At 34.2% G+C, this 144,179-nt stretch overlaps 12 protein-coding genes, 1 long non-coding RNA gene and 3 pseudogenes across 21 annotated transcripts; 10 read left to right on the forward strand and 6 right to left on the reverse strand.

The window, feature by feature from the left end:
• Positions 1 to 7,090: 7,090 nt before the first annotated feature.
• Positions 7,091 to 9,877, forward strand: LOC140036425 (zinc finger BED domain-containing protein RICESLEEPER 2-like). Its single transcript, XM_072077826.1, has 3 exons — positions 7,091 to 7,116; positions 7,544 to 9,728; positions 9,836 to 9,877. The coding sequence occupies exons 1-3, from the start codon at positions 7,091 to 7,093 to the stop codon at positions 9,875 to 9,877; spliced, it is 2,253 nt and encodes a 750-aa protein (XP_071933927.1).
• A 4,658-nt stretch (positions 9,878 to 14,535) lies between these two features.
• On the forward strand, positions 14,536 to 18,137 carry LOC113732721 (uncharacterized). Its single transcript, XM_027258659.2, has 2 exons — positions 14,536 to 14,793; positions 15,512 to 18,137. Exon 2 carries the CDS (start codon positions 15,520 to 15,522, stop codon positions 17,830 to 17,832), a length of 2,313 nt encoding a protein of 770 aa, XP_027114460.1. The 5' UTR covers positions 14,536 to 14,793; positions 15,512 to 15,519; the 3' UTR covers positions 17,833 to 18,137.
• A 1,752-nt stretch (positions 18,138 to 19,889) lies between these two features.
• On the reverse strand, positions 19,890 to 21,716 carry LOC113732722 (uncharacterized). Its single transcript, XM_072077827.1, has 4 exons — positions 21,394 to 21,716; positions 20,986 to 21,249; positions 20,499 to 20,888; positions 19,890 to 20,439 (listed from the first exon to the last, which is right to left on the reverse strand). The coding sequence occupies exons 1-4, from the start codon at positions 21,714 to 21,716 to the stop codon at positions 19,890 to 19,892; spliced, it is 1,527 nt and encodes a 508-aa protein (XP_071933928.1).
• An 8,582-nt stretch (positions 21,717 to 30,298) lies between these two features.
• On the forward strand, positions 30,299 to 35,593 carry LOC113732723 (uncharacterized). Of its 2 annotated transcripts, none has more exons than XM_027258661.2 (8): positions 30,299 to 30,536; positions 31,933 to 32,079; positions 32,170 to 32,227; positions 32,367 to 32,513; positions 32,622 to 33,209; positions 33,334 to 33,474; positions 33,576 to 33,680; positions 33,888 to 35,593. In XM_027258661.2, the coding sequence occupies exons 2-8, from the start codon at positions 31,958 to 31,960 to the stop codon at positions 34,896 to 34,898; spliced, it is 2,172 nt and encodes a 723-aa protein (XP_027114462.1). In that variant the 5' UTR covers positions 30,299 to 30,536; positions 31,933 to 31,957; the 3' UTR covers positions 34,899 to 35,593. The 2 variants fall into 2 exon arrangements, with proteins under 2 accessions (XP_027114462.1, XP_027114463.1); XM_027258662.2 differs by having other exon boundaries at positions 30,399 to 30,536; positions 31,948 to 32,079; positions 33,888 to 35,133.
• Positions 35,594 to 36,109: 516 nt separating this feature from the next.
• LOC113729340 (uncharacterized) lies at positions 36,110 to 37,820 on the forward strand. Its single transcript, XM_027253648.2, has one exon. The coding sequence runs from the start codon at positions 36,425 to 36,427 to the stop codon at positions 37,649 to 37,651; it is 1,227 nt and encodes a 408-aa protein (XP_027109449.1). The 5' UTR covers positions 36,110 to 36,424; the 3' UTR covers positions 37,652 to 37,820.
• Positions 37,821 to 38,375: 555 nt separating this feature from the next.
• Positions 38,376 to 43,018, reverse strand: LOC140036426 (UDP-glycosyltransferase 87A1-like; annotated as a pseudogene).
• A 10,131-nt stretch (positions 43,019 to 53,149) lies between these two features.
• On the forward strand, positions 53,150 to 56,201 carry LOC140037352 (uncharacterized). Of its 2 annotated transcripts, none has more exons than XR_011841279.1 (2): positions 53,150 to 53,356; positions 55,896 to 56,201. It is a non-coding gene; the product is annotated as an uncharacterized lncRNA (long non-coding RNA). The 2 variants fall into 2 exon arrangements; XR_011841280.1 differs by having other exon boundaries at positions 55,913 to 56,201.
• A 1,272-nt stretch (positions 56,202 to 57,473) lies between these two features.
• On the reverse strand, positions 57,474 to 58,514 carry LOC113729342 (ubiquitin-like-specific protease 1A). The gene is made up of 6 exons (XM_027253649.1): positions 58,407 to 58,514; positions 58,229 to 58,321; positions 58,000 to 58,131; positions 57,809 to 57,918; positions 57,659 to 57,728; positions 57,474 to 57,539 (listed from the first exon to the last, which is right to left on the reverse strand). Exons 1-6 carry the CDS (start codon positions 58,512 to 58,514, stop codon positions 57,474 to 57,476), a joined length of 579 nt encoding a protein of 192 aa, XP_027109450.1.
• Positions 58,515 to 67,061: 8,547 nt separating this feature from the next.
• Positions 67,062 to 68,377, reverse strand: LOC113732724 (probable carboxylesterase 12). Its single transcript, XM_027258663.2, has one exon. The coding sequence runs from the start codon at positions 68,318 to 68,320 to the stop codon at positions 67,340 to 67,342; it is 981 nt and encodes a 326-aa protein (XP_027114464.1). The 5' UTR covers positions 68,321 to 68,377; the 3' UTR covers positions 67,062 to 67,339.
• A 17,504-nt stretch (positions 68,378 to 85,881) lies between these two features.
• On the reverse strand, positions 85,882 to 87,215 carry LOC113732725 (probable carboxylesterase 12). Its single transcript, XM_027258664.2, has one exon. The coding sequence runs from the start codon at positions 87,020 to 87,022 to the stop codon at positions 86,042 to 86,044; it is 981 nt and encodes a 326-aa protein (XP_027114465.2). The 5' UTR covers positions 87,023 to 87,215; the 3' UTR covers positions 85,882 to 86,041.
• Positions 87,216 to 95,350: 8,135 nt separating this feature from the next.
• LOC140037043 (uncharacterized) lies at positions 95,351 to 101,605 on the forward strand. Of its 5 annotated transcripts, none has more exons than XR_011840890.1 (8): positions 95,352 to 96,000; positions 97,053 to 97,116; positions 97,502 to 98,524; positions 99,288 to 99,437; positions 99,548 to 100,270; positions 100,881 to 100,983; positions 101,065 to 101,137; positions 101,238 to 101,402. XR_011840890.1 is itself a non-coding variant. In XM_072080748.1 (8 exons), exons 3-8 carry the CDS (start codon positions 98,342 to 98,344, stop codon positions 101,361 to 101,363), a joined length of 1,365 nt encoding a protein of 454 aa, XP_071936849.1. In that variant the 5' UTR covers positions 95,352 to 96,000; positions 97,053 to 97,116; positions 97,502 to 98,341; the 3' UTR covers positions 101,364 to 101,605. The 5 variants fall into 5 exon arrangements, 4 of the variants coding, with proteins under 4 accessions (XP_071936852.1, XP_071936849.1, XP_071936851.1 ...); XM_072080748.1 differs by having other exon boundaries at positions 100,874 to 100,983; positions 101,238 to 101,605; XM_072080750.1 differs by having other exon boundaries at positions 95,354 to 96,000; positions 100,874 to 100,983; positions 101,221 to 101,605.
• A 10,072-nt stretch (positions 101,606 to 111,677) lies between these two features.
• On the reverse strand, positions 111,678 to 112,240 carry LOC113729344 (ylmG homolog protein 1-2, chloroplastic-like; annotated as a pseudogene).
• A 2,789-nt stretch (positions 112,241 to 115,029) lies between these two features.
• LOC113732726 (uncharacterized) lies at positions 115,030 to 117,932 on the forward strand. Of its 2 annotated transcripts, none has more exons than XM_072081474.1 (2): positions 115,030 to 116,754; positions 116,835 to 117,932. In XM_072081474.1, exons 1-2 carry the CDS (start codon positions 115,137 to 115,139, stop codon positions 117,584 to 117,586), a joined length of 2,370 nt encoding a protein of 789 aa, XP_071937575.1. In that variant the 5' UTR covers positions 115,030 to 115,136; the 3' UTR covers positions 117,587 to 117,932. The 2 variants fall into 2 exon arrangements, with proteins under 2 accessions (XP_071937575.1, XP_027114466.2); XM_027258665.2 differs by having other exon boundaries at positions 116,967 to 117,932.
• A 4,249-nt stretch (positions 117,933 to 122,181) lies between these two features.
• Positions 122,182 to 123,817, forward strand: LOC140004407 (pentatricopeptide repeat-containing protein At1g19525-like). Of its 2 annotated transcripts, XR_011840891.1 has the most exons (4): positions 122,183 to 123,032; positions 123,108 to 123,213; positions 123,310 to 123,481; positions 123,632 to 123,817. XR_011840891.1 is itself a non-coding variant. In XM_072080752.1 (3 exons), the coding sequence occupies exons 1-3, from the start codon at positions 122,901 to 122,903 to the stop codon at positions 123,390 to 123,392; spliced, it is 321 nt and encodes a 106-aa protein (XP_071936853.1). In that variant the 5' UTR covers positions 122,182 to 122,900; the 3' UTR covers positions 123,393 to 123,481. The 2 variants fall into 2 exon arrangements, 1 of the variants encoding a protein (XP_071936853.1); XM_072080752.1 differs by lacking the exon at positions 123,632 to 123,817 and having other exon boundaries at positions 122,182 to 123,032.
• LOC113732727 (acetylornithine deacetylase-like) lies at positions 123,449 to 126,893 on the forward strand (annotated as a pseudogene).
• Positions 126,894 to 133,620: 6,727 nt separating this feature from the next.
• LOC113732728 (uncharacterized) lies at positions 133,621 to 137,182 on the forward strand. Its single transcript, XM_072080753.1, has 4 exons — positions 133,621 to 133,759; positions 134,138 to 134,180; positions 134,866 to 136,081; positions 136,154 to 137,182. Exons 3-4 carry the CDS (start codon positions 134,926 to 134,928, stop codon positions 136,960 to 136,962), a joined length of 1,965 nt encoding a protein of 654 aa, XP_071936854.1. The 5' UTR covers positions 133,621 to 133,759; positions 134,138 to 134,180; positions 134,866 to 134,925; the 3' UTR covers positions 136,963 to 137,182.
• Positions 137,183 to 144,179: the final 6,997 nt, after the last annotated feature.

Consider the following 144,179-nt stretch of genomic DNA (forward strand, 5'->3'; position numbering starts at 1 on the left):
GAATTCGCAAGTGAAACTCGGTTACGAGCCATATGCTTAGTCAAAAGAGCCATCAATGCAAAGCAAAGAGGTGACCTCGGAGTGAAAAGGTAACAATTAGTCTTAAAGGCATGAACAACCTCAAAGCCCTACCTACAATGACTGACCAACTCCAAATTAGTCTTACACGGTTTATAGCCCTATGAATCTAGTTTAAAACGAAATAAACGGAATTCAATTTCGACATTCCTACATCAAGATATATCAAGTTTCCCGAGGCTGTGCAGAAGCTCTGCGAAAATTTTGACAGCATTTCCCTTGTCTTTCTTTACTTTCCAACTAAACCTCAACACCCAAAATCACAAGCTATCAAACACCTTTAATTAGCGCCACAATAAGGCTCGAATACAAGTCATAAACCGAATCCACATATCACTAGAGTCAAATCATATGGAACGTATAAGTGCAAAATCAAACTAGGACATATGCGGAAACGAAGTTTGGGTTGGGAAACAAAAGGCAGATTTGATGTTGCTTAGCGGAATTAACACAACTGAAGCTATCCTTGTCGGATTGAGGTGTAATTTACACCATTTCGAAGCTAAGAGAAAGGGATACAATGTTAAAGAAGGCCACTCAATCCAGTTTGTAGTGTATCTAGGTCAAATTTACCAAAATAACCCCAGATTTTCCAATTCAAAGTTTACTGTAGCAGTCCTGATTCATTCAGTCATATCTCAGCATATACAACTCCAATTCAAGTGATTCCAAAGCCATCCGAAAGCTAAGATACCAGGATATATTTCTTAAGAAGACATAAACAACCAAATCAGTCGTATTCCCAATCAAATTAACCAATTACCAAAGCTGAAATTCAGTTTCGGACAGAAACAGGGCAGCAGGGGTATTTTGGTCTTTTCATAGGCTACGCTACTCCAATTGGCCTGAAATTTTTCAAGAAACTATAAAATACCATTATCTACAACTTTCATGTTTTAATCCAAGGCTAATTTAGCCTCTAACTATGAGGAACAGTGCCAAGCAGAATGAGGGTAATTGAAACCCTAACTTCCGAAATTTCCTTTCAATGCGGAAATTTTCCACAAATAGCATCAACTTATACCCTCTAGCTTCATTTTAGATCATTTCCAACCATCATACATGGCCACACCATAACAATCATATTAACACAGAAAAATCATGATGAAATAGAAAAATGTCATCAATCTCAACCAAAATCATGGAATAACACCTAATATCATTACTTCAACTCACATAGGTCACTAATTAAGCATTATTGGAAAGAAAAGAGAAGTTCCTTAGCTACTCACCTTGTAAAGCAAGAAAGGAAGCAACTAACCACCTTAGCCTTCCAAACAACTTCACCAATCACCTCACAATCACTAAGTGGAGGGGTTTTATGGAACAAATATAAGATTAAACGGTTGGAATTGAAGATTGAGCAAGCTTGGAGCCAAGAAATTGGAGAGCTTTTCTTTTCTTTTTGCTTAGAGAGAGCCGGCCATGATCTTGGAATTTTGAGTGATTTTTAGGTCAATTTTGATTTATTTGGTAAAGTCATGAATAGTGGCCAAAATGTCAAAAGGTAAGATTAGTTCTCCAAGTGACACTTGTCACTATAATTAATACATGGTTATCCTTTTGTCTCTCCACTCTCATCCATATAACAACCTCTAATTATCTCTTCGCACCTAGTAAATTAATTCCAATATCCCAAACTTAACCTAATTGACCGAATTTTACCGAACTTTTCGCATTAGCGGATCCCACGTCCGGTATATACTCTTAAAACCCCTTGGACCAACTTATACTGGAAAAATACTTTTAAAACCCTATTTACTCATAAAATTATTTAGAAAATTTTTCGTAATAAAGAAAATGCATAAAAGGCATATAATTAAATAAAATAAGGCCTAGAAAATAAGAAAATTCAAGGGTTCTCACATATCTAAATCAACATTTTAAAATTTTCAAAAATTCTAACAAAATAGGCAACAAGAAAAAAACCATAATGGGCTGTGGTTCTTCAGCACAACTAAGAGAACAATTTAGTTGTAGTAGCATCCTAGAGGATCCAAATGAATTCAATTCTCAAAGTCAAAAGACATTTGAGGAGAAAATAACATAAATAATCAACAGCTAGCTTATAAAGTAACCCTAAAATTGTTAAGATTGAAAATCTAAAATTCAACAAATTAGAGCTAAACAAGATCGAAGTTTTAAGCAAACAAAATTAACATACCTTAAAGAGACGGTGCTAAGCGGCTCAAACCCTCGGTGATGACGGCAATAAGGATTGTGGCCATTTGTAGGAGCCTAGAAGGAGAAGGTTTAGAGGTGTGAAATTGAAAGAAAAATTTGGGAAGGTTTGGTGGTGGTGAGACAATGGTGGTGATAGACTTGACACTGGCCAATGGGCGTGTGGTGGTGACAGCGAGCGCCTCGGCTTTTAGGCAGAAGTGAAGATCAGAAACTTTCAACTTTGTAAAGTTGGACTATTAGAGCAAATAGAGGCCGGAGGAAAATGAAATGGCCGGAATAGGATAGCAATTAGGAATAAAAATTGTAATGATGCTAATCCTAAATTTTGTGAAATAACCATTAAGTGTGACGCCCCCACTTCTCCCAAGGGCGAATCCAAAGGTATCCGCGGGACGCCAGCCCAACTCTCGCCAGGATTCGGTACAAATTTAAGTCAAACTTAAAATAACCAGTCGATACTAGAAGTCGAAGATATAGAGAAAGGTCAATTCCTTACTAAACGTTCAAGTCTTACATCAAAACTACCAAAAATACCTTACATTCCCAAAATATACAGATCCCAAAAGTTGTCTAAATAAATACATTCAAAATTCTAATCAAATGAGCCATCAAGTAAGCTTCTCCAAATTCCTCCCATTTTAGTTCCTATTAAGGAAAAACAAATCTAACGGGGTGAGCGAATGCTCGTGAGGCAAAGAAAATCATGCGAGCAGGTAATTTAAGTAGTAATAAAGCTGGTACGAGAGGTAAAGCTATAACATTCAAGTAATTCTTGAATATTCACAAAACACATTCAGGAAGGATACGGGAGCTCTTAGGAGCTCATTTCCACTTGCTTTGCCAAATTTCAATCTAATAGTCCGTAGAACTTTGCTTATTCCATTTATGAGTCTGAGTCGAATGAGAGGTACCTCCCACCCGAATCGGTGTGGTACATACTATCGCTCAATGGTCGATGAAACATCGCTCCAATCGACTTATGCTTTGCTTATAGTTCTGAGTCGAATGAGAGGTACCTCCCACCCAAATTGGTGTGGTACATATTATCGCCCAATAGTCGATGAGACATCGCTCCAATCGATTTAGAAAGGTTTATGGTTCTGAGACGACATGAGAGGTACCTCCCACCCGGATCGGTGTGGTACATACTATTCGCTCAGAACTCACGAGTTAAACATATTCATGTACAATTACCAATCATTGTTTATGGTTCTGAGTCGACATGAGAGGTACCTCCCACCCGAATCGGTGTGGTACATGCTATCGCTCAGGGAACCGATTTTAGCACTGAGACGGTAGGAGAGGCACCTCCCACCCGAACCGGTGTGGTATATGCTTCCACTCAAAATTTACGAGTTAAACGTGTTCATGTTATTCAAGCATTTAATATATTTCAGCATTTCAAGCATGAGTTATTCATTTCAAATGAGAACGAGTGCGATAAAGTACACACTCGACTCGGCAAGTTTACGTATCATGTATAACACTTGTACAACTAATATCTCAATCATATAAGCATTTAACACATACTTGACACTCACCAAGTAGTAAGAGCAAGTAGGTTCAATTTGAAATTCAAGTGTCCACCATGGAATCCTCTTGAAGGTTCTCGTGTGCGCCTGAGCAAATAATAATGGACTATCATTCAAATATTCCCACTATTGAGGAAGATCGTATCATAGTACAATCTTAGAAAAATCTCGTGAAACGAGCCTTAATTATCCTAAATCGAGGCTCTCGAGCGGGATTTCAAAGTACAAGAGAAATTAAGTTTACATTTTGGAAATCAATGATACAACGTTCGAATAATATCGAAGGAATAAGGAGTACTTGAAAAACTCCATTTCCTTGGAATTCGGAAAATTTCTGTTTTGATACGAACCCTTGAAAAATCGTATCTCACTCTACACAAGTCCAAAATTGTGAAACTTGACACCATTGGAAACCTCTTTGAAAGTACTAAAAGTTCTTAGAAGACACTTTTCCATGAATTTAAGTGGAAGGTATTCAAAAATGGGCTTAAAGTTACTGTTTCAGGGTGCTCAGAATTGTGCTAGGGTTGATTTTTCGCTAACTTTGGAAATTCGGTAAAATTCATACATTGCAAACCAGCCTCCGAAATTTATAAATCAATTAGAGTTGCAAGTAAAGTTTAGGACAGAATAAGCAGATCAAGAATCGGAGTTTTGAGTACCGAGATACGGTCGCTCAAAGTTGGAGGAAAAACGAAACTGTTAAGCTAGTTTCCAGATTTGAGTTCCAAACTTTGGGACTTTAGTTTGGTAGCAAAATAGACTCGGAACGGTACCAAATTTGGTATGAATATACTACCATATAAGGGCCACTCCGTTACCAAATTTCATAGAAAAATATGAACGGGAAGTCGGTTAACAAAACCGTTGAAATCGCAAGAAGTTCTAAGGCTAAGCTGCCTTTGAGCTTCCGGTTTGCCGTTTTCCAAACATTTGGCCAAGAAACGACTCAAACGTGATTCACTCCAGTAGGTAATGTCTAAAATATGCCCAAGGTACATTTGATAGGTGATTTACACCAAGAAATTTCGGATAACAAGTCCCAAATCATTGCTAGTTCAAATCTGTCCAAATGTAAGGTATTCCTTCACCAGACCATAAATCACTCAATTCAAATCGGAATTAAGTGTGGTTGGTGGCATTGGAAATATACTCATAAGGCTACATTTTCTCAGAAGAAACCATTTTTAAAATTTGTCCATAACCAGCTCGTTCGTGAGCATTAAGTTACAGCTCATGAGCTGCCTTCCAGCAAGCAATGAAACAGGACAGTGGATTTCAAATGAATGGTTTGGCTAGCTCAAGTAGAACCAGGACATGAATTTTATACCAACGGAAATCTAGGAATGTCTAGTTTCCAGTGCCACAAACGATACTCGATTTCGACATCGGATCAACAAGTTATGGCCGAAACAAGAAGACTGCCTGGGCAGTGACGGGATTCAAATTCCAGATTTTCAAGCTTTCGAATTTCTGACATTTGGGTGATCAAATCATGTTATTTTTCAATGAAACTTTTTACACAATCAATATAACATGTAAAAAATATAAACAAGCCATTAGAACCTCAAAATTTGGCATTAAAGTGCTTGAATAAGGCAGGGGCAAAATGGTCACTTTTGGTCATTGCACCATCTTGGAGTTTCTAACAATAACCCAACATTATACCACTAATTTAAGTACTAAACCAACATAATTATCATCATCAACCACCAAATCAGTTCATCAACCAAAGTGGGAGTTCATAGAGCCCACACACCAAAATCCAACATAAATAAAGCTACCCACTTACATGCATGAGCTTATATGTGCAATAGAACTTCCATAAATCAAGATTTTAAGGCTGGATCGTCACTTACTTCACTAGATGTTCAAGGCAGAAATTTTCGGCCTTCTTGAGCCAAAGAAAACCCGTGAGAGTAGCCTCCTTTCCTAGCTCAAAGTGCTCTCCAAGTGATTAGTTAAGTGTAGTTAAATTTTGGTGTGATTTGGATAAGATTTGGTGAAGAAATGATGAAGAAAAATTGACGAAGCAAGTTTGGTTCTTGCTCTTCGAGATGCACGGCTGAAATGGAAGGAAAAGAAGAGATGTTGCACGCCACTTTAGTTGAGGAATTGAAGGGTTTTGATCTAGTGTGATGCACCTAGGGGTGGAGCTGAGTCAAGGAGCTCGACTCGAGCTCGATATGTACTTGGTTAGAAGCTCAAGCTCGAGCTCGATCTCGAGTTGCTTGATAGAGCTATCGAGTCGAGTTCGAGCCCATAAATTTGATACTCGGAAGCTCGACGAGCTCTATCGAATATCGCATAAAAAATTTAAAAAAATTATATATAAAATTACTAATATAAGTAAATAAATTCTGAGGAATAATTATGGGTGAAGTGATAATTCTACTAAAAAGAATAGTCAACAAGTTCCCACTTCGCGCCCAGACTTCCCACCGAGCCTTTCTAGCCTTTCTAGCCTTTCAGCCTTTCTAGCCTTTCAGCCAGTTCCCACTTCCCATTTCCCATTTCCCATCTAGCCTTTCTTCCTCTTTCCAACTCCCAAGTCGTGTCTCTATTGCTAGCTCGTTGAAGCTTCCCAGAGCAGCTATTGATTTGCTTATCCATCGCCGGTAGCTTTTGAATCCGCCTGTAAGTTCAGAATCTCCTTATCTCCTTTTTGAATTTATGTATTAAGCATGCGGGTAAGAACTTGGTTGTATTATGTATTAAGCATTTAAGCATATTGGTAAGGAAAACGTGAGGAAAATTTGTATTTTAAGCTTGTTGCTGAAATTGTTGGTTACTGTATTTAGATTTGGTCACCACAACCCATGCATCTGATATGAAAGCCTCCTCGTCTTCTCCGACCTTTTATTTTTTCTTCTCCTCTTGAATCTCTGCCACCCACTGGCTGTTTAGTGAAGAGTCTTCAAAGAGAGAGTTTTGGGTTAAAGATTGATTTGTTATTTCTGTTTTTTTGTGCAATTTTTCATAAATTAGATATGAGCAAGGTTTTTTTTTTTTTTTTTTTGCTAGAGGAATCACTTGTTTTCTCTTGAGCCTGTTGGCAAAGGTCTGAATGCTGCCAAGGCACGTCAACAGCATGATATCCAGCAAAAGCTAAGAAACAACCATATTGATTAATGAGCATTGCTGATTTCATATTGTTCATGTTTCTAAGAATGGAACTCCTAAAGTTTTTCTTCAGTACGTGTCATCTGACCTCCATGTTAGCATATCTAGAACAATATTTGAACTTTCTATAATTGGTTTAGTTGGTCCTAGCTAACAAAAGTATAAAGTTAGGGATGAAGCAACACAAGTATAAGGGCAGGTATGTATGGATTTGCCAAGTATGATAAAAAGCAGGGATGAAGCAACACAAGTATGAAATTTCTTTTCCCTTTAGCGTAAGTCAAAAGATATTTGAGACAATTGAAAGTTGTTTTTATTTTAAGCCTTTGAAAAAAATGTAGGAAGAGTATATCATAGCATCTGATTACTGTGAAATGTGGCAGGTTTAATCTTTTCATTACTGAAAAGAATTATCAGCAGAACCTCAAAAAATGTATTCTTTATTTAATTCATATGCCTAAAACTTCTCTAAATAATTATCAGAGCAAGGTTTTTTTTTTTAAATAGTTTTGTTTACACCCTAAAAGTCTCTGAAATTCATGGTGAAAGCCTCCGTTAATGGATGTGTCTTTCTTTAGCTTGAAAATTTCCTTGCCCTGATTTGAAAATTTGTTGTCTTTCTTTAGCTTGGAGCCTTGGACTGCATGTGTTTATGGACTGATGTCAACCCAAGACAAGGGCAGTCAACCCGAGATTTCTTGTATCCCACTGGTTTCCAATGCTGATTCATGTACTCCATTGATATTGGACAACCCAATATATGTCTCCAATGAGTCAACGATGAATCCAGGAAACATGATGACTAATCCAATTACACAAAGTACTCCTTTGGGTAATATACAAGAAGGACAAGAAGCTGTGGTTGCTGACGATAACAATGAAGAAGGAGAAAATGATAAATTAGATGAAAATGATGAATTCCATATTCCAAAACGGAATAAAACTTCTGAAGCTTGGGAGGACTTCAACGAATTTGAAGAAAATGGCAATTACTATGCCATTTGCCGTTACTGCAATAAAAAGCTATCGAGGGGTAAATCAAAGCAAACAACTAGCTTGTGGTGGCACCAAAACTCATGTCCATCTAGAAAAGCAAGTTTAAGACAAGCTGCACAACAAACGAAACTGAACTTTCAGCCTGCTGATGATGCATTTCCTACTATACCACCTTTGCATACCGGAAAATTTGGCATGGAGAAAATGAGAGAAGCCGCTGCACATTGGATTGTGATGCACGAACATCCCTTCACCATTCTTGAAGAAGAAGGTTTGAATATTTTCCTAAAGCGTGGCATGCCCGAGTGGCAAAAGATCACTAGAGGAGTAGCAAAAAATGATTGTGTGGCAGTCTATGAACTTGAGAAAAAGAAGCTGAAGAAAAAGTTGAGAAATGTGAAAAAGGTGAGCCTCACAACTGATCTTTGGAAATCCAAAAATCAAAAGATCGAATATATGGTTATTACTGGCCATTGGATTGACTCGGATTGGAAGCTACAAAAGAGAGTGCTCAACTTTGTTCACATACCACCTCCTAGACGAGGGGTTGAGATTGCTGCTTCACTCTTCAAGTGTGTAAAGGATTGGGGTATTGAGCAAAAAATACACACAATTTCAGTTGACAATGCTTCGGCCAATGATGTAGCTATTAGAGTTTTGCGGGATGATTTTAGTAGATCGAAGAAACTATTAGGTGGCGGCAAGTTGTTTCATGTTCGATGTTGTACGCATATCTTGAACCTTATTGTTCAAGTCGGCCTTTCTGAGATTGCGGACATTGTAAACAAAATTAGGGACAACGTTGATTTTGTCAATCGCTCGGAGACCAGATTATTGTTGTTCGCTGAGATTGCACAACAACTTCAAATACCCGGGAAGAAGTTGCTTTATGATTGTCGAACAAGATGGAATGCCACCTTCGAAATGCTAAGCTGTGCTATGAAGTTCAAAGATGTTTTTCCTCGTTTTCAAGATAGAGATCCACTCTATGATTCATGTCCAGCTTATGAGGATTGGGAAAAAGCAGAAAAAGTGTGCTCCATGTTAGAGAAATTTTGGGCAGCCACGCATGTGATATCCGGGAGTGAATATCCTACGAGTAATTTGTTCCTTCAAGACGTTGTAAAAATTAAGAAAGTCTTAGATTCTCGAGCAAATGATGAAAATGACTTCATCCGAGCTATGATTAGAAAGATGAAGGCCAAGTTCGACAAATATTGGGGCGAATGCAATTTGTTAATGGCTATTGCTGTCATTTTAGATCCAAGGCAGAAAATGAGAGTTGTTGAGTTCATCTTCCCTCAAATGTTTCCATCTTTTGAGGCACAAGAACATATTTTTAGCGTGAAGAAAGCTTTATTTGAGCTTTATGATGAGTATGCAGATTTGAATGCAACTGGAAATGAAAATGCAGTCCACTCATGTGCTTCAGAAGGGCCACAAAAAAATGCAACATCTTCTTCTAGGTGGGTTGACTTTGATGAGTACTGTGACGAAATGGAGACTACTGAGCCACAGAAATCTGAATTGGTGGATTATTTAGAAAAGGCTCGCCCAAAGACTGGTTCCAACCCAAATGCCTATGATTGTTTGGAGTGGTGGAAAAGCAATAGGGTTGCGTATCCAATATTGTCCGAAATGGCGGCTGACATCTTAGCTATTCCTGTAACTACAGTGGCATCTGAGGCTACATTTAGTGCCGGAACTCGAGTTATTGATAGCTATCGTGCTTCTCTTCATCCAGATACGGTTCAAGTGTTGTTATGTGCAGGGGACTGGTGTGGAAAGCTTCACGGGATCTCAAAGAAAGTGAAAGTAAGTTTTATTGTTTTATCATTCAACTTTTGTGGCCAAGTTCAACAAGTTATGACTTCTTTTCTTTCTAAATTATTTGCCTTGGGTGGTTTTTATTGGAAATGCAGCAAGCTAAAATAATCAAAGAAATTGAATTGCCCAAGATTTGAAGGTCTATTGCAAAGGGCTCATTTTGAATTAGGTTTGGCATTGTGGTTATCTAGAGTTCTCGATAATTTTGTACCTTAATTTGATTCATTTTTTGTCTTTGGTGATATTTGATAGGACTTATATTTTTTTGGTTGGCAATAGGTGTTAGAAACTTGGAATTTTGGAATCTGAACTCTATGCAGTTAACATCGCAATTGACTTGTCTCAAATTTGTACAGCTATAGTGAATTTGGTGACTTTTTTACTCAAGCGAATGTTGACACTTGACAAGCTGTGGTTGCCAGTTGTGTTTTGACTTTTTTGACTCAAATCTGTACAACTTTGGTGAATCTGGAGATTTTTTTGACTGTTGACAAGCTGTGGCTGCCAAGTTGTGTTTTGGCTTTTGACTTTGGACTCAAATCTGTATAGCTATAGTGAATCTGGTGATTTCTTTGACTCAAGTGAATGTTGTATAGCTACTACCAGGTTGTATTTTGATTTTTGACTAAAATCTGTACATGAGTTGCTGTATAGAATCTTGGCAATGGATCTTAATAGAATGTTGTATAGAGAACTTGATCTCAAATCGTACAGAGTTCAGTGTATTGTGACTAAATGCTATTAATATCAAGTTCTCTATTTCTTTTGCTTACATGGCTATTTTGGCTATTGAGAAACTATCATTTTTTCTATCATATTAACTAGTTTGATACTGTTGCTTTTAGAGTGCTTGAATCACATGGTTGGCATTTGCGTTGAAATGAAGCAAAATGCATGTTTTAATATGAGTTGCTATATTGAAGGATAGCACAGTTTTTTGCGCTCAATTTTTGCTGAATTCTGGTCTAGAAAACAAATATTTTCAAGCTCATTTTACGAGATTAGTTCGAGTACTCGAGCTCGAATCTTATACGAGTTCGAGCTCGAGTTCGAAGTTTGAGGCTCGTTCGAGCTCGAGCTCGAGCTCGAGCAGTACTCATAACCTTCGAGCTCGAGCTCGAGTATGGTACTACTCGAGCTCGACTTGGCTCGACTTCACCCCTAGATGCACCCATGAGGAGTTCAATAATGTGTGGCCCAAAATGCTCCAAAAGTCAACTAAGGATAGTGCGCGTATACGCGCGCTTCGTGCTCAATTCCTTTCGAGTTCGTTTCACTAGTGCCCTAAACCTCTAATGTACTTTCATTTACACTAATATTATTCATTCTGAATAGTCTAAACTAATAGTCTAAAATTCCTCAATTAATCGCGCGGGTAAAAACGCGCATTTCCAAATTAAGCGCGATAACGCGAGACCTCCAAGAAATTTTTATAACGATAGTACTAATGACTATCACTTGAGTATTTAAACATAAAATTACCTATTTTAAAACCATTGTACAAGTCTCCAATTTTTCAAACTTATTGTACCCTCGATCGATTAAAATTTCCAAACACCTTTTCACTATTTTCACTAAACGAGCTTCCAAAATTTAATTTTTGAAACAAGTCACTTTAAAAATATAATGAAACTATAATTCCATGTATTTAGGTCTAATAAGGATAGAAAATAATATTCGGGGCCATTGGCCAAATAAATAATTAAATAAGCTCGTAACAGGAGTTTAAAATAGGTAAATTTGTGAGTTCTTACATGAGTCGAGTATTAATTCCTCAATTAACTTTTCTTAATCTACTATTAATCATTCTTAATTCTCCAATATTAATACACTCCCGATTCAAGTATAGCCTCGAAAAACGTGCACTCGTTGTTCCAAACTAAACGAATTTTTTTGAAAAGTGAACTTTCCAACAAAACGCTTTAAAAACATAAAAGAGACGCTGTTCCATCTAAATGGATTTAAAATGGTCGAAATAAATAATTCGAAGAAAATGAGTGAATAATTATTTAAATAACCCGGTAATATTCTATAAAAATAAAAAATTTTCAGGTCCTCACATTAAGTTTATGTTCGCGAACAATCGTTTAAACTCTCGAACTCGCTCATATTCATTCAATTACTTATTGAGTCAAAATATTTGTTTGAACTCAGCTCATATACATCTTCGAACGAACCCTTATTGAACACGAATGAACCTAAACAAGTCGAACTAATGAACAGTTCGATTCGTTTAACAGCTCTAATAAATTCAGACGTGCAATATGCGTGTTACCTCTTACTTTAATTCCTAGTGACTTATTCATTATTACTAAAGAAAATGTTAGTAACTATTTAGAGTGATAACTAATGAACACAAGTAAAGAAATACAGCAACAAAGATGATCGTCATGAAACCAAGAATGATGTAATAAATCTCCAATAGTAGACGCAAAAGGAAAAGACAGAAAGTTATCATGTTTTATAAATCAAGTAGTTCCAAAATCTTTTTATAAAAAAAAAGGGCTAATCGATTAAACTATCAAATTAAATAATAAGACCTAAACATGGACGCTCCATGTGTTGAATATTTGCTTACTAGGAAAAAAAGAGAAATCCTTTGCTTCTTTGCTTGGTGGAAAAAAAAAATATATATTCAAACTAACTGCTTCGCCTCCTGGTTAAAAGAGAATACACTAGAAGAAAGCCTATTCCTCTTGACTCTGATGGACTCCTTGTATAGTATTAGCCCATCCAAGTAGACAAGGAATTAGGGATGGCAATGGGGCGGGGGACCCCTCCCCCATCCCCCACCCCGCTGCCTACAAACTCCCCCCGCCTCCCACTCACCCCGCCCCGCCCCACTTCCCCAGCGGGGGCACCCGCGGGGTTAATAAAATTTTTCCCCGTTGGGTTAATAAAATTTTATTATAGTTAAATTTTAATAAATAATCAAGTACTAAAATATCAACACATCATCAAGTTATTATTCATTTTAATTTTACAATTGAAACTCATAAAAACAATCAAACAAAAGTTATTTGAATACAATCCAACATGATGAAATAAATACAACTAAAATAGTTAAGTTTTCACTTTTGGTACAAATACAATCACTAATTCATTATTGTGTTTGTGCTTTTTTTTGAGAAAAAAAGTGTGATTCTATTAAGTGTAATTAGAAATTTAGTATAAATGTATTAGTAAATTTAGTATAACTAATTAATAAATTCTATAAGTAGACATGTCTAATTATTCGTATAATTGATAATATCAATTATATTACATACACTAATATACATTATATAATACATCTAACTAATAATATCATTATCATAAGTTTATAACTAATTAATATAATTTTTTTTTTGCGGGTGGCGGGGCGGGGGATGGGGCTGGGGTATACTCCCCCGCCCCCGCCCCTTTTCTAAACGGGGGGAAAAAATTCCCCCCCCGCCCCGAGAGCCCCCCGCGGGGCGGTTGCCCATTGCCATCCCTACAAGGAATGCTCTTCAATACTAAACAATCAAGTAAATGTGAGCAAATCTTTTTTTTTTTAAAATATATTTTTGCTTGCTTGATTAAGAGCTCGACTGTTTGATATTTTTGCTTTTCATTTATATAAATTTCATTATTTTTCCCCTTGTAATTAACTCTGGATTGTTGTAAAGTCCTTGTACTTTTATACCATATAAATTAATTGAGTTTCAAATCTATCTATTTAAAGAAGAAGCCTCCATAACAACTAGGTAAATGGAATTCTATTCTATTTGGGGATTCCATATCAAACTATTGTTTACCCCTCAAGGGTGTAATATTAGCCTAACTCTAGAAGACTATTAGCAAAAGTTGTTTGTGCAGGGTGGTATTTTGTGTACTGAATAGAGATTCTAAACTCTAGAAGGGAAAGGGAATGACTGAAAGGTCTGACTAAGATTGGCTAAATGGTGTATGTTCACATAAATATTTCACACATACTAAAACATTCAACCAAAAAAGGACAAAACTTGGACTATTTATCATAAAAGCTATTTGTACTTAATTTTGTACAAACTATATAACTATATCACAAAAGTTATACCTATTTACTAAAGGGTAAAAAATCTTAACAGCCATTAAATTGTTACTCGTGTCGACTTTTGACTATTAAACAATTTTTCGAAAAAAATTAGCCGCTAAATTAACTGAATAGTACAGTTGTGACAATTTCATTGATTATTGCTCCTAATCTACAAAATAATCAAAACACATGTCAAAATGTAAGGGTATATTTGTTCACTATGGGTTTTTTTTTTTTTTTTTTATCAAAACACAACTCTGATTATTTTGTAGATTAAGAGCAATAATCGATGAAATGACAATGGGTGTGCTTATTAGTTAGTTTAATGGCTAACTTTTTGTTTTGCTCTTTTTTATGTGTTAAGTAATTCACTAATTTTTTTTTTGGCACACCCCATACAATTCACTATTATTATTAAGATTAATTTTCTATACATTGATAGTTTATATACTATTAGTTTTGAATAAATGAAAACTTTCAAAATTAAATTTAAAATATAAAACTTTTGCATGTATATCGTAGATTCAACGATAATAGTGTATATATTGTTAATATATATAAGAATTTCTCTTATTATTATATATTATTCTCATTCAAAAATTATTGGCATTTTTATTGTCTTACAAAAGTGCCCTCATAATAAAGGTTTATTAACTTCACATCTTCCAATAATTTCCACAAATTCTTCCTTTTTTGTTTTTTTGGCTATTTTTATTCCCCGAATTGGAAGAAATGTGTGCACTGACAAACATTTGATGAGGCAGCATGCCAGCAGCTGTCCTGTTCTACACACTTTCCCAAAAAAATTGCAACTTTATCAGCCATTTCCAGTTCCGCCGGCATCTTGTAAGTTTTATCATCTGTCAACGGAAGCTCTTCTGATTTCGGCCGTTAGTATGTAGAAAAAAAAAACCCAGCAATCTTTCCCAAAAATGTCGTCTCCGATCACTCAAATGTTCCACATTCCGACGTGCTGTTTCTTCCTTCACTCTCTTAGCTGACAGAAATGCAGAGGTACTTACAGCTCCCTAATGGGAAAATAAAGAATGACCCATATTTTAATTCTTAGTTTTTCTGCAGAATGGTTTGTTGTTTTGACTTTTTTGTACAATCTGGTAAGTGGGTTATTTTCATTTTTATGGATCTTGTCCTTTTCTATAGAGAAATGGCATGCATGGATATGGAACTTTAGCAGAAAAAATGGTTTCTTTTTTGCTTTTATATTGCAGAATTATAAACGATGACTGTAAATTTGCTGGTGCGTTAGTGACCAAATTGGCTTCCGTTGTTTAAGAACTAACTAGCTTCAAATATTTGATGAAGAAGAAAAAACTGACCAAAATGATGGTTTTTTGAGTTCCATATCTAACTAAAGTGTTCATGGAAATTCCTGTTATAAAGACAAAAACTTGACCAAAAAAGTTAAAGGCCCACCCAAAATAAGGATGGATGCAGTGATTTTATTGCTTTCAGGGTAAATAGTTTGAAGTTTGAAGTTCAAGTCTCTTGTCCATAAAAGCAAATCAATGTACTGAGGACACAAAGTATAGTTGCTCATATAAGTTGGGAAATTTTGAATATCAGCATTGTGGTATGAAAGGCTCTTTTTGGTAGTTAGTAGATTCTAGCAACTCTAGTTGCTTATTTTTGTACTCTGACTATTTTTGGGATGCATGTATGGCTTCTCTTTTTTGATTAACTATAACTGATTAGGACCCTGCTTTCTGTCCAGGTAGAAAAATGATAACATTAGATAAGAGTTTGGACAAAATGAGTGTTTTGAAGAAGATATCTGAAGCTCTGGCTACCAATGAAGCCAAAAAGGACCGGCTTAAAAATTTTATTCTGTTGTTAATGCTTGAATGGGAAGATTTTGAGAGCCACTTGGATTTAACTGGCTTGCTTTTCCGGGAATGCTTAGCTGAACTTCAGTCCAGAGAGACCCATTTAAGCTCAGTTCAAGAATCAGTGAGTGAAAGTTCAAAAGAAATGGATATGACAAGGAAATCTCTTGAACAAAAGTTTGACGAATTAGTTGAAAAAGAGAAGGAATTTTGTTTATTTCAAGAAAAAGGGAGTAATGAATTAAAATTGCAGGAGGAGACATTAGGTATGATTCGTGAGGAAATTGAGGTGAGAGAGTTAAAATTGAATGAACAAGAGAAATTGATACAAGGGCTTTTTGATAAGATTGAGCTGGAGCAAAAGGAATTTGAGAGTATTAAGAGTTCAGTTGGAGACAGGTTTAACGAAATTGGGTTAAAGGAGTATCACATAGAGCAAAGAGCTAATGAACTTGATTTGAAAGAGCAAAAGTTGATGCATCGTGAAAAGGAGATTGAATCAAGGGAAAAGATTTTGTATCTAAAGATGAAGGAAATTGAACTTAAAGGGAAACAATTTGATTCTGCTAAAATCTCCAATAAACACTTGCAAGATTCTGGTTCTGAAGCAAAGCATGGTCTTCACCTGAATGAGGAAGAAAGTTTAGCATGCACAGAACGGGGAAAGCAATTGACAGATGCTGTAGGGCATATAGCATCTCATAATATGCAAAATGTTACTGATCACAAGAGTAAAAAACTGCTAGATTCATCAGTTGATTCGACAACAATCTGGGAGTCTTGCTGCTTTTTTTGTGATGTAAGGAAAGTGCTCTTCAAACGTGGCCTAAAAAAAGATTTCTTCTGCCAGAACTGCTCAAAATATTACGTTGCTTTTTCAAGTGCAATGGGTTATGAGGAGAATGGTAACATTAAAATGCTCAAGTCATGCACAGCGACTGAAAGGAATGGTGATGTTCTTGGGGATGCGAGGTCTGATGATAAAGATGGAAGTGTAAATCTACTGCATCTTGGCAAAGGAGATTATGATGTTCTGAGGATTGATCATTCATGGCATAGAGAATCCAGTGAATCAATAAACCAGAGCAGGAAAAGAGGGAGCACTGAAACAGGAAATGAGGTCATAGCGGCTGAGGAAGTTTTGGCAGACATTGATCACCATTTCCATTGCACGCCATTTGCACAATTGCTACCAATCTCTGAGAAAGGAAGAGAAAGTGGTGCTGATGACATCCCAAGCTCTTCAAAGAGGTTGCGGGTGAGCAATAATCATGATGAACAGAGCGAAGCAACGTTGCTTCAATGTTCAGCATGTGGCAATTCAACTGGTTTTTCTGCAGATGTGGATAATGGAAAGTTAAGAATAGGAGAGGGAAATTCTCCTATTGAACAAAGCTTGCAAGATTGTGATATTAATGATATTCCTGAATTTAAGGGAAATGCTCCTACCGAAGAAAGCTTGCAAAATTGTGATGTTATTGATGTGTCAGGATCAGGTTCTGCTGATCATTCAGTAATAGGAATTATGTATCCTCCGGGAGAATTTAATGATTTTGACAAGTACAGAGAAGAGAATTGTTTCTCCCCAGGTCAAATTTGGGCTTGTTATGATGATACTCATGATCCCATGCCAAGATTCTACGCCCAAATCATGAAGGTACATGTTCGCCCATTTAAATTGTGCATAAATTGGCTATATCCTCATCCAGGATATCAAGGTGGGATTGACTGGGTAAACAGGGACTTACCTGTGGCCTGTGGCGAGTTTGCACGCGATAATTCTGAACACATCACTACTTTTCGTATATTCTCTCATCAAGTAAATTATGATAAGAATATGGATAGACTAACATATACAATATATCCTAGAAATGGGGAGATTTGGGCCCTATTTAAGGACTGGGATATAAGGTGGAGATCAAATCCAGAAAATCACCCTAGGATGAGGTATGAATATCAATTTGTGGAGGTTGTCAAAGAATATGTTGAGAGTACTGCTGTCGAGGTTGCTTTCTTGGATAAAGTTGGAGGTTTTCTGAGCCTATATCATAGGAAAATCCAAGGTAAGCCAGTTCTAATACCGCCAAATCAACTACTAAGATTCTCACATCGAGTCCCCTCTTATACGATGCATGGCACTGAAGGAGAAGGTGTCCCAGAAGGATCTTTTGAACTTGATCCTGCTGCCATACCTCTGGCTCCTCAATGAGATTATTCTTAGTGAAGCTGACATAAATGCTGTAAAGGACTGAATCTGTGTTTATATGGAGCTTCTATCTCAGTTTTACATGTCATTAACTTAATCCTAGCACTGTTTCTCACAGGTCGGTGGCATCATGGACAGTTCTTGAAGATTTTTTGTTGCCTATCATTATAGATTCTGAAGCATGCAATTGAATTTGAACAGTACCCTGTCATTTTGCATATTCTGGTAGTCTGATGTTCTAGTTATTGTGGATCATTTTTCTTTATAAATTTCCTTCTGAATTTGATGCTTTCAATGATCACATGCTACATTATTATTCAAGTCAAGTAATTAACATCTTGCTTCTCACAAGTGCGTCAATTTTGCTTCCACAATTGTCCTTATCATGAAGTAAAGTAAATTTTGAAAATTAAGTGAAGATGTGACAGTTATAGTCTATATTTTGGCTTGTAGAACTCTGTAATCTTCCCCCATATGGTTGAACTTACATCCATGCTTTGGTTGGAGACATGCCTAAATCTTTGTGTACATACAGATAAGCCTTTACTGAATCAATGCCTCAAAAAGAAAGTTCTGATCTTTTAGATGCTCTATCTAAGATCAAAATGTTTTCATTTTCTTCTCTGCACCAAAATTCATCCTGGCACCTCTTTCTTTAACGAATGTCAATCTTCTCTGTCTCTCTCCCTTCTTCAACAAACGACAGTCTTCTCCATCTTCCTTCCTTTCTCAGTTTGTTCTATTTGCTGAATATTTTGGCTGTTCTGGTAGCCTTCAGGCAGAAATTTTGAGGCGATGACTGCCTCACAGTTAATTTGCGTCAAGTTTGAGAACTCATTTGTCATTGTAGGAGGGGCACAAACAATGAGCACAGTGGTTCGAGTTTGTGACTCTGACATTAGTTTCTGACCTGTAAAACCCTTGTTCTTTAGTACTATGGCCCTCTTTCTCGTAATCTTGTATCTATATTGTTTCTTTTGCATGTAATTTCTTACAGGAATAAGAAGGGGAGAAGAAAGTCTGTGGACAATGTAATTTCTTTTTTGGAATTTTATTAATTGATTTGTCTATATTTCTGATAAAAAAAAAGGCAATATTTGAATAAAAAACCCCTATATTTTGTAATATAAGAAACTAATGTCATATACAGTGATTAACCACAACTTGTTTCAGGGGACGAGAAATTCTGAGGATGTGCTACTTTAGTATTTCAAGGTTAATGTCATGATTTTGTTTTTCTGGTAGTGTCATTTTCTCAATCCTGATACTATGGAGTACATGGAAAGATTCAGGCATTTTTGCTACTTATGAATGTATTCCAAATGTCAGATATAATATGCAAAAATGTAGCTGGCAATGTTCCTCTGTGAGTACAGAAACAGCCAAGTGCTGTTTGGGGAATTTTGTGGACAACCTGCAGTCTAGTGTGCGTTCTTCTGCCGTTCTTAAGTACTTCTATACAACGTGTATGATTGTTAAGAATAATGATTAATGCTTAAAACTTGTTGACAATAAGCTTTCAACTAATAAACAATAAACTCTCAATTCCTCTTTCAGGAGGACTAGGAATGAAAGACCGTACTGATTACTTCTTTCTTGCAGAATATTACATCCTGGCACAGTGTCTGATCCTTCAATAAAAAGCAAAAAGACAATATATATATATATAGAGAGAGAGAGAGAGAGAGAGTCTTAGGAAAAGGTTACTTCCATACTTGGATCCAGTGATTGTATATCATCTAACGATGAATTAGACCTGTTAAATTATGTTGTATCCTTCTTTGATTGAAGTTCAAGATCCTATAATCAATGTGGATGAATCTTTGCCACACAACTAAAAGATATTTAATTTCATATTGGACAACTTCAATTTGTAACATAATGAGTTTCATGTTTGGAATAATTACTCACTCATAGCTTATAATGTTTCAATGATGAGACTTTGAGTGAACTTACAATATAATCCCCATGCAATATATATTTAATCATGGGGCACAGGGAGTACATAACTAGGGTCAATTGCATGGCAGACACAAGCAAAGCACAAGGAAAAGGAAAACCTACAGACTTGGGAATTCCCAAGCCTTCCCACCATTAAATTTTGTACCACAACCATTGCAGGAAGATTTGTATCTACTTTTTCGGACAGACCTAAGGGGATGCTCATGATTGGCGACTTGAATGGTGCTACCAAACTTCACATTACCATCCTTACCAAGTCGAGGAATACATCTAGGATGAAAAGATTGATCACATTCGCGACAATGATATATCCAAGTTTTGGGGTGTATCTCATCTTCGCAAACCTCACAGTAAAGTTCATCTGAATGATCACTGAACGGTGGATGCATCAAAAGAATAGGGTGTTTATCCCATCTATGCTTGACTGCGCCTGGTAAAGTAGCACACCATTGATGCAAAAAGAAACCGCAACGACATCTATAGTAAGCATTCGAGCTTGTTATCTCTTCTCTACAGGCATGACAGTGCATTGATGGGCTTTGCCTGTAACTTCTTGCATGCCATAAAATGTGTTGTTTGTGAAGTTTGTAAACCATTTGCTTTCCAAACGAAAAGATGACACAGTTGAATGGATTTTGATACGGCATTCTTCACAGTCGAAGAAAAAGCCATTACCTTTAGTATCACACCACGAGCAATAAAAGTACCCCAACTCATTTCTAAACTTTTTCAGGGTTAAAAGGTGACCATAACAGCAAACATGATACAATCTTTCAGGTGAAAAATTGGCACAGGTTAAGTGCAGCATGTACTTACACTCGGCACAAGTGTAGTACGGAGTTGAAATTGGTTGGATGCATCCATCGCATAACATTTCCTCAGTATCCTTTTCGTTCTCCACTGGCTGAGTTGAAGAAAGGATTAGCGGATGGCTGTGACTGAAATGTTTAATCTCCGGCAACAATTTTAACTCTTCTTTCATCCTTTTCTCCATCACAGGTTTGATCATTTCATCGAACACATCATTGCAGGGCAGCCTCAGATCATTAGGACCAGCATCAGCATCATTATGATCATAATCTATGCGACTCCCAAATCTTAACAAAAAATCAATTAATGCAGAAAAAAGTCCAAATGAATATCATGAAACAAATGTCATTCAAAGTAAATTACATTAATGCAGTAAAGACAAACCTGACATGGATGCTTAGGCAGTAGACATGGACAAAGTATCTACAACGACCACAATAATAAACCCACTCTGATGGCTTCAATACTTTTCTGCAAAACTCACATTCAAAATTATAGCGTCGAAATTCAAGTGGAAGTTGGTAAGCCAAGGTGAGGGGGTGATCATGATCATGATCCTCAAGTCCTTTGATTGTCGGTAATGAAGCACATTCTTCATGTATCCAAAATGAGCAGGTAGTACACATGTAAGACGGGGTATTAATGTCACTATATGGAACAAACATCAGGCTGTCACAAGCACAGCACTTGCTTGACTTTTCCTTTTTTACTAGTGTCAGGGGATGTTGGTGAACATCGTGTTTGATGATCCGTCAATTTGAAACTTTCAGAGCACATTCTATGCATATGTACAGATTACATTTTGGACAACTGTAACTGAAACCAGAGAAATCTTGCCAGCAAGCATCACACCGGCGCAGGGATTGAGCCAAAGTGGTGAATTTAAGAGGATGAGCTGAGTGCATTGGATGTAGAATCTCCTGATCAGCCAACTTTGCACATGTCTCGTGGAGACAGGTGCAATCACACTGTCTGCAGAAGTAGGCCGGCAATGAAATGGATTTCCGACACATATAACAATTATAACTGGGCAACTTTTCCTTTTCTTCTTCTTCAAACATACCCTCAGACTTGAATTCCAGTGGATGCTCATGGCCAAAATGTTGCAGCTCCATTCTCCTTCTGCTTTATCCTATAATGTCTTGTGACTGAATGTGTAACTGAGAGTTCAAGGTAACCAGTTGAACTTATGACTGCGTACAAAATAAAATGAAACCAGCGGTGAAGAGCATATTCCTTGATTGCTCTGGCAAGTAACTAGCTTGGTCCACTCTCATCCTCTTTTTCTTTCTTTGACATTATGTTATTTGTGCAATATATTCTGTTAGTCGGAGAATATCGTGTTTAGTTGATCCTTTTTCTAATTTATAGAGTATTAATCATGTACTGTAAAGGGTAGATTCTTTTTCTTTTTTCAATTTTAAAAGAATTTTTCTCTCTTTATGAAGTTCCTTATGCAATTCTTCTGTTGCACAAAATTCTGAGTTAAGTCGAGCAAGACACATGAGTCTAATGTTGAAGTCAACAGCTTAAGAAAGCAGGCAAGTATATCTTAATTACTATAGGTGCTGATCATTGTTGCAGCGATTTAGGCACCTAACATAAGCAAAATATCTGCTATATCTATCTCTACAGGAGAACCATATTCCAGGTTCCATGTGCATCATGCTATAAATAAGTAGTAATCATTAATCATCAAATAATACTTTATCTACTACCCACTAGACAAGATATAGTCCACTATCATTATTTAGCAATTCTTTACTAATTTTTGTAAATGTCAATGTCAAGTAGTGCATATTATGTATCTAATATTTTTTTTTTTCACGTCTATCAGTGATAAATGTAAATTAATAGTTATAAGTCTTTACAACAAACATGACATTCAAATTTATAACAAATAATTCCGAAGTAAAATATTAGCCTAGGTAGTCGGGGTGGTCATGATGGTCACATCTCGGTCTTTCCTAATTCACGAAGCTGCACAACATTTGTGAATTCATGATGCACAAGTGGTATACGAGTAAGAATAAGATTGATACATACATGGAGTGCCTTAAATTAGGTTTGTTTAAAACAAAATAGTGTTCCTGACTCGCATTGGTAATTAGCACTTGATTTGTTTGGATAGAGTATTATTTGAAATAATTACTGTAACACTTTTTGTGATGTGATGTATGTGAGATAAAAAAATGGTTGGGAATATAAAAATGTGGATTAAAAAATGTGTATTTATAATGTAAACAAAATATTATTTGAAAAAAATAATGTATCCAAACAAATTTTTTTTATTGGGCATAGTACCTTCATTTGCTTTATTATCAATTTTATCCATGCCTAATCCTCTTTTCCTTTTCTCCAAGATATCAGTATCGTTATTCTTCAAACTGTGACCCTACTTTATGTGGAATCACCACTGTTACTGTGTGAGAAATATATAGAAAAATTCACCCAAAGTTCTTTTCTTCTTAACATGGTATCAAATCAAGGATTCTAGGGTCTCTGTTGAAGTGCTACTAATATAATTTTAAATGACGAATCATGGCAGAATCATCTGAAATAGTGAAACACAGCGAAACTGCCCCCCATGCTAAAAGACTTGACTGCATGAATGGTAGAAATCTAGGTCAAGAGTCAAACGACTACACCAAGCAGTGGTTCATCCATGGCGAATATTAGCGTCAAATTGGATGACACCAGCTAGAGAGGAGTCATCATCTGCTCCAGAAAATTTAGAAGTTCAAAATGAGCAAAATGTTGTAGATCATGAGAAAGAAACATTGTTGGATCCATCATGTTACTGAACAACATTTTGGACTATGTGCCCATTTTGTCGTGTTAGATTTGATCATTTTAATCGTGACCTGGACAAAGTTTTGTGCTGAGAAAACTGCTCTGAGTATTTTATCGCGTCCACTGGTGAATCAGGTGGATGGGGGTATGCCCACAGTAGGGGGCTTCAATCAGATACAATAATAGGGAGGAATGCTGATGTGGATACCAGGGTAGAGGAGAATATTGGAAATGTGAATATGGTGGAAGTTGGAAAAGGAGAGTTTGATATGCCTGGAATTGATGCTAGACAACCTGAAGAATCTGGAGAAGTAAGAAAGAAGAACAGTAGGGGACTTGAATTAGATATGGGGAAAGAGAAACTTGACGATGTTGGTGTGGACTGTGAATATGAGGGCTGAAGAGAACAGTGTAAATGAAGATATAGTGGATGCTGGGAAACGAGAGCTTGATTTGCCTTGGGTTGGAGACAGACAGCCTGATGAATCTGGAGAATGAAGGAAAAAGTACAGTAGGGGACTTGAATCAGGAACAGGGACAGAGAGGATTGGTGATGTTGGTGTATATACAAGTGCTGAAGAGGCCTAGGACCGATGGTAGACAGCCTGAAGAATCTGGAGGACTAAGAAAAAAGAACAGTAGGGGACTCGATCCAGGAACAGGGACAGAGAGGATTGCTGATGTTGGTGCACGTAAAATGACTGAAGAAGAGAATGTTGAAAATGCAAATATTGGAAAAGGAGAGTTTGATTGGCCCGGGACTGAAGCTAGACAGCTTGGAGATTCTGGTTTATCTGGAGAATCAAGAAAAAGAAGCACGACAAAACGGAGCTCGCACTGACGGAATCTACCATGTTGGGGGGATTATCTGAGCTGTTGCAAGTCATTTCGGACAAAGGTAAAGCCAGTGGTGCTGATGGTGTTGCAAGCTCTTCAAAGAGGTTGAGAAGAATTAAAGCGAAAGACCGAAAAAAAAAAAAAAAAGGCAACATGTAACAATGGATTCAAGCTGCACATAACTTGGCTAGAGCCTAATTCACAACATCAATCAAGGTGAAATTTGTTGGGTTAAAAAGGGCTTACCTGTTTTCTATGGAAATCATAACAGAATTCTCTAGGCCCTTGAGCAATCTTGAAAACTCCATCTACTTCCTCAAAGCAATTACATTTAAGAGTTTGCCCCGAGAAATTTCTAAGATATACAAAATAGTTAGCTCATGCACAAGAGTTTTAGTTGATTTAAACAACAGATACTCGTTAAGAAAGGTTTCTAGTATCATGTTTTTGGTAAATCAAAAATTAAATAGAAAAGCACGTTATGTTTGAGCATGTCCATTTACCTTGTAATTTTGATATAAAATTGAGTACAATAGCAAAATTGAGCAGCCGATAGACAAACACTTAAAAAAAGTTAGTGAAGGTACACATGAATATTAGTTGTTAGTATAATCACTCTCCTATCTCCCTTTGCAGAGAATTTTACTTCTCAGCCCTGGGAGTATTTTAGAACCAGTCAACTAGACACACTTCTTTACCCCAAAAAAGAGAGAGATAAAACGCGCATCTATCGTTTTGAAAGAACCAAATATCCCTTCTCAGCTTGCAAAATCAAAAGAAACCGTAATAGGGCTACCGATTTCAGGAGAGATTACGCTTTATTTAAAAAACTTCACCATGACAAACTCGGTAATCAATCTTTGCAAGTAAAATGCTAATGGTATTGTCACTATATTATTTTTCATAGCAAGAGGCTAAAAGATCAAGAAAATAGTGGGAGTGTCATTATTAAAAATTATAGTGCATTAACAGTTGTCTTTTCTTTTTTTACAATGCCAACATGAAATAAAATTTCAAAAATGATTAACTAGGATACCAAGATGTCATATAATATATATATATATATGTATATATATATATATATATATATATATATATATATATATATATTTGTTTCCTAGTTGCATCTTTATCAAATTGAGATTAGTTAGTATTACATTTCTTAAAAAATATTAGTTTAGTTGAGCTCTTATACAGGTAATTTCTAACCCGTCAATGAAAAATCTCAAAGTGGTAATGTTTGGGATGAGAGGCATAGACAACTGACCAACTTACCCCGATTGAAAGATTTATATACTTTTTTACAACATCTAAAGGCTCTTGCCTGAGTCCACTTTTGTTATCCTTGTAAGTAAACAAACATACTTTTCTTGGAAAAATTATACTTTTATTTTAAAGTCGCTTTGAGTAGGTAAACTAATTGCAAAAATAGCTATCAACAGCATTTGGGCAATTCATTATTGAGAAAACAAAATAAAACTTAGAGACAATTCTTTACTTTCATAAACAAAAAAAAGATAGAAAAAAAAAGAGAAAACTTTGACCGAGCCATGCTGGTTTTCAATTCTACTCTTTCTTTCTTTTCTTTTTTTTTTTTTTAATTTTTCTTCTCTTTTTGAGAATACTAATTGTTAAAGGAGCCAGTGAAATAAATTTCTTAAATCCAATCATAATACGTGCACAATATATCATCGAAGTTAATTTTGATATATACTATCTTTGTCCTAGTTTATTTGTCTTTTTTTTTGTTAGCAACGATACATTTGTATAACCTACTCTATCCTAATCTAGGGGGAGGGGGAGCCTAAGGAGGCTGTGGTAGGGGACTAGTGGGTATACAAATCCAACTAGACTAAGGGAGTATTCTAACACAACTTTTATATTTTTTCATTGCAGGTGAGATTTGAATTCTCACCTACAGTCCAAAAAGGGGACTTAAACCCCTCCCTGGTGGCCCAGTGGCCCTGGTTTATTTGCCATGTTTCACCAATCCGATTTTTTAAGGAAAGTGGGGCTAGGAAATAAGCCCCGTAACCCAATGCGGCTAAAAACAAATAAAATTTACTACAAAAGCCGGCTAACGGGGGTATTCTTGTGTATGAGAACATAGTAATTGTGTCCTCCTGTCTTCGAATTGTCCAAGTTTCGATCGGTTAATAACATGAGCAATTGCCTCTGCCAGTACCGAAAGTGATAATAAAAGTGAGAATGCTGTCACTAAAACTAACCACACAAATAGGAGTGATCTATGCATAGTCATTCCAGGTCCACGCATTGAATAAGAAGAGAGAGAGAGACAGAGCCCCCAAAGACATCGGTTGACCTTGGCAAGGGCAGGTTACTCTCTTCTCTTGTCGGAATATCCTCACCTGGCTCAGGGGGCATCATTGGTCTACTCTCTTTCTAAGAGCTGAGCCAGGTAGCATCGTAACGTAACATCAAGTTCGCGTGAACGCGGACAAGTTAGCTTAGCTGGTCCAGAAGCAACAAGAAGAGAAAGCTCAGCCTTCCCCTCGTTTAAAGAAAGCCCCCTCTGTGAGCTAGACAGCGAATCAGCATTCCGTATGAATTGCTTGGTATATTTGTATGGTTTGAAGTGAGCTGGTGAGACCTTGGGAATCACCTATTCACAGTGATCGAATCGGAAACAGACCGACTTGATGTTTAAGTAGAAGCTTTGTCCCTACGACCAGTCTTCTGCTTTTGAACCTGAGACCCGGCAATGGGACATGCCTGACCTTGTTCGGACAGTGATTGGAGACGAAGGTATGTTAATCCCAGGCTTTCTCACGGATGCGTACTATGATGTCATGTTTATGTGGACCTCAAACTTGGGGTCTTCCTCATGAAATGTACTTACTTATTCTCCTGTTCATCAACTCGAACCTCATTCTTCTGCAGTTGATGTTACGGATCAGCCTCACTCTTCAGGCCAGCAGCTTTGCTCAGCATCTGATGCCCATTGCCTGTTCAGCTGACCTCAGAGGATTCCAGTCACCCGGCACAGCATCTTTTATTCTCGGCGGCGATTACAGACTGTTTCCCAGGGTCAGACTATTTGAGAAGATCAGCAGTCTTGCAACATGCATATAATTAAAAGAATGAATTATATTGAAAGAAAAGATTAATAGAAGTTTTGACTTTTTTAACATGATAAACAATTAAGAACATCCTAAATTAGAAAGCATAACACACACTTTCGATTAGAATTGTCCCAGGCCAACCAATACTTGGCTCGCTCAACCTGAGAAAAGTGCAATGAGCCTAACTTTTCATTGAGTCGGGCTAGGTTTAGGTCCAAATACTAGACTCGAATTGAATGTAAGTCAAGGTTGGACCTTATTAAGTTCAAACTCACTATAGGTCCAGTCCTTTAATATGTTATAATTATATATTCATATTTTGTTATATATAATTATATATCTAAATATATAATATTAATATTTTGTATTTATGAGTTATGTGTCAAAATATATTAATATATATATATATATAAAATATTAAATATAAAAAATTATGTCAAAAGATTCATAACATAAGTAACGACCTAAAACCCTAAACATAAGTAACGACATAAGTAAATAAGACTTGTATTTACTCTCAAATATTTAATTTTTGTTAAATACAAAACCTACCAGTTTCCCTTCCATAAAAATATTAATGTAACACTTTTTCAATTTTAGTTACAAACATTTATGTATTTAACATAAATTAAATGATTTAGAATAAAATACCCATAAAGAGCCAATACTTTACTCATCCAATGGATGAAAGCTGTAAAGAATTAATACTTTATGGGCCATTTCTTTTTTAAAAAATATTTAATTTATATTAAATAGATAACCTACCGATTTCCTTTTTGTAAGAATATTACTGTAACAATTTTTGAATTTTACTTACAAACGTTGATATATTTATCATAAATTAAATGTTTGAAAGTAAAATACCCATAAAGAGCTGGTACTTTAAATAAGTAATGTGCATTTGCCCACAAACTACACCCCTTAAAGTTTATTAATTATTAATTGATTTGTAGTACTTTATCATTCATTGGACATGTGGCACAAAGAGCAAATCTGATACAAAATTCTAATTTCACTCCCTAAAATAATATTTTAATTATTTGGACTAAATTTGCAAAGGATTAGTAAGTTCAGGGGAGGTTAGTGTAATTTTTCAAATTACAGGGGAGGTCAATGCAAGTGTTAGAAATCTCAGGGGAGGTTTCTGCAATTATCCCTTGAAAATATAGTGACTGTCGATCATGTTTTATTATTATTTTTCATATACTTTGAACTAATTGAATATATTATTATCAAAATTTTCTTGATTTATGTACTTTTTAATGAACTTGATTTGCATATAATTTTAATTTTATGGTCTTATGGATGTTAAATTAAGTTTAGAACTTAATAGTTAATGTAATTATATTAAAAAAATTAAAGAGCAATAAATAAGTTTGTACTAAATTCGAATAAGTCTCACGGGCCGAATATTTTGTGAGGCAAATATCAATCTCACATTTATCGATCCAAACCTCATTACTCGAAATTCGAAAGTAATACTACTATATGAGTCGGATTTGAACCTGTTAAAGCCAAGCTCGGATTGGCCTTTTGACAGGCCTACTTTCGATAAGACTGAGGTAGTACGTAAATGTCCAATACTGATCAAGAACAACAACAAAAAAACTGAACAAAGGCGACTTATTAAGAGCCATTAGATGCTGACCTCATCAACGGTCCAAAAGAGGTGGACTCGGGGCACGGGTGCAACCGTCCCAGGCAGTTTTGGCCATTATTAACTGCGCGTAGAGGTGGCAAATCAACCCACTTAACTAAATTTACCCATACCCATTCATGAATAGATGGGTATGGGTATCTTAAATTTTTGTATATGGGTATAAATGGGTTACCCAATAATACCCATTTATTAAATGGGTATTATTGGGTAACCCATCAAACCCAATTAACCCATTTAAAATTCTCTTCCCCTAAATCTCTTCTTTTCCCTCACCCATTTTTTTTTCAAATTTTTCATTTTGTCATGATGTTAACTACTTTTGTTTCATTATTATTATTATTTGTTGGTTTTATTTTATTATTTTGTTTTCTCTTAGTTTGTTAACTTGCTCATTTTTCGGCATTACCAATTTATGATAAATTTGAGCCTCTTTTCTTATCTTTCTAAAATGAAATTTTAAATTTATATATGGAAAAAATGTTAGGGGTTAAAAATTTTTTGATTAAATTTTTATATTAACTTTTATAATACTTAGTACAAATTTTTATATTTTTATTATTCAATTATTAAATAATATGTAATTTTGTGAAATAGAGTATAAATCAAAAAAATTTGGTAATTAGACTTATTGAACATTATAAGTAAATATTTAAAACTAATGATGGGTACAAAGAGCGGTATAAATTGATAACTTAGTTTACAAAAATGAATTTAAATGAATTTACAAAAAATTAAAATAAATGGGTTATAAATGGGTAATTGGGTTACCCAATTCATTTTTTGACTTACCCATTTATACCCATCTAATTAAATGGGTATAAATGGGTTGACTCACTTATACCCATTACCCATTTTATCCAACCCAAACCCGTCCAAGTCACCCATTTTGACACCTCTAACTGCGCGTAACTTTCTTTGTACATCGTGTAACTTTTTTTACACATTACGTAACTTTAGAGCAAATTTTTGTGGGACCCACACATGGCGTGAAAATCGAGTTACAACTTGTAATCTCAGCCGCACAAAATTTTGAGGCCAAATCATGGCCATTAACCGCTCAGGGACGGTTGCACCTGCCCCATTTCCAAAAGAGGTCTAATGTGTAAGACTCCAAGAATTCAATCAAAAGTACAACTACTCAATTACACGTTAAAGTGTTCGGGCCGAGTTGGAGCGTCGGGTTCGGATCGCAAGGAATTAATCAGGCCCGGTAAGGATTGACCCGAACACCCTGTATCGACAAAAAAAATAAAAAAAATAAAAAAAATTACACGTTAAGGTCTTATTAGTCGGCTATCCTCGTACTAATATTCCCCTTCACCTCAACCTTCACCGGCAGAAGTCTTTCATGCCATGAATCGTACCAATCTGCCAAAATCTCACCATTTCTCTGAAAGTTAGAAGCAACCCTCGAAAGAAAACTAAAAACCCATCTCACGCTTGCCAGCCAATTGATCCTAAAATCTGCGGACTAATCTGGTGATCATCAATCCATACAAGCAAAACCCGGTCAGCAATCAATTGTTCAGTTGCAGAATTGTGATCGTCGTGTTTTTGGCAAGGTAAGAGATAGTAATCGCGAAATGACCTGATACTTTAGTAATCAAGAAATTGCATATTCTGGTGGATTGAATTTGTACGTGGGTGTTAAATCTCTAATCCAGAGAAGGTTTTTGGCATATTTCAGATTTTTACTTTTTTTTTCTGCCTTTGTATATCTGCTCTGCTGAAATTGTTTTTTTGGTGTGGTTGAAGTATGTGATTTTTTAATCCAACAGTAGCTGTTCAAGAACTTCGAAAAAATCTTTGAAGTTTGGGGATGGACAATATCAGTTCAAAAAATATACAATGGTTAATTGTGAATTTAAAATGTCTTTTTTGGATAACGGCATGCTAAGAATATATGTTAAAATATATCCAGTAGATGAAATCATACAACATGTGATTGGTCCCAAAAGGCCATACTCTCACTGTCTAATGGTGTATTTTTAGTGTTGTGAGGATTGGTAACGGGATGAATGTGTTCGAGAAATTTTCCTAACTTATATGAATCAGTATCCTTCCTTTCAATGAATAAACTAAATTCAGACGTAATAGAGAATGCTGATTGTACATTATATTAGCTGGTGTTTTTGCAAACATGTAGTTTGAGAATGTAGAATATCAGTTGAAAGTGTACATCTGTTATGTGAAAATTTACATATTCTTTTCAACATTGTTATACTGACTAGAGAGTGATTCAGTTAATAGGTAGGCTGTGTTTCCTTGAATGAGGATAAGAATATCATATACAAAAATTTGAGTCTTGGAATAACAAAATGGAAGTGCCAAATTTGCAGAAAGATGCATAGCATGAGTCACATATGGTGGACCAATACATATCTATTCTCTTATACAATTTGTTGAAGATGTTTTTTTAAGGTGGTAGACTACTTGTATTTGATGATAGGCAAATTTATATTGATGGTTGATAGTAATTTGCAGTTACATATGTTAATACTGTTGTAATTTTGTTGACAGTGTTTAATATTGAGGAAGGACAAAATGTAGTTTGAGAATGTAGAATATCAGTTGGAATTGTACATCTGTCATGTGAAAATTTACATATTCTTTTCAACACAGTTATGCTGATTAAAAAGTGATTGAGTTAGCAGGTAGGCTGTGTTTCCTTGAATGAGGATAAGAATAGCATATACAAAAATTTGTGTCTTAGAATAACAAAATGAAAGTGCCAAATTGGCTGAAAGATACATAGCATGAGTCACATATGGTGGTGGACCATTACATACCTATGAATTCTCTAATACGATCTGTTGAATAGTTATTTGTATATTTATCTTAAGGTGGTAGAATACTTGTATCTGATGATGGGCATATTTAGATTGATGATTGACAGTTATTTGCAGTTACATACGCATGGAAAGTAATGATGTTAATACTTTGGTAATATGTTGACAGCGTTTAATATTGAAGGATATGCAACATGCCACGCAAAAGAAAGCTAAAGGAATTTCATGAAAAAGGTCAACAGAGGACTAGAAGGGGAGAGGAAGACCAAGATATCACCAAGCCCAAGCGACCAATCCATCCATTTATTCTGTTTAGGTGATTAGGATTTGTATGCCATTGGTGGCTATGTTTACCGAAACAAAAATATCATAAACTGATGCTGATAGGTACTGTTTCGATGGACAGGAAGCAGCATTTTGAGAATCTCAAAGGTCAAAATGGAGCTGGAGTTTGCGGTAGCAAGGTAATTTGGTTTTGGGGTTGCATGTAATGAAAAACTATATGGAAGCTATGTATAAAATCATCTGGTTAATGCTATGACTAAGAGATCTTATATGTGGAATGATTCATAATGAATCTCCATAATTTACGGTTCTAAACAGGGGAATGCAAGTGCCAAACAAGCATGGGAAAAACTTAGTGAGGCTGAGAAGGCACAATTGATGAATAAATATAAAGAGGACTTGCAGATTTACAAAGAAAGCATCGAAAAACTAGGCAAGAGTACCAGTTTTGACAGAGCCAAGCGAGTAAGAAGTTGTAATTTTAATTGCATTGATCATATGGTATATGTAAATTGTTTTGGCATTGTCTGATTAAATACAGAGAGTGATAAACATTTGTTAAATTATATGTAGGAAATTACCATCCGATCCTCACCGTGCCAGTTGTTGAAACTGGTTTCTAAACTAGATGACATCAAAAAGGAAGCAATCAGAGAGATAGGCTTTGGTGGCCTATTAGAGATACAATGCCATTCAATGCCATCCTGTTTGCTTACATGGTTGATCCAACATTTCAATCCCACCCAATGCCATATTCAGTTGGATGGAGGACAGATCCTACAGGTCACAGCACGTGACGTAGAAATCACACTAGGGATTCCCGGTAATGGGCCGATTCCAAAAGAAGATGAGGATGCATCAGAAGAGGAGGTAGGTATTATTCCAAGAAGGTACAAATGGATTGATCTTCTTGAGGAGTTGATTAGTATGGAATCAGGGGAAGAATTTAAGAAGAAGTTTGTGATATTTGTGTGTGGATGCTTGCTGGCCCCAAGCAAAAGGGCTGAACATACTACGAAACTCTGGAGATGTTTGCATTCAGTTGAAGAAATTAGAAATATGAATTGGGCAGAGTACGTTCGCATCAAGCTATGCTCGCAGTTACAAGATTTCCAGCTAAAAAGAAGAAAATATGTTGGAGGATGTATTTTTTTCTTGATGGCAAGTGTTGTCAATTCTACAGTTGATGCAATTAATTAATAGGAAAATGTTTAATTTGCAATTTGCTTTTCATAATTCATATGTTATTGGTTGGACGGTATGCTAATAGTAATATGTTTGATAGGTATTCTATCTGGACCGTGTTAGCATCCTAAATCACCATGTACCTAGGACAATGCCACGTGTGAAGGCGTGGACTGATAGTGTAATCCAGGAAAGAATTAACATAGAGATGAATACCCACAGGCAGTACGGTTTTGGAAAGGTAGTAAGTAATTGCATAGTCATATGTCTTCTGCAATCAAATAAAGCTTGTTTGAGATTATCATTTCTATGTTGTTAACTGTTACAGTTGATGCATTACAGGTTGAGGCACAGTTTGATGATAATGTCAACACATGCCATGATGTCGTTGATTTGCGTGATGAGCTATTTGTCAGATTAGCAAACAGCGGCTTTGTAGATGTTGCGGTATTATAATATATACATCCTAGTTTCTGTTTGAAACCCTTTGATTATGATTTCTTGTGATGATAGTCTTGTGAGTTGATATGAGATAACAAGAAATCTATGCTGTAATTGAATCTTATGTTAGCATGTCAGCAAGACATGCTGATGTTTTTAGTAGCTAGAAAATTTTCAGTTTTGAATGCTGAGATATGAATATTACTTGTTCAGGCTGTGCTTGCTGCAATATCCAATGTACCTCTGACCTTCCAAAGCAGGGTAGTAAATGTGGGTGAACTTCTCTGTGGTAAAAGTAGCACAGCGGTGCATCATGATTGTAGTAGATCAGAGGATATTTTATTGAATGGGAACAGAAGGAGCAAATTAACTGTGGGAGTGAAAAGAGCCAGGGCTGGGAAATCATTGGTTCAGCAGCAGTCATTTAATCAGTTTGAGAATGAAAATGAGCTGGGTGTGCAAAAATGGGTGAATAATAATTTGGATACTGAAATACCATTTAAAGAAACAGCTGAAGATGTGCTCACATTTATCCCTGAAGGAGGAGAAGAAGAAGAAGATTTGACATTCACAGAGAAAAGCTCGCAAAAGAATGGAGAAGATTTGAGAAAACATGAGTTGAGACTGCTAGGTGATTTGCCAGTGCATGTACAAGAAATTCTGGGAGAGGATGCTTCGCTACCAAATGCTGAAGCAACTGTATATGCACCTGTTCCAACTGATGATGGTGTAAACTTGTCAGCACTGAAAACGCACCAGATGGATCTGCAAGTGGGCAATAACCAAGAAATAGAGGTGTCAGTAAAATCTCCCCTCTCAGTAGAAAGTAGTCCAACTGAGATTATTGGTGTTGTGGATAAGATTGATGCTGTGGAGCTCATTGAAGAAAAGAAAAACAACCTCCAAAGCGTGATGGATTTCGTGATGCTTGAATGGAAGGATTTTGAAGGCCATGTAAAAATGATCCAGAATTCTGTCAGTGGATTCTTCGGTGAACTTGAGTCTGGGGAGACGGACTTGAAGCCTGTTCAAGAATCAGCAAGTAAAAATTCTGAAGAACTCATTTCAAGGAGAAAGTGGGTTGAGAAGAGGTTTAAGAAACTGGATGAAAAAGAAAAATTGATCCTAGAGCTTTTGCAAAAGGTAGAATTGGCACAAAACAAATTTGCTACTATTCGAAATTTTGTTGGTGAAAAACTTGAAAATATTGCTTTTCAAGGGTAGAGTCATATTAAATAGCTTAATTTGATTCTGAATCAAATGGAAGTAGGGGCAGATCGGGTTGATTTGAAAGGGTAAAAGCTGGAGAAGTGCAGAAACTTGAGACTTTAAGAGAAGATTTTAGAATTGGCAATACAAAAGAAAGAGTTTGATTCTGTTCAAAACATCCCAGGCAGAGTTGTCTCTGAAAGCTGATAGGAAACTCAACTCTGCCAGGGTGGCAGAGAAAAGTGGGAAAGATGGTCTTAAAATTCAGCTGCAGTAGTGTTGTTCTTGTGAGGTACTTTCTCACTGGAGAAAATTGCAGAAATCCCGTACAGAGGAGTTGCAATGCTGAAGGTGCCTTTAACAACATTAATTATGATTATGCTGAATGAATTGCACTGTGATCCCAGTACATCAGATGCAGATGTTAATCATAATTTGTTACAGGATTTTAGTTATACTAAAAGTTCAGATATTCATGCTTATTGTCATTCAGCTTTCTGATCACTTGTCAAGTTCAGATGCTAAATTAGTGAACATCTGGTTTTTGACAAATGGGAACACTATAGTCCAAATCTCTCCATTGTAAGAATGCAACTAAAATAGTGTCGGTCATTGGCTGAATGCTTGTCAATGTGGAGAGTACTTATAGTTGTTCTATATTGGGTAGAAGTTTGACATAAATAGTGCATGGATTCACTAGTCCTTTTACATCTTTTTGCTCCTCCTAACCTTACGTGCTCATTTGCATTTATGAACAGAAGAAACGTTAACATATTCCACATGAAAGCAGTAATTCATCGAGCATATTCTTTATGTGATGGTGGACTCTGAATTTTTGGTGGTTGAAGGGGAGGACGGGAGGAACTTATTCATAGGAAATTGTTATTCTACTTGTGTCATTTTAAAATTACGATCCACGTCAATTTCTTTTATTCTTGTTTGGCTTAACTATTCAGTCTTAGTATCTAATAGCAAATCAAAATAAAAGATTTTAAACCCAATTTCTGTACTTGTAAGTTCTTTCTCACCACAATTTGTGATTTCAACAAAATAATAGCAAGAGTCAAATTGTGCAAAACATAATAAGGCAGTTATATGACTCAAAATGTTTATTAAGTTTTTTTTTTTTAATTCTTGAGACAACAAATAAAGTTCTGAGGAAATAATAGGTAATATTCAGCATCCATAATGTCTGTTAAGAGAATTTTCTTGAGACAAAAAATAAAGTTGTAAGAGAATAATACGTAGTACTCAAAACATCCAATAAGAAGTTAAATATAGTAAATCAACCTAAAAATATCATAAAAAATATTGAAAGGCTTAGAGTAAAAAGAAAAATTTTTCAAGGATGAAGGGACAATGGAATTTTGTCAAGTTTCTATAGCAGGAAAGAAAAAATATTGCCTGAAAGCTCATTAAAATTTCCTAAAAATTCCTGTTACTTCACTTTAGGAAACTACACTCTTTGTCACCTTATTTATGTCCCAGGTTTAGCCGTTGCTCAAGTGACAATTACTAATATTAGAAAGCAAGCAACAGCCATGGTGGCCAGCACTAACCTAGAGCACAATTCCATGATGAACGAAGACAAGCAGGCCACCAAGGCCGAAAGCTCGTGTTCCAAGAAAACGAAGCATGGCACCAAAGTTGAAAGCTTGTCTTGCAAGAAAAGAAAAGAGTGTATTAAGAAGAAGACAATGGAACTATCTGTGTTGTGTGGTATCAAGGCTTGCATCGTTGTTGTTGGACCAAGTGGGCAGGTTGAGACTTGGCCTAGAAACCCTGATGATGTGCGACAAATCATAGCCATGTACAAAGATTTGGCTGCCAAGAAAGGCTGCCAGATCAAGAGGTTCTCTGAATCAAGTGTCAAGGTTGGAAAGGCTGTTGATAATGCGGCAGAAAAGGCTAAGATTGATGAAGATTTTGGTTCCAACAACGGCTGCAGAAAACAAGAGGAGAAGGGGGAAAATAGTTCATCAAAGGCCTTTGCTGAAGATATTGTAAAAGTGATTAATTCAAAGCTTGAATCTTTGGAGAAGAAAAAGGGTTTCTTGAGTGAAAATAAGGGTAAAGAAGTTGCTTATTTTTATGGTGAAGAAGAAACACTGCACGAGAAGTATTTTACTGAATTATGGAACGTGCCGGAGGTGGGAGAAGCATCAGATTCCCAAGGCACTGGAAAACCCCAATTAGGTGCAGCACCAGAACAGAGTGCCCCCTCTTTGGAAACGATGTTCAAACAAAATTTGTTTGAAAACCCACAAATATTTGGTGATTCTTCAGACAATTCTGAGATGGGATTATTGGGAGGAGCATCAGCTAATCAGGAGATTGTCCAACATGTTCCTATGCAGTTCAACTTCAACAGTTCTAATAATTTTGACGGTGGAATCAATTTATCCAACTTAGGAATCCATAATGTTCAATTTCCCAACGTTCAATTCCCTCATCAATTTCCCTGGTTTGACAGCAGTAATTATCAAACTGGAATGTTGAGCGTGATGCCTCAATTGCAAGTCATGAATTTCCCTCAATTACCATTGATTCAGGGCATGAATTTATCTGGATTACCATTGATGCAAGGCATGAATTTCTCTGCAGGACCATCGATGCAATCCACTACGCTTGCGCCTCACCGGTTTGATGAAGGCAGTCTGCCTCAGTTGTGTCCACTGCCACTGCAAGCTTTTGGACCTGAATACCATTCACCGCAGCCCTTAACTTACAACCCTTCTTCTTCCTCTTGGCAGCAATATCAATTTTAATATTTCCTTCATCTGAAAGGGTTACCTCTTTGGTTAATTTTTGACTGTTGAGTTTTTTTTTTTCCTCTTTGGGCCAATCAAAGAGGTAATTCTTCGGGCAATTTTGACTAGTTTTGTATGAGCTAGATATTCTGCTGATTTTTATTCGGCAAAGAACATCAAATTTAAATTCCCATTTACAATTTTACTTTATTAAATATTGCTGTGTGGCTGGCATTTAATTTTTTTTTTTTTTGGGTAAGACTTTTTATCCAAGTTTCTTGCTTGTTACGTAATCTGTTAGTGAATAGAATAGTTTTCTAGTCGATGCTGTTATAAATGATTTAATAAATCAGATTCCTGGTAAAAAGATGACTTCTGAATAATGAAAAGTCGCATGCTTTGCAACAGCCTATGTATTTGGAGATTAAGTTTGCTTGCTATTCAGAACTTCTAAATTATCAAGTTCAAAAGTAATTTTAATATTTAATTACAAATTATATGTTCTTGTCTTCTTGTAGAATTCAGTAGTTTTGATTTATCAAAGCATGATTTGAAGTGATAAGTTCGTGAAATTAGCAAATTCAGTGATTTTTGGTCGGTGTATGGCAGAATGAGGAGGAGGAGGTCGATTTTAACTCATAGTGTTTTCTATCCAGGACTTCTGCAATCTATATGATCTCTAGTTTAAGCTTTGTCTATATGTTCTTAGCTTTCTAATCTTTTGCAAGATTGTTGCTTTTCACTATCGTACAGTGGTCATATTATGATCCTGAGATGAAATAAAAAAGAATCTGCAATTGCGTCCTAAGAACTTTGAGAATTTTGCTATGTCCTCGAGGAAAGCTTTAATCTCAAGTTCAGAAGATCCACCTTCTGCTGTTGCCTGTTGGCAGATCTCCCTGATTCGTTGGGCTCTTCTCCTAATTTCTTTCCCTTCATCACATTCCAAGTCCATAAATCTCTTCAAAATCCTGGAAATTTCTTCTCTTCTCAGTTCTCACCATAACTCCATCGTCTCTCTTTACCCTCCAACCAATTTTCCAGTTTTCCACGATCTGCTTGCTGTCTGTGTACTGATCCCATGCTGATGGGAATGTAAGTATTGGAACGCCAGCAAATGCACTTTCTTTAGCAGAATTCCACCCGCAATGAGATCAGATTCCACCTATTGAGGGGTGAGTGGTACAATACTTTCAGTTGGTCGCACCAAGGCACAACTAGTCCTTTACCAGTATCACCACAACTTGCTTGAAACATAGATATGTCTTCGCGGGCTGCCGCCCAAAAGAATCTAATTCCACTGTCAAGAACTCCAGCAATTATCTCAGCCAACTGCTCGTCGGATGCAGATAGAAAGCTCCCTTGAGCAATGTACAATACGGAGGCTCTAGCTAGGTTGAGCATCTAACCATGCAATATAGTTGTTGTTGCTGCTGTTTTTCATCTTGAAAGAAGGCATTGCTAGGCCTACGGAGTAAATGGGATTAGGCAATTCTGCCTAGAGACTGTCTATGACTTTGGAGTTGGGACTCCAGTTCATAGGCACAGCTCAATAGAAGATAAATCTGCCTTGGCTGCCACAGGAATAACTTCTAGAGCTCGCCGGCCATAATCTGACTTTCACCATGGTCGAATAGTTCCCTAGGAAAATCTGCAATTCGAATCGATGGGACTCTTGGAATGCAGGTCACCCTATGATCTCCTTCCTTCCTCTGTAGTTGGTACCATGCAAGTAACAATAATATTACGATTAGTTCATTATGCGTAAACGGTGTCTATAAAGCCTAAAATTGACATTTTAGAAGTCAGACTGATTAATGATTTTCACCAAAAAGGTGTTCGATGATCTGATGTAGAACAAGGAACCCAAAAAATAGAACATCTGAATTAATGGGTTCAAATGATATGTTTAATTGCATTTGATAACAAAAAATAGAGCATTTGAATTAATTAAATAGCACTGAATTTTTTAGACAAAACTTAATTTCAAAAAATAATAGATAAGTTATTCAATTATCATTAATGTGATGTAAGCTCAAATGAATTCAAACTTCAAACTTCAAATTAATGAATTCAAACTTCAAATTTTATATTTTAGTTTTCAGACTTGAATTTTGTCAAAACACCCTAAGCCTATGCCCCTCCATATAGTTGCCCAAAACTCTTTAGGGTCCATAATTTGGATAGTCATCATAATTCTGTTTAAATATTTTAATTTGTTTTTATTATTATTTCCTACTTTTATACGTGACAATTTGGTTTTCAACCGGATCCGTTGTCGGTTGCATGCGAAGTTTGTCTTCGGGCATGATGCTATGTTGGCTGCATGAGAAGTTTTCTTAGTATTTCGTAATTAATAAATAGTTCTCTTAAGTTATTATTTAACTTTTTCTAATACTTTTCTACCAGCTTACTAGCTTTTTTGCATGTACAATTTAGGGTGGTTGTATTTCATTCTTGTCAAGCTTTTGATATACTTTATCACAATAAACACTTTGTCACTTTAATTCATCAACGTTTCCTTGAGTGTATTCAAGGTTTCTTCTAAAGTTCTTTAGATTTATTATCTTTATTTTTTCCTATAAGCGAGAGAACTTAAACTCAAAATTTCTTATTTACACTCGCATAATAAAGATTTGCATCTATTACCTATTATGTTACATAATGGAAACACCTCTATTCATAGATTATGAACTTCATCTCAACTTTCTACGAATATCTAGTGTTCAAAAATGCACCTTCTTTCTGTCTCAATTTTTTCCGAGATCATTATAGGCATTTTGTCCCTACAGTTTTGGGATGCTAAGAAACTTGTTTACAAAATGGAGAGATGCATAATCAATTTCAACAAACCGTTAATTTCTGAAAACATTGGAGGCCTTTTTTATGCCAAGTCAATGGAAAAAAAAGGGCAAATTACATTTTATCCCCCTACGGTTTCCAGAAAAACCACTTAACCAAAAAATGATTTTAAAAGCTATACATAAACCCCTTGTGATTTGGGTTGAAGTGTCAAGCAGTTGGAAAGCACCCATCGTGACGATTAGTGGCTTAAAAATGCTATATATGTGATTGTACTACTGGTAGCATTAAGAAATATTCCCATATTACTCCTGACCACTTTAACTCACCCAATAAAGCCTCAGATCTGTACTCCTTATCTCTTTCCATGAAATGAAAGTACACTTTCCATTGAATCTTAGTGAAGGCAATACATTTACTGAAGAAACCAAACCAAGATTTAGAAAGAAGGAGATCTAAAGGTGAATTATAATATCAAGGTGCAGTCATTTCCTTTTTCTTGAGATATAACTTGAATGGATTATTAATTTTTTTTTCAATAAACTCTAGATGTCATGCTCAAGCAGTGCTGGTGGAAGCACTCAAGATCTAAGGTACCAATACCTGCATTGTGCATGTGGGAGGAAAACAGTGGTAAACATTGTTGAATCCAACAAACCTTCAAAAGGAAGGCTATATTTTGTTTGTGCGACAAAAACTTGTGAATTTTTCTCATGGTGCAATCCAACAAGGAGAATAAGACAAAATTACACTAGTGATTTGAATGTTACAACTAGAGAAATCTTTAGTGGAGAATCCAGTATTGATGGTTCAGATTTGGAAGGCTTGCGCGTGGATAGTGGTTTATATTTGAGGAAAATGAAAAACATTGAAAAAACCTTAGGAGTCATGAAGATTTGTGTGGGTGCTTGTTTTGCTATATCTGTGCTATCATTTCTCATTTTGATGTTCAAGTGAAAATATATCAGATGAATTATGGCAATGAAAATGCTGTAAATCTGGACCTGTTGTCTTCAAATGGATTACTTTGTTGTCTTCAATGAATGAATGAACCTATTTTGGTAGTCAATTGATATAAATGGGCAAACAAGATTTCCAGTTGGCATAACTTGCTTTGGTACTCATAGTTTGAACTTTGGATTCATTTGACAATATAGCTGTCCAAAAGTTCACAAAAATCTAGTAATACATCAACCAGTTTTTACAAAACAAAATAAGTTACATAAGTACCTAATCAAAAAGTCCAGCAGACACCGAGATTCAACAAAAAGTCCAGCAACAAACTATTAACAAAAAGCATTGAAGACAAATAGTTTAATTTCAGCAATTTCAGCTCCTTCACCAATGGTCATCAAACACGTTTAGCTCTCTTAGCCCTCAAATTTTCTAGCACACTTGCAACTGTTGGTACAAGTTTTCTGACTCTAGTTGATCTTCTAGTATCCAAAATAGGTTCAACAGCAGAAGTTGATCTTCTAGTATCTAAAACTGCTTCAGTAGCAGAAGTTCCATAGGGCTACATAAATAGATAGATTTAAGTCAGTAAATTGCAGTTAACAAAGTAATAATCAGCATCATTAATAGTACCTATGACACTGAATCCTGTTGTGAGACAGATCCAATACTTGTTGCATTTCTAGCAATATCTGTTTCATTTGCAACATCATTACTTGCATTTCCAGTATCACTAGCTCTACCAAGCGCCTATTTTAATAGTAACAAATTAACTACAGATTTAGAAAAAATAGAAAAGAGATGGTAACATTGATTACAAATTAACTACTACAATTTACCTTATAAAACTTGGACTTTGGATGGACTGGGAATTTACAAGTCTTAGAATTATGTCCTGGCCTAAAACACTTCATACAGTGCACAGCTAGTCCTTTTCTCGTAGATGTAGCGCTTCTAACTTCATCAACTTCTCTTCTTCTCACTTTCTTGGGCCTTCCAGGTTGTTTCTAATTTTGGAGGATTCACCTATTCAACTCCTTTTGAATCCCAATACTCTTTAGAGGGCATTGTAGCTATAGTGTAGTTGTAGGTGCTCAAGTATGCTTCTTTGCTATAACAAGGATCAACATAGAATTCAGGCTCTAATTTATCCCTTTGAATAGTAGCAATAGAATATGGGCATGGAATCCCAGTTAGTTGCCATAGTCCACATGTGCATGTTCTACGACTTATATTAACAACACATCCTCTAGTCCCACAGTCCACTTCATACTCAACATTTCGAGAATAATGAGTTATGTAGGACCTACTGTTCAACTTGTCCCTTTCGAGTCATTCTTGTATGTTTGGACAGAGGTTCCCTTGATACTTTTGCATGCCTTTCTTTTTCACATTTAGCCTCTGCATTAGTTTTCTTCTTATCCACTCAAACATGGAGATGATTGTAGAATCTCTTGCCGGAAGTATGTAGGAATTAAACGACTCATTCAAATTATTAACAAGAATATCACTCTTGCATGAGGAGTTGAAGTGTGACCTAGACCATAAATGTGCAGGAATCCTACTTAACCAACCAGCTGCATTCATAGCTCATCTCACCTTTGGATCAGCCCTTTCCAATTCATTCATTGTTGTCTTAAAGTCATGAATGTTCCCAGCAGAAGCAGCTGCCCAAAAATACTCCTATAACTCCTTGCTCTTGAACTTTTGTTTGAAGTTTTGATATATATGGCGAAGGCTGTACTTATGCTCTGATTCAAGAAACATATCATCAATTGGACTCACTAACCGCTTTTGCCTATCAGATATGAATGTCCATGAAGCTCTATTTCCAACACCAAATTCAGTTTTCAACTCCATCAAAACCATTTCCATGAGTCATATCTCTTAGTTTCTACTACAGTAATTGCCATGGGAAACATGTTATTATTTTCCCTACCCATAGCTGTCAAAAGCTGTCCACCAAATGAGCTTTTTAAAAAGTAGCCATCTAATCCAATTATTGATCAACAACCAGCTAGAAACCCATTCTTCATTGCACTTAAACTCCAGTACATTCTTTCAAATGTCCCAACCTCATTGTCATCTAGTCTAGCCATTTGCAGGATAATATGGCTACCAGGATTTCAGATCAACAAGGTTGCAGCATAATCTCTAAAGACATGATACTGTCTCATATCATTCCCTTGTAGTGCCTCTCTTGCCAACTTTTTAGCTCTATAAGCCTATCTAATGCTTATGTCAACCATAATCTCTCTCCTCACAGTTTTGACAAATCCTTCAATAGAAGAATTTGATTCATCCCTAAACCTATCTAGATATTTTTTGCTCAAATATTTGCATGATGGTTGTTGTATTCTCTTCCACATACATGCACTCCCTTTATTGATTTGATTTGAAAAGTGCTTTCTTTTTTAATTGGACTTGCCCGTATCCTCTCGGAACAACCTTTTTTGTACATGGCAATAACTTTTGTTTTTCATTTTTTTTTATACTTAATGGTATAGTCTTCCCTGACATTTCATTCCATAAGTGTTTCTCTAAAGGCCCGTAAGTTCTTAAATTTGTCCACAACTTTCAACTCAAAACTTGATTTTGTGAACTCAACTACAACATTAAAATCTCGATAGCCATTACTTTTCCCATTTCTTTTATCATCTCCCCACATAATGTCAAGCAGTTCTTCATCATCAACAACAAATTCATTCCAGTCTTCATTAGTATTAGTTTTAGAACTCTTCCCTTCTTCGAAAGTGTTCTTATCATATCCCGGTGGTAGCAGATCCTCCAATGTATATGTCTGTTTTGTTGTTGCTGGTTCTTCAGTTGTGCATTTTGGCTGCTGTTGATTTTCTATTTCATTAGCCTTTGCTATGTTTGCAAAAATATTCTCAGCTTCTGGTCCTTCTAATCCCTCTTTCAACCACTCAAGTTCTTTTAAAGTATCAGATCTGGCATCACTAGCATCACTATCAGACGGAGCAGGAGGCAAAGCACAGAACAGGAACAAGGCCAGAACTGCTCAACCACCAATGGAGGCCACCAGATACAGGTATAGTGAGAATCAACACTGATGCTGCCGTTCCTATTAAATTAGCAGGAGCGGGGCTAGGAATGGTAGCGAGGGACAGTCATGGAAACCTTGTAGAAGCTAGAGGTATCAGGAAGTATAGTAGATGTGGAGCTGAACTAGAAGAGGCAGATGCAATCCGACAGGGGCTGGTGATGGCTAAGGAAGCAGGATGGCGAGAAATAGAGGTGCAATCTAATTGCAAAGCTGTCATTGAGAGAATCCATACGAAAGGTAGAGAGGAAGCCCCAATTGGTACAATAATGGAAGATATCAAACAACTATGTGATATGTTCCAATGCTGTACCTTTTTGTTTATTAAGAGAGATGGAAATAGATGTGCTCATCAAATGGCACAATTTGCAACCAAGCTTGTTTCCAATGTGATATGGAAGCAAAGCTTCCCTCTGTGGCTCAAAGAAAGCATACATGAGGACAATAGGATGAATATCCACTTTTGTACTTAACAACTTGTATTATCAAGTTCACTAAATATATAAAGAGAATACCGTTTGACAAAAAAAAAATCATCATCTTCACCTGCAGGCTGTTCTCCAGCTTCATCTTGCTCCTCTACAGCTTTTTTACCTTTTTCCTTTGTTGATTTTGTGATTGCTTTGCTGTGCTTTTTGTTTCCAGCTTCATCTTGCTCCACTACAATTTTTTTACCTTTTTCCTTTGCTCATCTTGTGATTGCTTTGCTGTGCTTTTTGTTTCCAACTTCTGTGGTAAGTCTTCTTACTAACTTCTTGACTATTTGTTTCCCTTTTTTGTTTGCTAACTTTTTAAGGGTATCTTCATCAGATGTCACATTTTGTGTCCCATTCTTGCCTAATAGGTTGTTTCTATTATCATCATGACAGGTCACAAGATGTGGGGCATCTGTGGTGGCACTTTTAACAGGACTTTTTACTCCAACAGAAACAACTTGACTGGGTATTTCATCACATAATTCAGTATATATGTTGACAACATCAACGCCTTCATGCACAGTTAAAATTAACTCTACTTCTTTATCTCTTTTGATTTCTGCTGCTTCAACATCCAACCCACAATCTAGTATTTCAAAATGTAGGTTCACATTTGAGGCATTACCATACCTATCATACATTTTACACAACATATCCCTGGACAATTTCCTTATCTCACAATTTTTAAATATGGCAACGTTGTTACAAGTATTGACAGTTTCTAGTTCCCATATGAATATACTACCAAAATGCAATTTTATAGTAATTCTTTTTGAAGTTGTCATTATTTTGAAAGCCTGCATTAGAAATAGTGAAACACATGATAAGAAAAAAACACAATCTAATTAAGAAAAGGACATATAGTATATTACAGACTTCAATGTATCACATAATGGCCATCATGCCGACAAGCAAGAATTAGTTAATGGCCAAATTGCCAAAACTTTATTGGCAGCCAAATCGCTCTATATTATGGACAACCAAACCACCCAAATCTGATGCAACTCTGACACTAATCAACATTTTTCTAACTAACAAAACCATATTTTACCCATATATAGCTGAAATTCTAGTGATTTTAGAACTCCCTTATGCAATTTTTTTACCCAAATCTTAACGCTTAAGTTCAATTGTAGCCGATAAAACACTCTATGCTTAAACATGATAATACAAGTTATCCCAAAGTAGCAAAATTTTAAATTAATCAACGCTTAAGCATCATAATCACTGATTAATTAGATTTCCAATGCCCGATAGTTTCTATTCAAAATGCTCAAATGCATCTCATATGCTAAACTGATGTCAAAAAACTTACCAACCACAGCTAGGGATGTAATCGAGCCAAGTCGAGCTCGAGTATTGCTATACTCGAACTCGACTCGACTCATATGTACCTAGGCTCGAGCTCGATCGAGTCCAAAAAATCGTAACTCGAGACTCGACTCGAAGAATTCCCTTTAAACTCGAGACTCGACTTGATAAGGCTCGACTTTTAGTCAATCCTTATCAAGTCGAGTCTAATCAAGTTTTTTGACTCGACTCGAAAAAGCTTCTGAACCTTATTTTCTTCCCTTTTTCAAGACATTTTTTCCTTTTAGGTCTTTCTACAATTATGTTATTATTTTTTTGCCACTATGAAATTTTATTATAAAGAAGAGTATTGTAAATTCAGTATAAATTATACCCATAACGGTCATTTTATAATTATAATACATATATATTATTTAAATACACCCCAACTCGACGAGTAGCTCGAGACTCGGTTCAAATTCGGTCAAACCGAGTTCAAGCCAAGCCATTGACCGAGCTACTCGCGAGTAGCTCGACTCGCGTACATCCCTAGCCACAGCAATAGCTTTTGTGATACGCTTTCACAGCTACTTTTGGATCTTCAATGGTAGATCTAGGGCTTTAATTTTGTGGGTTAAAATTTTCTCTCCTTCATTCGTCGGTCCTTTTTCTCTCTCTTCTGGTGACAAAGACTAGAGTAAAGGAAAATCTGACTTCATCTGCTCCCCTTTTTGTATTTATATTAGGGTAATTTGGACATTTTACAAACGAATCGTTATGATGGGTGCTTTCCGTCTGTTTGACACTTCAACGCAAACCGAAGGGGGTTTATGTATAGCTTTTAGAATCATTGGGGGGTTATGTGATTTTTCTGGAAACCACAGGAGGAAAAATGTAATTTGCCCAAAAAAAAAATAAAACAACAAGTCATTGAGACCTTTTTCATAGAAACCATCATATATTTCATGTTTGTAAAGAATATTAACAAGGTCAGTATTGTTAATTGATCTCCTCCTCCTCAAAATTCCTTTAAAAATTTTTTTTGGTGGTTAAGAAAAGTGCAAGATTATGCTGTTTAAAGTCATGCACATGTCATGACTAAAATTTGTAACTAAAAGTCGTCTAAATTAATTTTTCATACACTGATAATGTATACACTATTAGTTTTGGATGGATGACAATTATGTAAAATTTGAATTTGAAATTCAACTTTCGTACATACATCATAAATCTAACGTGATAGTGTATACACTTTTAATATATAAAAGTCATCCAAATATATCATTACATATCATGACTAAAAGTTGCAACTGAAGCAGTCCACCAAGGTCCACAAAACTAACTTTGTAGTTTCACTCAATTCTTAAAGATCTGAAAAGAAAAACAACAACCCAATAACCAATTTCCTATCTAGTTACCTCAAGTAGCAAAGCATCGCTAAATCCTATGCTGCTACCAACCCAGCATCCACCGCCAATACAGCTCTTTTGCACTAGTTTAAGGCATGTACGACTAAACCTATAATCTGATACAGTAATTCGGTGACTTGAAGTACATGTCTCTTACTATCAGTCATGAAATAATTTTGTCGCTCCCTTTTTGCCTTTGGATTTTTTATGTGATACATAATCTTAGTCTTACTTGAACGTTTGAATTAGTTCCATAAATGATTATCACTCCAACCCCCATATAGATGTCATTTTTATACCACAATATATATATATATATATGAAAGTATTTTTTTAATCAACCATTTTATTCTCCTAAATGGCATGCTTAATTGAAAAAAATCCAAACAATGTTCTCTCTACTCTCAACCCTCTCTCCACTATTCTTCCTCCATAGGAAGGAGATTTTGGCATTAAGCCAAGGTCTCTCTCTCTCTCTCTATATATATATATGTTTTTGTTTTATATTTAATAAAATCTTTTCAAGTATTCTAGTGAGAGTTTTCTTCTTTCCTAAACTTTTCTAGTTGGAGGTTTGTTTTAGTTTTTGTTATTTTTTGTTAGATCTAAGAGTTTTTTTCATATCTCTATGTTAGATTTGAAATTTTTTGGGTCTTCATCTATATGTTAGATTTGGAATTTCTTAAATCTTCTCATTAGATCTCAGCATCAGTTTTGAACTTAAACCAGTTGGATAACATATCTAAGGGAATAGACATGCACAGATATTTATGGAGTAACTCGTTCAATTGGTTAGATTTGATGGCTTGTGATTTATTGTGTAATCTTTTTTGTTTTGTAACTATGTTAAATCTAATAATTTTTTAAATCAAATATATTTGTAACTGTTATGACACAACTAAAAGTGTGGATGTCCCTTTGTATTCCCAAGAGAATTAATTCATGATTTATGGCTACATTATGTATAGAAGTTACAATCCATAAATCTGTTCATATAGTGGAGAAACCGTTTCATAGGTTTCTTCATATTCTTGTAGTAATTGGTGTTTAATAGGATTGATGTACCTTTAATCTTGTAGTACTTATATATAGAGGTACATTGACACCCTTTGTGAGGACTTTTGTATTTGTTGGAATATAAGAATACCATTCTCTATTTCTCTACTTTTTTCTCTAATATCTTCATTCATACTATAGTAGTTTATTAGTTTTACAACATGTTATCAGCACGAGTCTCTACTTTTGAGCAAAAGGTGAAAACAAAGGCTCTACCTTGAACAAAAGTGAAACACAAGATTTTGCCGAAATTCTGACCGTATCTCTTCAAGTGACTTCTGAGGTAAATTTCTAACTCAAAAACTTATTTTAATTTCTTATGGCTAATCTTACAAAACAAGGGTTCGTACCTTTTGATATTTTTGAAAAAAATTATTTATCATGGGTATTGGATGTTGAAATTCATATTGAGGCAATGGGTCTTGGTAATACTATTATTGAAAAAAATGAATTCTCAAACCAAAACCGTATCAAAGCTATGATTTTCCTTCGTCATCATTTAGATGAAGGATTAAAAATAGAGTATCTTACTGTCAAAGGTCCTCTTGTCTTTTGGCAAGATTTGAAAGAAAGATTCGACCATCTAAAGTTGGTCGTTCTTCCAAAAGCCCGATATGCTTGGTTTCACTTACTGCTACAAAATTTTAAATCTGTCAATGAATATAATTTAGTCATATTCAGAATTACTTCTCAATTATCATTATGTGGCGAAAAAGTCACTGATGAAAATATGTTAGAAAAGACATTTTCTACTTTTCATGTCTCTAACATGCTCCTGTAGCAGCAATATCAAGAGAAGGGATTTAAAAAATATTCTGAACTTATCGCATGTCTTCTCTTGGTTGAATAAAATAATGAATTATTGCTGAAAAATCATGAGTCCCGACCAACTGGTGCAAGTCCATTTCCTGAAGCGAATGCGACTCAATTTCAAAATTCTAGTCGAGGTCGTGGACGTGGCCGTAGCCATGGACGCGTTCGTAGTAGATTTGTGCCCCGTGAAAATTATAACCGTAGCAAATAACAAAATATTTTTCAAAAGAAGAAAAATAACTACAATCAGAAAAATGGAGAAAAAAAAGTTTATGAAGAAAAATGCTACTGGTGTGGTATGGTAGATCATTGGTCCCGTAAGTGTTGTACGGCTGAGCATCTTGTTGACCTCTATCAAGTTATCATTGAAAAAGAAAGACAAAAGTGTTGAGATAAATTTCATTGATCAAAAGAATAATTATGATGATGGTGATGATGCCGATATGACACATCTCGATGTAGCTGATTTTTCTGATCATCCTGAAGATGTCAACAAATATCCCATGATTGTTTAGATATTTTTATGATGCTTTATATCTTTCATGTAATTTTCTATCCATTGAATATTTATTTTCACATCTTTATTAATATTTATTTTTGTTTGAAATTTTCTTCCTGAAGAAGAAATGGATGTCAAATATTTGGGATTAAATAATGGTGATGATGACATTTGTCTCATTAATAGTGCTACTACGCACAGCATATTGAAAAATCAAAAATATTTTTCTTGTTTGAAAATGGGAGAAACAAATGTTAATACCATTAGTGGTAGTGCAAAATTGATTGAAGGTTCCGGAAGAACCACTCTATTTCTCCGTGAAGGGACTAAAATTATCGTAAATAATGCACTACTCTCTCCCAAGTTTCGGAGAAATTTATTGAATTTTAAAGATATCCGTGAAAATGGATATCATATCGAGACAATGACTGAGACAAATGGTGAATTTTTATTAATCACAAGTATCATTTCTAGGCAAAAATGCATAGTAGAAAAATTATCTTCTTTTTCTTCTGGTTTATATTATACACAAATTAGTGCAATTGAAATTCATCACCTAGTAGACCAGAAGTCTACTTATCCCAATGATTTTATGGTTTGACATGATCATCTCGGACGTCCCGAATCTATAATGATGAGACGAATAATTGAGAATTCACATGGCCACTCATTGAAAAATTAAAAAGTATTAAAAGCCAATGAATTCTCTTGTGTTGTTTGCTCTCAAGGAAAATTAATTATTAGACCATCACAAGTTAAAGTTGAGACTGAATCCCCTATATTTCTAGAACGAATTCATGATGATATATATGGACCTGTAAATCCACCATGTGGACCATTTCGATATTTTATGGTGATAATTGATACATCAACTAGATGGTCACATATATGTTTATTATCTACTCGTAATCTGGCGTTTGCGAGATTGCTTGCTCAAATAATTAAATTGCAAACACAATTTTCAGATTATCCAATAAAGCAAATTCTTGTAGATAATGCTGGTGAATATTCGTCACATGCTTTTGACGATTATTGTATGTCCATTGGAATAACTATTGAATATCTTGTAACTTATGTTCACACACAAAATGGTCTAGCCGAATCATTCATTAAACGGTTACAATTATTTGTTATACCATTGTTGATGAGGTCTAAACTCTTCATCTATTTGGGGATATGCTATATTACATGCAGTAACACTTGTGAGAATTAGGCTGACAAGTTATCATACTTATTCTCCCTTACAATTAACTTTTGGTTATGAACCCAATATTTCTCATTTACGGATATTTGGTTGTGCGGTTTATGTTTTAATTGCACTACCCCAACGCCGTAAATTGGACCCCTAAAGAAGATTAGAGATATATGTCGGTTATGAATCACTTTCAATCATTAAACATATGGAATCATTAATAGGTGATTTATTTACTGTAAGATTTGCAGATTGTCATTTTGATGAATCAAATTTTTCGATATTAGGGAGAGATAAAAATCAATCGAAAAAGAAAATTATTTGAAAAAATATCATTGAATTTCCTTGATTCCCGTACTAAAGAATGTGAACTAGAAGTTCAAAGGATTATACATTTACAAAAAATTATAAATCAATTACCGGATGCATTTAATGACTCCGAAAGAGTTACTAAATCACATATTCCTGCTGAAAATGTTCCAATTAAAATCGATGTCCCTGAAGGACAAATTACAAGTGCTAATGAATCTAAAACACGCCTAAAACGTGGGAGATCTCTTGGTTCCAAAGATAAAAATTTTCGAAAGAAAAGAAGAATAGATGAATCAATAATTAATGACAAAATTCAACCTTCTGAAGAGATCGCTCCTAAAGAGCCAATTCTTGAAGAGAATGAAATTATAGAAAATTCAATAAATTTTATCACTTCAAGAAAAAGTTTGAACCAAAAAGAAATTAATTATTGATAGTATTTTTGCATATAATGTAGCAATTGATATTATGACAGAGGACGAGGATCATGAGCCTAGATCGGTTGATGAATGTCGACGTAGAAATGATTAGTCAAAATAGAAAAATGCGATCCAATCTGAATTGAACTCACTGGATAAAAGAAAAGTTTTTGGGCTTGTAGTCCAAACACCTGAAGGTGTAAAGCCAGTAGGATATAAATGGGTATTTGTGAGAAAAAGAAATGAGAAAAATGAAATTGTAAGGTAAAAAGCAAGACTTGTAGCCTAAGAATTTTCACAAAGGCTTGAATTTGATTATGATGAAACGTATTCAACTGTAGTGGATGCTATCACATTTAGATATCTTGTGAGTTTTGCAGTACATGAAAAACTAAATATGCGTCTAATGGACGTCGTTACTGCATATTTATATGGAAATCTTGAAAATGATATTTATATGAGAATCCCCAAAGTATTCAACATGCCTGAAGCACGCAAATCAAATTCTAAAGATATTTATTCTATTAAATTACAAAGGTCTTTGTATGGTTTCAAACAATTTGGACGTATGTGGTATAACCGCCTCAATGAATGTCTAACTAAAGAAGGTTATACCAATGATCTTGAAAATGATATTTATATGAAAATCTCCGAAGTATTCAACATGCCTGAAGCATGCAAGTCAAGGACAATGCTACAGTGCCTATAGTTATGGTAACGATGTTAAGGAAACCTACTATTACAGGTTTCTATTACCTTTAGTGACAAATCAAATTTTTAGTGACTTTTTAAATATTATATTAAAATAATTAATATTAACTTTAGTAAGCTTTTAATTAACACTAGTAAGTATATGACTGAAAGATAAGTTTTAGTCAAAAATAGAAATTTACCCTTTCAATAATTTAATTTACTTATTATTTGACAAATGTTACTTTTGTTTAATTTAAACTTACTAATACTAAAAGTAAAAAGTTTACATATTAAAGTAAAAAAATAATCGGTTTCTGAAAAACGGTTTGGATTTTCATATCTCTCTAAAGTTTGCTTCCCTTCTTTTTGTTTTCTTCTCACCTCACGGAAGATTGTAGAAATTTTTTCCTGGAAAAGGAAGGAGTACGATCATCATCTTATGGAACGGGATTAGCTTTAGCTAAAATTTAGAAAATTGATCAAGCGGGCTAAGCAATTCTATCATATCTTCAGGCTGAACTCTTCTGGTAGGTTTCATGCCTCAGTCTCTTTTTCTGCCTTTTACTAAGCATTGATTCTCATTTCGGTCAATCAATTGGCCTGCCTAGGCGCGGAGGAAAAGCTAAATATGCTTTATAGATAGCACAGGTTCAGGAGAAAGGGTTTCCCCAATATCAGACACAACAAAAGGGTTAGCAACGGTGGTAGCCAACCAAAGAGCATATGAAAAATAGCGGTGACGAGGTTAGACCATCATGTTCTCTTGAAATCGTTTGATTATATTGCTGTAATTTATTTATATTTCATTTGTTTTGTTTGTCAAGATTTTCTTGCGAAATCAGGGCTGAGAATTTGAAGAATTTATTGCAATTTTGGGGTTGAAAATGTCCGTTGAAACATCTAGGAAATGGTTGTAGTTTTGATTGTCTACGGGTAAAATATGCTTAATAGCCATATGAAACATCTAGGAAATGACTTGAGACTAGGCGTTTAAGTTAAATGTGATTAATTTGGGAATGCATATAAGATGTTCGGTGAAATGTCAAAGAGAAATTTGTATGTTATGATTGCTACTCTGTGCGGGTGTGAAAATTAAAAGTTCTAATTGCCAAATGGACTGTTACTATAGTTACTCAATTCCCAGTTTTACTTGGTCCTAGGAATCTTCACCGAAGAGAGAATGACATCTTACACTTCATCAATTATGAGAACTTAGCTTTAACAGATCTAACTCACTACACACCAATTGCATAGTATATATAGGCTCAAGAAAATTTGTAGTGCAAGGAATAATGACATATTCATTTCATACATTGAGTTTATATATATCTACGCCAAATGGGCAAAATATAAATCTCGAAGAAGTTATAACAAAGTTATGAGCATTTCAATCATAGAATTGTGTGGCAAACTCATTGGTTTTATATGAAGTTTAACATCTTGGATGTGCAAAAAGGTCGTAGTCTGATAAAGTGTTATCAATCGTGCTCGATATATTCTTTATTTAATATCGAATAATTTCTTCTCACTCAAATGTCGACTAACTTGATATAAATTATTTCTTTAATTGGACAACATGGTTTGTACATGGATATTTAAATTCAGGATTACACTTCATGTTGCAACTACAAAGACATTTTGAGATATAAATTTTTCTCTTTTTTTTTTCTTTTTTACCCCTAAGCATTGTGTGGATTTCTTTTTTGGGAAGCAAATGACAGCTCCTTCCCTTAATCTTGTAGTGTTGTTGATATCACACTATAGAAAAGGACAAACTAAATTAAATTATAAAAAAAGGAACAAACAAACTATTCTTGTAAATAGTCCTAAGCTATCCCCATTTCATTTCAACACCGGTATTTTGTAGAAAACTTTAAAAACTGGGTTTTGATTTTCAGTTTGGGGGACAAAATACAATTGATTCTTAAACATTTTAATATTTTTTATTATAATAGGATTTTTGATAACTACCATTGACTTTGTCTCTAATAATTTCGTAAGCACATTCTTGGCATATATACATAATCATAATTTATAGTCTTTTAGGGTCAACTTTCAGAAGCAGTCAAATGATTCGATATCTGTAAGAACATTCATAAAAGAGCAATAATGAGGACATAAAAGGCCATAAGAACATCCATGCACGTATCATTACATGGGATAGTGGTTGGAGAAAATGCCAATAATTTGCTTTCTCGGGTTGCTTTGAAATGAATAATTTGCAATACTATTTCAGAATCTCATGGGCTCAACTCTCAAGAGCCACCAAGTCAAGTGGGATTCTTTAGTTGTTTGAATCAAGGTATACATGCCGGAATTTAGCCCCAAAATAAATAAATAAATAGCAGTATATGCCTTGCATGTGACTGCAATTAGAAAGTTGCTAATTAATTTATTCAATTTTGTCTTCTTGAATTCCTCTAAAAGAAGGAAAAAATAAAAGAAGTGTTGGATTCAGAATCCGGAGAGCCAATGGCTTATCTGATGAATCTCAGTCAAGCTCGGGGAATCATATAGGATGTATTAACTAACTAATCAGAAAAGGTTTTATGCGAAGAAAATTGTACAAATTGCTGTTAACCTGAGCCATCTATATGTGTACCGCATGCAAATATTCTCAATACCATGGGGACTAGAACAAAATTGGCAAGGAACCCCAAATAAAGAGGAAACCAAAACGTCTATTCAACTCGAGAAAGCAATTCAAGCAGCTCGAAGATTCAGCAATTCAAGCAGCTCGATTTGGTGCGTTATGTGCATTAAATAATCAAATGTGTTTTTATGCAGTTAAGACACAGCAAAGATATGATGAAGCTAGAGACTGCATTATAAATTCAACATCTCGTTTCAAAAATCTTTGGGTGAATGATGCTCATCTAGTACATAAAGGTAAACAAAAGGATAATATGATGGATGAGTCCATGAAGATGAGTGCTTTTGATGTTCGTGATCCAATTGTTGTTGCTACAAAGGGACAAAAGGCAAAACAGTCCACTCACAAGCGAAAGCGAAGACGATGCAAAAATTGCAAGTAATCACCTACTCTTAAAATTGACTTATTCTACGGTTAGAATAGCTTTGCAAAACCAGATATGAATGAGCAATGCTAAATTTCATCCACTCATTGGCTTGATGTTAGAAGGCCAAAAATGTTACTTATATATGTACACTTCATATACTCCTTTATAAATTCAATCTTTTTGTTTATGGGATAGAGACATAAGCCGATGTAAGCATCAAATGATTGATTTTCCTTATGATGATATACTATGATTCTCTGCAGGCTGTTGCTTCTTTCAGATTAATCTAGTTGCTGCAAGTGCGGTTCATTATAATTAGGCTGGAATTCCGAATTTTAAGGCCTGAGGTGGAAGAACACGTTGCATGGAAACTTTAAATCTAGCATTGCATTTCAATGTAAGGAGGTGAAATTCTATTTTCTAGTGACTTGTTGGTCAATTTGAATTAGATGGACCTTTGTTTACTCCAAGTACTAAATAAATAGGCGAGTAGATTCATTCTGATGCTCAAAATGAGCCGTTTTCTCCTATTTTGAAATACCAATTTCATATCAAATGTCTTGTGCATGTGGATTTTGTTGTTTACTTCAAATTGGACTGGTTTACTTGATCAGCAGAACTCGAAAAGGAACTCAGATACTCATGTTATACAATACTCAGCACACGGTTTTTTAGGCTTTAAACTGGATAGATCCCGGAAAACTTGAAGATGTGTTGTGGAAGTGGTGCGACTGCTATGCTATCTTAATAGTCTGCAATTTCCTTCTACGAAATAAGCACGACATGAACTTTCCCTTGGAGTTTTTTGCTGTGTTAACCAAGTACCTGGGCGTTTATGTGCTTTGCTTGTATCCATAAAGCAGGAATTTCGAAACTCTGGAGCTTGCGAAATGAGTTTTTGAGTTTGAAACCAAGCATATGGTTTGTTTCTATTTGTGATTTGAGTTCAGGAGGATGCCCTTACCATATTAATGGCGGTGTAACATCCATTCTGTTGTAGGAGCACGTACTCTTTTTTTATTTCTGCGAGCATTAGAAGTTTTTACTCCTAAACGAGTGTATCGTTTCGACCAAAAAAAAAAAGTGTGTTGCGATGTCTATATAGGCTGACGACAGTTTTACGAGAGAGCATTGGCCTTTGTGAATTTAAGTGCTGCGATTTCCTCAGTAAGCCCTTACTAGAAGTCCAAACAAATAGTATCTTCCAACTTCCTCTACGAATAAACAACTAATCCACCTTTCTATTTAATGACAATCTGCCATTAGGAATAATGGGACAAACTTTTTGCTAGGTACCTGCCTCATATTAAGTTAATTCCTGCATCCCTAGACACAGAAGAACCAAGCTGCTCAAATTAGTGGTTGTCATATGCACTCGAGAGAACACTGCTTCTCTCTTCAAATATAAAGCACATTTAGTAAGATAGGATAATATTCTATCTTCTGATTCCCAGCTTGAAGCTAATTACTTTTCTTATGAATAAGGATGAATTCAAACAAAAAGCTCAATAAGAGACGTACAGTTACAACATGGAAAAAAAATACTGAATAGTAAAAAAAATTTGATAAACTCCAAACACATTACCGAGACAGCCGTTCTGCTAATTCTCCATGGCTTTTAAGCACATTTTAAATTATTAAGAATAACAGTTATGAAAGTGCTCATAACACAATTATGAGCACATACTTACTAAATACGATACTCCTTATTAAATACGTTCTTCTGCCTTATTAAGTACTTGTTATTCAGCTAGAAATAGCAAAGATAAATTAGAATTTTTCCCAACTATGAATACTTTCATTGTTCATCTTCTCTGCAAATGATCTTGTAGAAGAAATCCTCATGCATTCTTAGGGTGTAGGACCAATTCCATTGCAATGTTAAAACGTTCAGTCTCGGATTGAAACTAAAAATTCATGACACCATAATAGAATTAGCGAGTTAACCATGCAAGTAAAGATAGCAGTTTATTGACATTTAAAATTATTCACCACAAAAAACTCATATTAAATTATAAAACTATACCATGATTGAACTCATTTGTTCCACTTCAGCTGACTTCATGAAATTAATAACGTATACACCACAATCATTGCTGCATGTAAACCAATCATCACAATAAATGAAAGAAGAGATTCCAATGCACTGCACAATAACATCATTAATGAAAGTTACCCATTCAGCTGTTTAGGAATGTTAGGAGATTCGTCAAATTCAAATGACGATGCCTGAAACTTGTACTTATTCGCAAATTTGTGTTGTAGTACAGTATCAAGATCTTGCACCTATTATCCAAAAATAAAATCCCGATTGTAACACAAAATACCCATATCATTATTTGCTACACAACTTAAAAGGATACTTACTAACTTCCTAACCACAACACCTCGTTGCTTTGTTGAATTAGGCAACGAATCCAGTATGTAAACTTTCTTTTTAACAAAGTCAACTAGTGTGCAATACCAATGTTGGTTATCTTCATTTATTGGCACAAATATCTGCAAGAACATGTATAGTTTAGGAAGATAATTACTTAACTAAAATTAGTTTAAAACCCAAGAAAAATGCATAAATTTTAAACATTATTTAACGAACCTTCTCACACATCTCAATGTTTCCTCCATATCTATCAGCATCAAAATATATTGAAGTAGTTGTAAGGTCAGGTTCGGCATTTTGTAATTTGCACTGCACAATTTTACCGAAATTATAAAATTTTCAAAAACATATGCATTAATGACAACCATAATCCTTTAATGATATGTCAACATACCGTGAAGAAAGTTGGCATGTACCATGTGTTATATGTTTGATCTTGATGGTCATGCTCAGAGTCTAACCGGAGCATGTTTGCAACAAGATTGATTGGCTGCAAGCACATTACAATTCACCTCTACCCCTTACAATCAACATATGTTGGATAGTATATCTACCTTAAAAAATCAAGTTTTTAAGCATTAGAAAACTCACACTTTCAGTAAGCCAGGATCTCGGTTTCAAGCATGCCAGATCACTCCTTGAGGCAAACTCCTGTCCATTGTGCACAATTGGTTCGCTGCAAATAATTGTTAATTGAGTCTACAATTAATAACAATGATAATGCTAAAATAGTTGTTATGAAAAATCCACTATTGTCCTTCAATATATTACTGCTGATTATATTTTTCGTTAAATATGTAGTCCAGGATTCTCGCTTTATCACTGGAAAACTGCTGCAATATATACTCTTCATCTAATATTCTTTCTTGCCCTGCAAGCTGTTTAATAAACCATATGAAACGTAAAAATTATTTCAAACATGTATCATAAAGATGTAATATGTTAAATGTATCATTTGAAATGAAACAACCATATTATATACCTTGTCTTCAATCTACATATTCTGTTAATGGTTAGTATATATGAAATTGTATTTTCCATTTGTAGAAAAATAATATGCATTTTATATCTACTAACGAATAAATTACTGATGTTTTGAACAAATCAAACCTAAACTCATGTTGTGATATGTATATAGTTGCTCACATTTATAGTTTTGCCATCATCCTTTCTTCCCATTTGCTTTGTAATACTGCAAATTTCTTTTGATTACATTTAGGGGTGGCAATTTCCGACACGAACTTAACACGAAATTAATGGGTTCGGATTGAGGTTTCACGGGTTCGGGTCATAATCAAGCCGAATCCGATTTACCCGAAAAGAAAACGGGTTGAAGTCAGGTCAATCCATGGGTGATTTGATAAGCCCCGATAACCTGCTTACGAATTAAAAATTATGTTATCTAACTTTCCTAAGTTATTCTTTTTTTCCAAAGGCATTAATCATTTAATCCTAAATGAATTTATTTAACTTGTGTGAAATTGAAATTATTATATTTGGACAAATAATGTATTATATTATTTTTTACTTTTATACTGTTTTAATTTATTCTATATTTGTTTTGAGATAAAATACTTTTACAGTGTTTTAATTTATTTTAGATTCGGTTTGGGATTATTTATTTAAATTTTTATTACTTGATTATGTAATTAGTCTTGTGCAAAATTGGTTTTATTAGAAATTACAGTGATAAATTAATAAATTAAAATTAAGTTTCGGGTCATTCGGGTCGGCCTGTCAACCCACCAACATGAAATTTTTTTATTCGGGTCAGATATCCTAACCCATTTCGGGTTGGTAGGTTAGGTTCGGGTCAGCGAGTTTTCTATTATACCCCGTCTCAACCCGACCCACCAATCCGATTTGGACCCGATTGCCACCCCTAATTATATTGGTAAAAAAAATAATATATTTTACAAATTATTCCAATGTATTTGGAAAATGTTACTAATTTCATTACAAATTATGAAATGTAATCACGGTTTACTAATTTTTTACTAAACATAAATACTCCACACAAAAGAAAAAGATATTTGACTTTGTTTTACTTTGATTAGAAAAACTTGTGGTAGTAATAACGAAATAGTGAAAGTGGTGCAAATTTCAAATCAACAACCAATGTACACTTAATTACGGTAATTTTTTAGTTGATTAGACTAATATATGCCATAAAGTAGTAAGATTTGATCATTTATAAATTGACAATTTTAGCAGTTTATATACCATTAACCTATAAAAATTATGATTATTATAAAATGACATTTTAAAATAATTTACATACTATTTGCCAATTAAAAGTAAGTTTGATAAAAAATGTGCATATAAATCCATATTGTGAATGATACAAAATATATTTGAAACTCACGAAACTTAATATATGGGTAAATTTACTATAATTTTAAAAGATTACGCGACACTAGTACAACTTTACCTTTTATACTTGTGACCTAGAAAATAAATTTATTAAAACCCATAACATTTATAAATGATACATACATTTATTAAAATGCTTAAAACACAAAACATTTATGAATGAAACATACAATCATGTATTATACATTTACGTTACCAACAACTACTAACTATAATATAAAAAATCATAGCACTAGTTTAAATAAACTTCCTAATTCTTGTTTCATATAAGTTTCTTTAAGTAAAATAGTAAATTTATGCTACAAAGTACAAACTAGTAAGTTTTGATGATTAACCAAATTTACTATTCTATCAACAAGATTTACTATTAATCTATAAAAACTTACTATTACTTGAACTAAACTTACTCTCCAAAAACTAAGTTTCGAATATAGAGTAATAATTTATAGTTAAAAAAAAGTAGTTTTCATTTTTATTTCGATTTACTTTTTGAGACATAAATAGGATAACACTTATATGACCATTTTCGATTTACTTTTAGCGGCCATTTGACTATTTGATAGGCCTATCCACCTAAATAGGATAACACTTAAAGATAAGAAATTAAGTTTCCCATCTAAAATAGTAAGTTAACAGTAATAAATTAGTAACTTTTAAACTGCAAAATGTAAATTGGAATAAATATTAAACTTACTTTTTAAATAAATAAATTACTACTTTATATCCCAAACTTACTTTTTAGAGTGTAAGTTTAATTCAAGTAATAGTAAGTTTTTATACATAAATAGTAATTCTTACTGATAACATGGTAAAATTGATTAATAATCAAAACTTACTGATTTATGAGACACATGCACTATTTTACTTTAAAACATATTTCAAACTAGTATTAGGGAATTTATTTGAAATAATGATAAGATGTTTTATTAATGATTAATTCTTAGTACCTTAGTTAGTAAGTACTCATAATATACATGTATAATACATGATTATAGTTATCATTTAAAAAAAATTTGTTTACATATTTTAAAATACTATGAAAAATAGTTTGACTTTTCACATAATCTCGTAAAATATGTAATAAAATTTTGTCGTATTATAAGTTTTTAATCATTTTCAATTTTTGAAAAGTTTGAAAGTTTGGATAACAATAACAACAAATCTTCCTAGTTATATATAGAATATTACTTGTTTATATATCAAAATTTTTATAAATGAACACCTATGAATATAATAAGATGATAAAGTTTTAATAAATTTACGTTTGAGTCACAAGGAATAATAAGAGTAAAAGCCTAAACAAAATGAGAAATAATATAATAATAAAAATGATAAAATTAGTATAACATTTAATATAAGAAAATCAGTATGATCTGGATTTTTTTCCTTGGGAAATTGTTCATAAGAATAGGATCCAATAATTATAAATGAAAATCACATGCATATATAATCTATTGTATAATTTAAATTAAATTTAGTTCATGTATAAAATGGTCCTAAAATAATTAGTACACAATGATACAATGTTATTTTAACAACAAAAATTTTTTTTTTACTAAAAGTCTGAAATATCCATGACATACGTATGAGGAATATTTTACCATATTTGTATCTCACATCTAATCATGAAAGTTAATTTGAGAAAAAATATTTTTGACAATAGAACTATTTTGAATTTAGTCAACAAGTTTAGATTTTTTAAACAATAAAAGTGAAATATTATGGGAACTTAGTTGTTTATTTTCCCATAATTAAAAATTGCTATATTTTAGCAATTGTTGCCATTGACTTTTCATTCTGTAGACTAATTTTTATCAATGCAATATTAGTTTTATTAGCAATCATTGCGGTTCCATTGATCCGAGAATGGGCATTTTATTGCTATTATTTTATATCTAAATATTTAACCTAAGTAATAAAATAAATAATAGCTACTTAAAAAAAAAAAGGAAATTGGTGTTCAATTGATTGTGGTGTAAAATATTAATATACAATTAACTAGAGTTTGAAATGGAATTAAATTTATTTAGTATTTTACTGCTAACAACTTTGACCCCCCCATTTAATGGTTAAACAAAAAATAAAAGAGACGTAGAGACTGTGAATGGTTCTTTAGTGTGAAAAAGGAAAGTTCTTCTAAACTAATGCTGCATAAAATTTTGGATGCATATGAAATTAGAAATGTGATAACTTTGCAATTCATTTTCATTCATGATGAATTTCTTCGATTCTATATAGAATTGCAATTTTTTTCGTTCAGCATGAAAACGTTCTTTTTTTTGTCATATTGATGGCTTTTGCTTTTAAGATTATCTACATGTCGGTGGTTAGTATTATTGACAAGGTTAGAGGTCATGGAAAATGTTACTAATTGTAGGAGAAATTATGTATTGTAAAATTGGTTTAATAATTTTCTATTAAGCATAACTATTGCATACAAAAGGAAAAGATATTTGATTTTATTTTGCTTTGATTAGAAGAACTTGTACTAGTAATAAAGGAAATTTCAACTCAACAATCAATGTGCACATGATTACAGTAATTTTTTAGTCATTTAGACAAATATATGCCATAAAGTAGTCAGATTTAGTCATTTGTGAATTCATAATTTTAACAGTTTACATAAAATTCATCTATAAAAACTTATGATTATTATAAAATGACCTTTTATAATAATTTACTTACCATTTGCCAATAAAAAAAAGAGTTTGATAGAAAACATATGGATACAAATCCATAATGTAAATGATGCAACGTATGTTTGAAAGTCACAGAACTTAATATATGGGTAATTTTACTATAATTTTCAAAGATTATGCTATGTTAATACAACTTTAATTTTTATACTTGTGACCCAGAAAATAAATTTATTAAGATTTTACCATTTTATTAAATTCATAGGCATTAATATATGAAAATTGCGTACCATTTTATTATATTCATAGGTGTCCATATATGAAAATTGTGATGTATAGATAAGTGCAATTCTATATATAACTCGAAAGATTTGTTGTTATTGTCATCCAAATTTTCTAACCTTTCACAAATTCAAAAATAATTCAAAATTTATAATATGACAAATTATTCTTACATATTTTATAAGGTCATATGCAAAAAAATAAGTTTTCATAGTATATTTAAAATGCTTAAAACATATAATATTTATAAATGATACGTACAATTGTGTATCATACATTTACATTACGAGTAATTACTAACAATAATACTAAGCTTCAATTATTAATAAAAAATCTTAGCATTATTTCAAATAAACTTCCTAATACTTGTTTCATATAAGTTTCTTTAAGTAAAATAGTAAATTTATGCCACAAACTAGTAAGTTTTGATGATTAACCATATTTACTATTCTATCAACAAGATTTACTATTAATCTATGAAAAACTTACTATTATTTGAACTAAACTTACTCTCCAAAAAGTAAGTTTCAGATATAGAGTAGTTATTTATTTCAAAAAAAAAGTAAGTTCCATATTTATTCAAATTTACTTTTTGAGACATAAAAGTTACTAATTTCTTGAGTAAACTTACTATTTTTAATGTAAAACTTACTAACCATATTTTTAGGTACTATTTTATTTAGATGACCAGTACAACAGGTAATCAAATGGTCGCTAAAAGTGTTTTTACCTGTTATATCAGGTAAAAACAGTTTCGTTACCATAACGCTCGTTACTTCAGACTTTTCCGCAAGTCAAATCCTAAAGATATTTATTCTATTAAATTACAAAGGTCTTTGTATGGTCTCAAATAATCTGGACGTATGTGGTATAACCGCCTCAATGAATGTCTAACTAAAGAAGGTTATACCAATAATCCAATATGTCCATGTGTTTTTATCAAGAAAAATAGATCAAATTTTGTGATAATTGCTGTATATGTTGATGATCTAAATTTGATTGGAACTTCTGAAAAAATTCAAAATAGTGTTGAATATTTGAAAAAAGAATTTGAGATCAAAAATTTTGAAAAAACAAAATTCTGCCTTGGTTTACAAATTGAGCATTTGAAAAGTGAAATTTTTGTCCACCAAACTACTTATACCCGGAAAGTATTAAAGCGATTTTATATGGATAAAACACATACATTAAGTACCCCAATAGTCGTCAGATCACTAGATTTTAATAAAGATTTTTTTAGACCACGAGAGGAAAATGAAGAGACGCTTGATCCTGAAATATCATATCTTAGTGCAATTAATGCACTAATGTATCTTGCTAATTGTACAAGACCTGATAAATCATTTGCAGTGAATTTATTAGCAAGATTTAGTTTCTCGCCCACAAGACGACATTGGAATGGTATTAAATATATTTTTCGCTATCTCCAAGGAACAATTGATCTTGGTTTATTTTATTCAAATAAATCCAAACCTGAATTGATTGGTTATGCTGATGCTGGGTATTTATCTTACTCGCATAAAGCAAGATCTCAGACTGGTTATCTATTTACATATGGAGGTATAGCTATTTCTTGGCGATCTACAAAACAATCATTAGCTGCCACTTCATCGAATCATGCTGAAATAATAGCAATTCATGAAGCCAATCGAGAATATGTTTGGTTAAAGTCAATGACCCACTATATTCGGAAGAGTTGTGAGTTATCCTCCGAAAAAGAAAATCCTCTAACTATATTATATGAAGATAATGCAACTTGTAAACCCAATTGAAAGGAGGATATATTAAAGGAGGTAGGACAAAACATATTTCACCAAAATTCTTTTTTACTTATGATTTGCAAAAGAATCATGAAATTGAGGTGCAACAAATTCGATCAGATAATAATTTGGCAAAGTTATTTACCAAGGCATTGCCGACTGCAATATTCGAGAAATTGGTGAAGAATATTGAAATGCGACGATTAAAAGATCTCAAATGATGTTTACATTAGGGGGAAAAATTAATACACAGGAATAGTGTACTATTTTTCCTTCACTAGGGTTTTTGTCCCGATGGATTTTTCTCTAGTAAGGTTTTAACGAGGCATATTCTTTGTGTAATGAACATCCAAGGGGGAGTGTTATGAAACAACTAAAAATGTAGATGCCCTTTTGTATTCCCAAGAGAATTAATTCATGATTTATGGCTATATTATGTATAGAAGTTACAATCCATAAATCTATTCATGTAGTGGAGAAATAGTTTCATAGGTTTCTTCATATTCTTGTTATAATGGGTGTTTAATACGATTGATGTACCTTTAATCTTGTAGTACCGATATATAGAGGTACATTGACACCTTTTGTGAGGACTTTTGTATTTGTTAGAATATAAGAATATCATTCTCTATTTCTTTCTCTAATATCTCCATTCATACTATAGTAGTTTATTAGTTTGACAACAGTAACATGTTCTGTGCATTTTATGTCATTAGTGCAACTTGTCAAATCAGCTTTCTTTAATATGCAAATCGTGCTGGACAATTTCGAGCTCCTTTATTAATAATATTGACTTCTTTTTACAGAAAAAAATTGAAAAAAATTAATGAGTTAATGAAAATTTGGGTTTTACCCATTTTCGCTTCTAACTCTCCACCAATCATAATTTCTCTCTCTTCTAACAACTTTTATCTCATTTAATAAATGTAAATTATTCTTTTATCCATATATGGTAACTTTGTTTAGTACAAAGCTAAATGTTACATTGGTAAATTCATTTGTTTGATAAGAAGTAATAAATTATTAATGTAAAGATAGATTTCTGCCTTTTTTTCATCTTGAATAAAAAATGAAATTTAAGTATGTGGATTATCATGAGAAAATGTAAAAACCATCTTCAAGAATACATGTTATTTCTTTTTCTCTTTTATATATTATACTATTTAATGAAAATTATCGCATTGTATAAATTTACATATAAAGTATATAAGGACTAATATGGTAGTTAAATGTTTAAGATAGTTTAATTTTTAAATAAATCTTATATATACTAACAATGTATACAGTACACAGTTGGATCCATAACACGTGCAAAAGTTGAATTTCAAATTCAAATTTTAAATAGTTGTCATTTATTCAAAACTAACAATATATACACTATCAGTATAAGAAAACTTAATTCTTAATTTCTTTTGATGTAAATATAAATAGTATGTAAAAATACTGTCAATGAATTATTTATTGATCCATAATTAATCGAGTATAAAATATTCCATGCTAATACACGAGATAGATACTAGTTGAGTATTACTTGTACAAAGTAACGGGTGCAATCCCTCTATTTCAACTCACCAATTATCTGACACATATATTACGAAGAATCTATAATCTAATTTAATTAATTGCAGAAAAATTATAAATTCCTTCTTCTTGTGTTAACTAATTTAGTACTGTATATACTTTGGTCGTCATGATGTTAAATATTGTTTTTATTTCTTCAAAATATCTTGGTCAATGTTTCATACAAAAGAAAAAGAATATTCTGTCGATGATCCTTCCAGTACTATCATACTTTTAGAATTCAGAAACAAAACAAGGTACAATGACATCATAACACACGTTCCCAATTACAAAAGAATAAATATGAACAACTAAGAAAAATTAAAAAAAAAAGGTCATATGAAATTGGAATAAATATTTATATAGCTGGCCAGCTACGTATCTTTGTCATTGTGTGGCCAGCCTCAATAGAACCTAAATCCAAAGGGGAAAAAAATAGAGAAGAAGAAGAAAATTAAGCACGAATTTAACATAGAAAGAAATTATAAAGGGACAACAACAATTGACTTGACCTTTCACTAGCTTAGCTTATGCATTGAAATTGTGGGATGATGCTAGGCTAAAGGATAATGTATATGTATTTTCAAAGCATTACTACCACAGTCTGGAATCATTAATAATAATAATAATAACAATAATAAGTCATCCTCTAAAAGGAAGCTTGTCTTGACATTAAGGCCTTTTTAATAATCCACTTAAAAACGCACAAGATGCATCTACACCCCATTCCCATTGATGAAACTGGCCAACTTTTTCAGCAAAGACAGAGCATTTTCTCCCTTGGGAAAGAACAGATTGAAGACATGATCTTCCCCTGCAACCTCCACAACCTCCACATCTCCGGCCCACTCGCTCTTCTCCAATGCTTCTTTGTAAAACCATCCCCTATCCCTCAAAATATCTTTCTCAGCAGCACAGACCAGCACCCTTCTGCAGCCTAGCCTGGAAAGATTTGGTTCCATCACAGGATTCAGCAATGGATCATCTAGCCCTGTGGTATTTGGGTAAACAAAATGCCAAGCGGCCTCAACATAGGACTTATCCCAAAAAGAAAGATGTCCCTTTTTCTCCAATCTTGTGGCTTCACTACCAACTGGCTCTTTCCCCCAAAAATAAGGACAATTGAGAAAAATCCCTTCAACATTGACACCTTTCAGCTTCTCCAGCCCGACCTTTAAGGCCATGTTGTGTGCTATGTTACCGCCAGCGCTATCCCCACCAAGAAACACCCGATCAAAATCAGCATAACCCCTAAGCCATGCCTCAGGACCCTCCCCGTTTGAATGAGAAGCGACCCATTGGAGTGCAATCCAAGAATCCTCAAAAGCAGTAGGTAAAGGGTGCTCGGGAGCGAGGCGATAGTTTACTGAAACTGCTACAACATCAGCTTCTGCAACTACTGCATTGAGGTACGTATGATAAAAAGGGGAGAAGGCAGATTCGACGAAAAAGCCTCCTCCATGGAAGTAGACCAGAAGAGGAAGTTTTGTTCCCTGTTTGGCTTTCTTGGGCAGGTAAAGCCTTGCAGAGATGTCCAGTTCTGGTGAAATTTGCACATCTTTGGATTCAACACCGGTTTCTTGATCCACTGATGCAGCTACAATGTCTTTCCCTGCTAATCTTTCCACCCTGCCGCCCTTGTATACTCGCATTAAGGGAGACAATTCGTGGAGTATCTCAGTTGAGTTTGAGGCCATTGTTAGAAGGTGTACAAGTGAGAGGGCGCGCTTGGGAGGGATTTCAGGAATGAGAACAATATATAGCCGAATGCCGGTGAAAGCTTTCATAAACCCAAGTTAAAGGATTGAATAAACAAGATGCCGGGGTCCCAACCAAACAGTAAAATAAAAGGTTGTGGGGTAGATACTAATAATTCTCTCCCTCCCATTATTAAAACTGTCATGCTTTTTATTTGAAAATATCTCAAAATATTTATCATCTTATCAAATTCAGAACTATTTTTGGTTTCCTCTTTCAATGATATTCCTATCTTTATCTATATTTCATACTAAATTCAAATTTAAATTTTGGAGAGCAACTTTGGAAATGAATCTGTTAATATCACCATCAAATCACTATTATTCAAAAGTTGAAACCCCAAAATGCAACAAACAATTCAGACGGAGGGAGTAGTTGCCTTTCACGTAAGCAATTAGTTCCATACATATAATCTTCTTTGACATCCCTTTTTTTCTAATTTTTTTAAAGTTCCTAATTACAATCACTCCCGCCTTATCATTCAACTCAATCCAACTTTTTCCCCACTATTTGACACTTAAAATCTTCAATAGTGTCCGTTCTGTAAGGGTGAAAATATCTAAAATTTAGGGACAGAAGAATAACGTTTGATTGAGAATTTAATCGCATAGTTTACATGTATCGGGTTGCATTTAGAGTTAACTATTGAGTTCGTTGTATAAATATTGCGTTAATGGTTGAAAATCGTCCATAATTTTCAAACTTATGGTGTATAAATTCTTGCTTATTTCAACTCAAACTTATAATGTGTATAATCTTGCTATTTTATAGAAGTAATAATAGCTGCACCACAAGCAAACTCTGCCACTTTAAGAGTCACAGACACATAAGAAACATCTGTTTGGTTGAGAGTTTAAAGAATAGCCTGAGTGTTCATTTATTTATGAGATTTATTAGATAGGAACCAAAATAGGGATAAACAAAGAGCATAAACAAGTATTTTAATTATATTTAAAAAAATTTAATGTTTGGCTATATTAAAATATAATAATTAATTAATGGTGAAAAATTCTATCACGTTATCTCAAGCTTAGCAATATTTCTAGGATTTACATTGCAAAAATATAACTTCCATACTAATAAGAGTTGACCACGTTGCCCATGCCAAGCATATTTCTCTTCCAGACGAGAGTCAAATAGCTTAGCCGCCCATTCGTTGATTAAAAACGTTTTTCCTATCTCAATATTTAATTCTGCCGCCGGTACTTTTCGTCCCTCCGCCTCTTCCAAAGGTTAGCATTGGTGGCAGTTGTAGGTAAAGTAAATTTAAAAAATCTTTTATCAGTCCGAAACAATCACTTAAACGTGTTTAGTATTTGATTCAGGATCAATGATAAAGTTTCACGTGAAATCTCACTAGTCAAGTTTTGCTCAAACACCTCAATAAAGCATGTGTGATTTCAAAAAGTAAGATTATTCATATGAGTAATCAAGTAATCATAGTAACGTGATTGTGTATTAGTAGCAAGAGAGAATGGTCAGAAAAAGGAGGAAAAATATAACAACAAACATAAGAAGAGAGAGTAAAGAAATAGATGGGAAAAAAAACAAGAATAGGAAATGGAAAACCGAAAATAATTGAATATCAAGAGGGAATTCGGATTTGTCATAAAACATTGGGACATGGGCATTATAGGCATAAATCACAGTTTACTCCTACGACTAATGTACCACTCGGTAATGCACGTACCAGCCAACCCAAGTTTTGGGGACATGAACATGCATAATAAGACAGTCAATTTAACCAAATTAATCTTCAACCCCAAACTTCTTGTAAAAAAAACTACATCTAGAATTTTCATGGCTAAAGAAAGGTCATCGTAGAGCTTTTCATCTTTCCTGTATGTAAGACATCTATGCGTTCTTGGTGTTCCCAAAAATTTTTTTTTGTTGGTCACTCTTTATTTTTTCATTTTTACCTCCAAATAATCAGATATAATCACTATATGTTCATTTTAAGGTGTTAATTTTTTGAAAAAGTGACGTTAAATCGAGAAAAATATATATGTGCACAGAAAGTTATTAATTTTTAGTATATGCGTTCACATATTATGTTAGATATCAACGAGTATGCACTAGACACTATTAGAAGAACCCATCATTATACGACCACCAAATGTCATTACACCTAAATTTGATACATTAATTGCTTATGGTTATGGTAACTAATTATAACTATAGCTATTTAGAGAAAAGAATGACATAAAATCTATAATCTTACCTCTAAAATGTGATTATATTGTTAAAAGAATTATTTTTTACAAGCATAACTTAATTTTCATAAATTAGTTTAACTAATAATTAAATTTTTATTACATGGCACTCGCATGTGTTGACTAATAATTGTTTACCTTTGAAGGTTCATTTACGCAATTGAAATAATTTCCACCAATTAATGAGCATTTTTTAGCAATTTAAATTTCGTGAGTTCTCACTTGAATTCATCAACGTTTCCTTGAGTGCATTCAAGGGTTTCTTCTAAAGTTCTCTAGATTTATTATCTTTATTTTTTTTATAAGCGAGAGATCTTAAACTCAAAATCTCTTATTTACACCTGCATAATAAAGATTTGTATCTATTACGTATTCTATTACATAATGGAAACACCCTATTCATAGATTATGAACTTCGTCTCAACTGTCTACGAATATTTAGTGCTCAAAAATGCACCTTCTATTTATCTCAGTTTTTACCCAGATCATTATCTGCATTTTGTTCCTTCAGTTTTGGGACGCTAAGAAACTTGATTACAAAAGGGAGAGACGCATAATCAATTTCAACAAACCATGAATTTCTGAAAACATTGGAGGCCTTTTTTATGCCAAGTCAATGGGAGTAAAAAAATAAAACGACGAGTCATTAGGACCTTTTTCGTAGAAACCATCATGTATGTATTTCTTGTTTGTAAAGAATATTAACAAGGTCACTGTTGTTAATTGATTTCCTCCTCAAAGTTCCTTGAAAAAAATTTTTGGATGTTAAGGAAAGCGCAAGATTATGCTGTTTAAAGCCATGCACGTGTCATGACTAAAACTTGCAACTAAAAGTCATCCAAATAAATCATTACACATCATAACTAAAAGTTGCAACTGAAGTAGTCCACCAAGGTCCACAAACTAACTTTGTAGTTTCACTCAATTCTTAAAAGATCTGAAAAGAAAAACAACCACCCAGTAACCAATTTCCTATCTAGTTGGCTCAAGCCGCAAAGCATCGCTAAATCCTACGCTACTACCAACCCAACATCCACCGCCAATACAACCTGCTGCACCAGTTTAAGGCATGCACGACTAAACCTATAATGTGGTACAGTAATTCGGTGACTTGCTTTACATGTCTTCTTACTATCAGTCATGAAATAATTTTGTCGCCTCCTTTTTGCCCTCGGATTTTTTATGTGATACACAATCTGTCTTACTTGAACGTTTGAATTGGTTCCATAAATGATTATCAGTCCAACTCCCATATAGATGTCATTTTTATACAACTATATATTGAGTGTGTCTTTGTATCATACATTGAAACTTTCGTAAAGAAGTATCTTCTTTTAGTAGTTATGAATATAGTGGACTTAAAGTGAGTTCAATTATGCTAAAGGCAACAACCCAAGTGTCATGTGCACCAGTTCAAGAGAATTTTTGGGGGCTCGCGCCCCAATTTGAAAGGAGTTTTGGTTTAGCATCAAACCAAAAGAGCAAATCATGGGCCTTTGGGCCATTAAATATTTAATGATATTTAGGTTCTTTTGTGTTTTCAATTTTAGGTGCCTTTTGAGGTTAAGAATGTTATAAAACTAATAAAATGAAATACTACAATAGGAATTGAAGAAGGAGTAGAGAAAGGGAGAATGATATCCTTATATTTCAACAAGATACAAAAGTCCTTCCAAAGGGTATCAATATACCTCTATATATAGGTACTACAAGATTAAAAGTATATAAATCCTATTAAACATCCACTACTACAATAATATGAAGAAACCTATGAAACGGTTTCTCTACTACATGTATAGATTAATGGATTGTAACTTCTATACATAATGTAGCCATAAAATCATGAATTAATCCTCTTGGGAATACAAAGGGACATCCATACTTTTAATTGTTTCATAACACTCCCCCTTGGATGTCCATTACACAAAGAATATGCCTCGTTAAAACCTTACTAGGGAAAAACCCATCGGGACAAAAACCCTAGTGAAGAAAAAAGAGTACACTATTCTTGTGTATTAATTTCTCCCCCTGATGCGAACATCATTTGAGATTTTTTAATCGTCGCATTCCAATATTCTTCAATTACACTGAGATATGGTACTTCAGGACCAAGTGTCTCTTCATCTTCCTCTTGCGATCTAAAAGGATCCTTATTAGGATCTAATGATCTGACGACCATTGGAGTACTTAATATATGTGTCTTATTTATATAAAATCGCTTTAATACCTTCCGAGTATATGCAGTTTGGTGGACAAAAATTTCACTCTTCAAATATTCAATTTGTAAATCAAGGAATTTTATTTTTTCAAAATCTTTGATATCAAATTCCTTCTTCAAATATTCAACACTATTTTGAATCTCTTCAAGAGTTCCAATCAAATTTAGATCATCGACATATACCGCAATTATCGCAAAATTTGATCCATTTTTCTTGATAAAAACACATGGACATATTGGATCATTGGTATAACCTTCTTTAGTTAGACATTCATTGAGGCGGTTATACCACATACGTCCAGATTGTTTTAGGTCATACAAAGACCTTTGTAATTTAATAGAATAAATATCTTTAGGATTTGATTTGCATGCTTCAGGCATGTTGAATCTTTCGGGGATTCTCATATAAATATCATTTTCAAGATTTTCATATAAATATGCAGTAACAACGTCGATTAGACGCATATCTAATTTTTCATGTACTGCAAAACTCACAAGATATCTAAATGTGATAGCATCCACTATAGGTGAATACATTTCATCGTAATCAAATCCAAACCTTTGTGAAAATTCTTGGACTACAAGTCTTGTTTTATACCTCACAATTTCCTTTTTCTCATTTCTCTTTATTACAAATACCCATTTATATTCTATTAGTTTTACACCTTCAAGTGTTTGGACTACAGATCCAAAAACTTTTCTTTTAACCAATAAATCCAATTCAGATTGGATCGTATCTTTCCATTTTGAACAATCATTTCTATACTGACATTCATCAACCGATTTAGATTCATGATCTTCATCAACTTCTATAATATCAAGTGCTACATTTTATTAGGTTCCAATTAAATTTTCTATGATTTCATTCTCTTCAGGAGTTGGCTCTTCAGGAGCGACCTCTTCAAGAGATTGAATTTTGTCATGACATTTAATCTCCGGAGATATTGGAAATCAATTTATACCTTATTTAGGTAAGCCAGCCTTAAATTTATATGTAGCACTTGTGCATGTCCTTCAGGGACATCAATTTAATCAAGATATTTCCTGCAGGAATAGTTGATTTAATGACTCTTCTGGAGTCGATAAGTATATCTGACAATTGATTTGCAGTTTTCTGCAAATGAATAATTTCTTGAACTTCTAGTTCACATTATTTTGTATGAGGATCGAGGAAATTCAATTTTTCAGATGATTTCCTTTCGGTTGATTTTTTCCTCCCCCTAATGTCGGGAATCGTAGTTCATCAGAATAAATAAATCATTCAATAGATCACCCATCAATATTTTACGATATTTAATCGTAAAAACTGATTCATACCCAACATAAAATTTAAATTTCTTTTAGAGCCATATATAATATAAAGGGGGTATGTATAAATACTTGTCGGCTCTCAAATATTCTCACTTTCGTCAAATTATGTATTCATTGGGATCAGTAAATTTCTGATTTACTACAGGTGATGATTATAAATCAAATGAGAATGAAGACAACTATATCGATAACCATTTCTCTCTCGAATGGTTATTATGATATAATTAACCTTTATCTCATTTGATTTCTAAACATGATCTCTATTATTGTCTCATTTAGTGTCTCAATTTGATATCCATTTCGACGGATATTCAAATTCAATAAATTTTTTTTTTGAGACATAATAAAAAGTAGTGCTTTATTTATCATAAACTTTTCTCCTACATGGAGAAATATAACAGTGGCTCTTCTAGAGTTTTCAATCATTTAAGCACTACCACTGATTGTGTTTGTCTCTTTTGTTGGAAAATAATGTATGTAGTAGCACTTATTAATGAGACATATATCATTGTTACCATAATTCTTATGGGACAAATATCATCACCATAATCCTTTGATCCCAAATATTTAACATCAATTTCTTCTTCAGGAAGAAAAGCTAATTACTATCATAAATTAAATCAAGTATCATACACCTTCAGGGTGTTTAAAGAAATTGGTCATGTGAAGATGATATTATAATTTTGATTCGTCAAATGTACTTCGGGACATTTATCTTTATGACCTTTATTTTCTTGTCCTTATCATTATTATTCCACTTTAAGTGGTAACTTTTTCTCTTGTCATGGTAAAATATATATTTATCAAAACCATAGTCATGGCATCAACCATAACTAGTAAATTGAAATTTAGTCGCATTCACTTCTGGGAATGGATTAGGACTAGTATGCAATAAGTACAAAATACTTCTCAAAATTTCTCTTAATATTGCTATTATAGGAGCATGTTCGAGAAATCAATTGTAGAGAATATCATTTTCAATATATCTTATGAGTAAAATTTTCTCGACACAATTTCAACTGAGAAGTAATTCTGAAAATTGCAGAATTATGTTCTTGTAGCCATAGGTAAATTTATCATACCAGGCTTTTGAAATAATGACCATCTTCTAGCGGTCAAATATTTTCGTTAAAGAACGACCATCTTCAGGTGATCGAATCTTTTTCTTTAAATATTTCAAAGAACAAGTGGATCCTCAAGCATAATTAATTTTCTATAATAGCATCTCCAAAACTCAATGCATCAGAATATAAATATTTATAACAAATAATTCTAAAGATAAATAAGTAGAATTAAAAGGAGAAATATTACCACAAAGATGTCAAACAATATATGTTTGTGTTTAGTGGTTGCTCAACAGTAGGTACTTGTATTTTGCGATAATTCAAATATTAGCCATAAGAAATTGAAATAAGTTTGTGGGTTAGAAATTTACCTCAGAAGTTACTTGAAGAAATACGGGCAGAATTTTGGCAAAATCTTGTGTTTCACTTTTGTTCAAGGTAGAGACTCCGTTTTCACCTTTTACTCAAAAGTAGAGATTTCGTGCTGATAACGTGTTATAAAACTAATAAAATGAAATATTACAATAGGAATTGAAGAAGGAGTAGAGAAAGGGAGAATGATATCCTTATATTTCAACAAGATACAAAAGTCCTTCCAAAGGGTATTAATGTACTTCTATATATAGGTACTACAAGATTAAAGGTATATAAATCCTATTAAACATCCACTACTACAATAATATGAAGAAACCTATGAAACGGTTTCTCCACTACATGTATAGATTAATGGATTGTAACTTCTATACATAATGTAGCCATAAAATCATGAATTAATTCTCTTGGGAATACAAAGGAACATCCATACTTTTAATTGTTTCATAACAAAGAATTATTTTTTAAGGTTTTGTACTACTCCCTCCGTCCCAATAAGTTTGTCACTTTTGGGGAATTGTGTTTTTTATCAACAGTGGTCAAAGAGTGAAGGAATTGTGTTTGCTTTCCGTTTCTATCCTTCATTTATTGGTGGGAAAATATGTAACTTTAAAACCATTTGAATATTTGAAGGTACATGTGGGGCCAATATATTATCTTTTGTGCCTAAATCAAAGAGAAAGTGGGACCCACAACATTATTTAAAGATTTCTTGTGCAAGTGCATGAAGGGTAAAAATTGGAATGTGTTACAAAATTATTAGCCAAATTTGGTAAGATGACATAATTTTGGGACAGACCAAAAAGGAAAGTATGACAGTTTTAATGGGACGGAGGGAGTATTTCTTTTGTACTCTCTTTCTACTCTAGTAAATCTGTTATCCCTTCATCCGTGGACGTAAGTCAATTGGATCGAACCACATAAATTTCATGTTTCTCTATTTGATTTATCTGTTTTATTATTGTCATTATTGAGTTGTCAAGAACCCTATTATTCTCGTTGGTTAATTTTCTGGGATCAGACCTAACAAATTGGTATCAAAGTTTTAGGTTTTGGGTCATGGTCAGATTTTGGGGTCTTGATGACAATAATAGGTTTTGAATGCTACAGAAAGTGAAGAAAAAATTTTAATTGGAGTTTACTTGGGTTTTGAAGAAGAGTTATTTGGTCCGTTAGAACTCATTGAGGGTTTTGAAAAGAAGGTGGAGCAAGATTACTATGTTTATGGTTTTAAAACTGTTGGGATCTGTTGAACCTTTTGTGAGATTTGGCCCGTTGGGACCTTTTGAGCCTTTTGCATCTTGGTTTGTTAGTGGCTCGTTGTGGTTCGTTGAAATTCATTGGGACTTTTATGGAAAAGGTGGACTTTGTTTGTTATTTGTTTGTTATTTACCAATATTGAATACACCCTAAGGTAGAGATTTGTTGAGTGTGTTTTTGTATCCCAAATCAAAACTTTTATAAAGAAGTATCTCCTCTTGATAGTTACAAATATAGTGGATTTAAGTGAGTTTAATTGTGTTAAGGGCACTAGACCAAGTGCTATGTGCACCAGTCCAAGAGAATTTTGGAGGACCAGCACCCCAATCTGAGAGGAGTTTTGGTTTGGTATCAAACCAAAAGAGCAAATCATAGGCCTTTGGGCCATTAAGCATTTAGTGATATTTAGGTTCTTTTGTGTTTTTAATTTTAGATGCCTTTTGAACCTAAGAATTATTTTCTAGGGTTTTGTACTCTCTCGTTTGTACTCTCTTTCAGTTATAGTAAATCTGCTACCCCTTCACCCGTGGATGTATGTCAATTGGACGAGCCACGTAAATTTCGTATTTCTCGGTTTGATTTCTCTGTTTTATTATTGTCATTATTGAATTGTCAAGAACTCTATTATTCTTGTTGATCAATTTTCTGGGACCAGACCTAATACGATATATACATATATATATATGAAAGTATTTATTTTAATCAACTATTTTTATTCTCCTAAATGGCATGCTTAATTGAAAAAAACCCAAACAACCTTCTCTCCACTATGCTTTCTCCATAGGAGGGAGATTTTGACGTCAAGTCAAGGTCTCTTTCTCTCTCTCTGTTTTTGTTTTGAATAAATCTTTCTTATGCTGATAGTGTATACACTATCACGGTTGGATCTATAACATATATGTAAAAGTTGAATTTTAAATTCAAATTTTACAGATTTGTCATTCATCCAACACTAACAGTGTAGGAAAGATTAATCCTTTTATTTTATATTTAATAAAACCTTTTCTAAAGTATTTTAGGGCTAATTACTCATAATATTGTCTAAAAAAAAAAATCGGACATATATTGGTCTGATAGTGGGTGCATACAAAACTATTGCTGCCGGGCTGAACCAAATTAAAAAAAAAAAGGAATAGTAGCTGCCGGGCTGTGAATAAATTTTTTTTTTTTTAAATATGTGCTAGTGCTGTCGGGCTGACACTGCCCGGCAGCGACTGAAAAGGTTAAAAAACAAACTGCCGCCATTCAATTGCCTAGTTATTTTCAGTAGGTGTATATCCTGATCGCAAGAAAGCAGGAAGCCAGAGAAAGGGAAAGGAGGAAGGTGACTGGGAGGCTTCCATGCCTTTAAAAAAAAAGGAGGCTTCCAAACTGGGATTCAAGAATTAGGGACAAACATTTAAGGTGAAAAAAAAAAAGAAGGGTAGAAAACATTATTAATGTCAATAGTAATGTTACAGAAACACATGTTAAAAATTTGTTTTTGTCAATATTCTGAGTAATTAGCCACAATTGGGACCACAAAAATCTGGACAGAACAAAAAATTTTAATCCGAAAGTGTGAAATACATATGTATTTATGCATATAAACTGTCAAATTAATGTAATATATTTTTAAAATTATTTGGAGGAGGACAAATAATTAAAAATACAAAAAATTTTTTCCAAAATTATATTTTAAGGTGAAAAAAAAATTAAGATTTAGAATTTGGGTAGCCGGTAGCTCGTGTTCCGTCCTTCGGAGCAATCCGTCTTCACTTGCTTTGCTTTTTATGCTTCTTGCTAAATGGAAATTAATCTCCAAAAATAATAAATAACTAAAAAGGAAATTGTTCGGAGCATAGTACAAAAGCAGGCTGGCTTCCTTTGCTTGGAACACGGTATCGAAGTGGCGGCTGAAAATGGAGAAGTGAAATATATTACTATTGCAGCCAGCGGTGCCGCAATTTATGTATTGTTAAAGAGCTCAGAAGGGAAGGGAGGACGCGCACTTTGGAGTTTGGATGGACCGGGAAAAAAAAAAAAGAAAGGAAAAATCGTTCAAAACGTCCCTCACATTTTACAAGATGATTTTTTTAGTCCTTCACTTTTAAAAGTGTAATTTTACGTCCCTTACAAATTCACATTGACCAAATTTAGTCCCTACCTAGATTTCCGACTAGTTTTTAATCAGAATCTACCATGTGACTTGCATGTAATCATTTTTTAAGGGCAAAATTATCAAATCAAATTTTTACATAATCTAATTCATAGTTCCTCACATTTCACAAAATGAATTTTTTCGTCCCTAACATTTTATAAAATAAATTGTTTTGTTTTTGACATTTCAGAAAACCCACGTATATGTATATTTGATTTTACCTGAATAGTATGAATAACATGTAATTTATCTTTATTGGATTTCAGCTAAACATGCTAATCGTAGTTATACACATGCTATTCAATAGATATATATATATAGAGGTTTAAAACTAATAATTTTGTTTGAAACCCATGTATATATTTATATGATTTCACCATTTGAACCTATTCAATATTTGTAACCTTTCTCTTTTGGTAATAATTTATTTATTGAATTGCATAATAAGATCATCTAATTAATGGGTCCTAACTCAAATTCTATAATTGTGCTAACAAATTTCAGTTTAAATTTGAAATTTCTACTCGACACTTTTAAGACCAACAGTTAAATTACTTGCCTTGTGATTGTTTTAAAATTTGAAAGTGCCAATCATTTATTTCTTTTTGTCATACTTTTCTTTTGTTTACTTTTTCAATCCAAATTTAATTTGATATAAACACTCGATAATATTTAGGATTAAATGTCTTCTTTATTTTCAAATTTCGAGTAAAAGAAAATGAATATAAGTGAAAAATTAACAATTTTTTTAAACCTATGTATATATCTATTTGATTTCACTTGAGTAGTATGAGTCGTATGTAATATATATCTCTATTTGATTTCTCATGCTATTCATACTGTTCAGGTGAAATCAAATAGATATATACATAGATTTAAAAAAATTATTCACACACATGATCAATAAAAGATGAAAAATTCATTTTGAAAAATGTGAAGGATGAAAAAATTCATTTTGTGAAATGCAAGGGACAAAAAATTTTATTTTATGAAATATGAGGGATTATGAATCGAATTATATAAAATTTGATTTGATAATTTTATCCTTAAAATGTGATCACGTGCAAGACACGTGGTGAATTCCGACCAAAAAACTAGTCGAAAACCTAGATAGGGATCAAATTTGACCAATGTGAATTTGTAAGAGACGTAAAATTATATTTTTAAAAGTGAGGGACGAAAAAAATTATTTTATAAAATGCGAGCAACGTTTTGAACGATTTTTTAAAAAAGGACAGAAAAGAAAATAGAGCAAACAAAGAAAGCAAAGCTGCAATAAGGCATGATGGGAGGGGAAACTACAGGGAGCGGCTCAAGTTACTTGGATGCTCTCCAGCCGTCCCATCTTCCATCGCTTACGCCTCTTTCTTTCATTCACGTGGGGTGCCCACTTCAATTCTATCGGCAGGCAGACATACAGCTGGCTCCCCTGAAAATGTTTTTTTTTTTGTTTTTAAAAAAGTGATCTTTAAAAAAAAAATTATGTCAGGTGCCGGACTGTGTCAATAGATGGATACCACACTCCTGTCAGAATCATAAGTGTCTGACATTTTTTTTTCTTTGCCAATATTCTAAGTAATTAGTCGTATTTTAGTGGGAGTTTTCTTCTCTCCTAAACTATTCTAGTGTATGTTTGATTTAGTTTTTTGTTGTTTTTCTTAGATCTAAAAGTTTTTTTTTATATTTATATGTTAGATTTGGAATTTTTTAGGTCTTCGTCTCTATGTTAGATCTGGAATTTTTTAAATCTTCTTATTAGATCTTAACATCAGTTTTGCATTTAAACTAGTTGGATAGCATATCTAATGGAATAGACATGCACAGATATTTATGGAGCAACTCGTGCAATTGGCTAGATATGATGGCTTGTAATTGATAGTGTAATCTTTTTTGTTTTGTAATTATGTTTAATCTAATGATTTTTCAAATCAGATATATCCGTAACATGTTTTGTGTATTTTATGTCATTATTGCAACTTGTCAAATCAACTTTTGTTATTAAGCAAATCGTGCTAGACAATTTCAAACTTGTCTATTAATAATATTGACTTCTTTTTATAGAAAAAATTTGAAAAAAAATTAATGAGTTAATGGAAATTTGGGTTTTACCCATTTTTGCTTCTAACTCTCCTCCAATTATAATTTCTCTCTCTTCTAACAACTTTTGTCTCATTCAATAAATGTAAATTATTCTTTTATCCATATATGGTAACTTTGTTTAGTACATAGTTAAATGTTACATTGGTAAATTCATTTGTTTGATAAGAAGTAATAAATTATTAATGTAAAGATAGATATCTGCTTTTTTTTCATCTTGAATAAAAAATGAAATTTAAGTATTTGTATTATCATGAGAAAATCTAAAAACCATCCCCAAGAATACATGTTATTTCTTTTTCTCTCTTATGTATTATACTATTTAATGAAAATTATCGCATTGTATAAATTTACATATAAAGTTTATAAGGACTAATATGGTAGTTAAATATTTGAGATACATTAATTTTTGAATAAATCTTATATATACTAACAGTGTATACAGTACACCGTTGGATTCATAACACGTGCAAAAGTTGGATTTCAAATTTAAATTTTACATAATTGTTATTTATCTAAAACTAACAATGTATACACTGTCAGGTAAAAAAATAATACTTGATTTTATTTGATGTAAACATGAATAGTATGTAAAAATATTGTTAATGAATTATTTATTGGTTCACGATTAATCGAATAAAAAATATTCATGCTAATACACGCGATAGATACAGGTTGAGTATTACTTGTACAATGTAATGGGTGCAATCCCTCTATTTCGACTCACCAATTATTTGACACATGTATTACGAAGAAGCCAATTTAATTAATTGCTGAAAAATTCTAAATTCCTTCTTCTTATGTTAACTGATTTAGCATGTACTTTTTTTGTCATGATGTTAAATATTGTTTTTATTTCTTCAGAATATCTTGGTCAATGTTTCATACCAAAAAAAAAAAAAAGAATATTCTGTCAATGATCCTTCCAGTACTATCATACTTTTAGAATTTAGAAACAAAACTAGGTACGATAACATCATAACACACGCGTTCCCAATTACAAAAGAATAAATACGAACAACTCTAAAATATTTTAAAAAAAAAGTTCATATGAAATTGGAATAATATTTATATAGGCCAGCTACGTATCTTTATCATTTGTGTGGCCAGCCTCAAATAGAACCCGAATCCAAAGGGGAAAAAAATAGAGACGAAGAAGAAGAATAAAATTAAACACGAATTTAACATAGAAAGAAATTATAAAGGGACAACAATAATTGACTTGACGTTTCACTAGCTTAGCTTATGCACTGTAATTGTGGGATGATACTAGGCTAATGGATAATGTATGTGTATTTTGAAAGCATTACCACCTCAAGTCTGGAATCATTAATAATAATAATAATAAGGTCTGATGTAAAATATTTTCTTTGGGAAAATAATTTCATTGGAAGTCTTTTTTCTGGAAAAAAAGTTTTGTTTTCTTTCTAATTTTCATATGTTTGGTTACTTTTGGAAAACATTTGTCCCCGTGAGTAAATAATTCAATTCCTCACCATATCAAGAAATCCTCTCCCGTTGGCCATCTCCACCGTTCCTCTCTGTCTCCATCACAAAAAACTTTCCTCCACCACATACACCACCCCTGGCATCATTCTTTGACCGAGAAGAGATTAAAGCAATAGACACATGAATGATCAATATCAGTTTTTTTCCAACTCAGTCATAAGACATTGAAGATGACAATGAAACAAAACCAACTCTCACAAGAATATTTTTACCACTAAAATTCTTTCAAAGATCTAGAAGATCTCGGATTGAAATTTCCAAAGCAAAAGTTGGACATTGTTGGTGACATATAGAATTAGTTCATCTCTCTCCTCTGTGGCCAATCTTAAAAGGCTTTCTTCCTCCTGTAAAAGTTCCTCTAAGATATCTTCTTTCTTTATCTCCTTGTTTTGTCTCTCTAGATCCTCCCTATTTCTGTAGATCTTAATTGTTTCTGTAAGTCCGATGCAGATGCAATGGGATGTGCGATAGATTGGATTGCCTTTCTGTGAGAGGAGGAATAACATGGAATGAATAGAGGGGCGATGAAAGGATCGATGATGTTTTGCCGAGAGATATCGGACAATCCCACCGGAACTATTTCCTATGGCCTTTTACTGCTTATGTTGATGAATGTAACTAAGGACAAAAGGGAGAGGATTAGAAGGTTGAAAATAACTTCAGTAAGTTTATAAGTGAAGTTATTTTACACCCACTTGTGGAAAAGATTTTACAAGAGAAATCATTTTTTCAGCGCTAAATTGAACCAAATACTGGAAATCACAAAAGATATTTTTTGGAAAATCTTTTCAGAGCCTCACAAACTCCAACTTGGCCTCTTGCAAATTAATACACGATAGTTGTGCTTTGAGAGATCAGGTACACGATATGAAATTAACCAACCCCAACTAATGCTGCTCAAATAACAATTAATTTCAAAGTACAATAAGGAATGCAAGAAATGTCATCTTAGCAGCTTAAGTAGTTTTACTTTTTTTTTGTAGAAAAAGTTTGGATGGATTCAGTTTCGATCAGCATCACGGGTTAGATATGCTCTTGTGGCCGTTTACAAGAATTCTTACAGATCGTCCATTAATACAATTCTCACATTAACAATAAAATTTGAACACACAGCCTTTTATGAGGAAGTGTGGTCCATTTTTACTAAGTGAACCATTTGTTGTATTAGCAAGTAGTTATTGTTCATTCATTGTTTGAACAAAATTTTTTTTTTTTAAAAAAAATAGTAGTAAGTTCCATGTCTAGAAATGTATTTCCAGTGGACTCGTAATAGACAGCAAAAAATTAGTGTAATTTTTGCGCTACTTCTTTATTCTCTGATGGAAGTACGTCTTGGTGTTTCGGTACAAAAAAGCCTTTGTGTTAATTGATGAGGTGCGAAACAGTGCCGAACTGAACCTAATGCAATAAGCTATGATAGCACTGTAGAGTGTAGACTAATACAGTCGCAGCTAAAGTTTGTTTGAACGCTCCATATACAGCAGTCCAAATTGCCTTGATTTCTTGGCGGGACTAGCTAGCTAGCAGAAGATGCATGACTAATAAATAAGTTGATTCAATTGATAACAACAACTCATTATTTCATAAAAAATGTGTTTGAGTTTTACTATCGATACGAAAACTGTATTGATGAGCGATCTATAAGAATCCTTGTAAGTAACATACGATTTCGGGAGCATATCCTAATTCATGGTGGTGATTAGAGCCAAATTTATTTAAATTTTTAATTACCAAAAACAATAGAGAGAGAGAGAGACCTTTCTTGGATATCTTCAAGGTCATTGACCACGGTAGCTAGCTAGGCGCCACATTTGAAGCATTATTCATCAAGCAGACATTGGTACATCTAGGCATGGCCACGGTTCCAGAATCGCTGGTTCTGGTTCTTCAAAGAGGTAGAACCAGAATCGCACCATCTAAGATGGTTCTGGTTCTGGTTCTGGTTCCTTATAGTTTTGATTTCGGTTCCTTATGTTTCTGATTTTAGTTCCGTATGATTGTATACAATTTTATTTAATTCCTTATCCTTACCAATTTTAATATGAATATAACAATATATTTAAAATTTCAAATAGAATGTAAAAAAATAAATACAAAATAAAGATCATATTTTAATTTTATTATTATTCTACAAAGTACGAGTAATAAATAGATAACACAAATTTTATGAAAAGTACGTTACATTGTCAAATTAAAAAATACATTACACTATAAAATAGTAATCATTTTAAATGGAAAATAAAATGCATGATTTTTTCATTGAAATTGAGATGAAATATCAAAACAAACATTAATTATTTAATCATCTTCACTGCTTGCGACGGCGCTAGAATCAGTTGTATAATTGAATTCTTCTTCTTCAATTATTTTTTAACGGTTCTGGAACCGGCGGTTCTGGTTCTGGTTCTATTTTTTAGAGAACCAGAACCAGAACCTTTATCCAAGGTTCTACCACGGTTCTGGTTTCACGGTTTTAGTTCCGGTTCTGGTCCAGTTCCAAACGGTTCGGTTCCGGTCCGATTCCCGGTTCCAAATGGAACCATGGCCATGCCTAGGTATATCTAGCTAGGTGCCACATTTGAACCATTACTCATGAAGCAGATATTGTATATCACTAGTAGATCATGAAACTTTTTTTTTAGTAGATCATGAAACTTACCACTAACCAACCAAGAATTGCATGAATTGTTCTTTTGCCCATCTTAAATTTCTTGGCCGAATTCTCCTTGAAATCCATTTGAATCCCTTTGGCTTTGGGAGACATAATACTTTTTCTATTCTTTTTTGTTGAGGAAAATATAATAGAGACCAATTAGGTTTTCTCCTCCTCTCTCTTAAGGCCTCAAACTAAAATTTAATGTCAAAATCAAACTCTTGACCCCTAACTGTGATTGTAAACCCCGCATGTAGTTTAGGCCATTTGATTGAAACGATTCCCAACCATGTAGTTTAGGCAATTGATTGAAATAGTTCCCAACATAACACTTATTTCACCATCTGACGGCGAAGTCAATGGCGGGAGGAGGTGAAGAGCGAGTGGAGGGAGGAGGGGAAAGAGGAGGAAAAGGGAGATGGCAGCCACTTTTGGTGGGGCATGAGTTGTGGTGGAGGGTGGTGGTGGGATCTTTTTTTTTTTTCGCATTCATTTTGTTTGGGTAATTTTCTAAAACAGAGAAGTTGAATAATTGACTTCCCTAGGGATATCTTTGAATTTTGAACTTTCCCTAGGTATACATTACTTATTATCATTTATTTATCACCATCGAATAGTGATTACTTCAAAAAAAACAAAAAATTTCTGGCTCGTAGTAAGAGATGCCAAAAGGTTAATTACCAAAGCTACCTTGCTGGTCCATTTATGTTGAAAAGCTTTTCATTCTCAAGATTGAATTGAACTTTCAATAGACACATAAATCATCTAGGAAATGACGCTAATCAAAGTAGTTATATATCCACTTAAAACTCACAGGATGCATCTACACCCCATTCCCATTGATGAAACTGGCCAACTTTTTCAGCAAAGACACAGCATTTTCTCCCATGGGAAAGAACAGATTGAAGACATGATCCTCCCCTGCAACCTCCACATCTCCAGCCCACTCGCTCTTCTCCAATGCTTCTTTGTAAAACCATCCCCTATCCTTCAAAATATCTTTCTCAGCAACACAGACCAGCACCCTTCTGCAGCCTAGCCTGGAAAGATTTGGTTCCATCACAGGATTCAGCAATGGATCATCTAGCCCTGTGGTATTTGGGTAAACAAAATGCCAAGTGGCCTCAACATAGGACCTACACAAAAAAGAACTGGCCTCAAGATGTCCCTTTTTCTCCAATCTTGTGGCTTCACTACCAACTGGCTCTTTCCCCCAAAAATAAGGACAATTGAGAAAAATCCCTTCAACATTGACACCTTTCAGCATCCCCAGCCCGACCTTTAAAGCCATGTTGTGTGCTATGTTACCACCAGCGCTATCCCCACCAAGAAACAACCGATCAAAATCGGCATATCCCCTGAGCCATGTCTCAGGACCCTCCCCGTTTGAATGAGAAGCGACCCATTGGAGTGCAATCCAAGAATCTTCATAAGCAATAGGTAAAGGGTGCTCGGGGGCGAGGCAATAGTTTACTGAAACTGCTACAAGATCAGCTTCTGCAACTACTGCATTGAGGTACGTATGATAAAAAGGGGAGAAGGCGGATTCAACGAAAAAGCCTCCTCCATGGAAGTAGACCAGAAGAGGAAGTTTTGTTCCCTGTTTGGCTTTTTTGGGCAGGTAAAGCCGTGCAGAGATGTCCAGTTCTTGTGAAATTTGTACATCTTTGGATTCAACACCGGTTTCTTGATCCACTGATGCAGCTACAACGTCTTTCCCGACTAATCTTTCCACCCGGCCGTCCTTGTATACTTGCATTAAGGGAGAGAATTCATGAAGTATCTCATTTGAGTTTGAAGCCATTGTTAGAAGGTGGACAAAGGAGAGGGCGCTCTAGGGAGGGATTTCAGGAATGAGAACAATACATAGCCGAAAGCCGGTGAAAGGTTTCATAAACGGAAGTTAAAGGATTGAATAATCAAGATGCTGGGGTCCCAACCAAACAGTAAATTAAAAATCAAGGTTGTGGGGTAGATGCTAATAATTCTCTCTTTTTCATTAGTGTCGTACTTTCTATTTTCTATTTTCTATTTTGGAAGACAACTTTAAAACAAATTTATTAACATGGCCGTCAAATCACTCATCCAATCAAAAGTATTATGCTTTTCATTTTAAAATGTTTCAAAATGTTTATCATTTTACCAAAGTCAGAATTATTTTTGGTCTCCATTTTCAATATTATCCCTTCATTTATCTATATTTCATACTAAATTCAAATTTAAATTTTTGAGAGTAACTTTGGAAACATATCTATTAATAGCACTATCAAATCACTATTATTAAAAAGTTGGAACTCCAAAATGCGACAAACAATTCAGGACGGAGGAAGCAATTGCCTTTCATGTAAGCAATTAGTTCCATACATATAATCTTTTTTTTCTAATTTTTTTATCTTCCTAATTACAATCATTCCCACCTTGTCAATCAACTCAATCCAACCCTCTCTCCACTATTTGACACTTAAAATCTTCAATAGTATCTATTCTGTAAGGGTGAATACATCTAAAATTTTGGAACAAAGGAATAACGTTTGATTGAGAATTTAATTGCATAATTTACTTGTATGGGATGCATTTAAAGTTAGAATAAATCTTTCCTATACCATTAGTGTAAACCAACTTTACATTGATAGCTCACTATATTGCGTTGCCTCGTTAATGAAGATTGACAACCTGTTATAACTTGTAACCATCACCTATTATCAAATATAAATGTTTTAATGATAGATATCTAGTTTCACTAACAATCGGTACCTTTGATAAAATACTATTCAGTAGCAACATATCAATTAGTAGTAGGATCCTTACGGTTTTGTAGATCATTTTATCTAAAAAAAATCCCAAATTTTATGGATGAATTTTCACTAGAGCCTATAACCATTCGCCAAATCTATTTAATCATTTAATCGTCCACAATTTTCAAACTTAAGGTGTATAAATTCTTGCTTATTTCTAGCTACTCAAACTTATAATGTGTATAATCTTTGCTATTTCCAAGAAGTAATAATAGTTGCACCACAAACAAACTCTGTCACTTTAAGAGTCACAAACACATAAGAAACATCTGCTTGGTTGAGACTTTAAAGAATAGCGTGAGTGTTCATTTATCTATGAGTTTTATTAGATAGGAACCAAAATAGGGATAAACAGAGAGAGTAAACAAGTAGTTTAGTTATATTTAAAATAAATTTAATATTTAGCTACATTAAACTATAATTAATTAATGGTGAAAAAGTCTATCACGTTGTCTCAAGCTTACCAAAATTTCTGGGATTTACATTGCAAAAATTTTAGGATTCACATTTTATGCAAGACGATAATTTCCATGCAAATAAGAGTTGTATACGTTACCTACGGCCAGCATATTTTTCTTCCAGACCAGAGTCAAAAAGCTTAGCCGCCCATTCGTTGATAAAAACGTTTTTTCCATCTCACTATTCAACGCTGCCGCCGGAACTTTTCGCAAAGAGAAGAAGATGCTGCCCTCAGCCCTCCCTCCGTCTTTTCCAAAGAGTTAGCATTGATGGTAAAGTAAGTTTGAAAAATCTTATGGCAGTCCAAAACAATTACTTAATGTACTTAGTAGTATTTGACTCAGGATCAATGAAAAAATTTCACGTGAAATCTTACTAGTTAAGTTCTGCTCAAACACCTCAATAAAGCACGTGTGATTTCAATAAGTAGATTATTTTTATGAGTAATCAATTAATAATAGTAATATAATTGTGCATTAGTAGCAAGAGAGAATGGTTAAAAAAGGAGGAAAAAATAAACAACAAACATAAGAAGAGAGAGTCAAGAAATAGATGGGAAAAAAATCAAGAAGAGGAAATGGAAAACCGAAAATAATTGAATAGCAAGAGGAAGAAAACATTGGGGCATGGGCATTATAGGCATAAACTACAGTGTACTCCCAAGACTAATGTACCGCTCGGTAATGCACATACCAGCCAACCCAACTTTTGGGGACGCGAGCATACATAAAAAGACAGTCAATTTAACCAAATGAATCTTCAACCCTAAACTTCTTGTGAAAAGAACTACATCTAGAATTTTGATGGCTAAAGAAAGGTCATCGTTGAGCTTTTCATCCTTCCTATATGTAAGACATCTATGCGTTCTTGGTGTTCCCAAAAAAAAATTTTGTTGGTCACTCTTTATTTTTTCATTTTTACCTCCAAATAATCAAATATAATCACTATATGTTCAGTTTAAGGTGTTAATTTTTTGAAAAAGTGACATTAAATCGAGAAAAATATATATATGTGTGCAGAAAGTTATTGAATTTTAGTATATGCGTTCACATAGTATGTTAGATATCAATGAGTACCCATTAGACACTATTAGAAGAACCCATCATTATACAACCACCAAATGTCATTACACTTAAATTTGATACATTAATTGCATATGTTATGGTAACTCAATATAACTATAGGTATTCAGAGAAAAGAATGACATAAAATCTATATTCTTACCTCTAAAATGTAATTATCTTGTTAAAAGAATTATTTTTTTTCAAGCATAACTTAATTTTCATAAATTAGTTTAACTAATAATTAATTTTTATTACATTGCACTCGCATGTGTTGACTAATAATTGTATACCTTTGAAGTTCATTTACACAATCGACATAATTTCCACCAATTAATGAGCATTTTTTAGCAGTTTAAATTTCGTGAGTTTATTGCCACAACAATAGTCTTCCTCTTAAAAAATATTTACAAACTAATTTAGTTTCAAAATTTATTTCCTTATTAATCTAATTGTTGCCATGTGGACTTTAAATATGAAAAACTAATCACGCTTAAACTTTCAGTCTTATCTTCTTTAATTTGGAGAGGAAAATTCCCATTAAAATGTCAATAACTACTCTTAAGAGCTTAATTGTTAACTCACATTAGACAAATCCTTAATTATTTTCAATAGTTCTAAATTTGCTACTTCTTCTCTATTTATTACTCATTGTCTACCACAAGAAAATTCTTAATATATTTGAAAATTTCTTAAATAATCATAGCAACTAAAAATATTTTCTTGCCATGTGTATGATGAATTGCCATAGATAAACTAAAAATCTTTGGAGATCTATTATGTTAATTCATCATTTTTCTCAGTTAGAATGCACAATGATAACTCTTCCAAATATTGATTATTAACTAATCTCGGTCTTAATTCTAGTGCTAATCATGACTTGCTTGGGTTCTCTGTGATGAGTCAAAAAATGCAAGACTTTTTTTTATTTCTCTTTTCCTTTAAAATGGAACTTTTATAATTCACGTTAAACAATTATCATTATCTTGAAATACTTACGAGTGTGTCACGCAATCAATTTTCCAAAATTTCTTGAAATGTATAATGTCAAGAGTTCACCGTGCATTTAATTGCATGTAACAACAAATAAAGAAAGAAACTTGTGATCTAGCTATCAAGCACAATGCTAGGGAGGAATAATAGCAACAAAAGAATAAAAGCGAGATATAACCAAAAGATAAGATATATATATATATATATGTAACATGTGCTTGCTATCTGATGCGGTGATGCCATAAGAATACACAGTTTTGTTTTCAAGGAATAACATGTGAGACCGGCATTATTGTTTCCATGAAAGGGTAAATTTCTTCGGCAAAATTGTTGTAATTCAAGGGATAGTTGATAATTTTATAGCATTAATGAATATGTATTTACTTTCCTGGGGCACCAAATAGAAACGAAAAAAAAGCTTGTAATATGAGGGAAAAAAATAATTACAAGTGATTCTTTTCTTTTAATAGGGATCCTATGTGGCAATAAATGGATTAACAAGGGAATAAAAATGGAAAAAGAATTACTTTGGGATTATTCTTTGACAAGTAGATTGTTTTGGCCAAACACACTGAATTTTGTTCCGCCAACTAAAATTTCAATTAAGTTTACAAAATTCGGACACAAGCAACAGCCATGCAAGTTTTCAAATTTTTTGCTCCTAATATAAATTCATAACCTTGGATTTTTTTTTGTTATTTCATATCATTTTTAGTCGGTTTCTTTATATCTGCTTTATTCATCCCAAGCACCAAATTTCTTGACAAAAAAATTTTTTTTTTCCCACATAAAGGAGAAAACTAAACAAGAACTTTAACATAGCCATTGTCCCAAGCAGTCCTCTCGATTTTATTTTTGATGTAAAAAGAGAAACTGCCTTCTGTACTTATCGCCATGTGTTTTTTGTTTTCTTTACTCACCAACTTTCTTCCTTATTAAAATTTACTTTTATATTCTGCTATTGCGAGTTAGTATAAAATTGCTTATATTTATGGATTCATATCAACATCAAAAGATTAGGAAACTTGTTCGAAATTTTCTTGTTTCCATATTGCTTAGATTTTTGGATTAGTATAAGATTGCTTAAATTTATGGATTCATATTTTTAAAACTTCGTTAAAATTTGGGTTTGTTTGACCATTCAAAACATTCATTTTTAGGTACCAATCATCTAAGACTATAGTGAAGCAAAATGTCGAAAGTGAATACTAAAGAAGAGCCAAATCTATTGCCTCCTATACCAAATTCTTAGTAAAAATATAGAACCTTCGGATGTGACTGCAAGTTTGTACAAAATGACTGGCTTTTACATTTACTTTAGAATGCATGAACGCATGCAAATAGAGTTAAACTTGGCATTTTGCCTACTCAGAATTTTTTCACTATTAACCACTTTTTAAAAAAAAAAATTGATAAGGGCCAAAAATTGTCCAAAACTTTGAAAACTTGAACACAGAACACTAAGAGGATAGTTTAAAAAAGTGGGAGAAGAGTGCAATTGGAATAGTTTAACATAATTTCAAAATTCTGTGTAGTTAAGTGGTGTAATAATTTGAAAGAAAGTTTTAGGAGGCATTTAATACTTGCTTTTGACTGAGCAGGGTTATTAGGCGTGTTTGGAAAGAAAAATATTTGGGGAAAAAATTTAGAGTTATACCATAGCAATTTTTTTCATTTGATATATGTTAGATAAACTGTTGACTGAAAAATTAACGAAGGCGACAAGAACATATATTTATAACCACTGAGCTTTAGCTCAGTGACCACCACCTCTCCTGGTGGGGTGAGAGGTCAGGGGTTTAACCCTTGCCTCCCACCAAATTGTCTGCCCCTTATGGGTAACTCGGTTGGTCTCAGCAAGCCTCCTTAGGAGTTGGGTCCGAATCCTGTGGTTATCGTGTTCGGGGGATGGAGCCTCTCTTTCCGGGTCGAAGTGGAATTAGTTGGGCCTCGTAAGGATTGACCCGAATATCCACTCCGTCAACAAAAAAAAAAAAAAAGAACTTCTTAAAACAATCACTTATCCTAAAATTACAATATCTGCGGTTAACTAGCGTAAGCCCACAAATTACATTGTGATATACCCCAACTAAAATTGGAGTCAGCAGCCAATGCTTCGCTATCCCTCATCTTGCCAAAGTTGTACTTCCTATGATAATCAATATAAAATGTTACCATATCGAGGAAAATAACAAAATCCAGTGCTTGGTCTCTCTATGAAGGAGTCCGGTCCTTGTTAATCCAATTCAAGCCAGGGCTTTAGCACTAATCATAACGTAATTATTATGCATTAGATCCATATAAAAACTAATAAAATGTTACACTTTTTATTGTAAGAATGTCCAAATAATTCACTTAAAATTACAAAATATATATTACATCATTCATAAACGATTGATGATTGATCTGAATTCAAACTATTTTTGACTTCTCCAATTAATACTTGACCAGAAAACACAAGCATTTGTGCTTTTTGCCAAGTGGCTTTATAAGATGCAGGTGCCTCGAGATTCTTGTTTTCAATTTTCAGCTGAAGGCAATAGTCTTGCAGAAATACAGAGGACCAGCTAACCAGGAAAATTAATTGGTTTGTCCAGAGAAGGACAGAAAGGACAAATAAGTAATCAGAGATTCATTTGTACATTTACCATTTACAAAAATTTCCCAAATCACTACGAAGATGACAACTACTCAATCAAAAGAATCATTTCATGACAAAATTGGAATTTAACCAACTGCTCCTAAAATAATTAACCACTAAAATAGATTTAAAATTTTATTTAGGTGTAAATCAAGAGATCAAATCTTTTGACCTATATTCTAATATCTAAACTTTTCTCAAAATATTTCATCAACAAGTGCATAGACACTCGTTTGAACCGATACTGGTTCACCGGATTCTTCTTATCCTCATTCTCTTTAATTTCTTTAGATCCCCGTTTCCTTAGTGTAGAATAGAAATAATTATACCATAAAATCTATCGTATCGATAAAAGGAATTTGGTATAGATGATATCTAAGAATATATTGTTAAAATATTTCATTATAGCATAGAATCTATCGTATCAATAAAAGAAAAAATATAAAATGAAAATTCGGTGGAGATGATATCTACGGATATATTGTAAAAAGATCCTCCAGAAAATGGGATTTGATCGCAAAATTTTTTAGCGGGTCTTTCAGATTCAGGTTATACAAGTAATTTTATTTTTATTTTGGGCTACACTCGTAACAATTAAGAAAAAGAAATTCAAAACTTAGTGGTTGTACTAATAGTCTAATACTGCCAAGATAGGAGTCGCACAGAAAAAGTCAAAAGAGCAGATCAAATGTACCCCTTTTCTCCGCTCGGTATCTTTTTTTTTTCAACAGCCTGAATCAGACTTTTGTTGTTTTATAAACCTAATCCCAGAATTAACCTCAAAAGCCGGCTCCGCTCGGTATCTCTCTGACAGCTTCTTGTCTATAAACGGAAGCATGTGACCTGTCCCAGGAGTACATATGGATAGACATTGCCACGATGCCATCCTCTATGGATAGACATTGAAAATAGCTAAAACCGTCCGGGACGGTTGCAGTGTTTTAAAAATCGGACCGTTAATTGAACCGGTGAAATGAAAGGGTCGAGATTCAATCTCAATTTAATGAATTTTTTAAAAAATTATTTATATAAATATATATATGTACAAAATAAGACATGTGATGGATTAATTTAATACTCTATATGATGAAAGGTTTACTATTTTTTAATAACTTGGATTTTTTAAAAATAAAAATTTTAAATTATAAGTTAAAACAAATAAATTTCATCTCGATTTCAATTATGTCTAAATCCAATCCAAAAATATCACAATATTTTGAAATTATACAAAATTCACGTCTATGAGAATTTAGATATTGTGAACTTAAATTTTAATTTACGTTTTAGAGATTGCAATTTAAAAAAGGAAGTTTGGAGTTCGAAGGAAGTCAAGAAAATCAAAAATAGAAATGTAAACTTGATAAGAAACAAAAAATGAGATAAAAGTGAATGGTTGTAGCATTAAATAATTTGGGTTAAAAAAATAATTCTTTTTTAACTTTTTTCAATTTAATGGACAAAAACCAAATTAAAAGATGGAAGAAAACATCAATAAATTAAAAATAAAGAAGTTTGATTAAAAAGGGAGTGACAAAAAAAAGAGGATAGAGAGAGAGAGAGTTGAAAATTAAAAAGAAAGAGTCATGAGAGGATGAGATTTTGTAAGAAAAACGGAAAAAAGAAATATAAGTGTTTGCTTTATATAAATAAGTTATAAAAAAAAAACTAATAAAATTTGATGGTGCAACGGTTAATACATTGGTATTCTATTACAAAGGTCTTGAGTTCGAATCTTGATAGCTGCATTTTGCAAAAAAAAAGAGGAAGGTTGAAAACCGGTTCAATAGCGGTTTAATCGCGGTTTTTACGGTTCGACCGGTTCTTGACCGGTTTTCTGATAAAGTCAACTATGGCATTGAACCGGACCGGTGCCACGGCCGGTTCGCGGTTCAACCGGTCGAACCGGCCGGTCCGGTCCGATTTTCAAAAAATTGCGCAACCGTCCGTGCCCCATGTCCTAGAAGGACAGCTCAGCACAAGCATCTCTATCCATATTTTTGGGGCCCAGTTGAGAGAAGGTGACCGGCAAAGCCTATTATCATGAAGGAGCTAAGAGCAAATACTAATATAAATTGGGTTGGGTGGTTAAATAAATTAGTGAATGTGAGAATCCTCACTTTAAAATATAATTTCCCTAAATTACATGCTTTGTCATAAGATTTTAAACTACTCATTATATGCCATGGTATTATATTTTACATGTGTTACAACAATTCCCTTGTATTGGCCCTCACTTTAAAACACAATTTTTTCTTATCTACATGTCTTATTCTAAAACTTAGACCACTTATAATATGCCCTTGCATTATATTTCCTATGTGTTACAACATTTTCATCCATTCCATTTCATTTCCTTTTACTGGAAGTAAAACCTTTTCTTGAGTTGGTTTTAAATAATTCACTACTTGTATTTTACCAAGTGTTCTTTTATTAGTGGTAGGGACTTTACATGAAGGATTAGAGGTGTTAAATAAGTATTGGTACATTTGGAAAGGTTAAAATATCATTAGTCAAAGATTAAGGGAGGATTGGACAAGAATGGAGCCAACTGGCAAAACCTTAGCCATGGATTTTGTTTGACCAAAGGTTAGAAGATAATTTAAACCATCTTGAAGCTTTCTTACCCTTAGGTTGGCCGAACTTCATAGCTCCAAAAAGAAAGAGAGAGAGCTCCATATTCTTGCTTTTTAACCCTAGATGATCAAGAGTAAAAACCAAAAGAGAAAAATCTTGAGTTAGTGAGAAACTTTCCTCCAACCCTAAGTGCTTGATTCAAGCTTGAAACTTTCATTTTGGTGGATTGATTTGGTGGTTTAAGCTTCCTACAAGAAAGGTAAATATTCTTTAAATGATACTTTTATGGTATTTTATTATATACTTTAAGTTTTAATGGCAAACTACAAGTTATTTGGTTGAGATTTGGGGTTAATCTCTTGAATTAAACAAGTAATAGTTGAGTTAGTTAGTATACCTACCAAGTGTTTGATGAAGTGTTTGAACCTTATTCATGGTTGTTTATGAAGTATTTACATGTTTTAAACCTCTTTTGATTTAGATTTAACACTTGATATGTTGTTTAAGTGAAAATCATTTAAGGATAAAGGTTGGATGAATAGAGGAAATGGTGGACTGTTTTCATCTCCTTGGCTGACCGGCTTGAGAAGGAAGGGTTTCTTCTTGATTTTTGTGATTTATTTGCACCTTAATCATGCCTAAGAAACTGGGCTAAAGATTGGTTAAGTTCATGTGTGAATTGGAATGAAATTTGAGCAAGTAAAGTAGTGGCTTGGTCTATATAGTGGACTGGCTTGGTTTTCTTGATGGCTAGGCTGCTATGGTCATTCTTATTCATGTTGATGTATTATATTTTGAACTCCAATGGTCCTTGGTGAACATTTGAGGACTGATTTGGGTGAATTTGGACCAAAACAAATGAAGATAGCACCAAGAACTAATGTAGTTTGGCTTGAGGTTAGGGCTGATCCAGGGTTGGAAAAACAGCCGACTTGTCCGATCTACTGGTACTGCTAGGGGATGAACTAGAGTGTGTAATTGGTACCGTTGGAAAGCCCTTCGAGTCTAGTTTCCAATGCCGCCGATAGCACCATATTCTGACCTTCCTATAGTGAGATATAGCCGTTTTACTGAGACTGCGCGGGCACGACTGTTTTACCCGCGAAGAACATTTTAAGTTTGAATGAAACTTTTCTTTTATCCAACTTTCATGCACTTATTGAACTTGTTTTCTCATGAATTTTTACTGCATTTTGGACCAAATTTGCATGATGAATTGTGTGGCTCTAACCACTCACTTGATCTCTTAATGAACCTACAATTGAGTGAGAAATGAATCTAATTTGTTAACGATTTCACTCGTTGCCCTAGGGTTGGCAAACGAAGGTGGTCGTAACCGAGACACTTGACGTTTGACTACTACATCACTTGACAGGTGAGTGTTCCACTACCTGCTACCTGTTATGTGAAATATCGGAAAACTTGAAATACTTGATTTGCGACTGTTTGAGCCAAACACTGTTTTGATAAAAATGGAGGCGAGCGTGTACTTTATCGCACTCGACCTTCCTTGTTTCCACTGAGGCTCCATATACTGTTATTATGAGATGTGATATCTCTATGTATGACTGTGTTTGAGTTGTTTGGGTGATACCCTATCAACTACTGCTACTGTTTGGGTACCCAACTTCATATGTGAGTCGGTTCTATCGAGCCAGCATGGGATTGGTCGAGAAGGCCGATAAACCTTGGGGACTGTTTACTGAACACTGAAAATCGGTATACTCGAGTATTACCAAACTACTGTTTATGGTGTGCAGACCCGGTAGGGAGTTGACTGGTGGACGGAGAACGATGAAAGTAGTGTTCTACGGACGTTATATTCTATGAAGACAAATGTTGACGGAGAGTCAACGGATGCGGTTATGATCAAGCTCAAGTGGTTTCTGGCTTTTGAAAGCCGCTTGTATCCTTGAATTGAACTGTGATTAAATTCTTATCATACTGTACAGTCTCTACTTGTTTATATTATGATCTCTACTTGATCATATTGTGCCCTTATTTGGCTATGTGCTTACTTGTTTACTTGGAACTTCACTGGGTTTTAACTCATCTCATTCCCTTTATTTTCCTTAATAGATCGGGAATGGATTTGATCAAGAGCTTTCTTAGCTTTATTTTGCTTTAAACTTGTATTTGGAGATTTGTAACTTTTGTTTGAGAAGACTTGTAAGTTTGAATTCAGAAATTCGACTTATGCTATGTAAATTAAGTGTGGAGTGATAAGTTGACATTTAGCTATATATACTAAGCTTTGGATAGTTGGCGTAGTGATTATGTTTCAATTAGGGTTACACTCCCTTGCTTGGGAGGTAATTCATCAATTTCATTTGAGTTGATAGTTCTTTGATCGATCGAGCCCTAGCTAGAGTTGAGCAGGCAATTCGCTGACACTCTAGGTTTCGCCCTAAGAAGAGGTGGGACTGTCACAGTGAAACTATAGATGCTATACTGGAATAACAATAATAGCAAAAGACCCCATAAATACCAAAAGATTGTAGGGTTTTAGTCAACTTTCCAAAGCAGAGTATGCGGCACCGTCTCAATGAATGAGGGTGCAAAACGGAATGTTGCTTCTAGATTGATTTGAACAAAGGGAAATGAGTTCTGAAAGACCAAGTTTGTCATTTGTGAATTTGTTATCATCAGAAGCGGAGGAAACAGAAGGTGGGATAAAAAATTTTCACCATGCAAGCTCTACAGGACCCAATCGCGATGAAGAGAAAAACACAACAATGGCTTCAGAAGATGTCTTGCCAAAATATCAAGCATGTGTAGCAAAGGTATAAAGTATACTTGTAATGTGATATGAGTGGAAGTATTTAAGACATTAATTAACGATGGCAATAAATGTAACTTGAATCTCACAAGCAAGTTGGAGGAGCAGTACGTCAACAAAAACAATTAGGGAAGTGATTGATAATCTGAACAGTGAACATAGGATAGCGGTGACCAAATTGGGATTTGGTTCTTTGCTAAACTTGCAAGCTTTGCATGAAGATGGGCAGTGGCTGGTTAATAATTTTAATTGCGAACGCCGTACTCTCGATATCCATGGGTGTTGCATCAAAGTTATGACAGAGGATGTAGAGCATGTGTTGGGATTGTCAGCAAATGGTGTCAACATTGCAACCTTAGAGAAAGATTGGTATACAAATGATCTGTTGGAACAAGAACTTCACATAATAGTTAAAGATGGAGAAGTTGTCTTGGCTGACCTGAAAAAAAATCTCTTTTTTATGCAAACTTGAGGGGTGGAGTTCAAAGTGAAGTTCGTACTTCTTGTAATAGGCAAAATTTTGGCTCCTATAAGTGATTTTCTGGTGAAAAGGACCTTCATTTCTTTTTTGCACGAGGTAGAGCTAATAGAGCATATGAATTGGGCTAAGTTCGTTCTTGATGAATTGGTAATTGGAATAAGAAATGCCCAAATGATGAAAGATGAGCAAGTGGATGGTTTTGTTGTCTTTTTTATGGTAAGGAGTCACTTAAATTGCAATTGTAAAATTAGCTTTGGTTTATGTCCAACTTGTTACATAAATGCAGCTATTCTACATGGAGCACTTCTCCATTCATGGCGATGCATATATCCCCTTGCATATCCGTGCAAAACCTTGGGTACAATTCTGGGGCATTGATAGACTGCAAAGAAGGATCAGTAGACTAAAACACCTTGGTGTCATGGATGGAATAGAGGTAAATTTTTTTTTTGCACAAAATTTTGGTGGTTGGATTTTTTCCTTTATTTCATTTTGTTACTAGAAATAGGCATATAAATAAACGATAATTATAGACATTCATTACAGGTTGAGGTAATTGTGGATGATTCTGTTTGGTACACTGCTCAGCATGGGAAAGAAAGTCAAAACTGTAACCTTGGAAAAAGGATGAACGAAGTTGAAGATTCCACCAGGGAGTTGAAAGAGGAATACAAAGAAATTCGGGATTCAATGTGTAGCATGGCACAGTCGTTGAAGACAATGCAAGATGCAATAGTCGGTGAGATGAAAAGATTTATAGAAAGAGCTGGGGACAAAGAAGCGATTGCAATTAGTTTAGGGGAAGGGAATGGAAATGCTGTTAACAGCAAAAATGGCATGTGCAAGAACTATTTAAGGAAGTACAAGCCAAAATGCAACCCTGTTTGTTTTAAAGAGCCTATTGCATGGAATATATTCCCTCAAACAGAAAACCAAGAAAATGATCTAACATCCAAATTTGTTGAATATGAGAGGGATACTTCCATAGATGTGACTTCTCCAGTGAAGGTGGACAATGTGGAGGTAGTAGCTGAAAAGGAAGCCTCACTTAGGGTGTCTTCAATGGATGACAAACTGCCTAGAAAAACTTGCATCAATAAGGCTCTTGGACTTGCAAATCCAGACTCAGAGATGTCTTCCACAGGGTCTGTGAAGGCCAGGCTATTAAGTATGACTAGTCAGGGGGTTGTACCAAAGCATAAAATTCAAATCTCCCCAGCGAGCAAGAGACTTTTCAAGAAGAAGAATGCTTCTCCAAAGCCTAAAAAGGTAGCTTTTGCAGTGTGTCTTTGACTCGAACAAAGGTTACCTGCATAATTACCGGTGATAGTTTAAGGTGATTAGAATTATACTAAAGTTTCAATTTCAACAGGCTCGATGCTGTAAGAAAAGGAAGCAACCATGCAATGGCGATAATCCAGATTGTCGAATCGAAATAGTACATAAATACTTATAAAAATGATTTGCATGTTACTGTTTGATATTTATGTCTAAACAAGTGGCTAACCATACTTATTATAGGGAGATAATAGTACTAGAGATGGGGAATTACCACCGAAAACACGTGCGAGACTAATTGATCTGCTTTTTGATAACAAATTGCCAAGATAGTAAGTTTGACTTTTGGTTAACTTGTGTTAGATTTGTTTACCCATGAACTGGAACTAGGAACACTGGTACTTATGTATTATAGACATAATTAGCCGTCAGGTTTTCATTTGCGACTCTGTACCCGATAGCGATGCTATTAACAAATAAAGGGAGAATAATGGCAAGATTGTTGTGAGTGACAACTAGGTGCTTAATCTTGTTACATTTCCTGTAACTAGAACTAACTTGATTGATGTCTACCAATTAATGATATTTGAGCAGTGTGCAGCAATTGAAGAGGCACTGTCATATGGAGTTGGCCGTGGACATAAAGGAGATATGAACAACTACAAATTTACTAGGCCTGAAAATTGTCCCAAACAGGGCAATGGGTAAGAGTTATTGTTACTTTACCATAAGACGAATTTATGTAATGTGACTTGATCTAGAATGCTATTTTTTTCCTTATTCAGCAATGATTGCGGGGTTTACATTGCAAAATTCATGGAACACTGTGGTGATGTTAAGTCTAGCTTCAAGTTACATGTAAGCTAACTAAGGAATGAGCAATTTGATTTATTTGTTCTCTTTATCTATATTTTACTATTGCATTCAACTACGAATGAAAGGTGATGCATGTTAAAAGGTGACAAGTTTGGATCATCTGAGGATTGCATTCGACCTTTTCCTGGACTTAGGCAATGAAGTTCGACACCTCTGCATGTATGATTTCTGCCGGATTGGAGAACTTGTTCGGATGATTACGTTGTAAACTCATGTGGAGCTCAAAAAGCTGCAAGATTTTAGAAAATTAATTGTACATGTTTTTTGCCGTGATATTAGATGGGCATGATGAGTAACTATATCTTTGTTGGTGGCTTGTTATTGGTCTTTTGTAATTTGATTGGTCAGGCCGTTATTGGTCTTTTGTAATTTGGATGACTACGTTATCGGTCTTTTGTAATTTGGTGGCTTACACATTCTATCAAATTAATGACACACAAATTAATGACAGTAAGTTGATATTTATTTACATTAAATTGTTTTTTTTTAAACTAAGCAACTAATAATATCTAAAATATCACAATCAAAATTCTGTTATGATCAAAGTTACTGCAGGCAGCACCATTAAAAACGAGAGTGACGGTTACTGCAAAAATTGACTTGTATTTTGCTCTTATCACAGTACAAAGCTTTACAGCCTTCTTCTCCTTCTACCACCAATCATCGAGTGCTATCAGTAACATGAATAAAGGTGTCATTGAATGAAGCAAAAATGTTGGCAACCCCAAAAACTTGCTCTCCGTCCCTCACAGCAGGGCCGAGGGTCACGTTCTCTTCCTTTGGCTCTCTTGTCCAGAAAAGACGACATGATGTTAACTGCAACACACTTTGATGCGAACGAGCAAGAGGCCCATGGTGTTCAAGTAGACCCCGTGAAAGTCCCTCAAGACACAGTGACACGAGCACGAGGTAAGAGATTCAAGGAGTCGCTTCAAGCCTTAGTTCATGCCGTCCAAGCTCAAGAGAAACCGCCCATTGAAGGAATCAACATGGAAGACAGCGTGTTCCCCTACGGTCTAGGCTTTTGCTTCCGCACTCATATCACACTTCCTTATCTAGAAGACGTTCTCTTCCTTTGGCTCCCTCAAGAGTAATGATTTCAACCCCACTTCCTTTAATCGCAACACATTTCAAATTTGAAGTTACAAATGCATTGATATCTGGGTTGCACTTTGAATTTGAAGTCACAATTGTATGCAATGTTCGAGCTTTGCGCCAATCGGTGCTAAAAGTGATATATCAACTTTTGTGTACAATCCTATTTACCAAAGCCTGACCTGCAATAATGACATTTGGGAGCAAGAGGCATGTTATACACCAAAATTGTGGGATTCAAATGAGTTTTTTTTTTATACAGCTGTTATCATTTAGCCATTAAAAAATATTTCATTATACACCAAACAAACAACTAAATAAATATTTCTAATTCAAATAGGCTATAGGTGCAGCTGCATATTATAGATCACAAATAAATGAAAGTTTGGAGTCCGGATCTATTAAGGTAGTTGCAAGGAGTCCATCCAATTCATCTTTATCACGCAACATCGCTTCACATATAATGGCCGGAAAAAAGTACTACGTTATTTTCTCCGACAGGAGAACCGGTGTGATGCAAACTTGGGTTGAATGTCAAGCTGCCACGAACAGGTACAGCGGAGCAGTTTTTCAATCCTATAGATCATTCCTGGAGGCAGATGCGGCATGGAGGGCTTATACCGGCCATACCTCAACAATTACCCCAAATGTCCGTCAGCCCACTGATCTTCCTGTTGTGCCACCATTTGCAAACACACCACAACATAGCTATCCTAATGCCCCACTAGGTCCCTCCATAAATTGGCCTTCATCTTCAGCCATCACTCACTGCTCAACAACTGCATCGGCAAGATCTCTGACTAGCAGTGTGAAGGGAAGAACCTCGAAGCCCGCTTCTATCTGTCTCAACTGCCTCATCAGTCTCATAGTCCTCATAAGTCTTATCTATCTCATTTATCTCTTCCGCAAACAAGAGGAACCATCACCAATGTCTCTATCATCCAGATTCGATGCCCCTAAATGTGATTCGAAATAGCTCCATGGTCAAATGGGCTTGAAGATCAAATGTGGCTAAACATTCAGTTGTAAAAGAGTAAAACTAAGGCTAGCAGTATGGTTAGCTTAACATACCACATGTTTTTCTGGTAAAGAAATCTGGAAATCCCAACGCACTAGATGACTCCTCTGCTTGATGGAATGCTCCTCTCACCTTGTTCATGATTTTAATTATTATGTGATTTGTCTGCAAAATGTTAATCAAAAGCTGCGTATTATCTATGTATATATATATGTGTTCTGATGATTGGGAGGAAACCAAACTAAAGGCACCAACAGCGTAAAATGAAAATTTTAGCGAAATGGCGCCATATAATTGGTAGTCAAATTTTCAATTGAATGGACAGATTTTCAAATTTTCATTCACCACGCACCAACTAATTTTTGAATTTTCTTTCAAAATTTTAAATTCTCATAGCCGGCCTACTATTGTATGCAAGTAATGTCAATAGATGTATGCTACAAACATATAATTAAATAGTGTTAAGGGGCCCTAATTAAAATTGAGTTGCATGATTTACCATGTTGCAACGTCCTAATCGAAATTGATAAATTACTAAATTAGTATAGATAAACTATCATAATGCACAATCGATATAGTTGATAGTTAGATTATGGTAAATAAAATTAGTCAGTGACATTCAAGTCCAAAAAAGTTGAAATTGAGAATTGCAAAGATTTTTTTTTAAAAAAAAAACATATAATCTAGCTAAAAATTGATCTGAACATGTCGGACATATGTTCAATCATTAAAATTATTAAATTTAACAGAATTACAAAAAAAATATATTATGCTATCTAAATTGTAGATGTGCAAGGGAATATATAGTTGAGTTATTGTCAATCAAGAATCTTAAGGGGCCCTAATTAAAATTGACTTGCATGATTTACCATGTTGCAACGTCCTAATCAGAATAGATAAATTACTAAATTAGTATAGATAAACTATCATAATGCACAATCGATATAGTTGACAGTTAGATTATGGTAAATAAAAATAGTCAGTGACATTCAAGAGGTTACAAGTTGAAATTGAGAATTGCATATTTTTTTTTGGAAAAAAAATATATAATTTTTTGACATATAATCTTGCTAAAAATCGATCTGAACGAGTCAGACATTTATTAGATCTAAAAACTTATTAAATTTAACAGAATTACAAAGAAAAATAGATTATGCACTGTAAATTGAAGATGTGCGAGGGAATATATAGTTGCGAGGGAATATATAGTTGAGTTATTGTCAATCAAGAATCTTAAGGGGCCCTAATTAAAATTGACTTGCATGATTTACCATGTTGCAACGTTGTAATTGGAATAGATAAATGACTAAATTAGTATATATAAACCATCATAAAGCACAATCGATATAGTTGACACTTATATTGTCAATCAAGAATCTTAAATTGCCCTAATTAAATTTGAAATCGGGAAATTGCTATGTTGCAATGTCTAACTTAGGGGTGAGCAAATTCGGTACATATCGAATTCATAACGGAATTCATATTATGAATTTGGTAATTTGAAATCGGCTATTTGGTAATTTGGTACAAAATTGGTACGTACCACATTCGGTAAAATGAAATAGGGTACCACATTACCGCATTCGAATACCAAATTAGTTTATAAAATTCGGTTCATATATAGATAAATGCTATTTAGTATTAGTATATACTACTAATATAGTATTATATTATATAGGTAAATGCTATTAATAAAAGTTAGTATACGATATTATCATGTACTTATAATAATAATAATATATAATAATGTACACCATCCAATTTTAGCCTATGGTTGTATAGTCTACGGTTTATTATTACTAATCATTGTATAGTCTAAGGTTTATTCTAGTTTAAATTAATCACTTTTTATGTGTTCCTTAAATCATAGACTAAGGATTCTAGGTATAAGTGATCAAATAAATGCCAGTTAAATTAAACCACAAAATGATTAGAACATATGTAATGTGTTAAATTATGAATAAATTTGGGGATTCACATCAGTAATAATTTTTTAAAAAATCAATTTTTTTTATAAATGAATTCGGTTAACCGAATTCATTACCATTTCTGAATTCGAAATCGGTAGCCTAATTAAAATTCGGTTATAACCAATTCGAAATTGAAATGGTTTCTATAAGTCAAATAACCGAATTCACCGAATTCAACTAATCAGATTACCGAATTTGTACCGTTTCCTCACCCCTAGAATCAATTGGAATTCCAATTGATTAAATTGATCAATTTGTATAGAGGAAACCGTAAATAGACGATGGGTTGAATTGAACTTATGGGGTTGACAGTCAGAAGATCTTCAAATCTTAAAAGAACTGAATTGCTAACTTGTCTAATAAATGATAATAATTTCCAGTGATTTCAATTGATTGGAGACCTTGGGCAAGTATCATGGAATTGGAAAGCAATTTAATGAAATTACAGGACAAGTAAAAAAGAGGTTACTTGCTTGCCAAATAAATGATATGCCTTTCCCTTGTTTCAAAACCCGAAGTCTATTCAAAATAAATACACAATGTTTATGAAGGGGAGTAAAAACCCAACAACCACTATATGTGTAGCTTGAAACGTATGATTTCTATGGAATATATAAATAGTGTTCCATGTATGAGCAATTGGCAACCACGACAATGAGCTTGTGAGTGGGAGAAGAGCAGGTTGATCCAGAAAGGAAGGTGGATTCCAAGAAGGTAACTCTATTCTGAATCTTAATTTTTTTTTTTGACATTTTGTTCCTTGTGGCTTGTTCATGTTTCCCTGTGTACTATTTGAACAGATACTTCAAGAAATAAAATTGGGGCTATTGGATAGATAAATATTTTACCTTCAAAAAAAAGAATAGACAAATATTTTACGTTCAAAAAAAACAGAATAGACAATATTATACCTCAAAAAAAAAAAGAATAGACAAATATTTCACTACGAAGAATCCAAAATGAGCCAACCATGAATCATGGCGGGCCTGAAACTGTATTAGGAGATTGGTAGTGGACTATGTTTTTGGGCCGACTAAACTACTTCTTATAAGCCAAGGAAAATACACTAGTTTCCCTTTAAATACACTTCAAATTTTTTGTTTACACGTTAGCAGAATGTTTTGTATTCTTTTGCATGCAAACTTAGCAAACACATTGATGGGGTTTCTGGTTGGATGCATTTTGAAAACAATGGCTTTCAAAACATGTATAATAGTCTGTAATGAGCACCCCTTAACATAAGATAGGACCTGTGGTGTTGAGTATAGTGCAAACATACGATGCAATCTGCTAATGATCCGAACGGAAAATGACCAGTGCAAGATTCGTGGAAAGATTTGACCATATGGGACGCCACTGATGAATTTGAAATATCAGAAGCTGAAGAGGGAACACAAGGAATGTTTGTTAGAGGACAGCTCCATGAAGGAGTGCAAGACTTCAACTATGAGGACTTAGATGAACGAGATGTGATGACAATGAAGTTCAATACAGAAAACGAAGCTGAAGCCTTCTACGTGATGCTTGGTCGAGCAACAGGATTCAGTGTCCGCAAGAGTTATAAACTAAAGGACCCCGAAACCGGTTGGGTCAGATATAGGCAATGGGTGTGTAGTAGGCAAGGGCTCCGGGATAAGAAACACATACAAAGAAAGGATCGGCAAAGAGAGCCAAAGGCGGTCACAAGAGTTGATTGTAAGGCATATTTCAAAGTAAGGCTTTCAGTTGAGGAGGACAAGCACGTGGTCAGTAATATTGTAATGCGTCACAACCACAAACTAGCAAGCCCAACAAGTACGAAGTTCCTAAAATCCCACCGCCACATCTCAGAAGCCGACTATGCTCAAGCGCATGTTCTTCGTCGTGTTGGAATGAAGACAAGTCAGATTATGAAGTTGTTCGTGCTTCAATGCGGTGGGTATAACAATGTTCCTTTCACTATCAAGGACCTATATAATAAGATGAATTCAGAAAGGATGGAAGAGATCGCGGATGGCGACGCAGAAGGGGCCTTTGCATACCTATTTGGTAAGAAAGATGTAGACCTGAACTTGTATTTCAATTTCACAGTTGATAGTGAAAGGAGACTATCAAGGTTGTTCTGGAGCGATTCCAGGTCACGTGAGGACTACAGATGCTTTGGCGATGTTATTGTATTTGACAGCACCTATAATACAAACAAATATTTGCACCCTCTTGTGGTCATGTGCGGCATCAACAATCACTTCTCCACATCCATATTTGCATGCTCGACTGTACGCGAGGAAGACGAAGGGGCATATGAATGGGTCCTTAACACTTTCTTGGAGGCGATGGATGGGAAAAAACCCATATCGGTCATGACTGATGGCGCTCCACAAATGAGAAAAGCTATAAAAAAATGTCTCCCCAACACGAAGCACAGATTGTGCTGCTGGCATTTGAACCAAAACCTTAACTCACATGTAGGTAACAAGGATTTCAGAGTGGGATTTAAAGATTGTATGTACAACAACTGTTCTATAGACAAATTTGAAGCAAAGTGGGCCAAACTGGTATGTTCGTTCAATATGGAGAACAATCACTGGGTTAAGCAAATGTATAGAAAGAGGAAGCGCTGGGCACTAGCATACTTGAGGGGCTATTTTTTCGGTGGCATGCGAAGTACACAGAGGTGCGAGAGGATGCACGCTATGTTGAAGATATACCTTCATAGGGAGTTAAGGCTATTTGAGACTCTTAGAGCTTTCGATTTGGCAAATGCATGGCTTCGCCATGAAGAGGCAAGAATGAATGTTGAGACAAAGCACACTAGTCTACTACCAGCAACCGAGACCCACTACTTGGAGCAGCATGCAGTAGAAGTTTTCACTCGAAGGATCTTTCTCAAGGTTAGAGCTGAGATGAGGAGCCAAGGGTTATACTTCAGATATAATGCCATGGACGATGGAGTCCAATGCATTCATTTTATTTCCCATTCCTATTCAAATAGGGAGTTGAGGGTTTTATACAATAGAACTTCTGGCATAATGAGTTGTTCATGCCTGCAAATGGAGACCGTAAGACTTCCTTGTAGTCACATGTTTAGGATAATGGTGATAGAAGGAATGAAGAAAATTCCACCTAATTGCATTATGCAAAGCTGGACTAGAGATGCAAGACTTGGGAGAAGTGGCAGTCTACAAGAAAGATCAGAGGTCACTAATGTTAATGAAATGGCAAGGTATGCTCGTTTGTCTAGTGGTTGCAATACTATGTGCTACTATGGGGCAAAGACTACTACTGGATACACTCAATTATTGAATGTAATAGATATACAAACTGCCGAAATGAAAACCCTATCCTTAGAAGAATCCACTGCTACGGGCAGCTCATCACAAGCGCATAGAAAGGGAGATGCATCTGGTAAAGTGGGTATCGGTGATCCTCATGCAAACAGGCTGAGGGGTGATCAGAGAACTTAAGGAAAAGAAAGACACGTCCGCAACAAATGTGGAAATTGCGGGTTAGTTTTAACAGTTGTTATAAGTTTTCGACTTTTCATATTTTGTAGTTTCTATGGCATGTTCATATTTTTGAGTTGCTTCTATGGCGTGTTTTTTTGGTGGTTTCATGTATATTCTAACTTTTTGTGGCAGTGGAAGGGAAGGCCATAATAAGAGAACTTGTCCCCTCCATATAGAAAATCCCAACGACGACTTGTCTCACGCTCTAGGCCTGTCTCGAGACATCTTTGAGGATAATACAAGCGCTGCTTGGGTGAGAGGGGGAATGAACATGCATTTTAACTCGGACAATGACTGGGATCAACTGGACCATCAGGTGGGTTGTGCAATTTGTCTTTCTAGAAAATGTTTTTTTTTGTTTTTTTGGATACTATATTGTAAGGTGGCTATAAAATGTTATTTTTAATGTTTTTAATCATCACGGTGGATTTGTTTATGCTCTTTAATGTTAGTTGCATGATGTTGGAGTAAAGCAGGGGTTGGAGCCAATTCACGGATTCCAACAATCGGTGGACAATACGAATTATACGTGGCTGAACGATGGTAATCTTTCTAATTACCAACTAGTAGATGACGAGGAGGAGGAAGACATTGACTTAAATAGGGATATCATGTATCCAGCTTGGTGAAGGGATGTAATAGTATTTGATGTTTGTCTTTTAAACAATATGTTGGGTTTCATCTTTTTACTTTATCATCAATTGCATTTTTTGCTTGCTTGTTTTAATGGATTTGCTATCATTAGATAATCCTATCACAACAAAATCTTTTAATTCACCACTTACTTTTAAGTGTAAATTTTGATTTTTACTATGGTTTGATTATCCTTATCATTAGATCATTTTAATATTTAAAAATTCTCAAATTTTGACACTAATTTACTGGTCAAATTTGTGATTTATAGTTTGTCATGTCCAGTACAACTAGTTGCAGAGTTAGAATTTAAATTCATAACCATCTAGTTATTTCAATAGTTCAAACGTTCAATCTTTGAAACTTTTGTATTATGTGATTTATGTTTATGATTATTTTATCTACAATCTCAATTCTAGTTTCTTGGTGTATTATGTTAATTATATTTATGATTACTCATCTACAAATTTGATATCGATTTGAAAGTCACCATGTCACGTATAAGATTACTTATCTAATTTCTAAATTAAAATTAAAATCTACCAGGTCAATTATGTTACGATTCTGGTTTTTTGTAACACTATGTTAATTATGTTTCTAATTATTCATCTACAATTTTGATTCCAATTAAAAAATCACTATCTATGAGGACTTAGTTAGAGGGATCGTTGTTAGTATAAACTTTTTAATATCATTTTCTAAGCTTTCAATTTTATCCTTAGGGAAAAACTTTTAACTTTTGCTCTAATTGCTTAATCACATTTTGCCAATATAACTACCCTAAGTATTGTAATTACCAAATTACTATAACCTTATGAACCAAAATTCTTCAATAAATTATTGTGAAAAATAAAATTTTATAAAATTATTCCTTTTAATTATTTATGTATATAATTACTCATCTACGCAAACCAACAATTAAATTTAATCCTTAAGATTGGAGTACACATAAATACATTTATGGGCTTTTAACTTACCAAAATTGCCCTTCAAAATTTGTCCTTCATCAATTTGGCCTGGGACCTGCTCCCCAGCTGATGCCAATTTTTGGGTGTAAACAAGTGCCCATAAATTGTTGAGGGGCTTACATTTTATTTTTCGTTGAAATAGAAAGGGACCACATAATCAACCGCTTCTACCCGGTATCCAGTAGCTCATTTAATGGCTACATCTTTCCCGACCCCACAATGATGTCTTGGCCAAATTTCGTTTGCTCTTCCCACCATGCACAGATGAGTCAGCTTTCCACTATAGACGGAACCCTAGGTTGGTGATCGTGATTTTCAAATTCTGAGTAACAAAACAAAAAAATAAATAAAAGTAAATTTTAAATTAGTCTTACATAATTAGCTTTTGGAGTCAAATAATTAATGCTTTTTAACCTTTTCATCCTTTTCCACATTCTTTCAATCCGTGCAGATTTAAACTCTAAGAATCCTCTCCTGATAATACTTAAACATTACACACCATAACTTGATCGGCCAGATAAGAGAGTACATGAGTAAGGATTGAGAATGCAGGCTAAAGCATATATGGCATGAAGGAAATCAATGCATCGACTGGTTGGTTAAGAGCAACATAAGCAATGAACCAAGATTGCACGTGGTTAGGTAATCTCCAATTGAACTTGGAGAATTACTTGGAGCAGTTGGAGCTGACATATTAGGGGTTGCTACTCCACGTTTGATATCTGTTTAGAGGATAAACCTCACCTCTTTTGTAGAAAAAAAAAATTACATATGACTATAAAATTAGGGCAAATTACATTTTATCCCTTTGTGGTTTTCGCAAAAACCACATAACCCCCCTATGATTGTAAAAGCTATACATAAACCCTCTGTGATTTGGGTTGAAGTGTCAAATAGACGAAAAACACCCATCGTGACGATTCGTGTCTTACATGCACTTGTACTACTGGTAGCAGTAAGAAACGTTCCCATATTACCCTTGACCACTTTAACGGATCCAATAAAGCCTAGATCTGTGCTCCTTATCTCTTTCAATGATGGTAATGGATATGGCTCTGCAGACGGTAATGGTGGTGGTTATGGGGCTGGAAGCGGAGGCAGCAATGACGACAGTGGATTTGGCTCTGTAGGTGGTAATGGTGGTAGGTCGGATCAGGTGGAGGTGGTGGTCCAGGCGGTAAATATGGTTTAGATGGCGGCGGTAATGGTGATGGATGGAATGGTGGTAGCTATGGTCCTGGTGCAAGCAGTAGGGGTATGCATCGAATTCGAAATCGGTAAATCAGAAGTTTGAAATCGAAATTTTTCGAAATTTGGACATGGATTTTCTCACCGATTTCGAATTCGAAATGGCTAATTCTGATTTCGAATTCGATTCCGAATACCGAATTCTGAATTCACCGAATTCAAAAACATGTTTTGCCAAGATATATTGGGGAACCAGCTCAGCAAAACCCTAACCATCAAAACCCCGCTGTATATATCCAGCCATTTTGCCATCCCAGCTGCAACCACGGTGAACGGCGTGTTCAAAGTTCCAGTGGAAGCATCCCGAATTGCGGCGAAAAAAGCCAGGGCGGCGGAGTGGACTAAAGGCTCCGGCAGGCCATGAAAGCCCTTCAATTGCAGGGCGAAATTGAGAACCTTGGAGGCCTTTAGTGCGAGAGCCAACATCGTAGTCACCGTCCTAGTTGAACCAGTGAGCAAAGATAGAGCGGGGTTCTGGTAACCAGAGGTTTTGGCAGATGAGTTATTGAGAAGGGTCGACGAGGAAGCGGTAATTATTGCCGGCCTTTTAGGTTTTGCCAGAGAGAAGGAAAGCCGTAGAGGATAGTTGCAGCGGCGAGGTTGTTTGGAGAAATAATGGTAGGTTTTTGGAGGATTAAGGTCTGAGAGGCTATCAGGGAAGAAGCCATCTGGTTTTGGCTGGAAACGAAATCTCCGGATTCTGAGGACTGTGGAGTTGATTCTAGATTTGCCCAAGCCGTCTTCCTTCAATTGGGCTTGAAGTAACTTATGCAAGCCTTATCTATTGTTTTTTTATTCCAATAGTAGTACTTTATTGTTAAAAAATATTATATTATATATATATATATTATAAAATGAAATCAAAATTATATTTTCGATTTCGATTTCCGATTTCGAATTCCAATTTGAAATCGTTAATTTCGATTTCAAAAATTATATTTTCGAATTCGACCTAATTTCAACCAATTCGAAATTGGAATTACCGAATTCCATTCTAAATTACTGAATTACCGAATTCGAAATTCCAAATTCAATTTCGAAATCGGTTGGTAAATCGAAATTTTTCGACTTTGCACACCCCTAGCAAGCAGCAGGCAAGGGAGTTGGGGCAGCAGCTATGACTATGGCAGGGGCTGGTGCAGGGGCCCTGGCTTAAGATATGGTAGCAGTAGTACTGGTCATGGCAGCAGAGGTAACAATGGAGAAGGGCAGTATGGAATCACTGGTGGGGGCCTAAACAGGGACAATCAGCAGCTCCCATACAGCATGAAACCATGACTAGAGCTCTTGTTTCAGAAATCGTTTTTTTGGGTAGTTGACCAACGGAAAAGCATGGGAGAAAGAAAGATGCAGAAACCGGAATCCTATCTCTTGAAGAGAGGTGCAGAAAGCTCTCCATTTGACTCAAGTAGGCCTTCCACCACTTTGACTGTTGCAGACGCGGTTCCTCTCGTTGTGAAGAAAGAAGTAATGAAAGGAAAGGGAAGCCCAGGCCGTGTTCATTGTTGCCTTTTTTGTATTTATATTAGGGTAATTTAGACATTTCGCCCACAAATCGTCATGGTAAGTAGTTTCCGTCTATTTGACACTTCAACCCAAACCACAGAGGATTTATGTATAGCTTTTAAAATCATGAAGAGGTTATGTGGTTTTTGTGAAAACCACAAGAGGGTAAAATGTAATTTACCCATAAAATTATACTACAAGATATTTAATGATGAATTACAAGTTGTAAATTGGTGCTTAGTACTATGTATCACTCCCCTATCGGTGTTGGACTAGGGGTCTACGGGTGCTAGGTGTAACCATAGGATCTACAGGTGCTAGGCGTAATAGTAGGGTTTCTTGTTCGTGGCTGAGATGGTCACAGATGAATTTATAGTCAATTTTGACTATCCTATTTAATTTTGATCATACAACGACCTTTACCATTATAAACAACCATTAATACCAATTTACAAATTACTCCCTCCGTCGCAAATTGATTATCATATTTCAAGCATTCAACCTTTTTAAAAATAGTTATTTGATTGTAATATTTGTATTTTTTTTCCATCTTACCCTCACAAATTCAAATTTTGAATTTGAATAGTAACATGCATATGATAAAAGAAATATATTATATTGAAAAGAGAAAGTAATAGATATTTTAACATGACAAATATTTGAAACATTTTGAAATGAAAAGTATAATACTTTTAATGGAACGAAGAGAGTATATTTAAGCTTAAAAAGCACTTTGATTGCTAAGCACATCGTGGTTAACATGGCTTTATGTTGACTTCAAATTAGGATTGCAAACGAATCGAATCGAGTCAAATTTTAAACTAATCGACTGGAGTGTCGACTTTATTTAATTGACATCGTGCTCGTATTTGATAAGCTCTCAATGTAAAGTTCGAATTCAAACTTGAATTCGAGTCAAATTCAAATTCGAGTCGAATCGAGTTTAAAAAGAATAATTATTTTATTTTTTAAAAAATAAACAAAATAATTTTTCTTAATAAATAATAAAATATTAAAAATATATGTATGTAATTTCACTATCAAAATTTTAAAAAAAATATAAAATTAAATTAATTTATGAGCTAACGAGTTAAATATTTTTTAGATTGAGTTTAACTTAATCAACTCGCACTCGATGTCAAGTTTTGATTCGAGCTCTTGCAGTTGCCCGTGAACACAGTCAAAACTGAACTTTGCCAAAAAAATTGAAATTTAATTTTAGAGTCTCAAATTTAGCAACATTAATAGCTACTTGATTTAACGTGCTAATTTAGTCAGTAAAAGTCAATTGACTTCTTGACAAAAAGACGAAGCTCAGTTCTCAATTTCACTTGGGGGTTAGTACACTCTTAGTAGCAGACTAGCAGGGTGGTTGAGTGAGTTCTAGTCCCACATCGGGGAGAGGGTTGGGGTTTGTTGGGTAGATAAGTCTCCTGGGACTGCTCCAAGAGTTGCCGGCTTTTGGAGTATGCTCTGGGATTAAGGTTTGTTTAGTCAGTCAAAGTCAATTGACTTCTTGACAAAAAAAAAAAAAAAAAATTTAACGTGCTAATCATATAGCATTGCAATACCATGCAATGAATCTGGCCTCTGCGATTGTACGAACTGTTAATGGTGGAAATCGACCTAGCTGACTTCGAACTGATCTGGGCCATTGAAAGTGCTAACGGTCCTCTCTGCACCGCATCTGCACTGACAGCCTCACACTATTAGCATCTTTCAGAACAAGATCTTCTCCATTCTGTCTTGCATCTTACAAGAATGATGCGACCGGCAGATAGTAATTATTATGAATAAGATCAAAATTAATCAATTCTAATTACTCGAAAAGGCCCTTCTCCAACAAGAATTATTAAATGTGGCTCAGGAGCAAAATCCTGGTTTGTCCTTTCCTTTCACCTATATTGTACCTTGTACTAGAACTTTTTTGAACAAGAAAACTATACTCCTATAATATGTTCCCTGCAGACGTAGTCCTGCTTTCAAGAGACACTCCCCTACCCTAGACTAGAAAAGGGCTACTAGTATCATACTCTTACAATCCCCAAATTGTTGGTAATGCTAAGTTCAATCAGGAATCAACAGAAGAATAACATCGATATGGGCATTTTGGAAAAGGTATCAAAAGCATTGGAGCTCAATGAAGAAAAGAAGAACAGCGTCCAAGCTTTGATGTATTTGGCGATCAGTGAATGGAAGGATTTTGATAGCCATTTAGTACTGATGCAGAACAAATTCAGTGAAGGCTTTAGTGAAATTGAGTCAAGAGAGAAGAAGCTGAAAATGGTCCAAGAATCTGTCAGCCAGAGTACTACAAAAGTCGCTGCAAGGAGATTATGGGTAGAGGAGAAGATGAAGGAGTTGGATGAAAAGGAAATCTTGATGAAAGGGCTTTTGCAGAGAATGGAAGAGGAGCAAATGCAGCTTGGGAATCTTAGGGATTTTGTTGATGAAAAGCTAAAGCACGTTGCTTTAGAAGAGAAGCATTTTGAGGGTCTATCACAAAAGCTGGAGTTGATTCAAGCTGAGATGGAGAGAAGGGAAAATGTGCTTGATTTGGAAGTGAAGAGGCAGGAGATAAGGGAAAATGAGCTTGATTCAAGAGAAAGAAAGTTGGAGGTAAGGGAGAATGAGACTGATTTGAGGGAAAAACATGTTGATAGAAGGCAATATGAACTTGATGTGAAAGAGAAAATGTTGGTGACAAAGGATAATGAGCTTGATTCAAGAGAGGAAAAGTTGGAGGTAAGGGAGATTGAGACCGGTTTGAGAGAGGAAGCTGTTGATTCAAGGCAAAATGAACTTTATGTGAAAGAGGAAAAGTTGAAGACAAAGCATAATGAGTTTGATTCAAGAGAGAAAAAGTTAGTGATAAGGGAGAATGAGACTGATTTGAGAGAGAAAAATGTTGACAGAAGGCAAAATGAAATTGAAATGAAAGAGAAAAATTTGAAGGCAAAGTATGATGAGCTTGATTCAAGAGAGAAAATGTTGGAGATAAGGGAGAATGAGACTGAATTGAGAGAGAAAAATGTCTATAGAAGGCAAAATGAACTTGATGTGAAAGAGGAAAAGTTGAATATAAGGTATAATAAGCTTGATTCAAGAGAGAAAATTTTGGAGATAAGGGAGAATGAGACTGATTTGAGAGAAAAAAATGTTTATAGAAGGCAATATGAACTTGATGTGAAAGAGGAAAAGTTGAATACAAAGGATAATGAGCTTAATGCTACAGTGGAATATTTGGACAAAAAGCAATCAGAGCTTGATAGAAAAGGTAGAATTTTTCAGAGAAAGGAGAATGAACTAGATATGAAGGAAAAAAATTTGGAGAGGAGGGAAAATGATATTGAATCTAAAAAGAAAGAGTTAGAGGGAAAGGAAAATGAGTTCAGTGCAAAAGAGAAAAAGTTTAGGCAAAGTATTTTGGATTTAAAGCTGAAATTTGTTGCAATCCTGGAATCTCCTGAACAATTTCACAAAGAACCTAATGCAGACGATCCAACTCAGACTGCAGAACAAACACAGAAGAGCAGGAAGAGAATTAGGAATTCGGCATTGGCTTCAGACAGAACTCTTGATGGTGACGATGAAAATGGCAATAATCTGTCTAAAAGGAGCTGTATAAATGATAAAGAGGCAGAACGAGTTACAATTCATGATCCTGGTGAATCAGGTATGCATTCCGTTCATAGCATAGATAAGGAATCTAGAGATATTTTGCAATTTCAGAGTTTAGTATTTATTTATTTTCAGGTGCAAGTAGTATAGACAAAAATCAAGTTAAAGCACTGGCTTCCAGCATTCAACAAGTAGTACTTTTTGATGTTTCTCAATCAAATTCTGATTCAAGGGATAATTTACATAGAAATGGCTTTAATAATCCAGGGGCATTGGCTGATGATATTGGGAATGAGAACTTAGAAAGTCGCTTTAAAGTAGGGGACACATGGGCCTGTTTTGATGCAAAAGATCACATGCCAAGATCATATGTGCAAATCACAGAGGTCACTAACATGGGTGGAAACATCAAGCTTGGTGTTGCATTGCTGAAGCCTTTTCCTGGGCTTCCAGGCGAGGAAGAGTGGATAAAGGCTGGCTTACCAGTTGGCTGTGGTGTGTTTAATCGTGCAAGTACCAGTGTAGAATCTCCTAATATATTCTCTCATCAAGTTCTCTGTATTGAAAAAGAAGGTTATGGTTTCTGTATACTTCCTAATGAAGGAGAGACTTGGGCAATTTACAAGGACTGGGATATTATCACCTGGGGCTCTCATCCAGAAAATCACAGACAGTGCAAGTTTGACATTGTTGAGATTCTTTCGTACCTCACAGACAAATCATCCTTTGGCATTAGAGTTGCTTACTTGGACAAAATGGAAGGACAAGCCAAATCATATCGGAGGAGAAGTGAGAATGAGAATGATTCATTTCTGATAATGACTAATGACATCTACAGGTTCTCTCATAAAGTTATCTCTGCTCAGATGAACTCAGATTTTGACTGATGGCGTGTGGGATTGTATGTTTGAGATTGAACCTGAATTCCTGCCTCCAGGCCTTTGATGAGTTTTGTGACATATACTCAGGTGGAAATCTAGCTGTTACTCAGGTTCCTGTAGTCTTATTTTTGCAATTTGCGGTTGCTCCAAATTGGCCTCATTTTTGTATATTTCTTATGACTGGGATATGTAGTTTAGTGAGGAAACCTACAATTCCTTAATAGAATCTGAAGTTAGAGCGACCAAATGTGGTTCTATTTAGTTACCTGAGCAGTTTTCCTCTGTTTTACCAGGGTTTAATTCCTTACAGAACAATTAGTAGATTTGTGGTATGTAATTGTGCTTAAACCTTTATTACTTGGTCTACAGTTTTTAGCCTCTTTTGTCACTTTTGTGCACAATTGGATTTTCTTTTGTGTTAGCCTGCTTTGACTCATGTACAACTAGATGCTGAGGAGCCTGAAGCACACCTTACACAACATTGTTGCATACAGTTTTTGCATTTCTTTTTTTGGGATCTGTCTTGTTGGTAGGATTTTAATCTCTGACCACCTATGCTGACATTTGATGTTAACTGAAATATGCAGGAAGTGTTGTATGTCCCTGGGCTTCAGCACTAATTCTTTAGCATGCAACAATATAGTAGTAGTATTATTGCAGGAAAGCCAAAAATTATCTGCTAAAGTGGTAAAATCTAAGGCTGATTAAAATCTCCCCTTTAGTAGAAGGTGTTTTTTTTATCTGTTTCCTTCATAAATAAGCAATGAAAGTAGGATTTTAAACCCTGTTCCCCATGGAATCACTCTCTAGCATGATCTGCAATTAGTGGAGATGGTGTCCCTGATGAATTTTTTAACTGCAGCCTACATCCTTGACTCCAAGATTGTTATGAGTTCTTTCATGTACTAATATTTCGCATGTTTGTCTAACATTATTCGGTCTGCAGACTTTCTGCTACACAGCCAACATTAATTTAGCGTCAACTTTGTGATTAATCCTCATTACAGAAATCTTTTAGCTAGATCAAGTAAACCATTTTACTAATCAAAGTTGCCTGCAGAACATTTTAGCAGTGTAAAAGTTGCATGGAAATGATTTCTGAAGCAATTGAAGATATCTAGGTGCCTGAATAAGCACCAGCAGTAATAATTGTGGCATTTGACACCATCTTGCATATGAACATAACAAGAAACTCTTATGCAATTTGGTAATCAGAGAGGCCTTTAACTTGTGATAATGACAAGTTCTTTGTTCTGGTACCACAATCGAGCTCCCAAGGCTGACTGATGGAGGTTTTCTTTGACTCGGAGGGAAAAAAAACCGGACTTCAACCGGTTTTGTCGGTTCCCGATCAAACCCGGGTTTTGATGGGATTTGACCGAGCTTTTAGCCGACGGTTTTTTAAGGAGATTCGGACCCAATACTTGGCCGGTTCTTGGTTCGATCGGTTCAACCGACCGGTCCGATCCTAGTTTAAAAACATAGGCAGTAACTAATAGCTTGGGTAATACATCCTTGATTTTTGTGGAACCATTGCTTATTTAGCCATATAAGTTCTTTATTTATCATAATCAAACTTGCTCTTTTCAACATATGGCTTCCCAATTAGAGAATGCATCCACATTTCATTATCTTTTGTCGAATCACTGTGCCAGCCAGCATATTTAGAGTAACCTGGGATCTGTTGTTTTAGTTCAAGAAACTGTTTAGAGTTGTCTAATTGGGTAAATTAAATTTTGGGTTAACTTCTGTAGTTGTGTACTGGTTTTTGTGGCGATGGATGAGCATTACTAAACATAACCGCTTTTTGTAAAGAGAAATCTGCAATTCAGCAATTTGCAGCATGCACCTTTTCCTTCAACCATCAAAGTTCAAATTTTTTATTTTTATTTTTATTTTTCCTTGGGAGTTACAAAATCTATTATCTGAAGCTGAAAGTGTGCAAGTTCTATGTTGCAATTAGAACTTGTATATGTTTTTGCTGTCTTCTCCTCACCCAGTGCCCTGCATCTGTGGTTCTATAGCATGTAATTGATAGAAATTACAGCCTATTCTGGTAGAGTATACTGCACGTATGCCAAAAATTATTTAAGGAAAGTTCAAATTTGGTCGAAAATTATACTGCATATATGTTTCAATAAAGTCAAAATTTTCCACGTTAATCTTTACGGGTAATACACTTCAGAACCATGAATGTCGTTGTTTCTTGCTTTTCTACATTTTTATTCTTTCCTTTCCAATTAAACTTCTTGTTTAATTTTCAGTAATTGTCTCCCTTTTCTTAACAATGAGAGTTGAGATCTGTGAATTTGAACAATGAAAGTTACCACTGGAAATTTTTACATCTTATGCAATTGCACACAATGCAAATCCAACAGAATTGGAATTTGAATGCATGCTTTTGCTTTTGTAGCTACATAGACATAATTGGTCGTTCATGTGGCAATACCCCTCCCTAGGCTCTATTGGGATGGTAGCCATACAAAGAGTCCCCAATTTCCTGTCGCACTATCTCTGATGGACCTGTGGTAATTTTGATGTAAATTATGTGCACTATAAATGGTCCATGTAAAAGACCATATATTAGCTTCAAAATTGTTATCGGATTAACGGCCTATAGAATTGCCACATGCAATTGCAAGGGTTAATTGGGGTTTGGTTTTGGGCTATTGCTACAGATTACGGTTAATGTGGGGGGAGGGGGAGCAGAGATGGATTGAGTAACTCGTAGAAAGGAAGGGTAAGTGAGAGATTTCGAGTTCAAACTCTTTCATTTACACAAAATAATATTTAAAAAAAAGAACCATGTTAGGCCACAATGTGGCCTATGCCTGATCATTAAATTTGGGAAGACAAAGAAAAAAAAAGTTTATATTCAACCAAATTAATAGACCCGGATTGGTCCAAAAAAACCTAGATTCAGTCAATTGAGAGATCAGCACGTTTGGGTTGCAGGCTAATCTTATCTGCACAACCTAATCTTACCATGTTGATGAACATATAATTATATCTCTATAATTACATTAATGGTACGATTTTGATGATGGGTTTTCCTAACCGGTGCTCATTGGCTATTTGTTAACACACATAAATTCCACATAGCCTACTATGTATATGTACACATGAATAGTTATTACCCTCCCTTACATTTATACATTTTTCTTAATTAATTTTATCTTTCAAAAATCTAAAGTATATTTTTATGAATGCCTAACGAACTAGGGGTGAGCAAATTTGGTACATATCAAATTCATATCCGAATTCAAATTCAATTTAGTAATTTGAAATCGGGTATTTGGTACAAAAACAGTATTTACCGAATTCTAATATGGTATGAAATAGGTAATGAGATTATGAATTTGGTAATAATCGATTTCAAATTCAAATTCGGTAAAATGAAATAGAGTACCGTATTACCGCATTCGAATACCAAATTAGTTTATAAAATTATATAATATATAGATAAATGCTATTTAGTATTAGTATATACTACTAATATATTATTATATTATATAGGTAAATGCTATTAATAATAGTTAGCATATGGTATTATCATGTACTTATGATAATAATAATAAATAATGATGTACAATATACTATTTTAGTATTTGTTAATTGTTATATGACTATAATAATACAAATATATAACAATACATAACATAATTATAATACTTATTATTTTATACATGACTAGAATTAGATAATAATTAATAAGTAGAGGTATAATACTAAATATTAAACAATAAATATAATTAATAATTAGAATTTAGATATTGGTAATTTGGTATATCATTCATGTTTGAATTATTGATATTTGAATGTGTAACTTGTAACTTGCAAATATTAGTGTACTCTAAAATTACATTACATATTTAACATAAAAATTCATATTCTCTATTCACTAATCTTAAGGCTTTAAACATAGGCAAAACAACTAAACAGTCTAAGTGAATGCATATGAATTGCAAATTAATGTATTAGTATATTGGCTTTCACTATTAAAAGCAAATTAAGTGATTTGCATATTTTTCCAAAAAAGCTATATAAGAAATACGAAAAAATGTAAGTATAATGTATTACATACTTTGTAATTTATAAGTAAATAAGTGATATTGTGTATACAACTACACAATAACATACTTTCACTATAATGTTCTTTTATCCAAATTCAAACTCGGAATTGAAATGAATTCGGGTATCTCCAATTTGAATTTGAAAATGGTTTAAATTTCTATAAGTCTAATAACCGAATTTACCAAATTCATATACCCGAATTACCGAATATGCCGTTTGCTCACCCCTACAACGAACATCCGTTAGGCAAACCCTTTGATGATTGATTGACTATTGGTATTGTGACTTAATTTTGTCAATTAAATTCTATTTTAAAAAAATTCAAGAAATGATTAGATGATTTTCTTGTACTATTTGAATAGTACAAATCCTTATCAACATAAGTAGAATAAGAGCCGAAGAGCTCTGATGACCTGGATGGTTTTCGTCGTCTTCCCACGTGCGCTGTGCGTGGTTCCTGACGACGTCGTTTTATGTTGTTCACCTTTCAACTTGAATTTCTGAATTTGTTGTTGTCTTTCGCTCGTTTCTTTTCGTCCGGCACGGTTTTGCTTCGTTGTCTTCTTGCATGACGTTTGCCACTGTTGTATATCAGAAAGGCTGTCTGCCCTTGGTCGCTCCCATTTCACTACTACAGCTAGCCTTCATCCTCATCTAATAACGGCAATAAATAATTTCTGTACTACTTTTGCTTTTACTCTTCAGCCTTTTTTTCAGCTTTTCAGTCGGAGCATTAATGGGTTCGAGCTTTCCCAGCCTTGTCTACATGTACTTGCCCTCTAGGGTTTTTCTTAAATTTCCGCCGCTTGCCCCTCTCTTTCTTCCCCTTCTCCTTTGCCTCACCTTCATCCTCAGAAGCTCCGCCGCCTCTACTTCATTTCCTCCTCTCTAAAACAGTCGATCTCTTATTTCTTCTTCATTCTTTTGCATTTTTTCCCATTCTCCTGGTTTTGTGTTAAAACCTTCATTGCATTGATTTTTTTTTTCATTTTTTTTGGGTTGCAGCTGGAATGATTTTTAATTTCTGGACTCTTATGCTCCATCTAAGATAGAGTTGGTAGCGCAGAATCATCTTTCGCCGCTTGCTCTGTTTTTGCAGGTGAGAATCGCGGCCATTAGAATCGCGTTCTTGAACTCCGACAACTGGTTGCTGAACCCACTGTGAGGTGCCTACCAGAGGAACTTTTCTCCCCTGAATTCTTCTGAACTTGTGGATTATGGAGGAGCGAGGACTTGCTGTAAGATAATGTTGATAAGTGGTTGCTGTAAGATGTCAAAGTTCTCTAATGCACTTGAATTTCTCACTGAAATGTTGGACCTCAAAGTTCCATTATCACAAGAGATGTATTCATCTGCTATATGTGCCTATAGTAAACAGGCAAGGATTATCGATTTGTGACTACTGTCCCTGTAATTAGATTCTTCCATACTTAAATCACACACTTTCTCTCAGGGTCAACTTGCAGGAGCAGAATCAATGTTTTCCATGATGAAGATGGCTGGTTTTCATCCTGATGTTGTCACATATACTGCTATGCTGCATGCATATAGTGTTGCTGGTAAAATCCTATGTCGGACTATTTCATATATGCAGGCTTAAAATTACTGATATTAAGAAGCTCAAACTGAATGTCTTGTGGAAATTCCGTATGCAGATGGCTGGGAGAAAGCTTTTGCAATATTTCAAGAAATGGAATTGCATGGTGTCCAGCAATTCAAGGAGTGGTTTTGTAAATGAAGCAAAGCTCCTCCCGGAACTGAGCCCAATAAATTCTTTCCTTTGTTGGAATGCATATGGATGTTGTTACTGCCAACCCTTCTGACTGGGTAACAAATTTTGAATTTTTAGCTTTTTTGAGTAATTTATTTGTAATCTGATTATACATTTTGGCATTTTTCTTACGTTCTGATGATTGGTTTTGTCTTGTGTTTGACTGGAACTGATCGTAAATTTGTTTTGTGTTGTGAGTTTGCCAGAATGAGGACAAAAGAAAATGGTATATGTTAATTGGGTTTTCTTACTTTAAGTTTGCAACTCTCTCTCTATTCTGAAAAAAAGAATAAATGGGATAGGCTTGGCTGTAGATGAATTAATGTTACGATAAGAATGCTCCATTACTGGGAGGAACCTGTGAATGTGTTCCATTTAGTAGTTTTCTTTTTCTGTAGGCTATTAATCCCTTGGAGTTAGCAATGGAAGCACTCAAAGAGATCCAATTACGGTTCTATAAAGATTTCCCCCTCATCCTAAGGAACAAGTTTATGGATTTGCAACACCGTCAACAATGAAACCAACTCAATGGTCGTGTAAGTCTTGATCACATTGTGGAAGAACTCGGACAAGTGTGATATTTGACTTGTCATAAGCAGCCAATCCAATTCCATTTTTCTGAATAAGCATTTTATATTACAGATCCAGGTGGTGGAATTAACCAAATTCTAGCTGAATGTACAGTTTCAGGGGATGTTAGGTACATATTTCTTTATATATTCTTGTTTAGGATCTTGAACTTCTAAACCCTTCTAACAATGCCTCTTTACTTTTGCAGGTTGACTCCATTTTACAGGTGGAAAATTTTTCCTTTTTTCTCCTTACTAAATTGTGGATGATTTAATTTATCAGATTATGATATTTCACAATTAATTCCTTTGCCCTCTTCATTTTTATGTTTTAGGCTTAAACAAATTATCTTCCTGTACTTAGTGTGTTGTAGCTTTACCAGTTGAGTTTAGAAGTATATTCAGGTAAAAATTCAAAGTTTGACAGTATATATTATTCACTCCTCAACAGTGTATCAGATGTGCTGAAGAAGTTACAGGAGTATGTAGAAGACATAAATGAAAATATTGAGAAGATTGATACTAGGGGCCCTGTTTCAAAATATGTGCTACCAGATGAAGACCTAAGGGGAAGGTATGCCTTTGTTGACTGCTTTGTTTAGTAGGAGCATGCTGAGTGGTTGTTGCTTTCACTTTAAATTTGGTAGGAATGAAAAAGGGGATTGTAGTTTGTCAAATTGAAAATCATTTATCCACTAATTCAAGAAAATTTTGATATACAGAGAAGAAGTATGCATAAGGTAATTACACATCCTAAGATTATAAACATTGCAAGAAACCATATTAGGCCCAAGAGTCAACAATGTAATGCAAAAGTTTTTTGTAAACTGACAGAAAAGTTAAACCTGTCCCTGGATACAATCTATGAATATGGGATAAATTCTACATTTTAGATCTTGAACTAAGACTTTTCTGTTGCAAATGGTCTTTCATTATACTCAAAGCCACATGCTTCATCTGGGACTATGAGGGATCACAGAACCAAAGCTCCCTTGTTTTCTACAGTTTCTACTTCTTATCTTTCCACTTTCCCAGAAGTTTAATTGAGTATGCTCTTTCAAAGTTCAAATAAACAGAAAAGAAAGTCCCACATCTTTCTTGCAAACTGGAAAGCATTTCATCGAAGGATATTTAGGTTTGGGCTTCCTGTCATAGACATGCTTCATCACGTTGGGGGTTCTCTTTTATCTTTTTCCTTGGGAGTTGGAATGGGCAGCACTGATGGCAAACAACATAAGGGAAAAAAATGCCCATGAACTTTTGTTTCCACATAGGGGATGGAACAGCCTTCCACTAATAAAGACATTCCTTGATCAAGTATTTATGTTGTGAATTGCATTGCACCCTGAGATTATAATTTCAAGCATGGAAGTAGGGTGATGGTCTTATGGAATCAGTTTTCTTTGCATATCAGTACAGTACTCATTGTGTAACATTCAGTTTTACAATTTATTTACCCTCAGAATCACACTAAGTTTCAACGAGGCAAATTCTGGAGTTGCTTGCAATCTTGAATCCCCTGGTTTCCATGTCCTATGTAAAGCGACTGAAGAGGCAGTGGGGCATGTAAAGCCCTATTCTATTACTGGTAGTTTGCCACTTATTAGAGAATTGCAGGTACAATGAATTTGGTTGTCATAAGATTCAAATCTTTTGGCATCCTTCTAACTTTGTTATTTGGCAGGATGAGGGCTTTGATGTCCAAACTGCAGGCTATGGTAAGATTCTTCCATATCCTACCACTTTTTTATTTAAATAATATAAGCTTATAGCTGTATGCTTTGTGAAAAAGATGTTTTGGTCTGTACTAGGATTTTTCCTAGAGCTTGGTTGCTTGAATCCTTTCTTGAGCATGTTACTTGCCAGTTATACCATTCTTCTTATCTTAGAAGGAACTCGATGAAAGCATGTTAAGATTCTGTCTTCTTGATAATTATTTCTTCTATATGGCTAACACCTAACCTGGCTGACATCTTCTACACCCATTCTGATGCAAAAGATATATGCTGCTGTCAATTTTGGCTACACCAAAACAGATGGATTAATGGATTTTGCTCTTTTCATAAACATGCAGGCTTGATGGCTACATACCATGCCAAGGATGAGTACTGCCTTCTAACTGACATGTGCCAGGGCTATCATGTGCCTTGGCTATCATGTGCCTTGTGCCCATGTCATGATAATAATAACGAATAAAATTCATGACTTTTCATTATTGATGTGAATGTCAGATGATGGAATAGTGGTAAAGGTTATTTTCTTTTAATGTGTAGGAAGTTCCACGAATGGTTGGTGGCTTGTTAAGACTATATTTTCTTGCATGTGGGATATTCTTTTGTATATTTTCTAGCATGTAGGATATTCTTTTGTGACTTGTGAGAAAGTCGTGGTAATTGTTATGTTTCATATGAATAGTTTCCATATTTTAGTTATTCCTATCTGACACATATGGCTCACTCATTGCCAAGTCTTGGAAATTTTTTGCATGGGAGCACCATTGATGGTAATAAATGGAAAAAAAATAACAATCATAGGTGCAGAAATGGTATAATGGTAAGGTTTCTTACACAAATTTTAAAAAAAATGAAAGAAAAGGATGGGGATGAAAAAATATAAAGGACTTTATGAACTTTGTGTTTCTATAGCCATTTGATATTCACACACAGATTATTGCTTCATTTTTAAACAGGTTGCAAAGGTGGGAATTCCACTGCCTCCAGATAGAATGTTATGCCCTTTGCGTTCACAAAAGCATGTAAATCCACAGCTGTAGCTGTTTCAGGATTTGTCTTTTGTTATTCTTGCATATTTAAATAAGTCTCTTAGGTTTGTTTCTCCATACTTTTGTATTGATCATGGTAAAATTGCAGAACTACTGCCAAATATTGTTTCTAAGTGATGCTGTCTCTTATGTCGCATTTCAGGAAGCTTTTATCATTTTTCTATATAGTGTACGCTAAACTTAAACAGTAAATTGTACTCTGTAGCCAGAAATTCAATTTTGCAGCTAATTCTTTTGTTTAATCATACTAGCAGTTGCTTGTTACCCCAATTCAGTTACATGAGATTTGCCATTTTCAGTTACAATTCGATATTGTTTTGAGTTGCTGATGGGCTGGGATGCTAGGCTATCTAGATCCATGTCTGTCTTTGTTGTAAACTACTGCAGTATCTCTGATGAAAAATTATCTGAGTGTTCTCTCTTTTGGTCAAAATTTTCTGTAGTAGGATATTTTGTCGTATATCATTTACTTTTAAGTTCCAATTCTTTTATGAACAGGACTGTTAGGCCCTTTTTTCTTCCTTTTTTGGTCGAATTAATGAATGGAAGATTGTAATCGCATGAATATTTTACATTGTGATATCTACTCAAGTTAATGCATTCTAAGAGCATTTGCCAGTCTTTGGGCTGACCATCCTTTGCTGTTGTTGTATTCAATCGAAAAGGCATCGAAAAAATGTATCCATGGCATTTTAATTTTTATCTTCAGCTCAATTAGGCCATTATTAATCTGTACATTTCAGTAATGTATCAGTAATCTGGCATTTTACTGTATCAGTAATCTTCCATGTTTTAATACTTCTTTTGAAATGCAATGTAAGGTTATTCCTCGTTTTCACCAGTAGTATCTTCTTGAGGAATTTATCCGTCTTTGCTACAACTATTTCTGCAGCAATGGATAAGTTTTAGTTGCTTTCAATTACTTTGTGAAATTACGTCAGAAGCCACGGGTGTTGAATCCAAAAAGATATAGCATCAACTTACAAAGTTTCAACCTGCAAGTTATTAGGTTTTCTGAAAATGTAGAGAATACCTCACTTTTATAGTTTGTGATTTTACTATCTAGTGCAGCAGCTAGGTACATTATCATCATCGTTGCCAAATTCATGTAATGCAATGCATTTGAAGTCTTTGCATTACCTTGAAGTTTAATGGACTTTTGGATTATCAACCTTAATCTATATAGCTCAGTGATATTTTTCCTTCTGTCAACTGCCATGCATATTCATACTGATATCCAAAAAAAAAAAAAAAAGAATTTGCATGTAATGTTGGATAAAAGAAGAATGCACCAAAATTCAATCACTCCCTTAATCCGCATATTTGGCAGGGCATATTATCTTTAGTCACCTACGCGCATCGCGCGTTTTATACCTCCTAGTATGACTTAAATTTCGATGATTGATCGGGCTACTAACTGAATTTTGTCCGTCAAAATTTATTTTTGATTAAAAAATTCAAGAAGTGTTTGGATGATTTTATAAAAATTACTATAGTACCAATTTTTTTGGTAGATTCGTCTGTGTTCAAAAAAATTTTCAAACACATGGTGCTTAGGAAAACATGTCCATTCAAAGAAAATTTAGATCAAGCCACATTGGTCGCTAGACCTGTCAATTGGACCTTATCGTTCATAAGTTTGGGCTTAGTTCATTTAATTTGTAACACTTTCGGGGTTTAAATCATGAGTTTTGGGTTCAAAAAATGTGAAGATCATGTTCAACTCATAAAATATTCGAGTTTTAAGTCTTGTTTGAGTTTAGTCCAAACTTACTTATTACTCCTCAATTTTCTTAATATAATTACTATGATTATAAAGTTGTAAAACTAATTTAATATTCACAGAATTACAACATTAAAACTAAATATGAACAAGTAATAGTTCTTAAAAAATACATACTGATAGGTTAGGTTTATTGGATTTTTTATGGAGTAAAACGGGTCGGATATTTGGATGGCCCAGCCCTATTGACTGTTATTGGCAACTTCGTCTGAGGTGCTAATCAAATACTGGAATTACGCTTACAACCGTATACGGTCTCATCCCACATCAACGAACAATCATGACCAAATTTTTACCCAAATAAGAAACTATTATGTTTATCGAATTCTGTATGTCCTCGAGACAAATCACATGCTTAGATTTAAAGAGAAAAAAATTGAGTAGAGTAAAATTGAGAAGCGACAAAATTTATTTCCTTTTTGTGTATCTCCAATCTCAGGGAATTAGTACAAATTGTACAATTGCAAATTTTGCCTTTTTTAGAATGTTAAGAAAAAAGGTAAACAAATGAGAACCTTTTATTTGACCAATTTCATGTAAAATTTGTCTTGTCTTTGTATTCTCCGAAATTCCCATTTTCCTAATAAATGGGAAAATTGTTCACAATGTCACATTTCGTAAATGAATTTTTTCGTCCTTCACTTTTAAAATAATAACCTTACATTTCTTACAAAATCAATTTTATAAATTTTGATCATAATTTAAATTTTCGATCACTTTTACTTTGAATCTATCACATGACCCATACATGGTCAATTTTTAAAGGTAAAAAGTTTAGATTCTATTTGTTGTTAAACAAATGATCTATTCGACATTTATTTTTACCCCAAAAAATAGGATCTGACCAGTACCATATTCATTTCTTCTTTTAAAAAGTAGGATTAAACTTAATTCACATCTATTTTTTGCCACCAAAAAATTAGAATATGACCTTTTTATACATAAAACATAATTACATGTAGGTTATATGGTGATTTCAAATTAAAAGTGGTCGAAAACTTAGATGGAATCAAATTTTATTAATTTAAATTTGTAAGTGACGTAAAATTAACATTTAAAAAGTGAATGATGAAAATATTCATTTGTCAAAATGTGGAAGATGTTTTGAGCAATTTCTCTCGAAATGTTTGGTGATTGGAAAATCTTTGAAAAGTGTACTTCCTATCATTTCTGTGTCTTTTTCTATCTTTTTCGCTGGTAAACCAGCAAGGATAGGTTCCGTCCATGGTGGAAAGCTGACTATCTGTGCATGGTGGGAAGAGCAAACGAAATTTGGCCAAGACATCATTGCCGGCTGGGCAAGAGTTAGCTATTAAATGAACTACTGGACATGGGGTAGAAGCGATTGATTATGTAGTCCCCTTCTATTTCAACGAGAAATAAAAAACAAGCCCCTCAACAACTTATGGGCACTTATTTGCACCCAAAATTTGGCATCAGCTGGGGAGTAGCTCCCAGGCCAAATTGGCGAAGGACAAAATTTGAAGGACAATTTTGGCAAGTTAAAAGCCCATAAATGTATTTATGTGTACTCCAATCTTAAGGATTAAATTTAATTGTTAGTTCGCATAGATGAGTAATTATATACATAAATAATTAAAAGGAATTAATTTTATAAAAATTTTATTTTTAATAATAATTCATTGAAGAATTTTGGTTCACAAGGTTATAGTAATTTGGTAATTACAATACTTAGGGTAGTTATATTGGCAAAATGTGATTAAGCAATTAGAGCAAAAATTAAAAGTTTTTCCCTAAGGATAAAATTGAAAGTTTAGAAATGATATTAAAAAGTTTATACTAATAGCGATCCCTCTAACTGAGTCCTCATAAATAGTGATTTTTTAATTGGAATCAAAATTGTAGATGAATAATTAGAAACATAATTAATATAGTGTTACAAAAAATCAGAATCGTGACATAATTGACCTGGTAGATTTTAATTTTAATTTAGAAATTAGATAAGTAATCTTATATGTAACATGGTGACTTTCAAATCGATATCAAATTTGTAGATGAGTAATCATAAATATAATTAACATAATACACCAAGAAACTAGAATTGAGATTGTAGATAAAATAATCATAAATATAAATCACATAATACAAAAGTTTCAAAGATTGAACGTTTGAACTATTGAAATAACTAGATGGTTATGTGAATTTAAATTCTAACTCTGCAACTAGTTATACTGGATATGACAAACTATAAATCACAAATTTGACCAGTAAATTAGTGTCAAAATTTGAGAATTTTTAAATATTAAAATGATCTAATGATAAGGATAATCAAATCATAGTAAAAATCAAAATTTACACTTAAAAGTAAGTGTTGAATTAAAAGATTTTGTTGTGATAGGATTATCTAATGATAGCAAATCCATTGAAACAAGCAAGCAAAAAATGCAATTGATGATAAAGTAAAAAGGTGAAACCCAATTATGTAAAAAAACAATTACAATGTAAATAAAAATTAGTTGCTTAGTTTAAAAAAAACAATTTAATTTAATGTGAAAATTTTTTATTCCACCTTCTGTTTCCTCCGCCTCTGATGATAACAAATTCACAAAGGACAAACTTGGCTCTTATTGTTATTCCAGTATAGCATCTATAGTTTCACTAATTTGCTCTTAGCTCCTCCAGATGATAATAGGCTTGCCGGTCACCTTCTCTCAACTGGGCCCCAAAAACATGGATAGAGATGCTTGTGCTGAGCTGTCCTTCTAGCACTCTTTCTGCCCACGGTGGGTAGGTCAACCTACTTTCCACCATAGAAGCAACCCCAGAAAAGCAAGATAAGCCAGAGAAGATGGTTGCTTCTGCGGTGGAAAGCTGAGTCGTCTTTGTATAGTAGGCAGAACAAAAGGAATGAGGACAGCACATGAGAATGGGCCCGGCAAAGGACAGCGTCCGTGAAATAGCTACCGAAACCGGGTGAAAGGAGTTGTAAACATAGGACCCACTTTAGTATATGGACTGTATTATTGTGAATAAACATGCACCCCAGACAAGTTGTGGGCATGTTTTATGACCCCCAAAACAAGTTGTGGGCGTCCCCCATTTTGGAATATGCGGGAGTAGATCGTTGATTATAAATTGGCGCGAAGAGAAGTAAAAAATAGTGGGAAGAGTAGAAATAATAGGATCGAATTTGTTAAAAAAAAAAATAACCGAAATTACATATATAAACCATACATATGATCATAAATCAAGATTATTAAGCGGTAAATGTTTATTTAAAGAAAGAATTATGTTGATTTAAACTAAATTGTTAGTTGATGCAAATGAGTGAATATATACATAATTGACCCAAAATTTTAGGTGAGTAATCGTAAACATAATTAACACATTATTTGAAAAAAATCAAAATTTGTGGTTGTGGATAATTAATCACAATCATAATTAACATAGTGAATTTGATTCACAAACATAATTATATAGTTGACATAATGACTTTTAAGCCAGTATTGAAAATCAATCTGGAGTGTAATTTACACTTTGCAATAGCAGTTGTTCAATTCCAAATTAATTAAGACTATAACAATTGTTTGATCTTTATTACAAACAAAATTAAACTTATATTCGTTAATTATCATCGATTTTAATCTCAACTTCTGATTGAGTGACAACATCTTATCTTAACACATGTATTGAACATATCCAATCTCTCTTTCGATTTCAAGTTCACTATGTCAATTACAATTTTTGCTCATATTGAAAAGAACAATTTATGTTCTCCCTCAAACATATATTCAAGTCCTCTATGTCAATTATGTTTATAATTAGGCACCAACAAATTTAGTTTTGTTTTTAAAACAAAATTTTCAATTATATTTGTGATTACTCATCTGCAATATCAATTCCGATTTCAAAGCTATGAAATGAACTGTGATTGTCATATATCATGTACAATCATAATTATAGGAGTACAATGTCAATTATAATTAGAGAGTTTTTGGTGTCCAATTTAATATTGCTAATTATAGAAGCATAATGCTAATTATAATTTCACTAGTGAGTATAAAGGCATCCGTCTGGTTCAGTGTTGATTCGTTCAGCCCCCTCCAAATTTCCCATTGACTTCCTTGAATCCACTTAGGGGTGACAATTTCTGACATGATTTGAAAACACAATACGAGTCTTATACGAAATTAATAGGTTCAGGTTGAGGTTTCGCAGGTTTGGATCAGAACCGGGTCGAACCCGATGAACCCGAAAAGAAGTCGAATACGAGTCAATCCGTTGGTGACCCGATAACCCGTTTACAAATTAAAAATAATTTAATAATATAAAAATTATTTTATCTAACTAAACTAAGTTATTCTTTTTTTTTTCCAAAGGCATTAATCACTTAATCTTAAATGAATTTATTTAACTTGTGTGAAGTTAAAATTATTATATTTGGACAAATAATGTATTATATTATTTGTTACTTTTATACTGTTTTAATTTATTTTATATTTGGTTTGTGATAATACACTTTTACGGTGTTTTATTTATTTTAGATTTGGTTTGGGATTATTTATTTAAACTTTTATTACTTGATTATGTAATTAGTTTTGTGCAAAATTGGTTTTATTAAAAATTACAGTGGTAAATTAATAAATTAAAATTAAATTTCGAGTAATTTCGGTTCAACCCTCCAACCTGAAATTTTTTGGGTTCGGGTCAAGTATCCTGACCCTTTTCGGTTTAGCGGGTCAAGTTCGGGTCAGCGAGTTTTCTTAAAAAAAATACATTGGAATGTCCTTCTTTAACAAATCCCAAAAAAAAAAAACAAAAAAAAGAGCCTACAGCCAAAAATTTTCATATATCCAAAATCTGGGAGACTAATGAGAATTTAAAGACAGACAAGACTTCCACCCGGTTTCGGTAGCTATTTCAGGGACGCTAGTACACAGATAGACAAGACTTGCTTAAACAAGCAGAACCCGATGATGTTGCAAAACATGACGACCTGGAAAAATACGATTACGTCTACTGTGGAAATTGGGCATTAGATGATGAATAAATTTTTAAGAGGGCTTTTATTATAATTTTAAAATGTATTGCATTATTTCATCCAAGCACAACGCTTTCTCCAGTGTCCGGTACATTATTTCTTTGTGCGTCCCCACAGAGCACAGTTGGCCTCCTTGCATTGCTTCTGCCTACTGTGGGCAGAAAGTGAACTTTCCACCGTAGACGTAACCCTTTTCTGGTAATGTATAATTCTGAACATAGTTTTTTTTTTTTCAAATTTTTTTCTCTTTTGGGAAAAAGCCTCCTCTGCTTTCTTGTCCTGTTTTGCATGTCTTTCGTTTTTCCAAATTCAGATTCTGATCCTGCTGTTCTGGCTTTCCTGGTAAGTTTCTTCGTCCATTTTTTTGCTTACTTTTTTCTTCATTCTGTATCCTTTATGCTCAGAAGTGCAGTTTTGTTTTATCCATTGCTTTTATTAGAAAAAATACCTTAGGTTTGTTTCTGTCATGCTGCTTTCTCTGGTAAGAAAATTTTCCTCCTACCACTTCTTCATATTACTGTTTCCATCCATTATATTTCTTCATAGATATTGACCGAATTTTGGGATTATCTGCAGGCATTGCTATAAACTGCTGTTAGTTCTTACTTACAAAAAACAGGTCCTACTCTGTTCTATGTTTTGGAACTTATTTGTTGCTTTTTGCTTCCTTTTCCATTGTTTATTTTTTGAGTAAAATGTATAGTCTCTTTCTAATGTAATATCCGGTTTCCAAGTTGTTTTTTTTTTTATGGTTTATTTTAGATGATCATGCTGTTAAGCTATTACTCTTACAATGTCTTCTGCTCATTAGCTATACCATTATGTGTGCAAAGCAACTTTTAAAATATCAGAACAAAAAGAAAAAAGAATGCATCCTATGTATAGTTTAATTCATCTTAATACAGGAGGAAAAAAATAAGTTTCCCAACAGGTTTATTCACTACTAAATCACTCAAGTAAAACAGAAACATATGTACAATTATCCAAAAATACTAACAATTTTGTTGTCCGCGAGTATCACTAAATTTATCTCAAAAATGTAATACACCTGTATATTGTAATACATTATACACTTTAGTTTTGTACACAGTATCTACAATTACTATGCAACGAGAACTTCTGCTATTTGCTTCTAAAAGGTGTTTCTCCAGAAAAAAATATCTCTTAAACCTGCATTGTCTTTCTCTACCAAGTGGGTACCTTATGGTACTACTCTTTCAACCAAAAAAATGTGTGTCTATACTAGCAAGAAACACTTATTTACCATTATAAAGAAAAACTCACATACTATGATAACTTTGCAGTCTCCAAATTGTTGGAAATACGGAAGTTCAACTGAGGATCAACAGAAGAACTACGCAGAGATGGGTATTATGGAGAAGATATCTAAGGTAATGGAGCTCAATGAAGAAAAGAAGACCAGGGTCCAAGCTTTGATGTCCTTGGCTCTTGGTGAATGGGAGGAATTTGATAGCCATTTAACCCCATTGCGGAACAGTTTTGATGAGGGATTTAATGAGCTTGGGTCAAGAGAGAAGAAACTGAATTTGCTTCAAGAATCAGTCAACCAGAGTACTACAAAACTTGACGCAAGGAGATTATGGATAGAGCAGAAGATTAAGGAGTTGGATGAAAAGGAAAATTTGATGAAAGGGCTTTTGCAGAGGATAGAAGAGGAGCAAATGCAGCTTGGGAATCTGAGGGGTTTTGTTGATGAAAAGCTGAAGGATGTTGCTTTACAAGAGAAGCTTTTTGACGGTCTTTCAGAAAAGCTGCAGTTGATTCGAGCTGAAATTGAGAGAAGAGAAAATGTGCTTGATTTAGAAGTAAAGAAGTCGGAGATAAGGGAGAGTGAGCTTGATTCAAGAGAGAGAAAGTTGGAGATAGAGGGGAATGAGCTTAATTTAAAAGAGAAGAAGCTGGAGATGAGGGAGAATGAGCTTGATTCAAGAGAGAAGAAGCTGGAGATAAGGGAGAATGAGATTGATTTGAGAGAGAAAAATGTTTATAGAAGGCAACATGAACTTGATGTGAAAAAGAAAAGTTTGAAGACAAGGGAAAATGAGCTTGATGCTATTGAGCAACATTCAGACAGAAAGCAATTAGAGCTTGATTCAAAAGGGAAAATTTTACAGAGAAAGGACAATGAACTTGATATAAAGCATGAAAATTTGGAGAGTAGGGAAAAGGATATTGAATCTAAAGAGAGAGAGTTGGAGGGAAAGAAAAATGAGCTCAATGCAAAAGAGAAAAAATTTAGGAAAATTATTTTGGATTTGGAACTGAAATTTGTTTCCATCCTAGAATCCGCAGAACAATGTGACAAAGAACCAAACGCAGACACTTCAACTCAGACTGCAGAGCAAACACAGAAGAGCAGGAAGAGATTGAGGAATTTGGCATTGGCTTCTGACAGAATTCTTGATGCTGCTGAAGAAACCGGCAACAATCTGTCTAGAAGAAGCTGCATACATGACAAAGAGGCAGAACAAGTCACTACTCATGATCTTGGTGAATCAGGTATGTCTTCTGCTCATTGCTTAATATTTAGAATCTATATCATTTACATTTCTAAATCTAGTGCATTTCCAGGCGCAGTCAATATACACAAGAATGACTATAAAGCACAGGCTTGCAGCACTCAACAAACCTTAGTTCTTGATGTTTCTCAATCAGAATCTAATTCAAGGGATAACTTACAGACACCTCCCTTTATTAATCCAGGGGCATTGGCTAATAATACAGGCAAGGAGAAACTAGAATGTCTCTTTAATGTAGGAGAGACATGGGCCTGTTTCAATGCCAAAGATCACATGCCAAGATCATATGTCCAAATCATAAAGGTCATTAAAAAGGGTGGAAATTGTAGGCTTGGTGTTGTGTGGCTCAAGCCTTTGCCAGGGCTTCCAGGTGAGAATGAGTGGATAAAGGCTGGCTTACCAGTTGGCTGTGGCATGTTTAATCGTGAGAGAACAAGTGTGGAATCTCCTAGTGTGTTCTCTCATCGAGTTTTCTGTGTCGGAAAAGAAGGTTATCCTTACTGCATACTTCCTAATGAAGGAGAGATTTGGGCAATTTATAAGGACTGGGATATCATCAAATGGGGCTGTCATCCAGAAAATCATAGACAGTGCAAGTATGAACTTGTGGAAATTCTTTCGTATCTAACAGATCCTTCTTCATCTGTTGGCTTTAGAGTTGCTTGCTTGGACAAAATAGGACATGTAAATTCATTTTGGAGGAGAAGTCAGCATGAGAACAATTCATTTCTAATAATGCCTAATGACTTCTATAGGTTTTCTCACAAATTAACCTCTAGGCAGATGAACTGCAATGTGACTGATGGTGTCCAGGATGGTGTATTTGAAATTGAACATAAATTCCTGCCTCCAGGCCTTTGATGAGTTTTGGGACATGCATTGAGGTGGAAAACTAGTTGTTCAGTCATATTTTGAGTTGTTTGTCTAGCAGTTAACTTTTGCAATTTACGGTTGCTTCAATGTGGGTTCATTTGTTATGTTTTCTTTTTATTACTGAAACATGTAGCTTAGTGAAGAAACCTTTTAACTGAATCTGAGTTTCAAGCAACCAAATATGGTTAGTACTTGATTACCTCCAAAACTTTCCTCTGTTTCTCCAGAGTTCCTTTCTTTACAATAGAACTAATAGAATTGTTGTTTGTAATTTTGCTTTAGCCTTTTAAACTTGGTAATCAGTTTTCGCCTCTATCATTTTTGCACAACTGGAAGTTCTCTCCTGTTAGCCTGCATTGTATCATGTACAATTAGATGTAAACGACCACGAAGTACACCCTGCACAACATTGAGAACTTATAATATTGGCATTTTTCTTTGTTTTGTTCGTTTGGTAGGATTGTAATCTCCAACTGAATATGCTGATATTGAAATTTGGATTCCAGGCTTCAGCTCTAATTCTTCACCATAAAACTATGTACTATTAGCATTATTTCAGTAAATCTAGAAATTTATCTCTTAGATTAGTGGAAGCTAAAGCTGCTCAAATCTTCCCGAGTAAAGGACAGTATCGAACTGTTACATTCTCGCTTCAAAAGTAAGCAATGGTGGTGGATATTTTAAACCTTTTGTGTGTTTATGTAAGTTTACTTAACTTGCTCGAGTTTCCTCCCTGAATGCACTCTCCAGCATAATCTGCAATTCGTTGAGAAGATGTCCCTAATTAATTGTTTGAACTTCATTCCTACATCCTTGCCTCCAGGATTTTGATGTTTGTCTAGCATATTTGCTCTACCTGATTTTCTTCTACAGCTTACAGTATTTTAACTTCAGTTCTGTTATTAGTCCTTGTTACTGAAATTTTTTTACTACATCAAGCTGCCTGTAAAATCTATCTACTAATCAATGTTGCTTGGAAAGTTTTTAGTAGACATGAAGTTGGATAGAAATGAAAAATCAATGGTGCTTGGAACGGTTTTTAGTAGAGGATAGAAATGAATTCTAAAGCAACGTTACTTTGGTGATGTCTAGGTGCCTGAATTAGCATTTTAATTTTAACGGTAGTTTTCCCGGCCATGGCACAAGAAAGTTTCATGTTAAACGTCCCTCTTGCAATTTTAGATGCAACTCTTTATGAAAATTGGTAACTAGAGGCCTTAGACTTTTCAGGATGACAAGCTCTTTTCTAACCAAAATATCATCAGGATTAGTATTTTGGGTAATTTATCCCTGAACTTTGTATAATCTTTTCTTACTTAGCCAAATAATTACATTGCTTATCGAAATCAAAATTGCCCTTTCCACTTCTGGCTTCCTAAATAAGAACGCGTCCACCTGCGTTAACCTACTGAAGTCACTGGTCCAACCCCGATTATACTGAGATTTGGTATCAGATGATGTAGTTCAGAATCTATTGTTTTGATGCTGATCAAGAACATAACTAGAGACAAACGCTTCTCTGTAAGGCAAAACTGACTTTTCACCATTTCGCAGCATGCACGTTTTCCACCAACCATGAAAGTTAGAATCATTTGCCATTTTCATTGCTGTTATTCATTTTCATTTTACCTTGGGAATGATTGAAGCTCAAGTTTGTAGGGTCTATGTTGCAACTGGAACTTGTAAATCCATTTAACATGTTCTGATCAACCAGTGTCCTGCATATTTGGTTCTAGAGCATGTAAATTTTTTTTTTCCCTTTTTGCATCAGTTCTAGAACATGTAATTGATAGAAAGTATTCCCTGTCGTGGTGGAATATACTATATATACATGCCTTGAAAGATATTCAAGGAAGGTTAATACTTGGTAGAACAGTTGTTGGTTCATGGAAGTCGAAACTTTTCACGTGAATATTTGCTAGTGATACACTTACAGAACTAGCATTATTGTTCCTTTTAGCGTTTCTTATTTTCTCATTTCCGATTAAATCTTCTTGTTCCCTAATCATTAGTACAGTTACCCAAAAATTACAAAAAGGGAAAATGAGGCAATGAGAGTTGAAATCATAAATTTGTACAATGAAAGTTTACCAAAGCGCTCATCCCTATTTTGATAACTTGTATTTTTGGGTAAAATATAGCACTGTTTATGTTGATGCATGAACATAAACATGAATTCGCCGTTGCATTAAAATTGGAGTTCGTGTAAAATGCTCTTGCTTTTGTACCTAAAAAGAGTATTGCCTAGGGCCGAGGCTGTATTGATATTTGATCCTGGAATGGTAGCTACGCAAACAGTCCTCAATTTCAAATGGAAAGATCTCTCAGAATCTCCAATACCTCCCTCTCATCAATTGATGGGATGTAGCTGCAATCATTATTAGGATTAGGACTACTGTTCCTCAAGAAAGAAAAAAAGGTTAATTACACTCTACCGTCTTGAACTTGAGGATGAGTAATACTTTGCCCCCTATACTTTAGAAATATACACTTTACTGCCTCATGTTATCAATTTCAAGATTACAAAGGACATCATCAATTTTTATTTTAAAACTAATCCCCAACTGAAATAGGCATAAATAGACAATTAGAAAGGCATTGACTACCATGATTCCAAATAGTTATATACTTCAAACTTGTTCAGGAATAGATAATGAAATATTAGCTTTTATGTGCAACATATTATATATACCATAGGTATTCATCAAAACAACCAAAATAATATCGTTGTGACTACAGCTTTTAAAGCATTCCAAAAGAGCCTACTAACAAAAGAGGGAACATTATCCTATTTGATTAGGAAGTGAATTAACAAAAACAAGTTCCATACTAAATTGTCTAAAAGAGATTGATTAAGGAACAAATTTCATCAACCCAAAAGTCAGCAGCATCATCTTTTCATAAATCTATTTAATCTTTATGGACATAAATTCCAGCAACAGAAGTTTGGGATGAGAACATCACAGTGCCAAGTCTACTGTTTTGTTTTTGAATCTAGTACAAAAAGTTTAACTATCAATACTAATTACATGCTTAAATTTAGCACCAAAAAAAAAAAAGAATTTAAGAGTTGCACTACATATAAGTGTACCTGAAAGCTTGTTAAGGCACTAGATGTGGATTCTTGATGTGGTCCAAATGAAGTAGAGACTCTATGATGTCCAGTAATTGTACTCTTATTAGCCGAACCAATTGACCACTATAGATTGAAAAAAAATAGAGATTAGAAAAATTTAGCATTCAAAATCAGATTAAATCAAATTTTATGACTTACTAAGTACGTTGGTTGCACATGGAGTGCATTGGAGGTGCTTCTATAGCCCTATAAGTCAAAAATAAAATATGAGACATCGTAAAAGGATTTTAAAAAAGGTGGTTGTATTCTAACAAGCATACTTTTTTTTTTTTTTTTTTTTTTTTTTTTGTCAACACAGGGGTATCTGGGGGTAGCGGTCTGGGACTGGATACCTGACACCGCCGTTAACCCCAACTAATCCCACTGCGCCTGAGAGAGCGGGCCCCACCGAATCATCAGGAATTTACCCCGGCTGCCCGAGCTCGGAATCGAACCCAGGCCCTTCTCACTCAATGGAGCTACAAGGACCGCCCGAGCAAACCGTGGGGGGCTTCTAACAAGCATACTTGATCATCGGGAATAAAGTATGTTCCTGTTGATATCCCAATACTATTCCAAAGACTAATACCACTGTATGGTCCATGATTACTTCTTCCTCTACCTCTATTTCCTCTACCCTTGGTACCTTTGCCCCTACTTGCATTACTAATTATTGGTCTAGAATTTGCAGCTGCTCTGCTTGCAGCATTAGATTGACTCCATTGGGTACCTAAACTAGTGTTAACAATGTTACGTCTGGTCCAAAAAAATTAATGAAAAGATTTTTTACAACTCCAAAAGACAAATAACAAAGTAAAAAATAAATAAATTAGGAACATAGGAATTTACGTGATTCGATCAAATTGACCTACGTTCACAGACGAAAGAGGAACAAAATTCTATTATAAAGAAAAGAGTACAAAATGTTTTAGAAAAGTGTTTCTAAACCCAAAACATCTAATACTTGAAACACAAGAGAGCCCAAAGATATTTTACTAAACAAAAAATTTAATGATTTAAAGGTCCAAATAGCCCACTAAAACTCTCTTAATTTGGTATGCATAATCCCATCTCAGACCCACTATATTTATAGGTAACTAAGGGAGAGACTCCCTTTTATAAAAGGCGATGTGGAAAAAAATCACTTTAACAAATCTCCATCTTGGCATGTCCCCAATATTGATAATAGCAAATCTGTTTCACCTTCTTCACATAAGCCCTAATGGGTCTAAATCACCAACAACAAACACCAAACAATCCCAAACATTATTTGAACTTGTAAATTAGAAGAAACTTCGTGAACATGTCAGCAGGATTCTCATTGGTACTGATTTTCTGAATAAGGATTTTTCCCTCAACAACAGTATCTCGAATAAAATGAAATTTCAAATCAGTGTGCTTCGAGCTCTCATGATACATCTGGTATTTAGTCAAGTGAATGGCATTTTGACTATCATAGTAAATAGTAGTAACACCTTGATGCAGATTGAGTTTGCCAAACAAATTCTTCAACCACAAGACTTCTTTAATTGTCTCGATCATGATCATATATTCTGCCTCTATAGTAGATAAAGTTACAGCATGTTATAAAGTAACTGTTCAACTAATTGCACAACTACCAATGCAGAATACATAATCTGAAAGTGATCTTTTGCTATCAAGATCCCCAGTATAGTTAGAGTCTACAAAACTAATCAAAATATCATTATTTCTCCCAAACTCCAAACAACAATTTGAAGTCCCTTGCAAATATTTGAGAACCCACTTCACAGCCTGTCAATGTACTTTTTCAGGATAAGATATATATCTGCTAATCACACTGACTGTTTGTACAATATTTGGACGAGTACAAATCATTGCATACATAATGCTACAGACTACACTGGAATATGAAACCTGTGTCATATACTCTTTCTCTTCAACTGACTGTGGTGATTAAGAAGCAGATAGTCAAAAATAACTAGCAAGAGGAGTAATCACAGGTTTAGTATCTTTCATGCCAAATTTCTCCAAAATTTTCTCAAGGTAATTTTCTTAAATCAAGAATAACTTTCCAACTCCTCGATCTATCTTGATTTCCATACCAAGAATTTTCTTAAGTAATTCCAAATATTTCATTTCAAATTCACTACTTATGCAATTTTAAAGTGTGAATTTCATATAAATTCTTGGCAGCAATGAGCATGTCGTCAATATAAAATAGCAAATAAATGAAAAATCATCACCTAACTTTCGAAAGTAAACAGAACTATCATACATACTCCTTGAATAAACAACTTCAAATCTCTGAGGTTGTTTAATATAAATTTTCTTTTTAAATTCACCATATAAGAAAGTTGTCTTAACATCAAACTGCTCCAACTCCAAATCATACATGACAATTAAAATAAGTAAAACATGAATAGAACTATGCTTAACAACAGGTAAAAATACTTCATTAAAATCAATACCTTTTACCTAACTATACCCCTTTGTAATCAACCGTGATTTGTACCGAATATTTTCGATCCCTGGAATATCTTTTTGCTTTTTGAAGACCTATTTGTATCCAATAATTTTTTTATCTGAAATTTCACAAGAATTTAAGTTCCATTTCGATGGAAAGATTCAATTTATTCATTCATTACAATCACCCACTTAGTAGAGTCATCACAAAAATTGCCTTTGAATAGGTAGTAGTTTCGCCAACTACATCAGTTTCTTCTATAACAGACAAAACATATGCAACTAAATTTGCATAACTTTGTGGTAGTCAAATATCCCTCCTTGATCTATCTTTGACAATGAAAATTTTTTTCTCTTTTGAATTATTTTCATCAGTAGATTCAGATACATATACTGACATTTGTTGAATAGAAGGACCAGAACTACCAATCTCAAACTCTACCTGCTTTTGTATACTATCATCTGCAGGACAAGAACTAAAAATTCCTTCTTGGAAGATAATACAGAGAATTCATCAAAAGTAACATCTTTACTGATTATAAATTTTAAAATTTTGGGATCAAAACACCATAATCTGTACCCTTTCACCCCAGAAGCATATCCAAGAAAAATAAACTTTTTAACTAAGGTATCTAATTTTTCATCATTTACATGCATGTATGTTGGACACTCAAAAAGTTTTAAATCAGAATAATTAGTAGGAGTACCTGACCAAACTTTTTCAAGAATTTTGAAATCAAGAGTTGCAGAGCGAGCACGATTAATAATATAACAAATCATAGAAATCGTCTCTACCCAAAAGTCCTTTGTCAACCCTACATTAGAGATCATGCACTTCGCTCTCTCCAAAAGCGTTTTATTCATATGTTCAGCCACACCATTTTGCTAAGGTGTCATCCTGACAGTACGATACCTAATAATTCCTTCATTCTTGCAAAATTTATTGAATTTTCTTTCACAAAATTCAATATCATTATCTATTCTAAACTGTTTGATCTATTTACCTGTCTATTTTTCAGTCAAAATTTTTCATTGTTTGAAAGTGAGGTAAATATTATTGTTATGTTTAAGAAAATAAATTCAAATTTTTCTTGAGTAACCATCAATGAAAGTCAACATATACTTGGCACCATTCTTAGATAGAATACAAGATGAACCCCATAAATCTGAATGAATATAATCAAGAATATCTTTCAACTGCATCTTTAGATTCTTCTTCTTGAGACTCTTATAGTTCCATGTCACTTGTGAGGATAATTATACTCTCATCTTCTTTAAGGTCGATGTTGGTCTGTGAGAGCAATTCTTCATAAATTGAAAAATCAATTTGCTCATTGTAGATGCCAATTCACGCCTTCTGCCTTCCATCTTCCATCCTTTTAATTATCCTTTGTGTGTGCTGTTGAAAATGATATGTGTTAGTAGCTAGTAATACATAACATGGGTGATGGTTGTTGAGAGTCTTGTTGTTGAAAACTTATTATCCTTTGTTCATAATTAAGATTGGAATTATCCCACCATCCTTGATCATACCCGTTTGAATAAGGGTCATACCACGTTTGATATTGAGGTGAAAAATCTCCAAAAGTATCGATTGGAGTACTTAGGCCATCTTAAAATGCGTGATATTTGTCGGTTGAATGAT

The sequence above is a fragment of the Coffea arabica genome, chromosome 2e, assembly GCF_036785885.1.
Source record: "Coffea arabica cultivar ET-39 chromosome 2e, Coffea Arabica ET-39 HiFi, whole genome shotgun sequence".
NCBI lineage: Eukaryota > Viridiplantae > Streptophyta > Magnoliopsida > Gentianales > Rubiaceae > Coffea > Coffea arabica.

Excerpts from the sequence above, each read along its gene's own strand:
- LOC140036425 (XM_072077826.1), top strand. The coding sequence starts at position 7,091 with ATGAAGCAACACAAGTATAAGGGCAG. Across the intron at positions 7,117-7,543 it reads CAACACAAGTATAAGGGCAG|CTTGGAGCCTTGGACTGCAT; the intron begins GTATGTATGGAT and ends GTCTTTCTTTAG. Across the intron at positions 9,729-9,835 it reads GGATCTCAAAGAAAGTGAAA|CAAGCTAAAATAATCAAAGA; the intron begins GTAAGTTTTATT and ends TTGGAAATGCAG.
- LOC113732721 (XM_027258659.2), top strand. The coding sequence starts at position 15,520 with ATGATAACATTAGATAAGAGTTTGGACAAAATGAGTGTTTTGAAGAAG.
- LOC113732722 (XM_072077827.1), bottom strand. The coding sequence starts at position 21,716 with ATGGAGCTGCAACATTTTGGCCATGAGCATCCACTGGAATTCAAGTCT. Across the intron at positions 21,250-21,393 it reads AGTTGTCCAAAATGTAATCT|TGACATTAATACCCCGTCTT; the intron begins GTACATATGCAT and ends TGTTCCATATAG. Across the intron at positions 20,889-20,985 it reads TGCCTAAGCATCCATGTCAG|ATTTGGGAGTCGCATAGATT; the intron begins GTTTGTCTTTAC and ends TTTTTTGTTAAG.
- LOC113732723 (XM_027258661.2), top strand. The coding sequence starts at position 31,958 with ATGCCACGCAAAAGAAAGCTAAAGGAATTTCATGAAAAAGGTCAACAG. Across the intron at positions 32,228-32,366 it reads CTGGAGTTTGCGGTAGCAAG|GGGAATGCAAGTGCCAAACA; the intron begins GTAATTTGGTTT and ends GGTTCTAAACAG. Across the intron at positions 33,475-33,575 it reads GGCAGTACGGTTTTGGAAAG|GTTGAGGCACAGTTTGATGA; the intron begins GTAGTAAGTAAT and ends GATGCATTACAG.
- LOC113729340 (XM_027253648.2), top strand. The coding sequence starts at position 36,425 with ATGGTGGCCAGCACTAACCTAGAGCACAATTCCATGATGAACGAAGAC.
- LOC113729342 (XM_027253649.1), bottom strand. The coding sequence starts at position 58,514 with ATGTGCTTGCAGCCAATCAATCTTGTTGCAAACATGCTCCGGTTAGAC. Across the intron at positions 57,919-57,999 it reads GTGTTGTGGTTAGGAAGTTA|GTGCAAGATCTTGATACTGT; the intron begins GTAAGTATCCTT and ends TTTGGATAATAG. Across the intron at positions 57,729-57,808 it reads ATTCCTAAACAGCTGAATGG|CAATGATTGTGGTGTATACG; the intron begins GTAACTTTCATT and ends GTTTACATGCAG.
- LOC113732724 (XM_027258663.2), bottom strand. The coding sequence starts at position 68,320 with ATGGCCTCAAACTCAACTGAGATACTCCACGAATTGTCTCCCTTAATG.
- LOC113732725 (XM_027258664.2), bottom strand. The coding sequence starts at position 87,022 with ATGGCTTCAAACTCAAATGAGATACTTCATGAATTCTCTCCCTTAATG.
- LOC140037043 (XM_072080748.1), top strand. The coding sequence starts at position 98,342 with ATGAGTTCTGAAAGACCAAGTTTGTCATTTGTGAATTTGTTATCATCA. Across the intron at positions 100,271-100,873 it reads CTTCTCCAAAGCCTAAAAAG|TGTGCAGCAATTGAAGAGGC; the intron begins GTAGCTTTTGCA and ends ATATTTGAGCAG. Across the intron at positions 101,138-101,237 it reads AGTCTAGCTTCAAGTTACAT|GTGACAAGTTTGGATCATCT; the intron begins GTAAGCTAACTA and ends GCATGTTAAAAG.
- LOC113732726 (XM_072081474.1), top strand. The coding sequence starts at position 115,137 with ATGCTAAGTTCAATCAGGAATCAACAGAAGAATAACATCGATATGGGC. Across the intron at positions 116,755-116,834 it reads TCATGATCCTGGTGAATCAG|GTGCAAGTAGTATAGACAAA; the intron begins GTATGCATTCCG and ends ATTTATTTTCAG.
- LOC140004407 (XM_072080752.1), top strand. The coding sequence starts at position 122,901 with ATGTTGATAAGTGGTTGCTGTAAGATGTCAAAGTTCTCTAATGCACTT. Across the intron at positions 123,033-123,107 it reads TATGTGCCTATAGTAAACAG|GGTCAACTTGCAGGAGCAGA; the intron begins GCAAGGATTATC and ends ACTTTCTCTCAG. Across the intron at positions 123,214-123,309 it reads GCATGCATATAGTGTTGCTG|ATGGCTGGGAGAAAGCTTTT; the intron begins GTAAAATCCTAT and ends TTCCGTATGCAG.
- LOC113732728 (XM_072080753.1), top strand. The coding sequence starts at position 134,926 with ATGGGTATTATGGAGAAGATATCTAAGGTAATGGAGCTCAATGAAGAA. Across the intron at positions 136,082-136,153 it reads TCATGATCTTGGTGAATCAG|GCGCAGTCAATATACACAAG; the intron begins GTATGTCTTCTG and ends GTGCATTTCCAG.